This window comes from Moschus berezovskii, chromosome 6 (assembly GCF_049115385.1).
Source record: "Moschus berezovskii isolate FMDL1 chromosome 6, NW_MosBer_1.0, whole genome shotgun sequence".
Taxonomy (NCBI): Eukaryota; Metazoa; Chordata; class Mammalia; order Artiodactyla; family Moschidae; genus Moschus; species Moschus berezovskii.
The window spans coordinates 120,193,575-120,323,267 of NC_142465.1; the positions used below are offsets into that span (position 1 = coordinate 120,193,575).

General features: G+C 49.3%; 3 protein-coding genes across 10 annotated transcripts; 1 reads left to right on the top strand and 2 right to left on the bottom strand.

Moving 5' to 3' along the window:
• Positions 1 to 16,738: 16,738 nt before the first annotated feature.
• Positions 16,739 to 89,133, top strand: PPARA (peroxisome proliferator activated receptor alpha). 5 transcript variants are annotated; one of them, XM_055396506.2, is made up of 8 exons: positions 16,739 to 16,889; positions 17,988 to 18,078; positions 61,757 to 62,006; positions 69,177 to 69,337; positions 71,005 to 71,143; positions 72,047 to 72,249; positions 78,508 to 78,955; positions 83,291 to 89,133. In XM_055396506.2, exons 3-8 carry the CDS (start codon positions 61,793 to 61,795, stop codon positions 83,617 to 83,619), a joined length of 1,494 nt encoding a protein of 497 aa, XP_055252481.2. In that variant the 5' UTR covers positions 16,739 to 16,889; positions 17,988 to 18,078; positions 61,757 to 61,792; the 3' UTR covers positions 83,620 to 89,133. The 5 variants fall into 5 exon arrangements, with proteins under 5 accessions (XP_055252481.2, XP_055252483.2, XP_088693697.1 ...); XM_088837571.1 differs by having other exon boundaries at positions 16,741 to 16,889; positions 17,932 to 18,078; XM_055396511.2 differs by having other exon boundaries at positions 16,741 to 16,889; positions 17,932 to 18,078; positions 83,166 to 83,560.
• CDPF1 (cysteine rich DPF motif domain containing 1) lies at positions 80,885 to 98,629 on the bottom strand. Of its 4 annotated transcripts, none has more exons than XM_055396513.2 (5): positions 98,079 to 98,629; positions 97,784 to 98,000; positions 94,160 to 94,272; positions 93,183 to 93,294; positions 80,885 to 82,033 (listed from the first exon to the last, which is right to left on the bottom strand). In XM_055396513.2, exons 2-5 carry the CDS (start codon positions 97,880 to 97,882, stop codon positions 81,884 to 81,886), a joined length of 474 nt encoding a protein of 157 aa, XP_055252488.2. In that variant the 5' UTR covers positions 97,883 to 98,000; positions 98,079 to 98,629; the 3' UTR covers positions 80,885 to 81,883. The 4 variants fall into 4 exon arrangements, with proteins under 4 accessions (XP_055252488.2, XP_055252487.2, XP_088693698.1 ...); XM_055396512.2 differs by lacking the exon at positions 80,885 to 82,033 and adding an exon at positions 85,636 to 88,573; XM_055396514.2 differs by lacking the exon at positions 80,885 to 82,033 and adding an exon at positions 90,761 to 91,052 and having other exon boundaries at positions 98,079 to 98,623.
• Positions 98,630 to 106,572: 7,943 nt separating this feature from the next.
• Positions 106,573 to 113,570, bottom strand: LOC129536160 (polycystin family receptor for egg jelly). Its single transcript, XM_088836775.1, has one exon. The coding sequence runs from the start codon at positions 113,545 to 113,547 to the stop codon at positions 106,573 to 106,575; it is 6,975 nt and encodes a 2,324-aa protein (XP_088692901.1). The 5' UTR covers positions 113,548 to 113,570.
• Between the last annotated feature and the right edge of the window lie 16,123 nt (positions 113,571 to 129,693).

Below are 129,693 nucleotides of genomic sequence, written 5' to 3' on the forward strand. Positions count from 1 at the left end.
GCACCAGCCCCAAGACTCCTGACCGGGGCTTCCCCGGTGGCTCAGTGGTAACAAATCTGCCAGCCGATGCCGGAGACACGGGTTTGATTTGTGATCTGGGAAGGTCCCACGTGCTGCAGAGCAACTAAGCCCAGGCCCCCAAACTACTGACCCTGAGAACTGCAACCACTGAAGCCCACGCGCCCTAAAGCCCATGATCCTGAGCTAGAGAAACCCCTGCAACGAGAGAAAGGGCTGCCCAGCAACGAAGACCCAGCATAGCCAGAAATGAAGAAATAAAAATTATATATAAAAAAAGAAAACACTCCTGACCAGAGCCTGTCAGAGCTGGAAGGGCTCTTGGCCAGGCCAGGGGCTGGTGGTCAGCAACCAGAGGGGCCCTGGTGGTGGAGAGGTGCCCCTCCCCCACCCCGCTTTATACGACTCGGTTCCGGTGCTAAATGCAGAGACACGACTTAGCCGAGTGCCACAGTCAACCCAGGTCAGCTCCCAAGGCAGTTGGGTGGCCCGGCCATGACACAGGGCCTGGGAACACAGGCAGGACCCAGGCGAGCCATGGGGCCTCTGAAGGGCGGTCTGCTCAGGAGGCTGGCAGCCTTCCCAAGGGCAGACCGCCAAGTGGCGGCCATATCGCCTGACCCCACGTTCCCTCTGTCTCTGGAACCCCTCCTCAGACCAGGCTTCTGACCTCCCAGCTGAGCTCCGTGGGTGCTCAGGGCCCCGGGCCTCCCTGCAGGTCTGGCTCTAATCTCAGACCCTTCTGTGGTCCCCAGTTTGCAGTCAGCAGACAGAGGCTGGGCAAGGTCAACCCAAGGTCCCAGAGCTGGGGCTGGAAGCGTCTGCTGTCCCTGCCGACACTCCCATCACTCACACTCCCTACCCGCACTGGGGGCACAGGGCCCTGTCTCACAGACCATCCCTGAGGCCATGCCTCAATCGGGAAGGTCAGGTACAGGTCTGCGGGTGCAAAGGCGACACCCCCCACCTACACAGCCTCTCACTCAGGCTGCAGGGATGTCTCCACATCCCAGCCCACCCTCCTCATGAAGGGGGTTCCTCCATCAAGGGTGAATCAAGAGCAAGGGCTTGGGAGGCATGCCCTGACCAGCTTGGGGGTTGGGAAGGCTTCCTGGAGGAGATGACATGACCACTAACCCAAGTCTTCAGGGATGAGGAGCCCCGACAAGGGAAGGGGTAGGCATGGGGCTAGGGAGGGAAACATGGTGTTCACAGGGTAGGGAGACCCTAGAGGAAGCAGAACCTGAAGGCAAGAAGTGGGTGGGTGGGCTGCAAAGGGCCTGGGGCACCCTTGGGTCATTGAAGGCCACAGGGAGCCTTCGATGGTTTTAGTGGGTGAGTGAGGGAGGTGGGGGAGGTGAGGATGGTGGGGAATGTGGGGGAGATAGGAGAAAGCTCCCAGGAGCCTTGGCTGAAGACGGTGATGGGTTGGAGGGGCGGTGGGCCGTGTGGTGTGCAGCCCAGCCCTGACAGCTGGCTCAGACAGACTGGCTGTCTGGTAGCCCCATCGGTCAAGACGGGAACCGTGGAGGGGTTCAGACTTCAGAGCAATTCAGGGCTTCCTGCGAGGCACCTGGGGGGCAGACCCGGTTGAAGACAGACTGGGAGGCATTGCCTCCTGTGGGGTCCGTGGAGCCAGACGACGGGAAGGGATGGGGGTGGAATGGGGATGGGGTGGGAGGCAATCCACTGGGAGAAGGGGGAGGACTGCCTGGGCAGAGCCAGGAGCAGTGGGGGACATGCCTCGGGTGCGAGCCAGGCTCAGGAGGGCCGGAGGGGCCATGGCGTCGGAGGGGGCAGGAGAGCCCAAGTGTGTCCCCAACACACTGGTGGGCTGTGGGCGGGGCTCCAGGGGCAGAACAGACTCCCTGGAGGCACTGGCGGGCCAGCGGGCACCCTGAGTGGCCGGCCACCCACACCGCCTACCCAGCCTTCTCCCAGAAGCTGCTTCCTAATTCCCAGGGAGCCCGTGGGGCTCAGATCAGGGGAAGAAAAATTCTTTGTGCTGCAAAACTGCTGCCCTTTCCCACAGCCATCACAATTCCACCTTTGTTTCCTGTGAAGCCAGTGATTGAGAGACCAACCCTGTTCATACGATGGTGGGGGTCTTAAATAGCAGCCCCCCAGAGCCTGGGGAGGGGTCCCCAGAGGCCGGCCTGGAGCAGGTGGGCACGTGCCAAAGGAAGACGATATTCCCCCAGGATGAGCAGCAGCTGGCCCTCGGATCATGCTTGAAACCAAAATACATGGCAAGATGCCCTCAAGTGGGAGAGGCTGAGAAATAAGCAATGCAGCTGGTCGAAGGTGCTGGCAGTTCGGTCCTGGGAGCATCCTGCCCTCGCCCTTGGCTTTGCCAAGCCCACAATGGGTAGGCGTCGGGCGGGGCCGGGCCCGCACCTTCCCCTGGACCTGTCTTGGCATCCACCTTCATCACTATGTCAAATCTCCACAGCCGTCTGAATTGCCCAAGGGAGAAAATGCGACACTCATGTGTGTGTACACACAGAGACACGAACACAGAGAAAGAGGCCCCCACACACAGAGGTGGATGCACACTCGTACACAGATGTGAGCACACATAGGGACATGTACATGCCACGCAGGCACACACGCTCATGGGCAAGCGTGCACACAGAGCTGCGCACCCAGATGTACACGCGTGAGCATGTACTTATGTTTGTACACAGCTGTGTGTGCACGCGTGCATTCCTGTACATACTCAGGTGGCACGCGGAAGTACAGTTACACGTGTACACACACAGACATAATTGCCTACCTGCTTGTGCGCACACCCATACACAAGCACACACACACACACGTGCGCGCTTGGTCTTGCACATGTGCGTGAGCTCAAGATGGCAGGTGGGTGACTCCATGCCTCCAGTGACTCAGCTGTGCAGAGCCTGGGGGCGGGCACACCCTTTCCTTTCTCCTCTGCTGGGTGATGAGTAGGAGGCGTCCTGGGCTGGGGGAGCTCCCAGTGCTCCCCTGTGGTCAGAACACGCTCAGCTCAAGGTTGGATTCGCTCTCTCTGTGCAGTTCCCAACTTCCAAGGGCAGCTCCCGGGTGGGGCTCGGGGCGGCGGCTCAGGGGGAGGACTTACCCTGGGCTGGGGGCTGGCTGTGCTACCCCTGGGCCACGGGGAGGGATTCACTGTCGAGGTCACGATCCCTTTATTGTTCTGAAATAAGTACCCTCTACACTATATGTTCACAGAAAGATGGAGGCTTTGAGTGGGCCAGGGCCGAAATTCTGATTCCATCTCTTCTCCACCCCTCAGCCAATGAGTGACTCACGATCCAACAAGTGTAGGCTCGGCGCCCGCAACTTCCCAAGAGCTTGGGAGGACCCAACACAGAAGGAAGCTCAAGTCCTGTAATCCGGTTAAATGTAGGAAAATGCTGTGTGTGGCCGTGGCGGCCCCCACCACCACCTCCCTCCCCTCCCGGCCCCTCCCAGGGCGTGTCTGGGGGACTTTCGAATGTGTGGGGGTGGGGTGCCACCGGAACTGCCCTTGGAGGGGGGCGATGGACAGACGGATGGTGAGCTCAGTGAGCAGCCCCTCCTCAGGTACCTGGGCCATGGCCAAGGAAATTTCTGGAAACATGACCACTGCCCACAGCCCTCTGCATCTGCCAGAAGAGCTTGTGGAAATAGCAGTGGTCCTAACGGGGTAGGACTATCACTGTCTTCGCTCTACAGATGTGGAAACTGAGGCATGCAGGGATGAAATGACTTGTCCGAGGCCCCGGAGCTTGTCTGCTCCAGTGGCCACGCTCTCGAGCCCCATGGGGACACAGTAATGCCCCTCTAGGGTGGTCATGTCCTGACACCCGGAACCTGTGAACATCTCCCTCCGTTTTCTTACATTTTTTTCACTATTTGCTGCTCCGTGTCTTCGTCGCGGCACGAGGGATCTTCAATCGCAGCATGCAGACTCTCAGTTGAGGCGTATGGGCTCTAGTTCCCGGACCTGGGACTCGAACCTGGGCCCCCTGCACTGGGAGTGCAGAGTCTTAGTCACTGGACCACCAGGGACTGGACCACCAGGGAAGCCTTCTACGGCAAAACGGACTTTGCAGAAGAATCTTGAGATGGAGAGATGGTCCTCGATTTCCCTCAAAGGTCCAATGTCATCACACGGGTCATGAAAGGAAGGAGGAGGTCAGGGTCAGAGACAGACCAGGAGATGCAGAGCTGCTGACTTGGATGTGGGAAAAGGCTCCACGGGAAGCCAGCAAAGGCCGGGAGATGGATTCTATCTTGGAGCCTCCAGGGGCAGCTGAGCCCTTGCCCACACCTGTCCTGAGCACCGTGAGACCCACATGAGACTCTGACTTCAGGGCAAGAGAAGAGACTTGGCTGCTTTTTTTATCTAGTTCCATTTACTTGGCTGTGCCGGATCTTCGCTGCAGCATGCAGGCTCCAGTTCCCTAACCAGGGCTCGACCCGGCCCCTGCACTGGAGCACAGAGCCTTAACCACCAGACCTCCTGGAAGGCCCAATGGCGGCTTTTCAGCCAGTAGTCTTGGGCTCACTTGTTGCAGCGGCCACAGGACACTTGCATGATGGCTGGGCTCTTGACCTCCACGAGCTTCTCTCATCTCACTTAGCAGCAGTTCATGAATGCTTCCCCCCTTTCTTAGAGGCTTTGCCTTTCACCCTTCTAGTAGACCCAAAATCAGCCCTACAATGCCAGGAATGGGAAGGCTTTCTCTTCCACGGTCAGGGTCAAAGCTGCTGAAACTCCTTGTCCCCTGTGGTCTCCGGTGGGAGGGGAGCAGGACTCAGAGTCAGCCTGTCTGCAGTCTGGAGGGTGCTCCTAGGCGCCCCTGTCCTCCTGGCAGCGCCCCTCCATGCTGTCTTCCTTCAGGTACATGTGTGATGAGGAGGGCCTGATTTCCCCTGGGCTAAGCACACTCCTTCAAATGCCCTCTCGTCCCAGAAGAGCCGGAAGCAAGGAGGCAATAAATCATGAGTGCTGCGCCCTCTGAGAGCGTGAATTTTATGGCAGAGAAAGAGAGAAAGGGGAACACTGTTTGCTGAGTTCTGGGGGCAGTGGCAAAGAATATCCACAGTTACTATTAAATTACACTCCTTCTTCCAGCTGCTAGATTTTCTTTACAGAGGTCGACAAAAATGACAGATTGCAAGAGACACTGCAGAAGCAGACGTGAGGATAAGCAACAAGGTCCTACTCTAGACTGCAGGGAGCCACGTGTAATACTTTGTGACAAACCACAAACGGAAAGAGTGATAAAAGGAACGTGTGTGTGTATATGTAACGGAGTCATCCTGCTATACAACAGAAGTTAACACAGCATTATAAATCAACTACACTGGATCATCGAAAGAGCAAGAGGGTTCCAGAAAAACATTGTTTCTGCTATATTGACTATGCTAAAGCCTTTGACTCTATGGATCACAATAAACTGTGGAAAATTCTGAAAGAGATGGGCATACCAGACCACCTGACCTGCCTCTTGAGAAACCTGCATTCAGGACAAGAAGCAACAGTTAGAACTGGACATGGAACAACAGACTGGTTCCAAATAGGAAAAGGAGTATATCAAGGCAGTATGTTGTCACCCTGCTTATTTAATTTATATGCAGAGTACATCATGAGAAACGCTGGACTGGAAGAAGCACAAGCTGGAATCAAGATTGCCAGGAGAAATGTCAATAACCTCAGATATGCAAATGACACCACCCTGATGGCAGAAAGTGAAGAGGAACTAAAAAGCCTCTTGATGAAAGTGAAAGAGGAGAGTGAAAAGCTGGCTTCAAGCTCAACATTTAGAAAACTAAGATCATAGCCTCTGGTCCCATTACTTCACAGGAAATAGATGGGGAAACAGTGGAAACAGTGTCAGACTTTATTTTGGGGGGCTCCAAAATCACTGCAGAAGGTGACTGCAGCCATGGAATTAAAAGACACTTGCTCCTGGGAAGGAAAGTTATGACCAACCTTGATAGCATATTAAAAAGCAGAGGCATTACTTTGCCAACAAAGGTCCATCTAGTCAAGGCTATAGTTTTTCCAGTGGTCATGTACGGATGTGAGAGTTGGACTGTGAAGAAAGCTGATTGCCGAAGAATTGATGCTTTTGAACTGTGGTGTTGGAGAAAACTTTTGAGAGTCCCTTGGACTGCAAGGATATCCAACCAGTCCATTCTAAAAGAGATCAATCCTGAGTGTTCATTGGAAGGACTGATGCTGAAGCTGAAACTCCAATACTTTGGCCACCTCATGTGAAGAGTTGACTCACTGGAAAAGACTCTGATGCTGGGAGAGATTGGGGGTGGGAGGAGAAGGGGACGACAGAGGATGAGATGGCTGGATGGCATCACCGACTCGATGGACATGAGTTTGAGTGAACTCCGGGAGTTGGTGATGGACAGGGAGGCCTGGCGTGCTGTGATTCATGGGGTCGCAAAGAGTCAGACACGTCCTAGCGATGGAACTGAACTGAAAGTTAATTTTTCGAAACCAGGAATCATCCGAAAAAACAGAGACGAGGACGCAGACGTGAGAATGTAGCTACCTTCTATTAAACCAGACATTAAGAAGGTTTTAAAAAATGTTTTTCAAAATTTGGGGGTAAGGCTTTGAAAATTATAATCATTTTCATAAAAGTATTCTATATGTTAAGATATGAAGGGCTTATTATTGTTATTTTTATATGAATTAACAAATACTTAAAAGTTTTTTCAGTTGTATTTTCTAACACCAGAAATATTGACAAAGATAGCCCTCAGGGACAAAATGTTTTGGGGTTCTCAATAGCTTTTCAGAGGATGAAGGAATCATAAAACCAAAATGTTTAAAAATCACTGTTTTACATAACCACCGTACAATGATTAAAAGCAGGGAGTCAGCACTATCTATGGGACAGACCTCGTTCTGATTTCAGTAAATGTTCCCCAAATCTCCTTTATAGCAACTAAAAATCCGGAATGAGAAACGGGGAGCCGTGGTTGCTTGGGATGACCGAAGTTTCAGTTTTGAAGGATGAAAAAGTCCTGCATGCTGGTGTTGGAAGCACACAAGGTGAATGTCCTTAATGCCAGGGAACCATGTGTTTAAAAAGGGTCCATTTTATGTCACGCATGCATTTTTAATATTTACTCCTTTGGCTGTTCTGGGTCTTAGCTGCGGCATGTGGGATCTAATTCCCTGACCAGGGATTGAACCCGGGCCCCTACACTGGGGCTCTGAGTCTTAGCCACTGGACCACCAGGGAAATCCTTATGTTATGCATTTTGTTGTTTACTTGCTAAGTCATGTCTGACTCTTTTGCAACCCCATAGACTGCCAAGCTCCTCTGTCGGTGGAATTTCCCAGGCAAGAATACTGGAGTGGGTTGAGCCACCTGGGAAGCCCATGTGATGTATATTTTATCACAATTAAAAATTACTATGTTAAAAGTAAGTCATTTATTTAAACATAAGGAATATCATATGTGTCATAATAAAAACAAGCAAAATTATAAGACACGTGATAAACTTCACTATAAAATAACTGCAGTATGGAAAAAAGCAATTACTAGTTAAGGGACCTAACTAGTCCCTGCACAAATTGGTTGGGCATTGTTAAATCTGAACATGCACGACATAAAATCTTTTTTAAAAGGAACTTTTTTAAAAAGTTCATCATTTCTGTCATTCCTGTTAATAATCTCAGATAAGATCCTAATCCCCAAGAAGCTTCCAATCTAGTGAGGGAGATGGACTAGTAAACAGACTAGTGTAACACAGAGAGCTCAGCAGAGGCACGCGGTCCAGAGAGGGGAGATCTGAGAGGTCTTCCTGGAATAGGTGGTGCCAGGAAAAACAGAAGAGGGAAAAGGAGATCCCCTGCAGAAGCAAAAGCACATGGGATGTGGTGGATTGCAAGCAGAGAGGCTGGAGAAAGAGGTGGGAGTGTGACCTTGGCTGACCCCGGGTGTCAGGCCCAAGGGCTCTGCCCAGGCCTGTTCAGCTGCCAGCAGGGCAGGAATATGGGCTGGGGAGCGGCTGTGCAGGCAGGGCGGAGCTTGGCACTGGAGGGTAAAGGGAGTGAGACTTGAGGGCAGGGACGAAAGGGCGGGACAAGCAGAGTTGGGGGCGGAGTCAGGGGCCGGGAGGCCCTTCATTAGGCCGACCTTGACAGTGACCCTCCAAGGGCAGCCTTAAATCCCCCCCAGGAAGAGACTGAGGGGCTGAGAGCTGAGGCAACTAGCCAAGTTCACCCAGCAGAGCTGGGATTAGAGCTCAGACTCTCCACTTGGCTTTGCTCCCTGAACAAAATGGGTGATGGAGACAGGGAGAGCCCCCTCGGGGGACCAGCCCCGTGTCACCCCCATGGCTGCCTGAGCCTTCCTTTCAGGGCCTGGACCTGGCCCCAGGAGACTCAGCAAGGATTCCATGAGGTCCTGCCCTGAAGGAACCACCCTGCCCACCCAGTCCAGAAACTTCCAGGTGGACCTCTGGTACTGCGGAACGGCCCTGCCCCAGCCGGCTTCTGGGGCTCCCTTCCAAAGTGGGGCAGGAGCGAAGGGGTGGGGAGGCCTGGGTCCCTCTGGGCAGCGGCCTTCTGTTTCCCTAACGTGAGTGGAGGATGCGTGGGGCAGCCAGCCCGAGTTCCTGCCATCCTGGGAATTTCCCAAAGTGTGCCCTATCCCATAACTTCTGCCTCTCGTCAACAGGATCTATCACTCCTACTGGGTTCTAACAAGAAGGCAGAGCATATTTTTAGACCGAAGCAGCAGGCAGCAGAGGAGAAGTCCCTGGAAGAGGAAGCAGAAGCCCACGGTGCATCCCCTCCCTGGTGCGGCCTTGGGACAGGACTCAGCACAGTCTGTCTGCTGGGCATTTGCAGGAGCAGGGCTGTGTGACTTTCAGCGGACCAGCCTTGGTCTGGAAGGTTCCAGTCTGAAGAAGGAGCTGATTTCCCCCAGGCCGCAGACCAGGGAAGCTGGTCCCGTACGCCTTTCCAAAGCACAGAGCATGAGACGCTGATCTTAATTCACGCAAGAGATCAGCTGGAAGAGTCATGTGTCTGCTTTTCCCCCAGCGAGGCAGGAAAAAATGCCTTCCTCGTGGGCCCTGGCAGCTGGCTCCTGGGGTACGTCACGGTCACACCCCCTGAGCACGACGCAGAGTCTCAAGCTGGCAGGGGACGTCTGAGATCAGCCAGCCCTGCCTCTCAGTTTACGGTCAGGGAACAGACACAGGGCGGTCACGGCTGCCCAAGGTCACAGAGCCCAGGAGGGGAGGGGCAGGCACAGTGGAAAAAGTGAGCACACGTGAGTCCGACCGACAGGCTCCGGGACCAGGCCTGCGGTTCCCAGGTATGAGGCTCAGAGAGATGGGTGACCTCGCCAACGCCCTCTCCAGGCAACCGAGCCGGGAGGGAACCCCGGGCACCTGAAGTTACCCACCAGCTTTCCTTTGGACCAACAGTACCCTTCAGGGACAGGCTCAAAAATCCCCGAATAGTTACTGCCTCCCCTGTGCCAGGTGAGCTGGGAACATGAGGAGCCCCAAGCCCAGTCTTCAAGCTGTTTCACAGCGGAACCAGAAGATAAATAAATATCAGCGAGGACTGAAACAGTGGTATAAACTTCTGTGTCTAGTAATGGCAGGCCAGATTCTTTGCGCTGACTCTCTCCGGAAGCAAGTAAACATTTTGGGTAAAGGAGTTATTTAAAAATTATGTTACAGGCCTCTAAGTGTGACCAGTGGCTAAGTCTGGGAGGTGCAGGGAGCAGGAACGGGGAGACGGCACTACGGTCATTTTGCCCTGAGGGCCTTTGCCAATCTGGAGAGGCTGGGCCTTGACCTTGGGGTGGGGGGAGGCACATGTAAGGACGGAAGTCAAGATCAGAGGCGTCTAACTGAGGGATTCTTCTTTGTTTTAAGCTGGAGGCGGGCAGTCAGGAGCAAGGGGGTACAGCCTGCCTTGCTCTCCTGGAGGAAGTCAGAGATGGGGTCCCTGGGTGGTGAAACTGGCATCACTCTTGGAAGGAGCCATCTCAGTCCTTGGCATGTACTTAGCGATCCCTTGATCTCCCTGCAGCGAGGGACCATTTTGAAATTAAACTCAGCACTAAATCTTGCCCGGAAAGTTGGTTTAATCTAACGTGCTTGGGTCTACGGTCCCCAGTTTCTCTCCCACCAGCCACCCAAGGACCCCATCTGCCAGGATGCTGCTCCCATGTTCTCTGCTGCAGGCCCCCGGCACCTTCTAGAGTGTTCCAGAGTGTAGATTTCAGTTTCCCTCCTGCCTCCCATGAAAGTCGGGCCCTGCACACCTCAGGCTCCCAGGCAGAGGAAGCGCTCTTCCCCAGGCCTGGCCCCCACCCGAGGGTAGCGGGTGGCAGGTGAGCTGGGGCCCTGAGTGGGTGTGACCCCGGCAGGCTCCCAAGGCCGCCGCCCACACTTTGTCAGAGATCAAAATCAGGCCCTCGTGTAGGATTTTATATTCCCGGCTGCAAGTCTCAACACAAGCCGAAGTGTTGAAGGGAAAATAAATATCAGAAGGCAATCTGGAGGAGAGAGCCAGGCCAGAAGACCGGGAGAATCAGGAGGCCTTTGCGACAAGCTGCGCGTTTATCGGTAAACAGAGCTCACCAGGACCAGCGGGACGTGGACCTTGGGCTCACAGACCTACATTTCACCCGGTCTGGGGGACGGCCGTGGGGCCGCCGAGTCAAAACACAGCTATTACCAGTTATTATCAGCATCCCTTTAGTAAGAAAAGGCATTTTCGACAAAAAACTGGGCAAGTGTCAAGGACACACCCAGGGACAAAAAGGACCCTTCTTTCGATCAACTACCTTTACAGCAAACTCACCAGAAGCTCTTTTGTCCATTTTGACATGGACTGGGAACATTTTGTTAAACATGGGCTGTCCTCTCAGGGGACTGGGGCCCACGGGCCACTTGGTCATGTCAGTGAACAACGAGGCCTGGAGATGCTGGCCGCTCCCTGGCACGTGATGGGGGCTGGTGGGGTGGGTTCCAGGCCCTGTGCACTCGGGTGAGGGCAGCTGGCAGCCGGGCTGGGAACCTGCAGGCCGCTCAGGCTGGAGGTCACGCTGCCTTGACCGGCTGGCAGAACTCTTCTGTGAAACGTGGGTGCGTGCTCAGTCGTGTCCAACTCTTCGCGACCCCAGGGACTGTAGTCCGCCAGGCTCCTCTGTCCATGGGACTTTTCAGGCAAGAATACGGGAATGGGTTGCCATTTCCTTCTCCAGGGGATCTTCCCAACCTAAGGATCGAACCAGAGTCTCTTGCATCTCTCGCGTGGCAGGAGGATTCTTTACAGCTGAGGCACCCAGAAAGCCCTAAAGGCAGGCACCGGCGTAGATTCGAGGATCATGAGAGGGAACAAGGGACAGGTACTTCGCCTGGTGTCAGAAAGTTTCAAGGACTCGATCACGTCGGCCGTTCTGAGTGGCGAGGTGGGCAGGGGAGAGGCCTGTAAAGACAGTGATGAACTAGACAAAAGCCGTGTGGGGGGTGGCAACACAGGGAAGTGGGTGGCTTTGTGGGTGGGACGGATGCCAGGCAGGCTTCCTGGAGGAGGTGGCCCTTGGCAGAGCCCTCAGGCAGGTGGTCGCCAGGTCCCAAATGTGACCCACCTATCAGGCCCTGTCCCTGCACTTCCTCTACCCGCCTTCCTAATTCTCAGCCCAGGACCTCTGGAGCTCGGCATTGCCACCCCATTTTCTCGAGGAAAAAGTTCAGATAGGAGTTCAAGCCATTTGTCTAGGATTATGATATGAGTAAAAGGCAGAGCAAAGTTTGGAATCCAGGTCTGTTTGACTCGAAATCCCAGGTTCTGTCTATTAATTTCATGAGGGAATTGGGGGTGCCTCAGAGAGAGGCAGTGATCCCCACATATACGTGAATCTATTTTGCATTTGTGGGTCAGCACACCTTTCTTATCTCTGCATCCCCGCCCCCCAGACCTTGCCCACCCACAACAGTGCGCTTCACACTCAGGACCCACCCCCCCCCCAACCAGGTCAGATAACTGAGAACTCCAGCAGGGCAGCATGTCTTTTACTGACCAGATTCATCCATACATCGGGCCTCCCAGGTGTCTCGGTGGTGAAGAATCTCCCTAACAGTGCAGGATCTGCGAGTTCAATCCCTGGGTCAGGAAGATCCCCTGGAGAAGGAAATGGTATCCCACTCCAGTATTCTTGCCTGGGAAATTCCATGGACAGAGGAGCCTGGCGGGCCTCAGTCCATAGTGTTGCAAAGAGTTGGACACAACTGAGCATGCACTCGTGGCACAGCATCCATCAGTTCAGTTCAGTCGCTCAGTCACGTCAGACTCTTTGCGACCCCATGGACTGCAGCACGCCAGGCCTCCCTGTCCTTCACCATCTCCCGGAGCCCACCAAACTCATGTCCATTGAGTCAGTGATGCCATCCAACCATCTCATCCTCTGTCGTCCCCTTCTCCTCCTGCCTTCAGTCTTTCCCAGCATCAGGGTCTTTCCCAATGAGTCGGCTCTTTACATCAGGTGGCCAAAGTATTGGAGCTTCAGCTTCAGCATCAGTCCTTCCAATGAACACTCAGGACTGATCTCCTTTAGGATGGACTGGTTGTATCTCCTTGCAGTCCAAGGGACTCTCAAGAGTCTTCTCCAACACCACAGTTCAAAAGCATCGATTCTTCAGTGCTCAGCTTTCAGTATCCATCATGCGTTACTGTGCTTTCTCTGGTGATGATGTGCGTGCTGTACGGTGCTTTATATGGATGATGCTTTACACATCACACAGCATCTATCCACCATACTTTACTGTGGGATTCTCCCCTTCTGGATCGCTCAGGTTCTGAAGCTCCAAGCCCAAGCTCGGAACCCAGCAAATGACATCCATGACCCAGCCCGTCCCAAGGAGCTTAAGCCACCTGGGACGGGGCAGTCCGTGATGATGAGGAGGGAATCTGACTCTAGGGAGGGATGGTGGGGGCTGGAGGAGCACGGCTGTGGGTGGGCTGTCTTGGGGTTCTCAAGAACAACAGAGAGACTGGAGACAGAGACCCACGCCCTGGTGGAGACTATAGGAAAGCCAGTCTGGGGACTTTGGCTGGGGACAGGTGGGTAATCAAAGGGCCTGGCAACTATGATGGAAGCTGTTGTTGGACCTGCAGAAGGTTCCAGACCCTGCCGACCTCAAGTGGGTGCAGCACTGTACCCACCACCCACTCCATCCCCGCTTCCATGATAACAACTGGTTAACATGTATCATTTGTAATTTGTTACTGATGTGATGGAGCCAAGCCAGGCTCCCCCTCCCCACCCGGTCACAGGTCACTGCCCACCTCTGCCTGTCCTGTGCCCTGTCCACTCTCCCCTTGAACACGACCTCTTTCTCCAGCCACAAGCTTGTGCGTGTGCTGTGGCCCTGCTGAAGCGCTGGGCCCAGACTGGTCCTTCACAGTCGGATCCTGGGTCCGCAGAGACAGTCGGGGCGTCGGGCCAGGAAAGCACAGGCTTGGGGACCAGGCAGCTGCACCCTGGGGTTACTCGAGGCTGGTGCCCTCTTCTGCAGCCATGGTAGAGTGGGTTTGGACTCGGAGAGCCAGGTTCTCGCTCATTCTTGTAGACCTCGGCCAAGGGCTGTCACTCCCTTTGTCTCCACCTCTGCAGAATGAGATGAACCCAGCTGTTCTTTGGGACCTTCGTGAGTTCCAGCCTTCGGGTGACAAGACTTGGTCACTGGGAGCCCTGAGGTTTCGCCATCACTACTAGGAGAGCAGCCACGCACACACTCAGGTTTGGTCCCCGCTGAGGTCCCGTCCAGACCACAGGGCGGCTCCGAACCGGCCAACAGTGAAGTCACCCTTTCTCAGCCCGTGTCCCTCGCCCCTGCTGACTTCCACCATTTCACCGGAGGTCACGTGTCCAGGAGGTCAGAGGCCACTGTCCTGGTTGATGACACCCCAGAAGCACAAACTCCGTCTCCCTGGGAGGCTTTGTACATCAGCAAAGGGCAAGCAAATGACCCTCAGAGGCTTGGACAGTTCCCGGAAAAGGGCTTAGCTCGACTGCACGGCAAACAGACAGACTGCTGTCTGGGGCCTGGACCCAACCTGTGGCAGACGCCTCACCCCTGCAGGAGTCAGGGCCAGTTTCTGAACACAGGTGGTGACCTCACCTGCTTACACATTCAGGGTCTAACCTGCCGCCTGGTATCTGGTGACAGGAGCCTCCGCCAGCTACTTCCTTCCTGTTCTCTGAACATCTCCAGCTTCCTGATTTCTCCCTAGAGGCCACGGGAGACCCCTGTCTGCCCCTGTGGGATTAGGTCCATCTAGGTGTGGGCACCACAGACAGGCTTCCTATCCTGGGCTCTGAAACCGGTCAGTATGACCTGGCGGGGGGCGGGGGCATGTGCCTCAGTCCCCCTATTGGAATGTGGGTGCAAGAATAATTATTTCTCCAAACATCTCCAAGATCAGAAAATGTGAAACAGGACCTGAAGGAGCATCAGCACCAAATAAACGGAAGCTGTGCATGAAGATGCACACGTCCCCCACTGCTCCTGGTACTCACCGAGGCTGCAGAGAGGAGCTGAGGCAACGCTCAGAGGCGCATTTAGGAGCACTAATGTGTCCCTGAAGTCACAAGATGCTGCTCCGTCCCGGTGTAGGAGGCCGTCTATGTTTCTGTGTTGTCCAAGCTTTGTCATCAGCACAGAAGTCGGGGGGTGGGGGCAGGAGGGAGAGACTTCCAGGAGCCGGAGTCTGGGAGAGGGATGTCCTTTGTGACAGCATCTCCTGTTCTGGCTGTGACAGGTTTTTCACGGCTCATAGAAGTCTGCTCAAGGTAAACAGGAACCCATGGTGCCCTGGGGGCTGTGTGTATGGAAACCTCGCATGACTATTCCTGTGAGAAAAGGCCTGAGCATCCTTCTACTTTTTCCTGGGGGAGGGGAGGCAAGGGACCAGCTGAGAGCGTTTGTTCAAAGGTGATAGCTTTGATTACATTACATGTATGGAAAGCAAGCTTTCTCTCCTTAAAATCTTGGGAGCCCCAAGAACATCATTTCTGTATGTCTGTGGGTGTACACACGACTCTGTTGACCCCTAGGCAGCTTCCTTCGCCCTTATTCAAAACAGTTTTTACCAGGTCTCCCTAACTGCCTGGTTTAACTGGGTTTACAGCAGACAATCACGGGTGTGTCTGGGGAGAGAAGTGGACACCCCTCTATTCCAACTCTTCGGTTCTTGATCTGAGGTATGACAGGTGACATCTCCGAGCTTGGATGCCCTCATGAGGACAGGAGCCCAGTTATGGGCCCTCTAGCTCCATAAATAAACAATACTGTTGCCTGCTCAGCCTGTGAGATATCCAGGATGTAATGTACACGGATCACTTCGTACACTCTGAAACGTAACACAAAAACTGTCCATCGCTATGCAGCATGCGCAATAAAAGTTGGGCTTGTCCGTGTGTGTTAGTGCGAAGGTGTTGAGGGTGTCTGCTGGGTGGGGCAAAGTTCGCCACAGGTATGCAGCCAATCAACAAGGGTGAGCCTAAGACATCCGTATAAGGGGCCCGTCCGCGGGTCTCCAGCGTCTGTGTGTCGTGCGGGAATTTGCTTGGAGCTGTTTCCCGTCCCAGTAGGTCCTTCTGGGCGCTCGCCGCCACAAATAGAACAGTGGACGGAGTCGCGGGAGGGCAAGGAGCAGGGCCGACATAGCACACATTTCGTTCCCAAAGGAGGGGCGTCCCAATGCGCTGGCACCTGGGGCTTTGCGCCTTCGGCGCGGGGAGCACGGGCGTCACCGCGCAAACAAAGCCGCTTTGCAGCTCGCGCTCTTGCTGCTCGCCACTGGCTCCCGGGCTGCGACCTCCTCCCCTGGGCTGGCAGAAGCCCAGCGCCTCGGCTGGGCATAGAGTCAGCCCCTCACCCCCGATTCACTGGGGGAGGGCAGGCTCATCGGACAGCCCGGGGCCGGGGTCGGGGCGGTGGGGGGCGGCTGGTCAGAGTCGACAGCGCCTCTGGGAGCCTGGGCCCCCGGTGCCCTTCGCTCGTCTCCGTCCCCCGCCAGCCGCCCCCGGCAACTCCGCCACCTGTTGACGCGCCCTCCCAGCCAGCTTTCCCGTTCCCTCGCCTCTGCAATCCAGGATCCCCGGGACAAGGTCCTTCCCCTCCTGTCCTTGGCCCTGCGCTCTCCCCAGACTCGAGGGCACCCCGCGCCTCGGTCCCGGGTCTAGACCAAGCTCCTCGCGCGGCCCGGGCAGCGCTGGGCGCCCGGAGGGAAGGCGGGGCCTCGCCAGCGTGGCCCGGGCCGCGGGCGGGAACCCCCACCCGGCCCGGCAGTCTCGCGCCCGCCCCTCCTAGACTTCGGCCCTCCCTCAGTGAGCGGGGCCGGACGCGCGCCCAGCTCCAGCCACACGCGGCGAGCTCTCACGGGCGCGGCGCCCACCCGGGTGACCTTGAACCTCCGCGCACCCCCGCCCGGCCTCAGTTTCCCCTCTGGCGCGGCCGCCGAGGGACCGGGGTGGGCGGCCCCCCGGCCGAGAGCGGGCCCACCCCCGCCCCCGCGGGCAGCCAATCGGGCCCCGCCGTCCGGGGGCTGTGTCCCCGCGCGGGGTGGGGCCGGGGCGGGGCTTCCTGGAGGGGCCCCCGGCGCGAGCGGCCGGGCCTGGGGCGGGGGGCAGAGGGGCGGCGCGTGCCGCGGGGGCGCGGCTGGCACGGGAGCCGGGAGGCGGCGCCGGGCAGGGGCAGGGGACGCGACGGCCCCTCGGCGGGGGCAGCGGGCGGCAGGGGCGGAGGCGGCCGCTAGCGCCCTGCCCGGCGCCGCCTCCCTCGGCGCGCTCGCCCGGCGGACCGGCAGGCGGCGGACCGCGCGGCCCCAGGTGCCAGGCGGCGGGCAGGCGGGCGCGCGCGGGGGTCCGGGGGCCGGAGCGGCGGCGGACGGGGAGGGGCCGGGTGGCGCATGCGCGGGACCCCGGGGCGCGGGGTGAGGGCGCTCGCAGCTGGCTAGTACTGGGGATCCCAGGGCCCAGGGGGCCTCCCCTTGGTCGGCCTCCCTCCGAGCGCCCGGGGCCTGCCTGGAGACCCGGCGCCCGCAGCTGTCGGTTGGGACTGGGGCCTGGGCAGGGGTCGAGGTCTGGTACCTCTGAGACACTAGGTGCTCAGGTTGTCCCCCACCCCGGAGAGAAGGCCCACCAGGCGGGGGCATCAGGCTCTCCTTTCCTCCTGCATGGTCGAGTTTGGTTGTCCCCGACTGGGGGTTTCCGAGACCTCCGAGGATCCCCTAGGCCAGGTGGCCCGAGGTCTCGCAGACTGACCCTCATGCGCCCGGCGGCTAAGCTCTGATGGGAGACACACGCGCGGGTTAGTTCAGCTTTGGGGAACTGCCCCCACTTTGCGCCTAAGCGCCATCGGGAGACCCGGACCGGCCGAGCCGGGCGAGCCCAGGGCAGCCTCCTCCGCGGGACGGCCCTCCCAGCCCGGGCCCCGCGGGTCTGGCGCTGGGCGCCCGCGCCCGGGTCTCCCCGGGTCCCCCGCTGCGCGCGGCGGTCCTGGCGGAAGTCCGGAGGGCTGGTTCTGCCCCTACGCGCTCCGCAATCTAACCGGGAACAACGGCACACCCGTGCTCTCCTGCCTTTTGAAGTTTAAAGGCTGGTGGCTGCGCCGCAAACGTCAAGGTTCTTTCTAAGGAAAGTCCGGGCTTGTATACTACCTTGGATTTCGCGGAGCGCCCTGGGCCTTTCGCGACCGCCTGCCCACCCCTAGCCCCTGCCGCCCTTCCCCAAACCCGGGAGTCCCCTCCTCCCCCAGGCTGCTTGGGAAGGGGTGCGTGGGGCAGGGAGGCGGGGCTGGGCTTTCCTGGGACGACCCTGCCACACCGTAGCGGTTGAAGACGCAGGGTCACGGTGACTTTCCTCTTTCAAGGTGGTGGAGAGTTGGGGAGAGCCAGAGCATAGCTTGTTTCCTCCTTTACCTACTAGCCGCCAAGGCCGGAGGAGGAGGGCCCTGCCTCCTCTGGGAAGTAACAGTCTGTGGCCGGAGCAGCCCAGAACCAAGACGTTGTCATCACAGGTAAATAGGAGGTTTGATTTACTCATTTTTTTCCAGCCTGAAATATTGAAGTCTTCACTTCCATTGCCTACAGACTAGCAATTTGAGGGTTAATTATTACCTTGCGATGCCACAGTTAGGTCTATTTTCATTTCTTTGAAAGTAAGATAAATGTGGATAAGTTCTTTTAAGTTCTGAAAACTTGATCCTGTCAGTGTTCTTTAGGAACTTCCTTTTTTTATGGAAGGCTGGTTCCATGTAGTTTAAATAATATTTTTGACAGTGAGAAACGTTTTCACTTAAAGATACTTCAGTTACAGACTCTGACAAGTCAGGAGTTGTGCCACCTCTTAGCTGTTTTAATTCCAATTTGAATATCAAACAGATGCTTGCTGAGCTGGTAGGCCAGGTCTAGAACTGCCATCAGCTAGGACAGTGATACCCTGGAGGAGATGGTTCAGGCTGAGTGGTTCACTGGTCACTGAGGGACCAGGCAGGGGGCTTGACAAACTTCTACACAACTTGGAAGCAACAGCAAATTAACTGACCACAGAAAGCAACGTTTTCCCTCTTCTCACATCTTGGACTTGTGAAAGTTATTTCATAATCGTAAAGTAATTGTTGATAGCTCATGTTTGTCCAACTTTTACCCAGATTTTTAAATTGTGTGTGTATGTGGGAGAGAGCATGAGAGAGGGGAGAAAAAATACGTGTTTCTCCTATAATAACTATTTTATAAGCTCCTTTATTAAGCATTGCGTTGTGGAAAATCTTTTCATGTGAATAAATGTGTTTGTGTCTAGATCATATATTTCATCATGCTTAGATAGAATAATTATTAAGCCGGTTCTTTAATAGATGTACATTTTAAAGTTCATATATTCTATAAATATCTACTGTGTTTTTAGCTGCCCTGGGATATTGTGCATAGTTTTGGGGAAGGCAACTGTGAATCTGATCATGAAGCTGATTTTTATACCAGACTATAAAAAAGGAGCTGAAGGAAGATGAAATTGGGGTACAGAAAGGGAATCTATTTTTGCCATACACTTTGTGGTTATGATTATATATGATATAATCAATCATATGTTATATGACATGTTATAAATGATTGTTAACCAGTGCTTTTGTTTTGATGTGTTGTCTGTGAGCATCTGTTTTTATAAGGATTAAGTAATCGTCTCTAAAAACTATTAAAATGTTTCTTTGCTGACTGTAAACGTATTCTAAACTTGCCACATTTCTCTATTTCCTCTTGTCTGGGTCTGAATGAATATATCCTCAACAGCAGAATGTCTTACCTTCCAAGTGACTGGCATTTGGGGTGAATGTTTGTACTAATTTTGTTCCATTGCAGTTAGAGGATGTGGCTTTTTGGGAATTTGAGGGCCTCTGTTTTTATTTCTGGTTTTGGTGGCTTGGTATAGCTTTCATAGATACTTCAAGTAATGCCGTAGTTTCTGTTTGTAGGATAGACGTGTGCTGTGTCTGTTCCTTCTGCCTTAGTAATTGCATAGAACAGGCTAGCTCACTTCTAAGGCCATGTGGTTGGGGAACATTAGGCAAAGAATTTGAATTTCCGACTTGGTGTGAAGATAGTTTTAAGGTTAAGAACCAAACAGGGAAAACCCTTGATGTCCCAGTGGGCCAGATTTGACAGAACTTGTTTTTTCTTCACAGTGTTTCTGTCACTTGTGACCTGTCCGGTGGGGAACAGACCTCACCTAGTCTGGTTGGCTTGCTGTTTGGAGCGGTGTTCATTCTTTGCTTCTAGAACATTTAACTAGCATCTTCTCGTAGCAGTATTGGGGAGGGGTTTATGCACCTCAGAAGATGGAACGTTTACTCCTTACTAAGTCAGACCTAGCATATAGTTATTCTGGTAGCTGAGCTGCATTTGTTTTGCGGTCGCATCAGAGCAGCAGTCTGACAGAACGGAGGAGGTGTTAGGTCGTCGCGAGGTTTGATTTTTGTCCCTTCAGGGCTGCCCGCTGGGCCAGGGGACCTCTGTCCCCCTCCCTAGCTGCTGATTTTTCATCACAAAATGGGGTTCCGCTCCGCTCCACCTCACTGAAGGGTTGGGAGGCTCAAACATGGTGGCAGAGGAACGCGGGTAAAGATTCTCTGTGACCTGTAAGAAGTCAGTCTCGCCCCGTCAGGGTCTAAAGTGCTCCTGTGCCACCCGCCCGGACCTGGTGCCTGCGTTACTTTGGCTCTGACCACTGGGTGGTTTTTCAAAGGCTTTTGGAAAGAAGCACATCCCCCACCCTGTATATACACTTTTATTAAAACAATGTGTTTTCTTTACTTTTCTTCTTTTTAAACTTTTTGTTTCTTCATGTATTCATCCCTGGCTGAGCTGGGTCTTCTCTAGTTGCAGAGCTCGGGGGCTTCTCTTGCGAAGCCACTCTTAGGTGTGTGAAGCGAAGCACGTGGGCTCAGTAGTTGCCCAGCCAGGGGTCAGACCTCGGCCCCCTGCATTGGGAGCATGCAGTCTTAACCACTGGGCTGCCAGGGAAGTCCACGCGCTCAGGTTTTGATGGTGATGTATTTTGCATTCGTCCTTCCTCTGGTATTCCCAGACCCTGAAAACAGTTGTCCCTCATCCTTGGAGGGCCTCTGCAAGTGCAGGCCGAATGAAGTCTTCTTCCACTGAGTCTAACTCGATGAGACAGATACTCTCTCGGTCAGTTTTGCCCCGCTCGCCCTGTATCCTGAGTAGGACCTCGACATCCACGGATTCTGTATCCCCAGATTCAACCAACCATGGATCGAAAATATTCGAGGGGAAAAAAATTCCAGAAAGTTCCAAAAACCAAGACTTGAATTTGCCACCTGCCAATAGGTGTTTCCATAGCATTTACACTGTATCCGCAGCTATTTACTCTGCACGCATGTGGCCTTAGGCATTGCGAGGGCCTCCAGGTGATTTAACGTCTGTGAAGGGTGTGTGTAGGTTGTGTGCAAATGCTGCCCTGTGTTAGTTAAGGGACCTGAGTATGGTGGGCAGGTTTTGGCGCCCCCAAGGGGCCTGGGACCACCCTTGAGGATGCTGACGGAGGACTGTGCCTGTGCTCTGAGCCACCAAGACATAAACAGAACTGAATTCAGCAAGTGCTTGTTGATTTCTGTTTCGGAGCTCAGACGTGGGTGGGAGCTAGTGGGGGGACTTAGAAGTCCAGCAGGGGCCTACCCACTCCTGCTGGAGGATTCCCCTTGGCATTTTGCAGCTTCCCTCACACCCGGATGGCCAGAGCCCCTCCTCCCATCTGTTCCAGGCGGGCGTGCTCCTGCGCGCCTGCTGGACGCCCACACGCGGCTCCCACGGCACAGGTGCTGTAAAGGTGGCAGCTGCCGTGCAAATTACTCTGTTTATAATTATCAGTAGATCTGGGGTGTGCGTGCTGAGTTGCTTCAGTCGTGTCCGACTCTTTGTGACTCTATGGACTGCAGCTCTCGAGGTTTATCTGTCCTTGAGATTCTCAAGGCAAGAATACAGAGTGGGTTGCCATTTCCTTCTCCAGGGGATCTTCCCTACCCAGGGATCAAATCCCCATCTGTTACATCCCCTGCATTGGCAGAAGGGTTCTTTACCATTAGCGCTACCTGGGAAGCCCAGATTTGGGGTATATTTCCAGTGGTCATGTATGGATGTGAAAGTTGGACTGTGAAGAAAGCTGATCGCTGAAGAATTGATGCTTTTGAACTGTGGTGCTGGAGAAGACTCTTGAGAGTTCCTTGGACTGCATGGAGATCCAACCAGTCCATTCTAAAGCAGATCAGTCCTGGGTGTTCATTGGAAGGACTGATGCTAAAGCTGAAACTCCAATACTTTGGCCACCTCATGCGACGAGTTGACTCACTGGAAAAGAATCTGATGCTAGGAGGGATTGGGGGTGGGAGGAGAAGGGGACGACAGAGAATGAGTTGGCTGGATGGCATCACCGACTCTGTGGACATGAGTTTGAGTGAACTCCGGGAGTTGGTGACGGACAGGGAGGCCTGGCGTGCTGTGATTCATGGGGTTGCAAAGAGTCGGACACGACTGAGCGACTGAACTGAACTGAACTGAACTGAAAGCATGAAATAGAGTTTCTATGAGATGGCCTGAGCAGCTAATTAAATAAAATGCACTTTCTTTCTGCAAGATCATGCGTTCTAATTCCAAACAGTTGACTCAGAAGGAAAGAGTTGTGTTCTAAATCTTTGTGAGTTGGGACGTGTGCTATTATTTAACAGGGCAATGGTCCTGCTGGCTCCCCAGCTGTGAAGATAAGATACACACAGGAGAAATGAGAGAAAACGTTGCAGAGGTTTGTCTTCTGTGTTCAGATGCCACACTCATCACTGGCTTTTAATTTTTAAAAAATTTTTATTGCAGTAGAGTTCATTTACAGTGTTGTGTTAATTTCTGCTGTACAGCAGAGCGACTCAGTTATACATACATATATATGTATATATGTTCTTTTTCATATTCTTTTCCATCATGGTTTATCACAGGAGATTGAATATAGTTCCCATCTGACTGCTTTTACTTTGCTTTATTTAAAGAGATTTGTGGAGCTTCCCAGGTGACACAGTGGTTAGGAATCCACCTACCAGTGCAGGAGACGCAAGAGACAGCGGTTTGATCCCTAGGGGGGAAGATCCCCTGGAGGAGGCAATGGCAACCCACTCCAGTATTCTTGCCTGGAAAATTCCATGGGCAGTGGAGGCTGGCAGTGTGTAGTCCATGGGGCCACCAGGAGACAGACACAACCGAACACACACACATATACACAGAGAGATTTGCAAATAAAAGAGTGGTGAGTTCTCTCCTGATCGACTTTCTTTTACACTTTTAATTCAGAGACCACAAGTAAACTTTGAAAAAGGATCCCCTTGAGACAGGAAGAGTTTGGAAAGCAAAGGCAAAATGAATTGTCTCAAAGGTTATGAAGCTTCACAGGAAAAGTTGGAGATGATAAAACAGTTAAGTAAACAATATACCATTGTTCCTTACCCACCCCCCCAATTTTTAAGAGCAAGTGGGGCACCAGGTTCCCTGAGGCCATTTGCAACTGCATGTGTGATAACCACACTGAGGTGACATGCAGCCAAATTCTAGTAAAGCAGACCAAGTCATCTAGAGGTCGACAGGTGGCCATGTCCCTTTCGGAAATGTTCTAAGAAATGTTAGCCTGACGTGTATTTAAGTGCATATTTGCAGTGAAGCAGTGTGGCTAGTAAAGCGAGGACTCAAGCGACAATCAAACCTTGATGATCTGAAATCAAGTTTTCTTCTATTACCTTTGTGTTAAATGGGATTTTTTTTAACCAAAAAAATTTTCAGAAGCATTTTCAGGCAGTGTTCCTCCTTGGACAAGTTGACATCTGTTAGGCTGCCAGCATGAAGAACGTATGTCCCTTCTCTCAAGGATTGTGAATCAATTTGATAAATTCTAATTGGTAATCTCATTTTGGCTTATTTTATGGGACAGTTTGATAAGTGGGTTATTGTCTTATTTTATTCTCTATCCACTCACTTTATTTCTGATTTTCTGTGTATTGGGGATGGGATTAACAGTTGTGACGTATAAAAGGAAAATGGTTCAGAGCAATTTGAAATTTGGTTTAAATAGAAGCATCTCTTGCTGTACTGAAGTTATTTATAGTCCAAAGAAAAAGGCAGTATTGGATGTGTTAACAATATCCTTGGACTTTAGGACTCGTGGGAGGTATATTTTGCTTGAATATTATGATCACCTTTTCTTCCCCACCTTGAAACCTGTTGCAGAATCTATCCCCACCTCTGGGCAAAGGGACTCCAGCCCCATCTCTGCAGGGTCCCCCTGACCGTTCACAGCAATCGGTCCAGAGCACACGCAGGTACAGGAAAGAGCCTCTTTCTCTCCTTTCCCTCGAATTCTCACTTCTTGAGAGCCCTTTCCAGGAAGAAAGGCATTCCAGTGCGGTGCTTCTCAAGCCATAAAAGTAAAGCTCATCCACCACCTTCTGGCAGGGGTCCCAACAGAGAGGAGCGGTTGAAAAAAACCTCGCAAAGTTCAGTTGCGCAAAAAGGCATGGCAGGAGCTTGTAGGGGGAGACACTCGACCATGAAGGCTTTGAAAAAGAAGAGGCGTGCAGAGAAAGGCATCAGAGTATTCACATGCACTGGGGGCAGATGTTGCTTGAGAGAAAAAAGAAAACCCAGCACAAATGGGGTTAAAAGAATGTGTTGGACAAGCGATGACAGAAGGCCGTAGGGTGGAAATACTGGTGTCTGAGCCGGAGACAGAAGGTTCTGGACCTGGGCAAGGAGGAAAGGGCAGGGTGCCTGCCTCCCTAGGGAGGGGAGAGGGAGGGCGGGTCCAGATGCTGGCTCTCCAGCAGTGGGGGAGGGCACTGCCACCCTCCTCCCGAGCAGCCTGGAAACCAAAGATGGTAATCCCCCCTCAGCACGGGGCAGGAAGTCCCCCTCCAGGGCTGGCGTGGTGAACGGAAAGAGGAAGGCCCCCATCCTGGCCGAGGGTGACAGTGGCCAGTGACGTGAGGAAGGGTTCCGTGAAGAACAGGACTAAGTCTTTCCAAGTCCAGCTTTGTGTGCGGATGTCAGTACCTAGAAGAACACAGCACTGTCGATCAATATTTCGGTAAAACAGAGTTTTTAAACAAGTGTACCTAGCAGGTTATCAATACAAAAAAAATAGGGTATTTTCTTTCACTCTGGAAACCAAAATTTATCGACTTTTTTCCTACTGCTTTCTCTTTACTTAGATGAAGGCAGCAAAGTTAGCTCTCAGTGTCCAGGTCAGAAGTCTAAGTGAAAGTGAATATTTAACCACATTCAAGGACGGCTGATAATCTTTAATACTAAGAGAGGCACAGGACTTAAGAGAAAGAAAGTTCTAGAAGGGAAAAAAATAGCCAGGAAAGCAGATAAACCCATGACTGGTTCACGGACTGGTGAAAGAGCACAAGACCGAGGAAGGGCTCAGTAACTGTGTGGGACAGGTGAGTTCAAGTGAGGGCTTTCGTAGTGGGGCAAATCGTTTTCTAGAAGACGTTTCAGAGAGATCATGACTGCTCGCTATGCCAAATCTGGTGCAGTCTCTTTGAGAACGAGACCTCTGAGAGACAAAAACTAGTAAATAAAATTTAGAAAAGGAATCACTTTTAAGAGATGAGGAGATGACATTCCAACCGAAGGTACTAACACCTTCATCCAGCTGACGTCTTCATCTTTGAATTGTGTGTATGTGTGTGCTCAGTCGTGTCCTGCTCTTTTCAGACCCCAGGCCACACTCTTTGTAGCCTGCCAGACTCCTCTGTCCATGGGATTTCCCAGCCAAGAATACTGGAGCGGGTTGCCATGCCCTCCTCCAGGGGATCTCCCCCACCCAGGGATCGAACCCACAGCTCCTGCATTGGCAGGCGGGTTCTTTAGCACTCGGCTACCTGGGAGGCCCTCGTCTTTGTAGACATGAAGTTAGACGGAACCACGGCAGCAGAGGTTCACCAGAGCGGCCCCTTGCCATCACTGTTGTGACTGGGGGCCCCAGGCTCCACAGCCTGCCTCCCTGAGACTCAGAATGTCCGTTCTGAGCCCCCCACATGTCCCCTCCCTGACCCTGGTCTTCCTCCTAGCCCAATAAGTGGCCTGCCCTTGGGGCCATGGAGGTGGGAGCGGTACTGTATTCAAGAATTTGTTGTCGTTCAGTCTCCAAAGTCGCGTCCGACTCTCTGTAACCCCATGGACTGCAGCACGACAGGCCTCCCTGTCCTTCACCATCTCCCAGAGTTTGTTCAAACTCAAGTCCATTGAGTCAATGATGCCATCCAACCGTCTCATCCTCTGTCTCCCTCTTCTCATGCCCTCAGCCTTTCCCAGTCTCTAGGTCTTTTCCAGTGAGTCAGCTCTTCGCATCGGGTGTCCAGAGTATTGGAGCTTTAGCATCAGACCTTCCAATGAATTCATTCAGGGTTAGCTATGACAAACCTAAGCAGCGTATTAATAAGCAGAGACATCTCTTTTCCAACAAAGGTCCATACACTCAAAGCTATGAATTTTCCAGTGGTTATTCGAGTACAGTTATTTATAGTGTTGTGTTAATTTCTGCTGTACAGCATGTAAGATTGTTACACACAGTTATACACGTGTATATTCATTTTCCTGTTCTTTCCCATTGGTTTACCATAGGGCATTGGGCTACACAACACGACCTTGTTGTTGGGGCGTTATTGTTTCCTGGCTTGTTGTTAACTCTCTAGCTGTGACACGGGCTCACTCGGCCTTGTTTATCGGCTCCGGTGGTGACTGGAGGGCAGGGCCTTGACGCCCAGAGGCCCACGCGCTTCCTCCACGGCCAGCCCCTCGTCTGTGTCAGAGAAGCTCGCTCGTCCTGCCGCTCACCCTTCCTCCTTCCCTACCCCTACCCCAGAGATCTCAGCAAAGATCCCTTTCCTGGGGAAGCCTTCCAGCCCTGCCTGCCTGGGTCAGGTCTGTTGCCCGTGTGCTCACCCATCATGTGTTCATCATGGCCACTTGGTGCAAGTCTCCCTTCCCGGCTGAGTCACAGACCCTCTGGGGCAGGAAACCATAGATGCCTCGTGTTCCAGTCACCAGAATGTGCGCCAGCAGGGGCCGCAGGACAAGCGGTGTGAGCTCCGGCTCAGCTACCCCTCAGTTTGAGGTTCCTTCCAGGCCGAATCAAATACTGCCTCCTCCAGGAAGCCTTCCTTGATTCCTACCCGAGAGAGAGGCAGGAATTTTGCCACTCAGACGCCCTGCTGCGGCTTGAGTCTCTCTGGTTGGACATGTTCTACCTTCAGCTCTGCAGCAGTTTATTGAGTACTTCAGTCAGTCATTCCTGAGCTCATTCGTTCATTCAACACACCTTTCCTGAGCCCCTGCTACAGGCGAGGCAGTGTTACAAGTGCTGGAGGCAGCAGCGGAGAAGGGCAGGCCATGTTCCCTGCCGTCAGGACGCACTGCATCACATGGCAAGCGGGACCCCTGGGTTCAGGAGGCAGGCAGGTACCCAAGCAAGGTGGTGCTGCGTGCGGACAGCCAACCCAGGAGACCTGACAGGCGAGGCTGGTCTTCTCTGAGCCTCCGGGAGGCCAGGGGGACAGCAGTGATTTAATAGGGGTCTGCACACATGCCTCGACTAATATTTGTCTTTAACACATCCTTTCAACTGGAGCAGCAGCCCCCAGCCTTTCTGCCACAGGGCAAGGTAGGAGACAGTTTCTGGTTTCATGGAAGACAACTTTTCCACGGACCAGGGTGGGTGCCGTGGGATGGTTTGGGGACGATTCGAGCACATTCCATTTGTTGTGCACTTCATGTCTGTTTTTATTGCATTGTGATGTGCCATGAGATAATTACAGAACTCACCATGATGCAAAGTCAGCGGGAGCCCTGGGCTTGTTCTCCTGCAACTAGACGGTCCCATCGGGGGCGATGGGGGGGCCAGGGGAAGCAGCTGTAAATATAGATGAAGGCTTCACTTACTTGCCCACTGCTCACGTCGTCCTGTGGGGCTCAGTTCCTAACAGGCCACAGGGCGGTACCTGTCCATGGCCCAGCGGCTGGGGACCCCTGAACTAAAGGAGCTGAGTTGGGATGAGTGAACATAAGTGATCTGAGCCATTGTTGCACCTGTTTCAGTTCTTCTGATGATTACCTTCTTATTTCCCTTGGCATCACATGCTCAGCTGAAATCCTTCTGCCCCGCTTAGGTCAGCCGGATTTAAACCTTAGAGGCATAGAGACTCCCATCCCACACCTAATGACCTATCTCCAGGAAGCGCCGCACTTAACACTTGCGGGGACTGCTGTCTCTGTCGCGGATGGTCAGGCATGAGGAGTGGAGAAGCCCGCGAGCAGTGATTCTGTCTTCATCGTATAAGCGGGGTAGTTGCTTCCTGAAGGAACAGGGGCATGAGGGATCGGGTGTGTCATCAGCCTGCCATTGTTTGGTGTCACAGAAGCGAATGAGGTGAACTGTTCCTTAGACACACGCAAATCCCTTTCCTAGGACCATAGGTGGGTGACGTCTGTACCTCCTGGCTTCTTGCTCCATGGCTTGGGTGGTGGGGAGAGAGGCTGTCATCCTGCCCAGGAGGTCAGGAGCTCGGTTACAGCAGGTGGGAGCTGGGCTGGCACCTGGAGATGCTGGAGAGCCTCCGTAGCTGCCCTGCTGCGCGGGCGTGACGTGTGTCAGGTCAGCTTCTAACTCCAGACTCACCTCTTTGTACTGGTCCGTCGCTCAGTCGCGTCCGACTCTTCGAGACCCCACGGACTGTAGCCCGCCAGGCTCCTCTGTCCATGGGGCTTCCCAGGCAAGAATTCTGGAGTGGGCTGCCATTTCCTCTTCCAGAGGATCTCCCTGACCCAGGGATTGAACCTCCATCTCGTGTGTCTTCTGCATTGGCAGGCAGATTCTTTACCACTGAGCCACCTGTCCCTAAAATCCAGACAGTGGAGATGGGCTTCAGGTCTTTTTAAAGTCAAGTTTGAAGTGTTTTTCACTTGAAGCCCGTTCCGTTGCTCAGTCGTGTCCGACTCTATGCGACCCCATGGACTGTAGCCTACCAGGCTTCTCAGTCCATGGGATTCTCCAGGCAAGAATACTGGAGTGGGTTACCATTTCCTTCTCCAGGGGATCTTCCCGACCCAGGTATCGAACCTGGGTCTCCCGCATTGGAGGCAGACGCTTTAACCTCTGAGCCACCAGGGTTTAAAGTCAAGTTTACTGAGGTATAATTTACATGCAGTAAAAATCCATCCTTTTTGGATGGACAGTTCTGTGTGTTCTGAACATCCTCCATGCCTTTTTTCTTCCTGGTTGTCAACCAGAGGTGCCCACATTCCTTGGCTCATGGCCCCGTGTGGCTTTCCAAACCTGCTGTGTGGGCGTAGTCCTTCTCATGCCCTGAACCTCTCCCACCTCCCCTTCTGCCTCCTTTCAGCCTGAGAAGGTTCTCTGCTTTTAAAGGCTCAAAAGTGGGGATGTGGACACTGCTGCTAGTTAGGACTCTAGAGGGGCAGGCAGAGGAGCTCAGTAAACGTGACTCGTCCACACGCCTGAGGAAGACGGCTGAGAGTGCCACACAGGAAGCGAGCCTAGCCCTTTCCCCCAGTCACATTCATGGAACTCTCTAAGATATTTCACAACATTGAAAGTGCAAAGGGTAACATGTTGGACGCAGATTCAAACGTAGAAAGGAGGATTTTTCTGAGCTCCAAAATCACTGCAGACCGTGACTGCAACCATGAAAGTCGAAGACACTTGCTCCTTGGAAGGAAAGCTATAACAAACTTAGACAGCGTATTAAAAATGAGACATCACTTTGCTGACAGAGGTCCGTCTAGTCAAAGATATGGTTTTTCCAGTGGTCATGTCTGGATGTGAGAGTTGGACCATAAAGAAGAACTGAAGAACTGATGCTTTTGAACTGTGGTGTTGGAGAAGACCTTTGAGAGTCCCTTGGACAGCAAGGAGATCAAACCAGTCCATCCTAAAGGAAATCAACCAACCTTCCTGAATATTCATTGGAAGGACTGGTGCTGAAGCTGAAGCGCCAACACTTTGGAGCAGCTAGAGAAAGCCCTCTCAGCAGTGAAGATCCAGCTCAACCAAAAATTAATTAATTTTAAAAAATAACCTGGAAAAGTTTTTTAAAGTAATCAAGCATCAACAAGCATGACATGCTTCAGGATAAGACGCCTAAGATCTGAACAATGAAATCTCCCAAATGTGGCTGAGAGGAGTTTTGAAAAGCCTGACTAAATGACGAGTCACAGCACGCGCTTGTGTTGTCAGGCTCAGTATCATCAAGACGGCAGTTCTTCCCAAACGATCTACAGACTCAGTGATCGAGTCGGATCTCAGCGCGCCCGTCTGCAGAGGCTGACAAACTGATTCTGACACTGTACGGAAATGCAAGGGACCTGGAGTGGGTAAAACAACGTTGAAAAGCAAGAACACGGAGGAAGGACTGGGCTATCTGATTTCAAGAATGATTGAGCCCCGGTATCAAGACAACATAGGACTGATAAGAAAATGGAAAAACCGAGGGGTGGCACGGAATAGCAAGTTCAGAAACAGACCCAGCTGTGTGGTCAACTGATTTTGAACAGAGTGACAGATCATTTCCATGGGAAAAGATAATTTTTTTCAACAATTCGTGCTGGAATGATTGAATAGCCACATGCAAAAGAACAAATCTCAGCCCCCATATCATGTCATATTAAAAAGGAAGAACTTGAAATGGGCCATAGACCTAAACTTAAGAGTGAAAACTATAGAAAGTTCTAGAAGGAACAGAGTACATCTTAGTGATTCGGGGTTGGTAAAGATTATAATTCAAAAAATACAAGCTACCGAAGAAATTTAATACATTAGACTTGATCAAAATTATAAACTTTTGGGTTTCCCTTGTGGCTCAGTGGTAAAAAATCCACTTGCCAAGCCAAGAGACATGGGTTCGATCCCTGGTCCGGGAAGGTCCCACAGGCTGTGGAACAAGTAAGCCCGTGTGCCGCAGCTGCGGAGCCTGTGCTCCACGAGAGAAAAGCCACTGCGGTGAGAGACCCATCCAGCACACCAGGGAGCACCCGCAGCTTGCTGCAGCGAGCAGAAACAGTGACAAAGACCCACCAGCCATAAATGAGTAAATAACGTGTAGGAAATGTAAGCTTCTTCTCATCAAAAGGCATTTAAGAGAGTAAAAGACAAGCCCCAGACTTGGAGGAAGTATTTGCAAAACATGTATCTGACAAAGAACTTGTATCTGTAAAGAGCTCTCACAATTCAATAAGAAGACAAGCAACCCAATTAAGAATGAAAGAAAAGTGGGCAAATATTTGAACAAATTCTTCAGCAAAAGGCACTGGATGGCAAGTAAGCACATGAAAAGGTGTTCAACATCATTAGTCGTTAGGAAAATGTCAATTAGCAGCAGCAGATGTTGCTGTCAGTAGTGAAGTGTTAGCCTCTCAGTTGTGTCCGACTCTTTGTGACCCCATGGGCCGTAGCCCACCAGGCTCCTCTGCCCATGGAACTCTCCAGACGAGATTACTGGAGTGGGTTGCCATTCTCTTCTCCAGGCGATCTTCCCAACCCAGGGATCAAACCTGGGTCTCCTGCTTCGCAGGCAGATTCTTTACTGTCTGAGCCAGCAGTAGAGAGATATTAAACCTCAACCAGAATGGACACATTAAGAAGACTGACCAAGTGTCGAGTCTGAGGGCGTGGTGTGGCAGGAGCTCACACTGATGATGGGAGAGTAAATCGGTGCCGCCTCTGTGTGAAACATTTTGGCAATGAGATCACTGACGCCACCACCGAAAATTTATACCTGAAGGACCCAAACTGAAGGCTACAGACGCTATGACTCCAACTCTGTGACATTCTGGAAAAGGCAAAACTGTGCAGACAGTTAGCGGATCAGCGGTTGCCAGGGCTGGGTGGGGGAAAGGATGAGCCAGAGCACAGAGGCGTTTCAGGTCAGTGAGGCTGCTCAGTGTGGCACTGGGATAGGCACTTGCTGTTGTTCAGTTGCTCAGTTGCATCCAACTCCTCCCCCTGGACCGCAGCCCGCCAGGCCTCCCTGTCCTCCACTGTCTCCCAGAGTCTACTCAGACTCATGCCCATAGAGTCCATGATTCCACCATCCAGCTCATCCTCTGCCATCCCCTTCTCCTCCCGCCCTCATTCTTTCCCAGCATCAGGGTCTTTTCCAGTGAGTCATTCTTTGCATCAGGTGGCCAAAGTGTTGGAGCTTCAGCATCAGTCCTTCCAGTGAATATTCAGGGTTGATTTCCTTTAGGATGGACTGGTTGGATCTCCTTGCGGTCCAAGGGATTCTCAAGTGTCTTCAGCACCACAATTCAAAAGCATTAATGCCTTGGCACTCAGCCTTCTTTACGGTCCGACTCTCAAGTCCGTACATGACTGCTGGAGAAACCATAGCTTGCTTATATCCTTATATGTTTGTACCACAGGATGCACAACACCCAGAGTGTACCCTGATGTAAACTGTGGACTTTAGTTAGTACATTGACCTTGGTTCCCCAGTGTAATGACCCTACCAAGATGTTACTGAAGGGAGAACACGGGAACTCTCTGTACTGTCTTCTAAGTTTTTCTGTAAACTTTGAACTACGCTAAATAGAACACACTGGTGGTTGCCAAGAGGGAGGGGCTTGGGGGAGACGTGGAGTGGAACGTTGGGGCTAAGATACAAGCTCTTATATATCAGGTGGACAAACAAGGAGGTCCTCCTGTACAGCACAGTGACCTATATTCAATGTTTTATGATAACCATAATGGAAAAAAATATTAAAAACAGGATGTATGTATACGTATAACTGAATCATGTGCTGTACAGCAGAAATGAACACAATACTGTAAATCAACTGTGCTTTTCCATTTAAAAAACTGGAAAAAATTAATAAAATCCATTCTATTTAGAATTAAATTAGACTGTATATGTCATATACCTAAGAATAAACCTATTAATAAAACAGGTATACAAGACCTCCACTCAGATAATGGATCCCACTGCTGACATTAACATGGATGCATGCTTAGTCGCTCAGTCGTGTCTGACTCTTTGGGACCCCAAGGATTGTAGCCCGCCTGGCTCCTCTGTCCGTGGGACTCTCCAGGCAAAGACACTGGAGTGGGTGGCCATTTTCTTCTCCAGGGGACCTTCCCGACCCAACCATCAAACCCGAGTGTTGACATCTTGGTAGGGTCATGACCACTGAGGAGCCAATGTCAACGTACTAATTAAAGTCCATAGTTTACATCAGGGTACACTCTTGGTATTGTACGTTCTGTGATATAAACATATAGAGATATAAATAAGCTATGGAGCCCGAATAAACAGATGGCTGTTCAGTGTTTCTGGAGGAGACAACTCACTTTTGGGAAGGGGTCCGTTCTCTCTGGAAAGGCCTCATGTACCAAACAAGGGAAAGTAACCTCTAAGTTTACCACCAAGTTCACGTGGGCACCTCAACTGCGCTCAGCTGAATGGTGTGGACTCTGGAAACTGGTGCCAGACACTTTAATTGGCCCTGACACCCCTGCATGCACCGTTCCCCAGAATGTCTTCGAATATGCTTCAGGAACTTTGCCATCTTTTTTTCCCCTTAAATGGATCGCTTCTGTTCTCTTACCTTTCTTGTCACTTGAAGTTGCATAAACCCCTGTTTCTTCAGAAAAGCTCCCGCTCCATGCCCGGCCTCTGCCCTTTGACCCCTGGTTGTGTTCCCCACGTAAACTCCTCTCACTGGTTCATTGCTTAAAATGATCTGAGGCACTTTTGTAAGAAAGCGATCCATGTCCAGAGGGTAGCACTGGTGTTGGATTGAATCAGTCTGCATTTATTGAATGCCTGCCTTTTGGGGCATGAACACTGCCTTGAGGAGCCCCAGATCAGCTGGGCATTTAGACATCAATCAGTTCAGCGCAGTCGCTCAGTCGTGTCCGACTCTTTGCAGCCCCATGGACTGCAGCACACCAGGACTCCTTGTCCATCACCAACTCTCAGGGCTTACTCAAACTCCTGTCCATTGAGTCGGTGATGCCATCCAACCATCTCATCCTCTGTTGTCCCCTTCTCCTCCTGCTTTCAATCTTTCCCAGCATCAGGGTCTTTTCCAATCAGTCAGTTCTGCGTATCAGGTGACCAAACTACAGACATCAGTCGATTTCAATCAATTCCTGTGATGTGAGGGTTGGGGTCCTTCCATCTGGATGAATCCAGGAAAGTTTCGGGGAGGAATTGTATTTGAACTTCCCCCGACATGTATGAGAATGGGAGGCATTCCAGGCCGAGGACTAGGGTAAAATAGAGGCTGGAAATTAGGAGGTGGGTCTGGCAAGCCCTGAATAGTTTATGTTGCAACACAGGGTTTCAAAGGGGAATGAAGAGACATTGGATCAGTTCAGGATAAAACTTCTGCAAATGTTTATTAAGCTCCTTCTCTGTGCTAGGCATCATTCTTAAGCATTGGTCAGGGGATACATAAGGGAGCAAAAATCCACAAATCTCTTTTCTTAAAGAGTTGGCTCTCTGGTGGGAAGAGATGGACAATCAGCCCAGTGGACACATCCGGGCTTGGCTTGGTGTGTTCAGAGATGCTGTGTGTGGGCAGGTGGGTGGGCGTGCATGCAGGGAAGGGCCAGGGCACTGGAAGGACAGCCCAGCAGCCTCACCAAAAAAAGGACGTCTGAGAAAGGACTGGAAGGTGAGAGGCTCCGCAGATTGCAGGGGGGATCATCCCAGGGCCAAGGGTAGCTGGGGCCAGGCTCGGCGGAGGAGCATGCGGAGGAGGACACGTGGCCCTGGCAGGGAGGTGGCAGCAGGTCCCCGTGGAGGGCCCTGGGGACGCTGCGAGGGCTCTGGCTGTGCGCTCTGTGAATGCAGCACCCCCGGGAGCAGGGTCTGATTTGGGGGCTGCCGCACACCGCTCTTTAGCTGGTCCAAGCTCCCTCTGGCTGTTGTCTGGGGCTGGGGACAGAAGCCACAGGCCGGCCGTGAGGCTCTCGGGGCTTACCGAGGGCCAAGCGGAGAGCAGCTCAGGCCGCTGGGTGGTGTGGACGCAGCCCCGCGTCGGGCAGAGACACTGACTGCTGAGCGGCCGTGTGACCCTGGGTGATGCTTTCTCTAGGTCTGCTCATGCTCAGATGCTCAGTCGTGTCTGACTCTTTGCAACCCCACAAACTGTAACCCGGAGGCTCCTCTCTGAGCGGCCGTGTGACCCTGGGTGATGCTTTCTCTAGGTCTGCTCATGCTCAGATGCTCAGTCGTGTCTGACTCTTTGCAACCCCACAAACTGTAACCCGGAGGCTCCTCTCTGAGCGGCCGTGTGACCCTGGGTGATGCTTTCTCTAGGTCTGCTCATGCTCAGATGCTCAGTCGTGTCTGACTCTTTGCAACCCCACAAACTGTAACCCGGAGGCTCCTCTCTGAGCGGCCGTGTGACCCTGGGTGATGCTTTCTCTAGGTCTGCTCATGCTCAGATGCTCAATCGTGTCTGACTCTTTGCAACCCCACAAACTGTAACCCGGAGGCTCCTCTCTGTGGGGGGCTTCCCAAGCAAGAATACTGGAGTGGGTTGTCATTTCCTTCCTTACCTGTAAGTCCAGGTATTTGGAACCCATGCACCTCAGAGGGATGCTTAAAGCAGGGGTGGGGCCATCAGGGCAGGACTTCAGGATGCAACTGGCAGCGTCCCTGGAGACCCTCAGAGAGGGGAGTGGCTGGCTAGCTGGTCAGTTAAGAGGATGTTGCCGAAGGCCAGGTAGGGGAGGGGAGTGCTGCCAGGGGCTGGGTGGAGGCATGATAGAGGCAAGAAAGAAAACAATCTATCAAAACGAATAAGAAGCAAGCAAACCAGATTGTCCAAAAGACTCTAGGCTAAAACTCTGTCAGCCCTCAAAGACCAAGGTCACGTCAGGGCATGCTGCTTATGAGGCATGTGGACAGCTGTTCCCGGCCCCAGACCTGCTCTCCCCAGCAGCGTGGCTGAGCAGAGCCTCCTGCATGTCAGTCGTTGGTGCTTTGATTGGCACCTGAGCCCGCTCCCCTCCCAGATTCGGTCCAGTGGACGCGAATAGCCAGTTAGCGCAGATCTAGGACCATCTCCTCCTCATAAGCCTCATAAGGCGTGGGGTCTTATGAACAAACCCTTCGTAGAGTTCCTGGTTCTCTTATTTTCATGCAGAGTTTGACTTGATAGCAGTAGATTCAGTTTTCCCCCTTAAACAGATTACTTCTGTTCCTTTCATGTCCTTGTCACTTTAAGTTGCATTCATCCTGGTTTCTTTAGAAAAGCAATTGACCTACAGCCCGCTACGTAAGAGGGCCCTTGGTTGCTTGTTACCAACATTCACAAAATGTTGGAATTATAGAGCTGCTGAAAATCAGCGTTAGGTCAAACTCTTCTTATTTGGGAATTTACAGAATAATTGTGTTTTCAGTTTTATTTGTCATGGTGAATAGGAATGGAAGCTATGTGGCTCTGGGAACCTCTAGTTCCAAATAGGAAGGCCTGGCAAACATTTCCAGCTGGCAATCGGACAAAAGTTGCTAGAGAGGCTACGAGGCAGCTGAAGCACCCAGCTCCGGAAGGGAACTTGCGATATCTCGAGTTAGAGGCTCTCCAGAAGCGCTGGCTCTTCTCCCCACGTACCTACCGAAACACAAGCTGCTACGCACATGTGACTTGCTCAGTCAGGCCTGACTCTCTGCAACCCCACGGATGGTAGCCCACCAGGCTCCTCTGTCCGTGAAATTCTTCAGGCGAGAATACTGGAGCGGGCTGCCATTCCCCTAAAGCAGTGTGTGCATTCTGTTTAAAAGCAGTCGTAGAAATGGTGAACCTTTAAAAAGCCACTCTCATAAAAACACAGAAGCAGTGGAAGGATTTCCCATTAGAAGAGAAATGACAACAAAGTGCCAGAGGGGACCCCACGCTAGATCCTGTACTGGAGATTTTAATGTCAAGGATGTTATTGGGTCAACTGATGAAAATTTGACCTTGAATCATAAAGCCTTGTATCTCTATTCAGTTGGCTGAAATTGATAAGTGTCCTGTAGATAAACATACTCTAGTGTATAAGAGAATATCCTGATTCTTAGAAAATAGGGACTTGGTTATTGAGGGAGATAGAGTCATGTCAAATAAACACACATGCACACACACACGCACACAGGCACACACACATGCTGTATGGCTACCTACCTGCAAAGACAGAGCAAGTGGATGGAATGTCCATCATCAGCGAATATGATAAAGGGGACAGAGCTCACAGCGTTCTTTATACCATTCTGCGTGAGTGTGCAATTTTTCTGTAAATGAAATTACTTTCAAGTGGAAAAAAAAAGGCAAACAAAAAAGGACAGGTTCTACCGTCTATATCATAGTTACGTGTGTTACCATGTTTATTTACCAGCTGCAGATCAGAAATGTGAGTCTGAGCTCACCTGTTCTGAAAGTATCACTCCTAATTTATCTCCCTTTTAGTACTCTTTTAAAATGAAAAAATCTTTGAAATTTGACATAATTGAAGATTCACGTGCAGCTGTAGGAAATAATTCAGAGAGATCCCTGTACCGTTTACACTGTCTCCCCCGTGGAAACATCTTATAAGACCACGGTGCCACTTCATAGCCAGGATCTAGTCTTGTGTCCAGAACATTCTCAGAGTCATCTTCAGAGCCACACCGACCTCTCAAACCCCAGCCTCTTCCTTACACTGGTGGTCAGGTCTCCATTTCTATCATTGTGTCATTTCGAGAGTGGTACATAATGAGTCCAATAGAAGGCTGAGCGCCGAAGAATTGATGCTTTCGAAATGTGGTGCTGGAGAAGACTCTTGAGAGTCCCTTGGACAGCAAGATCCAGCCAGTCCATCCTAAAGGAGATCAACCCTCAATATTCATTGGAAGGACTGATGCTGAAGCTGAAGCTCCAATATTTTGGCCACCTGAGGCGAAGAGCCGACTCATTGGAAAAGACCCTGATGCTGGGAAAGATTGAGCAAAAAGATTGCGGGAGGAGAAGCGGGTGACAGAGGATGAGATGGTTGGATGGCATCACTGGCTCAATGGACGTGAGTTTGAGCAAACTCTGGGAGATAATGGACGACTGCAGTCCATGGGGTCACAAAAAGTCAGACAGGACTTAACGACTGAACAACGAATAAAAAATGGCATGTAGCCTTTTGGTGCTAGCTTTTTCACATAGCGTGACTCTCATGAGATTCGTACAGGTTATTGGATATATTAATAGCTCATTCTTTTTTTGCTGAGTCGTATTCCGTGGAACAGATGTACCCAGTTTGTGGAACATTCACCATCAGAAGACATATGCATTCTTCCCAGTTATGAGTTTTTATGAATAAAGTTGCTGTGCAGGTTTTAAATAGCTCCATTGAGATGTAGTTTACATACCATACACTGGTATGTAACTGGTAAATTTAAACAATGGTTTAAAGTACACAATTCCATGGTTTCCATTATACTTATGGGGTTGTGCAACCATTGCCACAATCTAATTTTAGAACATCTTCATCAGCCCCGGAAGGAACCACATACCCACTAACAATCATGCCTCTTTCCCTGTAGACCCCGCCCCCAGCCCTCGACAGCCACTAATCCACTTTGTCTCTACAATTGGCCTATCGTGGACAATTTCATACCAATGGATTTACCCAATACACGGTCTTTTCTGACTGGCTTATTTCACTTAGTATAATGTTTTCAAGGGTCATCCACGTTGTATCACGAATCAGTATTTCGTTTCTTTTTGTCACCAAGAATATTGTATAGATATAGTACATTTCGGGACTTCCCAGGTGGCGGCAGTGGTAAAGAACCTGCCTGCCAATGCAGAAGATGAGTCTGACCCCTGGATCGGGAAGATCCCCTGGAGGAGGGCATGGCAGCCCACCCCAGTATTCTTGCCTAGAGAGTCCCACGGGCAGGCCGCAGCCTGTGGGTTCGCAGAGAGCCAGCCTCGCCTGAAGTGGCGGCACTCATGCTTGCTGGCCTAGTGTGTTTTCTTTCCCAGTGATCAGTCGGTGGGCTTGTGAGTGCTTTCCACTTTCCGGCTGTGACACATATGCCATCATGGACGTTTCACGCACAAGTTTCTGTGGAGATGTGTGTCTCCATTTCTCTAGAAGTGGGATTGCTGTGTCATGTGGTAACTCACTTTCACTTTTCACTTTCACACATTGGAGAAGGAAATGGCAACCCGCTGCAGTGTTCTTGCCTGGAGAATCCCAGGGACGGGGGAGCCTGGTGGGCTGCCGTCTATGGGGTTGTGCAGAGCCGGACACGACTGACGCGACTTAGCGTCAGCAGCGGTGGTAACTCGGTGTCTAACCTTTTTGAGGAACTGATAAACTGTTTTCCAAGTGGCTCCATCATTTTACAATCTCAGTAGCAATAGGTGAGGGTTCCAGTCCCCCCACACCTTCACCAATACTTGTTACTGTCTGCCTTTTGTATTATAGTCATTCTAGTGGATGTGAAGTGGTATCTCACTGTGGTTTTGATTTGCTTTTCCCTGACCAAAGACGTTGAGCATCTTTTCATGCACCTGTTGGCCATTTGTATATCTCCTTTGGAGAAATGTCTACTTAACTCCTTCGCCCGTTTTTTAATTGGGTATCTGCCTTTCTGTTGCTGAGTTGTAAGAGTGCTTTATATCTTCTGGATGGAAGTCTCATGTCAGATATTTGATTATCACATTTTTCTCCCATTTTGTGAGTTGTCTTCACTTTCTTGATGATAATGTTTATAGCACACTTTAAAAAAATTTTTTCAACATCAAATTTGTTTTTTCCTTTTGGCACCTGTGCCCTTGGTATGTTTTCAGGTTTCTTTGTGAACATAAATTTTCATGTCACTGGCATAAATACCCAAGAGTGCAGTTGATGGGTCATATAGCTCTGTGTTCACCGTTTCGCGTGTCGCGTTAAAAAGATTGAGAGAAAGTGGTGATGACCTTGTGACCAACTTATTCTATGTATGTGAAAATGATTGGCTCCGTTGTCTAAGATGGAATGGAGCTGATTTACTCTCCTGTCAGAGACAACCAGACAAATATACGAAACAATGTTTTTCAAGACATTGGACGTCAGGCAATGAATGGCACTGAAAACAAGCGAGGTGAGAGGTGTGATGTAAGCGTTTCCAGGCCGTGGTGCCAGAAGGAGGAGCCTGGGCAGAGCGTGGCAGGGTCTTTAAGTTGAGGAGATGGAGCTGAGAGTCTGGAGAGACCCAAGTGTCTAGTGTTCCCAGGGCAGAGTACCAGAGGAGAAAGCTCTGGAGCCTGCTACGTGCTGCTTGGTGCAGGCATGTGAGTAAAACTGCTTGAGGCCAGTAAAGGAACCATCTGGGAGGATTAGAGGGATCAGTGCCCAGCAGTCAAGCTGGGCCAGGAATAGTGCCTGGCACTCACATGGGGCTGGGAACAGTGCCTGTTTCCACTTGCCAGTCTGGAAAACCTCATACTTCAAGAGGAATTGGACAGAGTACTCAGAAAGATCTTGCCCCAGTAGGGGGATCGTTGCACTGGATTACATGCTGCTGTGGTCCTGCCTGACGATTCTCAAAATTAATATACAAAAGGATCTTTTCCAAGTAATTTAACTACATCCCAGAAGAAAGCTCAAGGATCTTTAGAGGGATACAGAATTACTCAGTACTGAATAAGGTAAAAAAATAAATTACAGTGTCTGACTTCTAATCAAGGATTACTGCTGCTGCTGCTGCTCCTAAGTCACTTCAGTCGTGTCCGACTCTGTGTGACCCCATAGACGGAAGCCCACCAGACTCCCCCTTCCCTGGGATTCTCCAGGCAAGAACACTTCTGCAAGGCATGAAAGTGAAAAGTGAAAGTGAAGTCGCTCAGTCGTGTCCGACCCTTAGCGACCCCACGGACTGCAGCCCACCAGGCTCCTCCATCCATGGGATTTTCTAGGCAAGAGTACTGGAGTGGCTTGCCTAGCCAGAAAAGAGGATCTATAATGGGGGGTGGGTGGGTGGGAATCAGAGTTGAAGCTTACCCAGAACTGATATATACTGATGTGTATGTATGTTAGATTAAGCAGTAAAATAGTCATTATGATTTTTAAAAATGAAAAGAGCCAACTCTGTGTTGGTGAATGACAGCAGCCTAATTTATGCATAATTGGAGACCCTAGGGAGAAAGTGGGGGGCAGAAAAAAAAATTTGAAGAAATAATGGGATCAGTTCTTTGGGAAGATTTACAGTTCTTTAAGTTTATGTATCTAATAACAGAGCTTTAAAATACATGAAGCAAAAGCTGAGAGAACTGCAAGGAGAAGCAGACAAATAGAAAATTATAGTCAGATAATTTCTTAGATATAGGGAATATCAACAAGGATATGGGAGACTTGAACAATATTATCAAACGATTTGATGTGACATTTCTGTATAGATAGTCTACTAAACAACAGCAGAGTATGCATCACCCTCAAGTGCATGCAGAGCATTTACCAGACACATTGTGTTCTGGGCCATAAAACATGTCCCAATAAACTTTAAAAGGCTTAAGTCACATACAGTAGATTCTCTGACACAATGGAGTTAAGTTAGAAGTCACTAACAGAAACATGAGTGAAAACTCACCAAATGTTCGGGAATTACACTGCATGCTTCCAAATAAGCCATGTATCAAAAAAGAAAGAAGAAATTAGTATTTTGAAATGAATGAAAATTAAAAACAACATGTTGAAATTTGTGGAATCTGCTACAGCAGTACTTAGATGCAAATTTATAACACTAAGCACCTTACTAGAAAAGTAGAAAGAACTCCTTAAGAATAGAAAAAGAAGAGCAAATGAAATCCGATATAAGTACAAAAAAGGACATCATAAAGATCAGGGTGAAATCAATGAATAGAAAGCCAAACATAACTGAGAAGACCAATGAAATATTAATACAAAGCTGGTTCTTGTGAAAAGATAAATAATATTGATAAACTTCTAGCCTGTTTTATTCAGAAAAAGAAGAAAAGATACAAGCTACTAATACTTGCAATGAGGGAGGTGATACCACTGCAGGTCCCAGAGTTATCAGAAGGGTAATAAGAAAACATTATGAACTTTGTGTCAACAAATTTGACAACTCAGATAAAAAGACAAGTTACCTGAAATATGCATATTTCCAAAACTAAAGAATAATCATCTATCTAGCTCTACATCTATTAAATAAATAGAATTTATAGTTAAAAATCTTTCCACAAAGAAACCTCAGGCTTAAATGGCTTCACTGGTAGATTCTACCAAATGTCTAAAGAATAAATAATACCATTCTATACAAAATCTTCCCAAAAATTGAAGAGGTGGGAGTACATTCCAGTTCATTCTAGGAGGCTAGCATTAATCTGATACCAAAACTAGGCAAAAGCATTGTAAATAAAGAAAACTAAATACCAAAACCCCTTCTGTACATAGACACAAAAATGCTAATTTATAGTTTAGGACATTGAATCTATAACGTATAAAAAATGTTATATCACAGCCATAGATTCAGCCCAGGGATGTAAGAATGGCTTAACAATCAAAGATTAGCGCAATTCACCAAATTAACAGAATGAAAAAAAAGAACTACATGATAATTTCAATAGAGGTAGAAGAAGCTTTTCATGAAATTCCACACCTGCTACTAAGAGAAACCAGTGTTTTTTACAAAGGCCGAAGGGCAGTTCAGTGGGGAAAGGACAATCTTTTCAAACTCTTCATCATGTGCCCAAATGAACTCTGATCCATTCCTCACACCATACAAAAATGAACTCAAAATGGGCCATAGATCTAAATGTAAAATCTAAAACTATAAAACCTCTAGGAGAAAGCAAGAATTAAGAATACCTATGTGACCTTGGGTTAGGCAACAATTTTATAGTTATGACACCGATAGCACAATCCACAAAAGGGAAAAAAAATTGATGAATTGAACTTAATCAAAATGAACTTTTGCTCTTCAAAAGTCAGTGTTGGGAAAATGAAAATGCAAGCTACAGACTGAAAAATTTTTGTAAAGCATAAGTCTGATAAAGGACTTGTAACCAGAATACAGGAAAAAAACTTAGGAAGTTCACTCATTAAGAAAATAACCCAGTTTTTAAATGGGCAAGAGATTTGAATTGACACATCACCAAAGAAGATGCGTGGGTAGCCAATAAGCATGAGAAAAATGTCCCACATCGTTAGTTGCCAGGGCAATGTACATCAAACCCGGAATCCCTGAACTCAGGTTCCACAGCTCTCACAGAGGTGATAAGGTGCTACTACAGACACATCAGAAAAGCTAAAATTCAAAAGAGTGAGCACACCAAATGTTGGCCATGTCATGGAGGAGCTGGACTTCCCACACACTGCTGGTAGAGATGAAAAACGATGCAGGCACTTTGGAAAACAGCTTGGCAATCTCTTAAAACATTCAACACCTACCATTTGATCCAGCAATCCCACGCCCAGGTATTTAGCCAAGAGGAAAAAAAGCACCTGTCCATATAGAGACTGATACATGAATGTTTATAGCTGCTTTGATTGTAATAACTCAAACTTGGAAACAGTCCAAATGTCCATCCACAGGTGAATGGAATATTACTTTGCAATGAAGAGGAATGAACTCTGAATTTGTACAACATGAATGACTCTCAGAGAAGCACGCTGAGTGAAGGGAAACAGACAAGAGTATACACCGAATGATTCTATTTATATAGAACTCGAGAAAATGCAGATGATTTGTGGTGACAGAAAGCAGATCAGTAGGGTGGGGGTCCAGAGGGGTGAGAGAGAGAGAGAGAGGTTACAGATGGGCAGGAAGAAATTCTGGGGACAACGGATGTTTTTACTATCCTGATAGCGATGGTGGTTTCACAGGTGTGTGCATGTATCAAAACTTCTCAAACTGTGTACTTGATACACGTACAGGGACTTCCCTGGTGGTCCAGTGGTTAAGCATCCACCTTCTAATGCTGGGGACACAGATTAGATTCCCTAGTCAGGAATCTAAGTTCCCACGTGCTGTAGGGAAACTAAGCCTGTGTGCTTTTCAACTAATGAGCGCCTTAGAGCCCGTGGGCAGCAACTAAGACTCGACACAGAAAAATAATTACTTAAAAAAATACAAATTAAAAAAATTAATATGTACAGTTTATTGTATGCCAGTTACACATCAGTAAGACAAGTTTTTAAAAACAAAAAAATGATTCACTCATAATTGGCATTAAAACTGTAGGCTTGGCCCTGAAGTCATCAGCTAAGACTCACGTGGCCCAATGTAAAGACACTTGCAAAAATGACTCCACTGGCAAAGTTGAGTAGACAGTTCCCCACTTAATATGCAAACAGCAGCGTGAGAACTGGGCATTCCAGTAATTATCTATGTTTTATTTTGCCATGACTTTAAACCTCCAATCTCCACTTAAAAAACAAATTGAAATGATGCTGTTTTTTTTTCCTTCTCAGCTCTAAACTTTACTAGACAATCTAGTTAAGAATAACATTCCTGCAATAGAGTGTCTGCTCTTAATATAGATAAAACTGGGAAGGAAAAACAGCTTGTGGGTAATTCAGAAACTAGACAATAAACCTCAAAAATCATAGTAGTTGACCAGAAGGCTGTGAAACATGAGCCCTGGGAGATGTTACACCATAAACTCTACCAAGGGATAATAGTGTGGTGGGTTAGAGCGGAAACTGGAGGCTGGCTGGCAGGGTTCAAACCCCATCTCCACTTGTGCTCAGACCCTGGGCCCAGGACTGTAACCTCTCTGTACTGCAGTTACCTTACCTTTGAAGTAAGCATATTCACAGCACCTTCCTCATGGGGTTGTTGCAAGGATGGAATGAGTTAACGCATGCTTGGCGCGTGATGAAGATTCAAGGAGCATTAGCTTCCATCATCCATGGCAACAAAATCTCCAATTTAGAGCAGTGCTGTGTCTGCATGGTGGCCGCTGATGATGTCAAGTTGACGCATAAGAGCCTATAGAACCACAGTAGATGAGACACGAGCAACTTTCAACACTTCACTGCAGGCTAGACGGCTGGAAGAGATGCTTGAGTTGAATTCATAACTCCATTTAAAAAACACATTCCCTCATCGTGGCCTGTGAGACGAGATAAGTGCCAGGTTATCGGGAGGGAGAGACTCTGGAGTCTCAGAGAGAGGCACGGTTACCGCACTAAAAGAATACACCGGCGCTCCCCTACTTTCCCCTGATGGCCCACTCACCTGGACGCTGTTACGAGTGGGAGCCCCTTCCTTTCCCCTTTGTAAACATGCTGTCCTGTTGTCTTCTGCTTCCACTGCTGCTGTTGAGAAATTCAAAAGCATTCTGAAGCAGTGAGTCAAGTCGCCTACATATGAGCTTTCAAGTTGCAAACTTTCAAAGATTTGAACGTGCGTTCACGTGTGCAGTCGAGTCAGCTGGTTCAGGCATCTGGTGTAAATGGTTGTGTGCGTGCATCCTCTTGTGAGTACAGTCGTACGGCACCTCTATTTCAAGTCGAGGATATCCAGAAACAACTGTAAAAGCAGCGGTGATATAGCTGGTACTGCTGCGAGCCCCTGGATGCCAGCTGTCATACTGATGTTATTGTTTGGTTGCTTAGTCGTGTCTGCCGCTTTGCGACCCCATGGACTGCAGCAAGTCAGGCTTCCCTGTCCTTCTCTACCCCCCAGAGCTTGCTCAAACTCACACCCACTGAGTGAGTGATGCCATCCGACCATCCCATCCTCTGTCGTCCCCTTCTCCTCCCGCCCTCAATCTTTCCCAGCATCAGGGTCTTTTCATGTGAGGCAGCTCTTCACATCAGGTGGCCCAAGTATTGGAGTTTCAGCTTCAACATCAGTCCTTCCAATGAATATTCAGGACTGATTTCCTTCAGGATGGACAGGTTGGATCTCCTTGCTGTCCAAGGGACTCTTAAGAGTCTTCTCCAGCACCACAGTTCAAAAGCATCAATTCTTCGGTGCTCAGCCTTCTTTATGGTCCAACTCTCACTTCCATACATGACTACTGGAAAAACCATAGCCTTGACTAGATGGACCTTTGTTGGCAAAGTGATGTCTCTCCTTTTTAATATGCCGTCTAGGTTTGGCATAGCTTTCCTTCCAAGGATCGAGCATCTTTTAGTTTCATTCTGCAGTCACTACTGCACTTAGGTGCTATACTGTAAGGTTAAAAGTGGTTTCCTTGTTTTTTGTGTGTGTTTGTTTTCAGGTATTGTTTTCCTGAAAGTGTTGTAAACCTGTTGCAGTTAGTACTATATAGCCCAGGTTTCCCTGGTGGCTCAGTGGTAGAGTCTGCCTGCCAGTGCAGGAGATGCAAGAGACATGGGTTCCGTCCCTGGTTCGTGAAGATCCCCTGGAGAAGGAAATGGCAACCCACTCCAGTATTTTTCCCTGGAAATCCTATGGACAGGAGCTTAGTGGGCTATAATCCCTGGGATCGCAAAGAGCTGGACACAAGTTTGAGACTAAAACAACAACTGTAGAGCCCATTGTGTTAGTTGGGTATCTCGGCTAACTTTGCTGGACTTACAGATGTGCTGTGGGGTGGAGCTCATTCCTACGTAGGGGACGTACTGTATTTGACGCTTTGCATGGGGCACGTGTTCCCCCTCTGAAAGCTCGGAGGGTCTGGTGGCCTCTCTTGGTTCCAGTGTGTTCCAGAATTTCCCCGTGCTCTGCCTTGATGTGGGTCTGTACTCACCCATTGTACTGGGGACCTGGGAACGCACAGCCTTCAATTCTGAGAGCAGTTCTCGCGGGTCGTTTCCTTCGCCGACTCCCCGCCTCCCTCCCTGTGGGACATCTTTGCTTGGGTGAGTCTCACCCCTGGGCTCTGTCTTCTCCCATTTCCATCTGCCTTTTTGCTTTGCTTTCTGGGAGATGACGGCCTTTGTCCTCCTATCCTTAGGGACTTTGTAAGTCAGCGCCAGAGTTACACAACTCCTGTGCAGCTGTGGTGGCTCTGGTGACTCCAGAACTCACATTTCCCAATCTCTTGGCTAAGATTAAAGTTTGAATTTAAAAATGAAGTCCTGCAAATATTGTATATGAAGGCATGTATATGGAATCCAGGAAGATGGTACTGATGAAACTATTTACAGGGCAGCAATGGAAATGCAGACGTGAAGGACAGACTTGTGGACACAGTGGGGAAGGAGAGGGTGCGATGAATTGAGAGAGTGGCATTACCGTATACATTACCATACGGAAAACAGAGAGCCAGTGGGAACTGCTCTGCGCAGCAGGCAGCTCAAACGGCGCTCCGCGACAGCCCAGAGGGGTGGGAGATTCAAGAGGGCAGGGACACATGCGTGCCCATGGCTGACGCGTGTTGATGTACGGCACAAACCAACACAATATTGTAAAGCAATTATCCTCTAATTAAAAACAAATAAATTTTTTAAAAAGTAGTTTTGGGACTTCCCTGGTGGTTTAGTGGTTAAACCTCCACACTTCCACTGCTGGGGGACAGGTTTGGTCCCTGGTCAGGGACCTAAGATTCCACAGGCTGAATGGCACCGTAAAAAACAAAAATTCACAAAAAATAAAAACAATAAAGAAATTAAAAATTTTTTGAACTTCTGCAAAGCTAAGCTCCTGTTTAATTTTTGAGTGTGGTAATTGGGTTTTTCTCCTGAAACTCTCCGTCTGCAATACTCAGTGCCACCTTGTATTCTGTCTTCCTGGGTGCTTACTGGTGACCATGTTTTATCTTCCACTCCCCACAATTACTTGGAACTCAAAAGTAGGAGTGATGTCTTAGTTGGTGGTCTCCCCAAAATGTGCCTATCACAGCTGCTCACAGACCCATAAAGATGAAGAGAAGCCATCCCTTGCTGACTGTAGAAATAAAATTGTAATATTGTGTGTCAGTTGTCTCAATAGAACCGCTGAAGAGACGAAGTGGATTTTTTTCCCAGTCTCTTGACCGTTGTGGAGGAGGATGAGCCCAGGGACAACAGTCTATCGCTGCCCCAGCTTTTGGCTTTTCTCTTGCTGTTGTCTCATTTGCTGCAGAGCAAGACACACTGAGAGTGAACGCACACCGCTGTCCAGTGAGTACAGGACAGAAGGCAGGCCGCCCCGAACGCCGCACACAGATCCGTCCAGTGAGCGGGGACAGAAGGCAGGCCACCCTGAACGCCGCACACAGATCCGTCCAGTGAGCAGGAATAGAAGGCAGGCCGCCCTGAATGCCGCACACAGATCTGTCCAGTGAGCGGGGACGGAAGGCAGGCCACCCTGAACGCCGCACACAGATCCGTCCAGTGAGCGGGAATAGAAGGCAGGCCGCCCTGAACGCCGCACGCAGATCTGTCCAGTGAGCGGGGACGGAAGGCAGGCCACCCTGAACGCCGCACACAGATCCGTCCAGTGAGCGGGGACGGAAGGCAGGCCGCCCCGAACGCCGCACACAGATCTGTCCAGTGAGCGGGGACGGAAGGCAGGCCGCCCTGAATGCCGCACACAGATCTGTCCAGTGAGCGGGGACGGAAGGCAGGCCACCCTGAACGCCGCACACAGATCCGTCCAGTGAGCGGGAATAGAAGGCAGGCCGCCCTGAATGCCGCACGCAGATCTGTCCAGTGAGCGGGGACGGAAGGCAGGCCACCCTGAACGCCGCACACAGATCCGTCCAGTGAGCGGGAATAGAAGGCAGGCCACCCTGAATGCCGCACGCAGATCTGTCCAGTGAGCAGGGACGGAAGGCAGGCCGCCCTGAACGCCGCACACAGATCCGTCCAGTGAGCGGGGACGGAAGGCAGGCCGCCCTGAATGCCGCACGCAGATCCGTCCAGTGAGCGGGGACGGAAGGCAGGCCGCCCTGAATGCCGCACGCAGATCTGTCCAGTGAGCGGGAATAGAAGGCAGGCCGCCCTGAACGCCGCATGCAGATCCGTCCAGTGAGCGGGGACGGAAGGCAGGCCGCCCCGAACGCCGCACACAGATTCGTCTTGCAGCTTCGCGTGCTTTATGAAAATGTCCGAAAAGTGCTTCTCACCTCCCAGAAAGTGGGACCTTGTCCATGAAGTTGCTCCTCTGAGTGCGTTTACGGAAGGGCTGATGCTGAATTCCCAGATGGTTCTGCAGGCCGAGCTGGCTCTGGGCATTCAGAGCATTACTGGAGGGGGCTTGTCTCCCCAGAAACTTCTGGTACCTACCGTCTCTCCGAACGTTGTCACTAGAGAGAGGCCTGCTTTACTCTGATTCCCCGTGTCTGACCCTCTGCGGCTCTGCGTCAGACCGGAAAAACGAGAGGATGCTCAGACCTTGCCCGCTGCAGACCGATGTTGAATGCAATGCCTCTGACCTCATCCAGAACCGAAGCGGGAGCTAAAGGAGAGCGGTTTGGACACAGTCACGTCTCTGGCAACAGGGACAGACCTAGAGATGATCACATTAAGTCAAGTGAGTCAGAAAAAGACTTGGATTGTATGGTACCACTTGGAAGGAAACTTATGACCAACCTAGACAGCATATTAAAAAGCAGAGACGTTACTTTGCCAACAAAGGTCCATCTAGTCAAGGCTATGGTTTTTCCAGTGGTCATGTATGGATGGATGTGAGAGTTTGACTGTGAAGAAGGCTGATCGCCGAAGAATTGATGCTTTTGAACTGTGGTGTTGGAGAAGACTCTTGAGAGTCCCTTGAACTGCAAGGAGATCCAACCAGTCCATTCTAAAGGAGATCAGTCCTGGGTGTTCATTGGAAGGACTGATGTTGAAGCTGAAACTCCAATACTTTGGCCTCTTGATGCGAAGAGCTGACTCACTGGAGAAGACCCTGATGCTGGGAAAGATTGAGGGCAGGAGGAGAAGGGGACGACAGAGGATGAGATGGTTGGATGGCATCACTGACTCGATGGACATGGGTTTAGGTGGACTCCGGGAGTTGGTGATGGACAGGGAGCCCTGGCGTGCTGCGGTTCAGGGAGTCACAAAGAGTCGGACACGACTGAGCGACTGAACTGAACTTACCTGTGGAATCTAAAAAAGTGATATCAATGAATTTACTAATAAATCAGAAACAGACTCACAGACCTAGAAAACAAATTTATGGTTTCCTGAGGGGATGGTCCTGAGGAGGGATAAATGAGCAGGGATTAACAGATATGTGGGCTTCCCAGGTGACTCAGTAGGTAAAGAATTTGCCTGCAATGCAGGAGACACTGACAGATGTGGGTTCGATCCCTGTGTCGGGAAGATCCCCTGGAGGAGGAAATGGCAACCCGCTCCAGTATTCTTGCCTGGAGAATCCCATGGACAGAGGAGCCTGGTGGGCTACGGTCCATGGGGTCGCAAAGTGTCAGACACGACTGAAGCGCCTGAGCACGCACGCACGGCAGACCCATGCTCCTATGTCTAAAAGAGATAAACAACACTGACCTACTGTATAGCCCGGGGTACACAGTATCTTGTAATAACCTGTAATGGGGAAGAGCCTGGAAAAGCACATGTATGTGTGTATAAGTGTGTAACTGAGCCACCTCACTGTACACCTGAAACTCACACAACATTGTAAATTAACTCTACTTTGATTGTTTAAAAGAAGAAAATAATGGACACATCTGTTACCAAGTTTCTGAAATCATAAAGCCAAAATTCGCCTTCAGGATATACAACTAACGGAAGTAACTGTCTTTCTACTTGATTTCTCTTGCTTTAGAACAAACTTAGATTTCATTGAGTTGGCCCGGAGAAGTTAAAGATAAAGGGACTTTTCTCTCTCCCATAAAACCTTTGTCTAGGCTCTCAGCACCGCAGGGCAGGCCGTGGAAACAGGTTCACGGGCTGACGCCATCAGTCGGCCTTGAGTAAGCTGCTTCCTACCGTCTCGTTTTGTTTCAGCAGCGTGAAGGCCTCACAGGTCTCCAGCACTCTTCTCGGTACTCGCAGAGCCTCACACAGATGTTACCTCATTCCCCTCCCTCCTGTGTTCCGCTCGGCCCACCCAAGGGGTGTTTTCCGCTGTGTGTTTGCATCGGCTTGCTCTTGCCTTTGTTGATCAGTCGCTCAGTCATGTCTGACTCTCCGCGACCCCACGAATCGCAGCACGCCAGGCCTCCCTGTCCATCGCCAACTCCCGGAGCTTGCTCAAACTCATGTCCATCGAGTCGGTGATGCCATCCAGCCATCTCATCCTCTGTCGTCCCCTTCTCCTCCCGCCCCCAATCCCTCCCAGCATCAGGGTCTTTTCAGATGAGTCAGTTCTTCCCATCAGGTGGCCAAAGGATTGGAGTTTCAGCTTCAGCATCAGTCCTTCCAGTGAATATTCAGGACTGATCTCCTTTAGGGTGGACTGGCTGGATCTCCTTGCAGTCCAAGGGACTCTCAAGAGTCTTCCCCAACAACACAGTTCAAAAGCATCAGTTCTTCAGCACTCAGCCTTCTTTAAGGTTCAGCCAGGCAGGAGGAAGGGGGTGATTAAGGGATAAAGGTGGGGTGGGCGGGGGGGCCTGAGGACGGGGGATGGACAGTCGTTCCACGCACGGTTGGGCCGACCAGCATGTGGATGTTAGTAACCTCATCACAGCTGCTAGATTGCGTTTCAGGTATCCAAGGCCACCCAGAGCAGGATGGGGTTTCATCTGCCTGCCTGATGCTGCTGCTGCTAAGAGCTGTAGGAGGCAAACGGTGGTAACATCCTCAGAACTTTCCGGATGAGGAGGCAACGTTAACAGCGGCTGAGCCTGCGTGTCCTGCAGACACCATCACCGCAGCCCACTCCTGAATTCGCCACCCTCCCTCTCCATGACTCTCCACTTTGGGAACCGGCTCTTCTCTTCACGTTCCCGGTTTCACGGTGTCACCTCGTCTCCCAGCTGCCTGGGCTGGAGAGGAGGTGTATCCCGGGCTCCGTCCGAGTTACCTGCTCCGTCCCTGTCTGCTGGCCATGTTAGGCCTTTGTCTTCTTCCCTCCCGCCTCCCCAGATCAGCCCGGGGGTGTGTTGCCTCTTAGGGGAGCAGTTACCACATACTCTGGAGGAGTCCTGCTGCTTCTCACCTTGCCTGGATTCCACCTGCTGCCAGAACAAGCCCAGTGAAGTTCCTCCCACGTCACCGTCTTGCCTATCCCTCCGTGGCTGCTTCCTGCTTGCAAGGTGGAGGCCACGGGCTGAATCCTGAGCCGGGAGCGGTGATGAACCTTGACTTCACTGCAGCCTCTCCCCCTGTGCAAGCCCCCACCCCCAACCCATGCTGCACCAAAAAGGGTTCCGGGTTCTCTGGGGCTCCCTCTTGGAGGCTGGGCTCATTTGCCCACCGCTTGGATCTCAGCTCACCTCTGACTCGCTTTGACCCACAAAAATTGGCTGAAGTGATACGGTATTTTACAAGTGATGTCACCAAGCTCCCACACTCCCTCTTGGAAGATGAAGGCACTTGCAGGAGCCCCGGGCTGGCCTCCTAGGATAGAGGCCATGTGGTGAGAAGGGCCCAGCCTGCACCCAGCGTCCGTCCCCACTGATCCCCCAGCCACGGCGACCCGCTGAACAAGGAAGGCCCAGCCAGCCCAGCCCAAGTTGCTGACCCACAGAACTGTGAGCAAACAGTGCATGGAGTTCAAGCTGCTGAGCTGTGGGGTTGTTTGCTATGCAGCCACGGGTCACGGGTCTGGCCCCCGCAATGTGGGTGATCCTGACCTTCTCAGCTACTCAGTGATGTTTCAAGTCATCTCTGCACACGGGCTGTGCCTTTTTCTCAGAAACGTGTCCTCAGCCTTTTCCTTCTGCTGCATTCCTTTACGACAACCTCTTAGGAATCAGCGTGGGCATCCCCTCCTTTGTGGAGGCTCCCCGACCCTCAGGGTGTCCCCAGATGGCCCTCGTCACACTGACTCTGCTGTCATTCATTTATTTCTCTCTCTTCACAGCTGGGCTGCATAAAGCGTGTCCCTCTCTGAGCCTCTGGTCCCCTCTGTCAGTGGGGCTAGGGCTGCCTCCCCTGCCCCAGTGTGGACCCATAGAGAAAGCGCTGCAGTAACTGTTCCAGAGGGCCTGGTTCCAGGTGTGCTCCCTGCACCCCCTCCCCACCCTGTCTCAGCTCCCACACCCCTGCCCTGGAGCTGTGGGTCCCCCCTAAGATGTCTCCAGGAGAAGCATGGTCACCAGCTCAGGGGAACTCACATGGTCCGCCAAGTTCACAAAACACAGCTCCCATCCCAGCGGTGAGCCCCAGCTTGACTTGCCTCCTGTCATCTGTGGGATGTTCCTCCAACACCCATCAGGCCCTCCTTGCCTGGGGTGTCACCGTTGCGTTTTGTGACCATCGGGGCCCTTGATCCTCCACTGCTTGTCTGTCTGAATGGTAGAAGCTCAGTGTCCTCCCCGCTGCTCCTGGCTCCGTCTTCATTGGGTCAAAGTGTTTGTGTCATAAATATGAGTTTCATTTCCGTGGACTTTTGCTCACACGTTTTTACATTTATTTCTTAATTGAAATCGAGTTGATTTATGATGTTGTGTTCATTTCTGCTGCAAAGTGATTCAGTTATATGTATCAGTTCAGTTCAGTTCAGTCACTCAGTCATGTCTGACTCTCTGCGACCCCATGAATCACAGCACGCCAGGCCTCCCTGTCCATCACCAACTCCCGGAGTTCACTCAGACTCATGTCCATCGAGCTGGTGATGCCATCCAGCCATCTCATTCTCCGTCGTCCCCTTCTCCTCCCGTCCCCAACCTTTCCCAGCATCAGAGTCTTTTCCAGTGAGTCAACTCATTGCGTGAGGTGGCCAAAGTATTGCAGCTTCAGCTTTAGCATCAGTCCCTCCAATGAACATCCAGGATTGATCTCCTCTAGAATGGACTGGTTGGATCTCCTTGCAGTATAAGGGACTCTCAAGAGTCTTCTCCAACACCACAGTTCAAAAGCATCGATTCTTCGGCGATCAGCTTTCTTCACAGTCCAACTCTCACATCCATACATGACCACGGGAAAAACCATTGCCTTGACTAGACGGACCTTGGTTGGCAAAGTAATGTCTCTGCTTTTTAATATACTATCAAGGTTGGTCATAACTTTCCTTCCAAGGAGCAAGCGTCTTTTAATTTCATGGCTGCAATCAGCATCTGCAGTGATTTTGGAGCCCAAAAAAATAAAGTCTGACACTGTTTCCACTGTTTTTCCATCTATTTCCCATGAAGTGATGGGACCAGATGCCATGATCTTTGTTTTCTGAATGATGAGCTTCAAGCAAACCTTTTCACTCTCCTCTTTCACTTTCATCAAGAGGCTTTTGAGTTCCTCTTCACTTTCTGCCATAAGGGTAGTGTCATCTGCATATCTGAGGTTATTGATATTTCTCCCAGCAATCTTGATTCCAGCTTGTGCCTCTTCCAGCCCAGCGTTCCTCATGATGTACTCTGCATATAAGTTAAATAAGCAAGGTGACAATATACAACCTTGACGTACACCTTTTCCTATTTGGAACCAGTCTGTTGTTCCATGTCCAGTTCTAACTGTTGCTTCCTGACCTGCATACAGGTTTCTCAAGAGGCAGGTCAGGTGGTCTGGGATTCCCATCTCTTTCAGAATGTTCCACAGTTTATTGTGATCGACACAGTCAAAGGCTTTGGCATAGTCAATGAAGCAGAAATAGATGTTTTTCTGAAACTCTCTTGCTTTCTCCATGATCCAGCGGATGTTGGCAATTTGATCTCTGGTGCCTCTGCCTTTTCTAAAACTGCTTGAACATCTGGAAGTTCACGGTTCACATATTGCTGAAGCCTGGCTTGGAGAATTTTGAGCATGACTTTACTAGCGTGTGAGATAAGTGCAATTGTGCGGTAGTTTGAGCATTCTTTGGTATTGCCTTTCTTTGGGATTGGAATGAAGACTGACCTGTTCCAGTCCTGTGGCCAGAGCTGAGTTTTCCATATCTGCTGGCATATTGAGTGCAGCACTTTCACAGCATCATCTTTCAAGACTTGAAATAGCTCAACTAGTTATATGTATATATACACACAAATGGTGATGGTTCAGTTGCCCAGTCATGTCCGACTCTTTGTGACCCCATGGACTGTAGCCCACCAGGCTCCTCTGTCCATGGGATTTCCCAGGCAAGAATACGGGAGTGGATTGCCATTCCCTTCTCCAGGGGATCTTCCTGACCCAGGGGTCAAACCTGGGTCTCCTGCATTGCAGGCAGATTCTTTACTGACTGAGCTACATGGTAGCCTTATATATATATAAGCTGTGTATATATATATATATATATATATATATATATAAGCTGTGTGTGTATATATATATATATATACTTTTTCATGCTGTTTTCCATTATGGCTTGTCACAGGGTGTTGAATCTAGTTCCCTGTGCTATGCAGTAAGACCTTGCTGTCCATCGGTTCTATGTGTGATAGTTCTCATCTGCTAACCCCAGACTCCCAGACCATCCCTCTCCACCCCCTGCCCCCTTGGCAACCAGAAATCTGCCCTCTCTCTGTGAGTCTGCTTCTGTTTCCCAAACGGGCTCCGCTATGTCGTATTTTAGACGCCACATGTAAGCAGTGTCATGTGGGATGTGTCCCTCTCTGACCTGCCTCACTTAGGGTAACGGTCTCTGAGTCCGTCCGTGCTGCTGCCACTGGCTCTGTCCTGTTCTTTCTATGGTGAGGGCTGTTCATTTGTATATCTTCACCACATCTTCTCTATCCACTCACCTGTCCAGGGACAGTGAGGTTGTTTCCATGTCTCGGCTGTTGTAAATAGTGCTGCTGTGAGCATAGGGATGCATGTGTCTTTTTGCATTATAGTTTTGTCTGGATATCCCTCCAGGAGTGGGATTGCTGGATCACATGGCAACTCTAATTCTGGTTTTTTGAGGGACTCCATACTGTCTTCCATAGTGGCTGCATCCATTGACTTTGGTTCTTGGATCGAGCTTCTCAGCTCACTCAAATCCCACTGCAGCTGACACCAGTGCGTGTCCAAAGTTGCCACTTTCCTGTGATTATTTTGGTATCACCATCCACAAAAATAAGATTATATTTAAGAACGATAACTCCATTTTCAGAAATATGGGAAGGAGTTGGGTTTGAAGTGCTGGATCACCTACATGATAGAGTGTGACCTTTGTATAAAACTGGAGAGAGATTTCTTGGAAATGATTGAGAACATTCTCTTTGCACCTTTAAAGACAGAGGTGTAGAGGCTCACAACTATCCTTTTGTCTCCCATTTCTGCCTGCCAGACTCTTGATTACAAAATTTCACGCCTTAAGCATTGTTGGAAAGATCTAGAAAGCTCTAGTCAAACCTATCGTGCCGACTACTCCTAGCATGTTTAATTCATTAAAATACACAGTCCTTTGTTTTCTTTTTATTATACTCTGGTACTTTTCTCTACTGTTTTAATTGTGTTTCCTAGGCCTTTTCTATACTTACTTTGTTAATCATTATGCAGGCACTAATGATTAATCTATCTCAGTGAACTTCAGGTGCGAGGGAAAGGTGCACAGGGCTTTTTAGCATTGCTTTGTTTATTTTGAAATGCTGTTTCCAGTCCTCACCCAACAAGTTAAGCCAAAAGTCATCTCAACAGTTGCATAATCTCCATAAAGTACAGAGGAAAGTATAAAGAATCTGACAAGCTAGTAAATTAGAGTGGACGGAAAGTGGGAAAATCCATTGTCTGAAAGCTGCTTGTCTGCTCCACAAATGATGCTCTTTTGACAAAGATCCCTTCTTTTACCTTGAATCGCTCAGTGAAGTCGAGGCAGACTTACCCGAGGAAGACAGCTGTCGGCAGGCTGCCCGGCGGTGGCGCTGTCAGGCCTGAGAAGGGGTCATCGACGAGGCTTTGCGGTTCGGTCGGAGCTGCACAGAGGGAGGCAAAGAGCCGCGCAGCAGAAGGCTGATGCTGGCTCAGCTATTTCGCTGCACCCTTTTGGGTCAAACACAAGTTCTGTGTGAGAGAACTCCAGCCTAATTCCACCTGTTCTTTTTCTTGAGTGTCTGATGTCACAGCGTAGAAATGTGTTTGGATGGTGAACTTTTATTTAGTACTTTATTTCACAGAACGTTTACAAAAGGCCTTCTGGGTCCAAGAAACTCTGTTAGTAATGTATGTGTTGGGGGGGACTTCCCTGGCCGTCCAGTGGCTAAGACTCCACGCTCCCAATGTAGGGGGCCTGGGTTCGATTCCTGCTCGGGGAACTAGATCCCATATGCCACCGCTAAGGCCTGGGACAGCCAAATAAATTAATTAAATAAATAGATACTTAAAAAAAAAAACTTTAAAAAGTAATGTGGGGGGTAAAAACGGGTGAGACACAGCGACACCCTCGGGAGACAACAGCCAAGCGAGTCCCCGCTCTGTTATTCCCACCAGATAATGAGGCTTCTCGACTCTCCTAAAGCACCGGTGTGTCACCGAAGGTCCTCCAAGTTCTCTCTCTGCTGCTTCTCCGTAGAGGCAGAGCGGCGCTCCGTCCACGCCTTTCCTGAGCGGTCGGTGATGTGCGCCAGTTGGTCCTCGGCATGAAGGCGCTCCCACCCGCGACCTCCCCGTGTGAGGCCTGCCTTTTCCTGTGGGTCACTGCTCACCGTGACGCAGAGCTGGACGTGACTTAGCGGCTGTGCTTCGATTGGCGCTGTTTATGTCATCTCTCAGGCTTAGTTTAATGGCTATGATTCACACTGTTAATTTCTCTTTTTTTTGTTTAATTTTGTTTTAAATCTTTTTTTTTCACTGCACTGCTCGGCATGTGGGGTTATGTAATTGTTCCCTGACCAGGGATCAAACCCACACCCCCTGCGTTGGCAAGGCTGAGTCTTAACCACTGGACCATCAATATTTTGACGGCTCAATATTCTACTAAAAGTAGAATTCTAGCAGTTTACATTTGAGTTTCCCATATACGGGATGCAGTTCTAACACTTAAGTTGGATGAGAAAGGGGAGGAAAAAAAATGCATTTAGAAGCCAGCGAGTCTCAGAATGGGTTGTCCAGGAAGGAGGACGGAGTATGCATTCCCCACGTCTTTGCTGGAACTCGGCTTTATTACCTGTCCTCAACACCCACCACTCCTTCCCTCGCTTCTCCCTGCCTGGAAACTGAGGCCTGTTTGACTTCCATTCGCATCATCTCTTGATGTCTTGCCTCTTGGCTACACTGGGAGCTGCTGAGACATCATTGGTGATGTCTTTTTCTCTCTCCTAAAGCCCCGGAGGATCTAGGACCCTGGGCCAGGGCACGGTAACTGGCACCTGGTTGCCTGTCTTGACGGACCAGGCGGTGGCCGTGTTCTGTGGGCTCCAGAGGCAGGGACTTGCCATGACCTTCCTGATCCCAGAGCAGAGGTGACAGTGGTGCGGAGACCGTGTGTGCAGAGGCTGCCAGGAACCGCAGGCCAGCGGGGTAGGACGTGTGCCATGTGGCCTCAGCTTTACCTGTGGAAACGTCCAAAGGGCAGTGTCCCTTATCTGCTCAGGCGGGAAGCAGGCAGGGCCAGTGTGTCCAGTGATGTGTGGCGGCCGGTCTTCCGGCCAGAGGTCACGGCGTTGCCTCACTCCCCAGGGATCTCGTTTCAGCTCAGTTCAGTCGCTCAGTCGTGTCCGACTCTTTGCGACCCCACGGACTGCAGCAGCCCAGGCCTCCCTGTCCATCACCAACTCCTGGAGGTCACTCAAACGCATGTCCATGGAGTCAGTGATGCCATCCAGCCATCTCACCTCTGTCGTCCCCTTCTCCGCTTGCCTTCAATCTTTCCCAGCATCAGGGTCTTTCCAGTGAGTCAGTTCTTCATATCAGGTGGCCCAAGTATTGAAATTTCATCTTCAGCATCAATCCTTCCAATGAACACCCAGGACTGATTTCCTTTAGGATGGACTGGTTGGATCTCTTTGCAGTCCAAGAGACTCTCGACAGTCTTCTCCAACACCACAGTTCAAAAGCATCAATTCTTCCACACTCAGCTTTCTTTATGGTCCAACTCTCACATCCTTTAGCTCTTCATTAACAGAAACACTGACGTTTCTCTCCGTAAATCTCAAGTACCCTTGGAAAGCAACTGAAAGGTAAAATGATAAGATGGCAGAGCATTCCAACTCCCTGTTGTAAAGCCAGGGAGACTGACATCGTTTGTAGTCAGAGTTGAGTTCCTCCAGATATGGGCGATCCTGGTTGAAAGATAGGCTGTTTGCAGGAATATAAGGCTGCTTGCACGTGTCTGTCTTGCAGCGCTGAGAATATGATGGCACAGAGGAGGAGGTGATCACAGCCCCACTGATAACATGGCCTCTGCCTGGCTTTCTTATGTTTTTGAGGCTGAACTTTATGGTGCAGGTAGTAAGTTAATAACCGCGCTTTGGAACCTTTGGTTCATGGTGGAAAATACCTTTTTTTTTTAAAAAAAAAATCTATGTTAGATGTGGACCATTTTTAAAGTCTTTATTGAATTTGTAATATTGCTTCTGTTTTATGTTTTGGTTTTTTGGCGACAAGACGTGGGATTTTAGCTCCCCAACCAGGGATGGGGCCTGCACCCCCTCTATTGGAGGGTGAAGTCATAATCACTGTACCACCAGGGACCTCCCAGAAATATCTTCAGGAATCCCTTTATCTCACTTGCCATTTGAAGAGCAGATTAAAATATAATAAAAAAAAGCACAGATCACAGTCTGATTTACCCTAAAAGATGATAACATCTTCTCAATCTTATGGAAGTTTAATGATTCCCTTTTCTTTTTCGCTGTGGCATTATCGTTAACTGTGATCATTTATTGTCAGAATCCTGGCATGAGACGTGGCTCTCACAAAAAGCATCTGAACTGGACCCACTGTTCATTTCTAAAGGAAGCAAACCATCCCTTCATCTTTGCACTTGAAGCTGCTATTGACTTGCAGCCAGGCTGAGATGGGAAATGCTTTGACACAAGTACATTCCACGGGTCTGCTTTTGGCAGGGTCCTCTCCCTTGGTCCCAAGAGCCCAGCCTTCCATGGTCATGGTGGCTCAGAGAGTAAAGCATCTGCCTGCAACACGGGAGACCCAGGTTCGATCCCTGGGTTGGAAAGATCCCCTGGAGAAGGAAATGGCAACCTGCTCCAGTATTCTTGCCTGGGAAATCCCATGGACAGAGGAGCCTGGTGGGCTACAGCCCATGGGGTCGCAAAGAGTAGGACTTGACTGAGTGACTTCACTTTCTTTCTTGTCTTTCCTTCCTTGGTCCCAAGAGCCCAGCCTTCCAAGGTTGTGGAGGGACCATAGCCCCTGCCCTCTGAGCCCTGGCCAGAACTGACAGCACGCGCCCCTCGGGTCCCTTCCTTGACGTATGCCGTGGGCCTCCCTGAGACCATTCCAGAAGCTGAATGTTGCCTCGCTGGCGAGGAGAGACCAGGCTGGGCTGGGGGGTGAACTTGGAGGAGCCCTCGGGAAGGCGGGGAGGGGAGGGCGGTTCAGGCAGGGGGCCAGCGCCGACGCTGTGGGGGTCTAGACAGGACAATGACCCGATGCTGCTGGTCTCAGGGGCGTGGGGGCCGGTAACCAGGGCAAGGTGGGGAAGGTGTGTCACCAGGGCCCACGCTGTGCAGGAGGCCAGGCACTGGTCTGAAGGTCGCAGGAAGTGGTTTCAGAGGTTTGGGCAACAGCGTGAACACAGCCAGCACGGGAGGACCTGTGCTTTGACTTTGTACCTGTGTTCCGGCTGCCCTTGGGGCGGGTCATGGGCTGCGGCCCGACAATGTTTGCTTCTCACTGTCTGGGAGGCCCGCAGTCCAAGAGCCAAGTGTGGGCGGCTTTGGTTCCTCTCAAGGCCCCTCTGCTCGGGTCACAGGGCCGCCGTCTGCTGTGTCCTCACGGCCGCCCCCCACACCATGTGTACACCCCCGTGCCTCTTTGTATGTCCAGATTTCCACCAGCCAGATTGGATTAGGGCCCCCTCTGAAGACCTCATCTTAATGTAATCACCCCTTTATTATGTCCAAATACAACCCTATTCTAGGGCCCTAGGGCTTCCCAGGTGGCTCGGTGGTAAAGAATGCACCTACCAACTCAAGGGACACAGGAGACTCGGGTTCGATCCCCGGGTTGCGAAGATCCCTGGAGGAGGGCATGGCTACCCACTCCAGTATTCTTGCCTGGAGAGTCCCATGGACAGAGGAGCCAGGAGGGCTGCAGTCCACGGGGTCGCAGAGAGTCGGACACGACTGAGCAGGCACGCGTAAGCATCAGGACCCCCACACGGGGCACTGGGGGGCACGCTGCGGCCTGAAGCGCCCGCGCGGACAGCGTTCTTCCCTGTGTGAGCGGGACAGCCTAGCGCTGCCGGGGACTGACCTCTTTAGATTTCTGTAACACCAGATGTGTTCATTACAGCGTAGTCCCTTTCGGAACACCTACCTGCATGACGCATCCCACGTGCACAAAGAACATACGATATTGTGCCCAGCGTGCCTGCCAGCGGCCTGCCCCTCCCGCTCCCCGGGACCCTAGCTGAGCCGCACTGGCCTGCGTGTGCCAGCAAGGACCCTCGCAGGCATCCATCCTGGGGGCTGCGCACTCGCCTCCTTTTGCTGGAACACTCTCCCCGGGATGTCTGCACAGCTCTCTCCCTCGTTCCTGCCAGAGTGTGTCCTTTTAAGCGAGGCCCTCCCTGGCCAGCCCTGTGGAGCCGTGCCCTCCCCAGCCCCCTCCCACATCCTTGCGTGCCCATCAGACAGTCCAGACGTGTCCCCACCGGAGGGGCTGCCCCAGGGCAGCGGGGACTAAGCGTGCATCTATTTCCGTCTTCCTCCGATACACAGACGGTGGGCAGCAACGTAGAGGGATTCGCGGCCGGGTCAGCTCTGGTTCCTGAGATGAGCTCTTGTTTAGAGATTTTTCATTTTAGGGGGAGTTCCCTGGTGGTCCAGTGCTTAGGATTAGGTTCTGTCACTGCCAAGGACCTGGGTTCAGTCTCTGGGCAGGGAACTGAGATCCTGCAAGCTGCTTGACCAAAATAAAAAATAAAATAAAATATGTTCCTTTTCTTACTGAGCTTATCTAGAGTCAAGTGGAGGAAGAATGGCCGACAATGTCACCCTTCGATTATGAGTTCAGGTGTCTCCACTGGCCAGTGAGGCTTCCATTCAAGGAAAGCCAGCGGTCCTCTGGGTCTTCCAGTGTTTTCACCAATGGCTTCTCTCTCCTCCCAGGAGATCGGAGCTGGGCAGTGGGACCAGCTCCTCCCGATGGAGATGGTGGACACAGAGAGCCCCATCGGTCCCCTCTCCCCACTGGAGGCTGATGACCTGGAAAGCCCGCTGTCAGCAGACTTCCTACAAGAGATGGGGACCATTCAAGAGATTTCTCAGTCTATTGGGGAGGACAGTTCCGGAAGCTTCAGTTTTACAGAATACCAGTACTTAGGAAGTGGTCCAGGATCAGATGGCTCCGTTATTACAGGTAAGCGTGCCACTTCCTGGAAAGCTTTACTCAGAAATGTTTTTTCCGCGGAGAACAGTGTTCTCTTCACCTGGAGGAAAAGTCCCGTCTTTCTGCCTTGAAATCTTCAGCCATGAGAGCATGACATTCAGCCACTGGACTTTGGAGGCCTCTCACAGTGTGTCCTCTTTATAAAAGCTGGACATAAGTCACATAATGCTTGAAATTCAGCTGGCAGCTGCTTTTTTTTTTTTTTTAATGCTGCAAGTTTATGTTTCTTTAAAGCAGAGACTCCTGTTGTAATAAAAATCACTGTCTTGTCTGGGATGGATATGAACCATCTCCCTACTCCTTTGTAAACTTTCATGTACGGGATGGATAAACAACAAAGTCCTACTGCAGAGCCCGGAGAACTGCATTAAATCTGCCATTGCTGTCGTCCAGTCGCTCAGCTGTGTCTGAGTCTCGGCGACCCCATGGACCGCACCGCACCTGGCTCCTCTGTCCTCTGCTCTCTCGCGGAGTTTGCCTGAGTCCGCGTCCACTGAGTGGATGATGTCATCTAACTACCTCTTTCTCTGCCACCCTCTTCTCCTTTCGCCTTCAGTCTTCCCAGCATCAGGGCCTTTTGCATATGATAAACCGTAATGGAAAAGAATATTTTAAAAAAGAATGTACATATGTATATGTGTACAACCAAATCGCTTTGCTGAACAGCAGAAATTAACACGTGGCATATCAACTATGCTTCAGTAAAAAAAAATATTAAAGCTGTGAAAAAAAAGAAATTTTAAGATGGTTATAGTAGAAAAAAACAAAGAACTACATCAAGCATCAGGCGAGGCAGATACAAAGCAGTAAAAGGTGGGGTCTAGTAGCCTCACTGGGAAAGAGGAAGGAACGGCACAGGCCATCTCTCTGGGCAACATGTGAGCCACCCTGGAGACTTCTCTGACGGTCCGGTGGCTCGGATTCCAATGCCTCCACTGCAGGGGACATGGGTTCACTCCCTGGTTGGAGAACTAAGATTCTTCAAGCCTTGCAGCATGCCTCCCCCAGAAAAAAGCCACCCTGAGATAATGTGGTGTGAACTGCACCTTTGATTTAAAGGAGGCTCCTTTGGAGGTGGACTTGACTCCACTGTCCCTCTTGGCAGGCGTGGGTGTTGGGTTGGGACTGGAGGAGTCAGGATTGCACCGGCCAGGAGGTGTGTGTGCGGCTTGCCCCTCCGATCGTGGACTATCCCGGCTCCCTTGGAAGGGCCGAGGAGGTTCTCCCGGCAGCATCTGGTGGGCGGTGTCTGTGTTCTTCCCCCCACGGCCCCCTCGTGTCCAGGGCTCGCTCCCCCACAGTCTTCTTCCGTGTCCCCACCCCAGGAAGGTGGTTCCGAGACTGCGCTGACCTTCAGCGACGGTGGGAGAGGGCTTGCGCTTGGCTGGCAGCCGTGTTCACGGCTAGCCCGTGTCACGGCGAGCGCGGCTGAGAGTGCGTGAGCCAGCGGGCCTGCTGGACTGGCCGTTGCTTCACCTCACGCATGGGGGTCTGCGCTGCGGTGTGCTTGTGGGGGTGTGCGCCGTGGCAGAAAGGAAGAAAGGGAAGCTTACAGAAAGTGACCAGACATGCGGCCTTGACTCTGGGCCCCTGGCCGCTAAGGTGGTGGATGTGTGGGCATCCATTTTGCTTCCCTCCAGTTCTCCTTATCATGGTGAATTAAACCTTTTGATCATTTAGAATCATCTCGTAATCCGTAAAATCTTTGTCTCCTTGCTAGGTTTTTCATTGCTAGTGTTACCAATTCATTTGAGAGATAACATGATTTGTTATTTGTAAATTCGGTTTATCATCCTTGTCTCTAATGGCTCCCTTGGTGATATTTCTAAATTATGTAAATTGCAGGTACGGGAGGGTCCTCTATGAAATGTGTTCACAGTAAACTTTACACCTCGGAGACTACATGGGTGAGACTGTTTGCTCTGCCAGTCTGTTTTTCCCGCCCTACCCCCAATTTTTCTTAGCCAGCTTTATTGACATAAAAACTTCACATATTCAAACAGTGCAATCAGATGCACACGCACACACACACAGACCTGTGAAACCATCCGCCTAATCAAATGGCAGCCCTGTCGCCCCAGCGTTTACTTGTGCCCTTTTGTAATCCCTCCCCCAACACACACCTCCCTCCCTCCTGCAGTAACCACTGGTCTGCTTTCTATCACCAGTCAGTTTGTATTTCCTAGAATCTTATATAAATGGAATCATACAGCGTGTTCTCTTTTTAGTCTAACTCCTTTCATTCAGCCAAATTATCTGTAGACTCATCTGCATTGACAGCGTGTATCAACAGCTCATCTTTTAAAATTCCCTTTCTGGGTTTACCGTGGCTTGTTTTTCCACGTTGCTGATAAGTGTCCGGTTGTCTCTGGGTCTTGCTGTTACAGATACAGCTGCTGGGAAGGTTCACGTCCACACCTCTGTGTGAGCAGTGCTTCCACTTCTCTTGGGTAAATAGGAGTGGGATGGATCATGTTCTTCTGCTTCTTTGCATGTTTTTTTTACAGTTTATTTTTAGATACCATACATTGTGGATTTTGTTGATGATGGATATTTTGTATTTCCATAAATATTCCTGAGTCCTGTTCTGGGAGGCAGTTAAGTTTTAAGGTGAAAAATGTTGATCTTTTCAGGTCCTGTGGCTAAGCTTTTTTACATGGGACCAGAGCAGTGTTGATTCTAGAGGTAATTTGCCCCAGTTCTGAGGCAAAACCCTGGTGAGTGTTTTACCCAGGGTCCTAAGAATTCTGAGATACTCCGTACTGTTCTCTCCAAGCATTTGAGGTTGCTCTTGGAGTATCTTTTCTTTATTTTCCTTTTTTTTTTATTTTTTGGTCATACCCCACGGCTTGCGAGATCTTAGTTTTCCCAACCAAAGATTGAACCTGAGCCCTTGGCAGTAAAAGCCTGGGGTCCTAAGCACTGGACCACCAGGAAATTCCCTGGAGAATCTTTCCTTTAGGCTCTCTCAGCTGATGGAGCAGACATATATGTGTACATACAAACCCACGTATGTTTTTTTATATATAGCTGTCTGTCTCTACGTTAAGGTAATATGAGTTCAAACAAATGTCTGTACATTTAATCCACCACCTCATAGACCACTCTAGCCTCTTATTCTTATCTATGAGCTCATACTCCAACAGTGTCTACCATCCATCCATCCACCATCCAACTCTCCTTCCACCATCCATCCACCATCATTAAGTGAACATTTAGTTTTTCATTTCCAGTGTAGTGCCTTCTACCTCTGCTTCACTGACTATGCCAAAGCCTTTGACTGTGTGGATCACAACGAACTCCGGAAAATTCTTCAAGAGATGGGAATACCAGACCACCTTACCTTCCTCCTGAGAAACCTGCGTGCAGATCAAGAAGCAACAGTTAGAACCGGACATGGAACAACAGACTGGTTCCAGATTGGGAAAGGAATACATCAAGGCTGCTGTATATTGTCACCCTGCTTATTTAACTTATATGCAGAGTACATCATGTGAAATGCCGGGCTGGAAGAAGCACAAGGTGGAATCAAGATTGCCAGGAGAAATATCAATAATCTCAGATACGCAGATGATACCACCCTTATGGCAGAAAGCAAAGAGGAACTAAAGAGCCTCTTGATGAAAGTGAAAGAGGAGAGTGAAAAAGCTGGCTTAAAACTCAACATTCAAAAAACTAAGACCATGGCATCTGGTCCCATCACTTCATGGCAAATAGATGGAGAAACAATGGAAACAGTGACAGACTTTATTTTCTTGGGCTCCAAAATCACTGCAGATGGTGCCTGCAGCCATGAAATTAAGACATGATTGCTCCTTAGAAGAAAAACTGTGACAAAACTAGATAGCATATTTAGAAGCAGAGCCATTACTTTGCCTACATCAAAGTTACGTGTTTTTTTTTTTCTAGTGGTCATGTACGGATGTGAGAGCTGGACAATAAAAAAGGCTGACCACTGAAGAATCAATGCCATTGAAGCGTGGTGCTGGAGAAGACTCTTGAGAGTCCCTGGGACTGCAAGGATATCAAACCAGTCCATCCTAAAGGAAATCAGTCCTGGGTGTTCATTGGAAGGACTGATGCTGAAGCTGAAACTTCAATACTTTGGCCACCCGATGCGAAGAACTGACTCATTGGAAAAGACCCTGGTGCTGGGAAAGACTGAAGGTGGAGGAGAAGGGGACGACAGAGGATGAGATGGTTGGATGGCCTCACCGGCTGGATGGACATGAGTTTGAGCAAGCTCCGGGAGTTGGTGATGGACAAGGAAGCCTGGCGTGCTGCAGTCCATGGGGTCACAGAGTCGGACACGACTGAGTGACAGAACAGCAAGTGTAGCGACCTCAGCACTGCCCACTGGAGCCCTGTGGGGAGCAGTCCTATCAGCTGAGGGCAGTGACCAAGTGCAGTTCGCTTTTCCTCTGGACTCGCAGACTCCACGTGTCTCCAGGGTCATGTGGGCGAACATCTCCATCAAGGTTTCTGATAAATGTCTCCCACATTTGTGATGCAGTTAGGCTGTATAATCGCACTCTGTGTGCCGTTCTGGGACACCCGGACCGCCTCAATTACTTTTGTTTATTTGCACACATTAAAGTTCATTCTGAACTGTAAAACTCTATGGGTTTTGACAAATAAATTAGGTCGTGTATTCACCATTACAATTTCATATGAATAGTTTTACCACCTCGAAAAAGCCACTGTGCTTCAGCTATTCAACCCTGCCTCCCCCATCCCCATTCCAGCTGCTGATCTTTCTACTACCAATAGCTCTGCTGCTGCTGGTACTGCTAAGTCGCTTCAGTCGTGTCCGACTCTGTGCATCCCCATAGATGGCAGCCCACCAGGCTCCCCATCCCTGGGATTCTCCAGGCAAGAACACTGGAGTGGGTTGCCATTTCCTTCTCCAAGGCATGAAAGTGAAAAGTGAAAGTGAAGTCGCTCAGTTGTGTCCGACTCTTAGCGACCCCATAGATGGCAGCCCACCAGGCTCCTCCGTCCATGGGATTTTCCAGGCAAGAGTACTGGGGTGGGCTGCCATTGCCTTCTCCGACCAATAGCTCTGCCTTTCCCCAAATGTCAGATATTAAGAAGGCCACACATGTAGCCTTTCGGAACTGACCTTACCTATCGAGGGGCCTCTTGGCAGTTAGGAATAAAGCTGCTAACACACTGTCCACAACAGCCAAGACATGGAAACCTCCTAGACACCCATCAACAGAGGAGCGGATAAAGAAGATGCGGTGCGTATGTACGTACAATGGAGCATCACTCAGCCATTAAAAAAACGAGGCAAGTTTTCATTTTTCTCAGCCATTTGGAGCAACATGGATGCACCTGGAGACGATGATGCTGGGTCGTAAAGAGAGACCAGTGTCCCGTGACATCACCTGTGTGTGGAGTCTGAACATGACCAGAGAGGGGCGTAGTTACAAAACAGACACGCGGAGGCAGAGAGCAGACCTGCGGCTCCCAAGGCGGGCAGGGGGAGGGAGGGAAGGACTGGGAGCTGGAGTCAGCAGATGCAAACTAGAATATCCGGGATGGAAAAACAACGAGGTCCTTCCATATAGCACAGGGAGCCATGTTCAAGATCCTGTGACAAACCGTAATGGAACAAAACACATGTGTGTGACTGAGTCACTTTTCTATACAGCAGCAATTAAACACAACACTGTAAATCAACTGACCTTCAATAGCATGTTTTAAAAAGAATAAAGCTGCTGAAAACATTCACATGTAGGTTTTTGTGTGGACACATTTTCAAATCACTTTTGTCAGTATTGTTATTGTCGTTCAGTTGCTAAGTCTGGTCCAACTCTGCGACCCCATGGACTGCAGGACACCAGGCCTCCCTGTCCATCACCAAGCCCCGGAGTTGACTCAAACTCTGTCCATCGCGTCGGTGATGCCATCCAACCATCTCATCCTCTGTCGTCCCCTTCTCCTGCCTTCAGTCTTTCCCAGCACCAGGGTCTTTTCCAGTGAGTCAGTTCTCATCAGGTGGCCAAAGTATTGGAGCTTCAGCATCAGTCCTTCCAATGAATATTCGGGGTTGATTCCCTTTAAGATGGACTGGTTTGATCTCCTTGCTGTTCAAGGGACTCTCAAGAGTCTTCTCCAGCACCATGTGTCACTATGTAGCAGTATAATTCTTTAAGACTGTTTTGCTTCAGAAGAAACCATCAAACTGTCTTTCGAAGTGGCTGCACCATTTTGCTTCCCTAGAATGAGAGCTTCTTTTCCTCTACCTCCTCACCATCATTTGATGGTGTCAGTTTTTTGGATTTTAGCCATTCTAATAGCTGCACAGTGATGTCTCGTTGTTTTAATTCACAGTTTCCCAGTGACCATTGATGGGGAGCATGTTTTCGTGTTCTTGCTTGCTATCTGTGTGTCTTCTTCAGCCGGATTCTTTGCCTGTTTTTAACTGAGTTTTTTAATTTCACTGTCGTCAAGTTGCGAGACCTGTTCGTGGATCTTGGGTGCGGGTCTGTTATTGCGCATGTGTTCTGCAAATAGCTTCTCCCAGCCTGTGGCTTGTCTTCTCATTTTCTTAACAGTGTCTTTTGCAGGAGTTTTTCATTTTAAGAAAGCCCAACTTTTTTTCTTGAGTTGTGCTTTTAGTTTGCCCAAATGGACTTTTATTGTCTTTCTGCAATTTACTGAGTTAACAAGTACAAAAGGGCTGGAAGGGAGGATGCAAAAAAAGCAACAAGTTCTGTGTGGGACACTTCAGTTTTTGGCAATGAAGAATAAAGCTGCTGTGAGCATTCGTGTGTATAGGCTGCTTGGGAAGTGGCCTTTTCTACGGGGCCATAATTTGGTCCATTTTGTTTTGATTTTTATGGGTTAAAGAGTATAGTTTTTTCTTTTTTTTTTTTTTTAGTTGGGGAGTCCCTGGCTGGGGGACCTTCCAGATGTCCCCGCCCTGGTCGCCGTGGGAGGCCCGGGCCAGGGCTGACATAGGAAGGGAGCCCTACCCACCAGCTGACGCCTCCCCAGTGAAAGCCCGGGGTGGTGGGGTCGGGGGAGTTGAGGGGGGTGGTGGTTAGGCGGGGATCAGATCCTCAGAAAGCTGGTCTGGATGTTGGATGGTGAGAGCATGGAAGTTCATCAACCTCCCCCTTCTTTTCCTAGACACCCTGTCCCCAGCCTCGAGCCCCTCATCTGTCTCCTACCCTGCGGTCCCTGGCAGCGCCGAGGAGTCATCCAGTATCGCCCTGAACATCGAGTGTAGGATCTGTGGGGACAAAGCCTCTGGCTACCACTACGGCGTCCACGCCTGTGAGGGCTGCAAGGTACGGGGACCCTGGATGCGGAGAAGAGTGGCCTTTCAGGGGCCACACGTGGTTACCTTTATTTTATACGCGAATGTTTGTCGTTAGTAAGAAAGATCTGCTAAAGGGCGTCCCTGGTGGCTCAGTCGTAAAGAATCCTCATGCAATGCAGGAGCCGCAGGAGACTCGGGCTCAATCCCTGGGTGGGGAAGATCCTCTAGAGAAGGAAATGGCAACCCGTATTGTTGCCTGGAAAATCCCATGGACAAGAAAAGCCTGGCGGGCTACAGTCCATAGGGTCGCACAGAGTCAGACACGAGGGAAGTGACTTAGCAGAAGCACGTTAAAGCTGTCGGTCGGAAACTGACCCCAGTAACAGGTTCATTTCTCTCTTTGGAAAGCCTGTGGCATATTGCGGGACTGCTCTTTATACATGATGTAGTGAGTATGCTGTCTGAAGGAGAGTGAACCATGTTAAGGCTGCTCCCTTCATGGGGACGCCAGGTCAGAGAGCGTCTGCGCGCATTCTCTCTCCATCGTCCTCAGAAAGCTGTGGAGGGCAGTGGTCCTCACGAGCATCAGCGACGTCAGGAGACCGCAGCACATGCTGGCCAACGGCCAGACCCCGGGCCGAGTCCTCCCCAGCTGCTGCGGCACGCCCTGCAGTGTGTCCTTTGTGCCAGGGGCCCGTCCACCCGAACCGCGGGCCCGAGTGTCTTGTTCCTTGCAAAGCTGTCCTTCCGCTGGGCCACGGTTTAGTCACCTTTGTTTACTTTGGGGTTTTTTTAAAGTTGTTTCTCACTGGGTAAAGTTTAAGATGCTTTTATAAAGCAAGAAAGTTATTTATAACCAGCAGCTGCTGCTGTTGCTGCTAAGTCGCTTCAGTCATGTCCAACTCTGTGCGACCCCATAGACAGCAGCCCCCCAGGCTCTGCCGTCCCTGGGATTCTTCAGGCAAGAACACTGGAGTAGGTTGCTGTTTCCTTCTCCAATGCATGAAAGTGAAAAGTGAAAGTGAAGTCGCTCAGTCATGTCCGACTCCTAGCGACCCCATGGACTGCAGCCCACCAGGCTCCTCCGTCCATGGGATTTGCCAGGCAAATCCTTCTCCATTTACAACCAGCTAGCCTTCTTTTATTATATAATCTTTATCTTTTAGAGAGTTTATGTTCTCCCACAAAAATGCTTAGAACATTTTCATCACCCATGTGGACCTTTCTCTGAGAAGAGAAAGTCACATTTGTAGAAATCTTAGGTGGGTGGAGTCACTCTTTGGGAGACTGTGTGTCTTCCCAGGTGAGGATATATTGGTATTACTTTGAATTTTGCTTCATTTTCTTACTTTTTCTTTTCCATGTAATGAAATTTCAAATTTTCAACTTGTCTCAATTATATCAGACTTAAAAAAAAATGTAAGAACTTAATTTATGTACTTGCCCGTGCTGTGCTGCATGTGGGATCTAGTTCCCCAACCAGAGATCAAACCTGTGCCCCCTGCACTGGGAGCGCAGAGTCTTAATCACGGGGCCACCAGGGAAGTCCCACATCGGACTCTTTAAATGAACTATTTCTCTACATTTAGTTCATCTTAAAAGGGACAAAAAATGAACAACAAGAAGCATGAATAAAGGAATGATGTTGATTCATCAGTGGTCCTACTCTTTAACAAACTGTATATTAATCCACAGGGTTTCTTTAGGAGAACGATTCGGCTGAAGCTGGTGTATGACAAATGTGACCGTAGTTGCAAGATTCAGAAAAAGAATCGGAATAAGTGCCAATACTGTCGTTTCCACAAGTGCCTTTCAGTTGGGATGTCCCATAACGGTAGGTAAGGTTGTCTCTCAAGTTTTACCCACCCGTGCCTCTGTCTGCCTCCCTTGTGGGCTCGGAACGCACTGTACTTTGAATGAATGTGCTGCACATTTAATATTCAGGTCATTGTGGAACACGAGAGCCTAAGAAAGTAAGTCTCAAAGAGCAGAGATCCAGTAGAGCCCTTGAAATTATGGTTAGAAACTTCAAATGGTGAAACTTGGGTATAAGATTTTGCAACCAATTGGAAATCACAGAGATAATGTTCATATCATATTTATGAAGTGTGTGCCATTTCAAACGTTTTACCATATTATAAGCTTAATTATATTCAATCATATTCTTAATATTTTTTTTGGCCAAGGCATGTGTTATGTGGGATCCTTTCCCAACCAGGGATCAAACCCATGCCCCCTGCATTGGAAGCGTGGAGTCCTAACCACTGGGCCGCCAGGGAAGGCCCCCTACTTTTATTTTAGAACATGCCAATTACTACGTGAAAGTAACTTTAAAATAATGTTCGTAAGAGTTGCATGTCTACCTTCTGAAAAGAAAAAGTTAATAGTTAACTTCTTCTAATGCTCACTTTCATCTCCTTGAGTGAAAGGGTCAATTATATACTTAATGACATGAAGTGACCTTGAGCCCGTCCTATTGATGAAGTGAGTAACGGTGCTAATTTTTATTTTAACCTTTTGGTTTTGAAAGTCTAGGATATGTGGAGCGTGAGTAGTGTGTTCACCTCTCCGCAGGGAGAAAGCTGAGTGGTGGAGAACGTGCTCTAACTTCCTGGTTATGTTCGCCCGCAGTTTGACCCGTGGTGTGAACTTTCCCTGCAGCTGTTAGTCATCACTCCCTGTTATGTCCTTCATTTCTCTGTTTTCCATGATTCCGTGTCTCCCCTCCGACCCTCAGCGATTCGTTTTGGACGAATGCCAAGATCTGAAAAAGCAAAATTGAAAGCAGAAATCCTTACGTGTGAACATGACCTAGAAGATTCCGAAACCGCAGATCTCAAGTCTCTGGCCAAGAGGATTTATGAGGCCTACTTGAAGAACTTCAACATGAACAAGGTCAAGGCCCGGGTCATCCTTGCCGGGAAGACCAACAACAATCCGGTGGGTGGCTCTGCTCTGTTTGTTACAGTCTGACAGGCTCCCTGGGCAACCCATCAGCTAGAGTCATAGCAGAAGGTGGAGGAAGGATGTTCTGAATGTTGAGAAAATAATATTTATCCCCAAGGCAAACGACAGACAGCGCAATGGAAGCATTTTCGTTCAGAGGCTATGAAACTCAGCCTGACAGCAATTCCCATCCATTTGATCCACCTCAAAGCTCCCAGCAACCAAGTTAGTATAATGACTGTATAATTAGTGTGCCCAAAAACTCTGTTTAATAGTTTACCAGATTCTAGAGCTGTATACGTGATTTCTTTTTTGATCTCAGAAAATGAAGCCATCCCCTTCCGACTCAAAATGTGCCCTTGTACCCTTGCTCCTAAAAGAAACACTCTCTCCTCTGCAGTGGGCCCGCTTCCTACCCACCCTCATCTTTTTCTCCAGTGAGAAGCAAATGACATCTCCAGGCTTAGAAGGGGTCCTTTTGTTTTCAGTAACTTTATTTTTACTGTCTTTTGGACAGTCCTGGACCTTCTTGGGAGCAACTAAGAATGCCCCCTGTGGGCACCGACACTTGCCTGCCCAGCCTGGCGCCACCCGGCCTCCACCCCACAGTGAGCCCAGCCTCCGTCTCTGTTACAGGACTGATCTCAGAGTGGCCTTCAAAGCGGGGCATGGCCCGACGTTGGCAAATAAAGCCGTTCTGCCTCTTCCCTATGAGCGTGGTGCAACAGGTTAATTTGCACTAATGAGTAGCTGGAAGCCATCCCTATTGGGAGTTACAAGCTGGAACTTTTAGTCACAGGAAAAGAAAGCATTTCACAAGCTACTCACTTTCATGAACACACCCAGCCTCCTTTTACTGAGTCTTTTCATTCTTCGGTGATTTCCCCATTGAAATAGGCTGAGGCACTTTAGAAGGCTTTGAGCGAACTCTTGTTAAATTGGTAAAGCTGCAGCCACGCTGGGCCAGCACAGACTCAATCTTTTCCACATCACAGGGGTGAAAGCAAAGTAACCGTTCACCTTTGAACTTCTATCCTGGAAATGATCGGTATAGTCCCAAGTTGTTATTGTTCAGTCGCTAAATCATGTCTGACTCTTTGCGACCCCACGGCCTGCAGCACACCAGCCTTCCCTGTTCATCACCATCTCCCGGAGCTTGCTCAAACTCATGTCCATTGAGTCGGTGATGCCATCCAACCATCTCATCCTCTGTCGTCCCCTTCTCCTCCTGCCCTCAATCTTTCCCAGCATCAGGGTCTTTTCCAATGAGTCAGCTCTTCGTATCAGGTGGCCAAAGTGTTATAACTTCAGCTTCAGCATCAGTCCTTCCAATGAATAGTCAGGGTTGACTTCCTTTAGGATTGACTGGTTTGATCTTGTAGTCCAAATTTTTTATCCCTTTGAATCTTTTGAGATGTTGCTGAGATCTTCTACTTCTCCCTTGGGTTTTCAGAATGTAAAGCAAACTTAAAAGTCATCTTTACTCTGAGCCAAACACTCTTCTTTAATATTAACTTGATTTCCGTAGAGTATCCCACTGAGGTCCACGCACTCCAAGGAGGAGCCCGTCACCCAAGGCCAGTGGAAACCTGGACAGTTGAGGACTGTCACACAGTGACCTGGGAGAGGAATCTGTGTTTTGGCCTTAAGGAAATAAATAATCGACAAGTCGTCTAGGATTGGGCTTCACTGGATAGGAACAATGGAGTTCAGGGTACGGCTAAGGGTCCGTCGCTTGCTTCTGCCCCTGCCTCCAAACCACAGCATCACGGGTACCAGTTTGAAAGGGAGTGTCCAGAGGACAGTCATTGCCTTTGATGACACTGTTTGCTCCCAGGTGGGCTCACTTCCCACCCCATGCCCTGCATACATGGAGCCGTGGCCCTTCCCCTATCTCCCTGGCCTGCCCAGGGCACGCCAGAGCTTGGAGCATGCAGCTCGGGGCCACAGTCTCTGCTACTCCTGTGCCCAGACAGAGGCACAGCTGCCCAGGCACAGCGGGTCTTGGACTGACACCCCCTCCCACCACACCCTGGGGTCTGGCCTGCTGTGCTGCGCTGAAATATTATACCTGTAACTTCAGTTGCCAGTAGGCTGAAAAGCATACTGTTTTATACCGTATCGAGAAACGTGTAGTAAAACCTCATCAAGAGCTTATTAGACAACATCATCCAAAGCAATTCTACCCAATAACTCACAATTAAATTTCTCCTAAAAGATGGCGCTGCCTAAGTTTTCACAGAAAATGCTCTTTGAATGTGTTTCAGAAATGAACTCATGTAAGGAACATCATTAACACACATAGAACACTTCAGGTGTGAGCAAAAAAAAAAAAATATGTATCAGCAAGGGGAGCCTTCTGGACTTGGCCCAGAGTGATTTGGGGTGGGTGCTTCCCAGGTGGCTCTAGTGGTAAAGAAGCCACCTGCTCATGCAGGAGACCTAAAGAGACAAGGGTTTGATCCCTGGGTCAGGAAAGTCTCCTGGAGGAGGGCATGTCAACCCACTCCTGTATTTTAACCTGGAGAATTCCTTGGACAGAGGAGCCTGGCGGGCTACACTCCATAGGATTGCAGAGTCGGACATGACTGAAGGGATTTAGCATGCATGCACACACAATTCTGAGGGGAAAGTGGGCAGCTTTCTGCCTTGTACTGTTTAAACTTTTTATGATGTGCTTCATTGATTTGAAATGACCATCTGTAACATCAGATATATTCATATTCAAGCTTGAGTAGAAAAGGCACATTCCAAAGTTAAATGAAAGCTTCCAGGACTTCTTAAATAGTCTAATGGAGAATATTTCTCGATAAAGTTTGGCAAACTTACAAGGGTCCTACTCTACAATTTCCCTTTGGCTGTAATAAACATGATTTTAAATGTTCGCACTTATTTTGAATCCAAATGGTTTCTAATTTTGCCTGGTAATGAGGCCTACCTTCTAAAACCCAACTGATAATTTTATTAAAATGAAATACCCGTTACGATTGAAGTCTTCGTTTATGAGAGAATGTTTCACGTAAAACTAGTCCAGGGCTGGCGTCCTGGGCGTGTGTTCTGCTCACACTGCCCCCCACTCAGCGGGCCCTGCGCTGGGGCTTCATGCTCTCTGTCACGGTCTTGAAAGTCTTAATCGCTTCTGAGTGAGTGACTGGCGTGTTGCACTGGGCCCTGAAAATTACGTAGCCGGTCTGTGCTAGTCCTGTGAAATGTGCTACCAATAATAATAAAAGGCACTCTGTAGTCAAACACTGGAAACCACTGCTTACGCTAACCCAGTTCTTCTTTTCTTAATAAATTTTTTAGCAGGTGATTTGTTTTAAAAAATATTTGTTTGGCTGCTTCAGGTCTCAGTTGAGATGTCAGATCTTCCGTCGTGGCTCACAGACTCTCCAGTTTGGGCTCAGCGGCACGGGATGTGGGGTCTTAGTTCCCCGACCAGAGACTGAACTGGCGTCCCCTACATTGCAAGGCCTTAACCACTGGACCACCAGGGAAGTCCCTAACCCCGTTCTTAAAGATAGATGGTGGGCACTCATTATGTTAAAGACGCTGGCAGGGCCTAACTTCACTTAGCTCAGTGTTTTTGCAGTTGTTTTTTTTTTTAACAACAAAACTCATTTTTTAAAAAATTCTTTGAACATTTTTATTTCTGCTGAATGTGTTTTAAAAAGTCACTGATCTGCATAAAGTCAAGCTGGCCTTATATTGTATTTTCTGCAATTGAGGCAACACTGCCATCTATTCATTAAAAATATTGTTCTAGTCCACTTTAAATCTGAGCTCCAACCTCATAGAAACTGCCCCCAAACTTTCCCCGCAAAATGGTCAACCTGGCCTGCTTTTAAAGTCTTTGGAAAAAGATAGTTTTAGTCTTTCTCCGTCAAACCTGAGATTGTTAGAAATTTGGCTTTAAGTTTTGTATTCAGGATGTTTGCAGTCCTTCACAGATAATTTAAAAAATACTTCCTTGCCTCAGATGCAAAATCAGATCCTTATTTTTGGTCCAAGGCTATCTTGCAAATTCTATTTCTGTTTAGACATTTCAAAGACAGTGCCTCAGATTACCCCAGCACCTCCGCCTCTGTGCCAGGTACACCCCACAGGTGCCCTGCAGGTGGCTCATCCCGATGCTCGTGAGCCCAGAAAGGGCACTGTCAGTGGTGTGATCTGCCCACTTGCAGAGAGGTTCTTACAATCACTGGGCTGCTCGTCCACTCAGTGTTCGTCCAGCGGGGACTGAACATAAAGCCTCAGCCGGCTTCATCACCGGCCTGTGGAAGAGTCGGAGCGCTCCCCGGAGACTGCCGTTCCTCCTGCTCCGCGTAAAGACCTGGCTGCATTTCAGCTGCAGTGTTTATCTGTGCCGTTCTCCCAAGCCCCACCAGACACACCATCTCCTCTGAGCACACTGGCTCCAAATCCATGGCCCACCATCTCGTCTGCCCGCCATTGTCAGTCGCTCAGTTGTGTCCGACTCTTTGCAGCCCCATGGACCGTAGCCCGCCAGGCTCCTCTGCCTATGGGATTTTCCAGGCAAGAACACTGGAGTGGGTTGCCATTCCCTTTTCCAGGGGATCTCCCCGGCCCAGGAATCGAACCCGGGTGTCCCGCATTCAAGGCAGATTCTTTACCATCTCAGCTACCAGGGAAGCCCGTTAGATCTTTATAAAATGGTAGGACCAGTGGACTTAGATGCACATGGTAAGGCCGCGTTTAGGGAGATTGTGGAGACTGTCTCAGAATGTGGGGCAGTTGTGGGGAGATTTCAATCTCTGCACCAGGCAGGGGGTCCTGTGAGGCTTTCTGGTTTATCCCGAGAGCAAGGGCTTAACAGTGCTTGTTCGTTTACTTCTACACAGATGCCCACTTTCTGAGTTACATTTATTTGCATGCAAAACTTATTCATTCAATAGTGTTGGATAAGGATGGTTATCCCTAACGTTCATAAAGTGGAAAACCTAAGAATTACTGTATGAATAATTTCCCTGGAGGAGGGCATGGCAACCCACTCCAGTATTCTTGTTTGGAGAATCCCATGGACAAGAGGAGCCTGGCGGGGCTATGGTCCATGGGGTCACAAAGAGTCAGATATGACTGAAGCGACTTAGGACGCATGCACGTAATGAATAATTTACCAAGTGAAAGTGAAGTCGCTCAGTCGTGTCCAACTCTTTGCAACCCTATGGACTGTAGCCCGCCAGGTTCCTCCACCCATGGGATTTTACAGGCAAGAATACTGGAGTGGGTTGCCATTTCCCTCTCCAGGGGATCTTCTTGATCCAGGGATCTAACCTGGGTTTCCTGCATTGCAGGCAGATTCTTTATTGTCTGAACCACCAGGAAATCCCAACTTACCAAAAGTTCATGGTTAAAATAGCACATATTCCCCATTGATCATTTATCACTTTTCATGGATTTAAATGTGACTTTGCCAAAATAAATCCTAGGATTTGTTTTCTTTAGAGTTTCTGAAATAAAGGAACCATTACTGTTTATAGTGCAGGGCTTGAAGCCCTTGTAGCTCAGGGCTTCCCTTGTAGCTAAGTTGGTAAAGAATCTGCCTGCAATGTAGGAGACCTGGGTTCGATTCCCGGCTGGGAAGATCCCCTGGAGAAGGAAATGACTACCCACTGCAGTGTTCTAACCTGGAGAATCCCATGGACAGAGGAGCCTGGCGGGCTATAGTCCATGGGGTCGCCAAGAGTCGGGCACGACTTAGCAACTAAACCACCACCACCATTGTTTGTAGAGAAAAAGAATTATTGTAGTGACTGGCTATTGCAGTAGTATTTGGGGATTAGAGCAAATTATCAAATGTTTAGGGTAGTTTGCTAATACACTCTCTCTCGTGAGCTTTATTGCCAAAATCAGTACTTTGCTTTGTTGCTGTCAGCCGTGCTGCATGGCACGCAGGGCCTTAGTTCCCTGACCAGGGATCAAACCTGGGCCCCAGAGCAGGAGTCATGGAACCCTAACCACTGGACTGCCAAGGAAGCCCTTCACTTCCTTAGCAATGACCCTCAGTCTCAGGCGACGATGATGACTGTTTCTCTGATGGATGTTGTCCTCTATTAAATGCCTTTTTATCCCCAACTAATTTTGAGGTTGTTGAAAGATGGGGACTGTGTTTTGTACGTACTTTGATTCTCAGGTGGCTGAACTACAGTGGCAACCCATCAGTTTCGTGATAATTAAGAAGACAGCTTGTCACACCGGTCATCCAACTTATTCCAGTGTCTTTGTTTGCAGCCTTTCGTCATCCACGACATGGAGACGCTGTGTATGGCCGAGAAGACCCTGGTGGCCAAGCTGGTGGCCAACGGCATCCAGAACAAGGAGGCCGAAGTCCGCATCTTCCACTGCTGCCAGTGCACGTCCGTGGAGACAGTCACCGAGCTCACGGAGTTCGCCAAGTCCATCCCGGGGTTTGCAAGCCTGGACTTGAATGACCAGGTCACTCTGCTGAAGTACGGCGTCTACGAAGCCATATTTGCAATGCTGTCTTCTGTGATGAATAAAGACGGCATGCTGGTGGCCTACGGGAGTGGCTTCATAACCCGCGAATTCCTTAAAAGCCTAAGAAAGCCCTTCTGTGATATCATGGAGCCCAAGTTCGACTTCGCAATGAAGTTCAATGCCCTGGAGCTGGACGACAGTGACATCTCCCTCTTCGTGGCTGCTATCATTTGCTGCGGAGGTGAGTCGCTGAATTCCCGTCGGTGTCTCGAGAACCTGGCAGCGGTAAATCCGATGTGACTGGCATGGAGCCACCACTGGGGGGAGGTGGGGAGGCTCCCGCAGCGACACTAAGCAGGATTCAGTGAGAAGGAGATCCGTGCCGGATCATATTGTAGCAAAGGTAATTTTCCTGTTTCAGAGCTTTAGCTTTTTATTTTCAACAATTCTTACGCTGGAGTATAGTGGGTTTGCAGTGTTGTTAGCCTCAGGTGTAAGGCAAAGTGATTCAGACACACACACACACACACGTCTGTTCTTTTTCAGATGACTCTCCCGTTTAGGTGGTCACAGAATGAGCCCCCTGCGCCGCACAGGAGGCCGCTGTTGATTATTTTATGTGTGGCAGTGTGTCTATGCTAATCCCAAACTTCACGTTACTTTATGTAAAACAGATTATCCACCTACCAAACAGGAGATGTGGGTTCAGTCCCTGGGTCAGGAAGGTCCCACAGAGAAGGAAATGGCAACCCAGAGGAGCCTCTTGGCCTACAGTTTATGGGGTCACAGAAGGGTCGGCATGAGACAAGACAACACCACATTTGTAAAGCAGTGATAGGTCCCATTTGTAACTACACAAATACGTATTTTATTTGTAACAGGATGTAATACATCAGGGCTTTCTTGGTGGCTCAGACAGTAAAGAATCTGCCTGCAATGCAGGAGACCTGGGTTCGATCCCTGGGTCAGGAAGATCCCCTGGAGAAGGGAATGGCAATCCACTCCAGTAATAAAATATATTAGGTGGCAATTTCCTGGTGGCTCAGCTGTAAAGAATCCATTTGTCAATGCAGGAGATGCAGGTTTGATCCCTCGGTTGGGAAGAGTCCCTGGAGAAGGGAATGGCAACCCACTCCAGTATTCTTGCCTGGGAAATCCCATGGACAGAGGAGCCTGGCGGGACATAGTCCATGGAGTTGCAAAGAGTCGGGCATGGCTGAGCGACTAAACGACAACAAAATATATTAGGTATCAGGAATATTTAGTGATATCTCTTATTATCATGGGCTTCGCTTGTGGCTCAGCTGGTAAAGAGTCCGCCTGCAATGAGGGAGACCTGGGCTTGATCCCTGGGTTGGGAAGATCCCCTGGAGAAGGGAAAGGCTGCCCACTCCAGTGTCCTGGCCTGGAGAAGTCCATGGACTGTACCGTCCATGGGGCCATAAGGAGTCGGACACGGCTGAGTGCCTGTCGCTCTCATTATCGTCACATCTACTATTGTCTGTCAGACATAATCGCAGTAACGTTACAATGTATATGTGTTATAACAGCACCAGCACATTCAGTCAGCCCTCCATACTCGTCGGTTCTGCGCCTGCGGAGTCAACCGTGGATGGAAAACATGCAGGAAAAAATTCCAGAAGGTTCCAAAAAACAAAACTTCAATTTGCCGCACACGGGCAACTGTTCACATGCTGTTTACACTGCCGAGGCATTACAGCTGCTCTAGAGGTGGTGCAATGTTTGGGAGGATGTGCACGGGTTGTGCCGATTTGTGTAAGGGGCTTGAGCTTTCGTGGATGTGGGTGCTTCAGTTCAGTTCAGTCGCTCAGTCGTGTCTGACTCTCTGTGACCCCACGAACTGCAGCACGCCAGGCCTCCCTGTCCATCACCAACTTCCAGAGCTTGCTCAAACTCATGTCCATCGAGTCGGCGATGCCATCCAGCCATCTCATCCTCTGTCATCCCCTTCTCCTGCCCTCAATCTTTCCCAGCATCAGGGTCTTTTCAAATGAGTCAGCTCTTTGCTTCAGGTGGCCAAAGTATTGGAGTTTCATCTTCAACATCAGTCCTTCCAATGAACACCCAGGACTGATCTCCTTTAGGATGGACTGGTTGGATCTCCTAGCAGTCCAAGGGACTCTCAAGGGGTCCTGGAACAATCTGAACAGATACCGTGGGATGATCGTGTTAATAACTGTTATTATAATCTTGTATACATGTTGCAGACAGTATTCTATAAAGTGCCACACGGACGTTAGTCCACTTGCTGTCTGTATTGGTGTACTTATGTAATTTCGTAATGGAAAACATCAGTAGTTAGCTAACAGGTATGACTGCACAGTATGCTTTGCCAGAGGAAATGGATTCCAGTGAAGGAAAACCTGGGCCTCTGTGCGGGGAGCTGGCTCTGCAGATTTTTGGCTCAGCCTCACGTTCCTTTAAATAGCCCTGTCCTGGGTCTAAGAAGGTCACCCCTCTACTGTAAACTCGGCTGACCCAACCCAGCTACGAGGGAGACCCACGGGGCCACTGCTGCCTGAAGCTGTAGTGCCCCTGTGAGTCCCTCACTCGTGGAATTGAGGCTGGCCGCAGCGGCGCCAACTCCAGACACAGAGCTGGGTGAGGGTGGCCCAGCTCCACAAGGTCTGTCCCTCTGGCCATCCAGCTGGGCACAGTCAGGGGAGGTCAAAAGCACAGAGTGGCAAGGCAGTCACACGTAATCTGTTCACTGTCCTTTGCATGCTCAAGATGCAGTGTGGTGGGGAAAGTGATGCATGACTGTTTATATAAGTAACGTGACCACAGTTTTATAAAAGAAATTATAATCAGATCAGAAAAATATATGATGAGACATACATGAAATCTGTATGATGGGGCTACATTTATGAAGCGGGATTCACTTATTTAAAAAAAAACAACTTCTCTCTTTAAAAACCTAATATTTATTTTACAATCCTCCCCCCGCAAAAGAATGACAAGTCCACATTGTGAGCAACACTTTTGAAAATCCTAGTGATGTGTGGGGTTCTAAAGAGAGCGCTGCCTGTTGAATATGCATGGTGGGGGCTGATCTTTCTGGATCAAGGGCAGGATGCATGGTCTGAGCTGTCCCAGGTGCCTGGCGCCCGTGGCTGAGCCGCCCTGGGGAGGTCACCTGGTGTCCACCTCACTTTTCCTGGTCCAGGCCTCTCCAGGTGTCCTCAGCCCCCTCTCCAGCCTGTATCCATCCTCTCATTCCTTTCTGGCTCCACCTACTCTTTGTCTGATTTATATTAGAAGGTGGGCTTCCCAGACGGCACAGTGGTAAAGAATTTGCCTGCCAATGCAAGAAACATGAGACACGGTTTCAACCCCTGGGTCAGGAACAACCCCTGGGGAAGGAGATGCACCCCACTCCAGTATTCTTGCCTGGGAAATCCCATGGACAGAGGAGCCTGGCGGGCTACAGTCCATGGAGTCGCAAAGAGTCGGGTACGACTGAGCATGCACGCTCACACGTTAGAAGGTGCCTGTAACGGTGCTTTATGCCACAAAACCTGTGTCGAACATAATCACACTCCTTAAACACTGTTGAAACGGAGCACCTCAGACGATGTAGGAAGAAGGACATCATTTTCCATATTAGGCACAAGTAGGTTGTATGTATAGCTGCTACTCCCAATGTTTTGGGAGTTTTCCCCTGACAGGTGGTCATCAGATAAGCAGCCACCCTGTAAGGTAGCTAGCAGTTTAAGGTCATAGAAAAACTGAGAGGGACTTCCTTTGTGGTCCAGTGGCTAAGGCTCCTCGAGGTAAGTGGAGAGGGCCCAGGTTCGATCCCTGATCAGGGAACTAGATCCCACATGCCCCAGTGAAGATAGAAAATCCCGTGAGCTGCAGCCACGACCTGGTGCAACCAAACAAATAAAATACATTTTTTAAAAAAGAAAAGAAATATTTAGGAACGAGTATTCCTCCTGTCTATCCCAGGCCCTGGGTGTTCATTGGAAGGACTGATGCTAAAGCTGAAACTGCAATACTTTGGCCACCTCATGCGACGAGTTGACTCACTGGAAAAGACTCTGATGCTGGGAAAGGTTGGGGGCAGGAGAAGAAGGGGATGACAGAGAATGAGATGGCTGGATGGCATCACCGACTCTGTGGACATGAGTTTGAGTGAACTCCGGGAGTTGGTGATGGACAGGGAGACCTGGCGTGCTGTGATTCATGGGGTCGCGGAGAGTCGGACATGACTGAGCGACTGAACTGAACTGATCCCAGGCCCAGTGATTTGGGAAAAATGTAGCTCTGTCTTCTAGGCAAGCAGGCCGTGTGTAAAGGCGGCTGAGCTTTGGGTAAGAAAGGCAGAGTCCAGTCAGGATGTTTGGTTCCTCAGACTGGAAGACTGTTCCTGGGCGTTTCCGGGCTGGTTACCCCGCTCAAACCTCTCTCCTCTCTCCTGAGGGTAGACCGGCCCGGCCTCCTGAACGCTGGACACATTGAGAAAATGCAGGAGGGCATCGTGCGCGTGCTCAGACTCCACCTGCAGAGCAACCACCCTGACGACGCCTTCCTCTTCCCAAAACTCCTGCAGAAGATGGCGGACCTGCGGCAGCTGGTGACGGAGCACGCGCAGCTGGTGCAGGTGATCAAGAAGACGGAGTCGGACGCCGCGCTGCACCCGCTGCTGCAGGAGATCTACAGGGACATGTACTGACGCCGGGGCGCGCGCACGGAACAGGGGCTTCCCGCGGGTGGCAGAGGCGCCGGCACTGCAGAGGAGAGACGGGAGCGCCGCAGCTTTGCACAAATTCCACCGCGGAAACCTTGGAACAACGGGAGGCATACCGGCTAGGTAACCGGCAGTTTCTTTTTTGTAACCACTTCTTGGGAGAGCAGTGCAGAGTCTTGAGATGCTGGTGAGAAGCAGCCACTAGTCAGGACTTGGGAAATGAGGGGGAATGGTGTTCTGCGGTCTAATTTTTAATGTGCCTGATGTGAATCAATGCAGATTTCTTTATATCGTGTTAGGAATTTACCAGTGAATTAACCTCAAAATACGTGGTCTGTCTTCCCTTTTTATCGCTTTTTGACTCTTGTGCTCTTTTATAATTTCGAAAACTAATCAGCACTTTTTAATTTTTATAATCCTGTAAACATAGATGTCTCCAAAGGTTAAGTATTTTAAAAGCAGCAAAATATTTATTTGGAAGACTTCGGTTCTGTTTCCTGAATTCAAAGAAAGACAACGTGCTATTTTTGAATCACAGGATTTAGAGTGTCAGAGAACGACGTCAGTAAGCTTATCGAAATGCATCGTTTGTTTCGTTTCAGTTTGCTGTTTTTGTGGTTGTAAGTAGCATGTGGAAAAGCCTGTTCCCAGGCGTGTGTAGAATATTCTAGAAAGCCATGTCTCAAGGCCCCTCTGGATTCGACCCCCTCCGTTTTAAGCTACACCTGTGGTCGACAGGAACAAGAGGGACTGAAGCATAGTCCACTCCCCATTCCTCTCGGCTCGATTCCGGATCAAATCTGAATCCACCGAGCCCAGCTGTGTGGGGGCCAGGGTTGCATCTCCAGGGACAGACTGACAAGCTATTTGTAAATCTTGCTCCAGGCCCCCTCTGTCAAGGCAGCTCCTTGGTCTTTTTCTATGTTGCTTTTCTAAATATGCAGCTTTCTTTCTTTTTAACCCCTGTTGGTGGTAGCTGCTTCCTGGGGTGGAGAGGACAAGGAACCTGTGACTTTATAGTGTGGGGGTGGGGCACGGGGGTGGGGACAGGGGTCTCACCTGGAGAAGGGCCAGGGTGGGGTGTGGAATGAAATGGTTTTATTTGGTTTCAGGATTCACAAGCCAGTGGTTTTTGCAAGGATTTCAAGAGTTGTCTCCTTTTCCAGCTACATACATAAGGTGGTTTTACCAAAATCTAAAATGTCTGATTCAGTCTTAGAGGTCAAGTTTTCAACCTCAGTCCAGTTTGGAGGCAGTGTGGATTATGGTTTTTGTCTAGAGCACATGGTCCTGTCCACCACTTGGATTAACTGTCATAGAGCTGTCAGAGTGCCTCCCCACCCCTCAGCCGGTTCAGCCCGATACCTCCTGGGCAGGCAGCATTTTTGACCCTGACGCCCCTCCCCCTCCATCTTTAGGACACTGGCTTTATAAGGTCATCATTATCTGCTGTTAAAGAATGGCTAGGATTGAATTTGAAAAAGCCCCCAAGACCAGCATTATCGCACAAAACACTGAGACTTCGGCTTAAAAAAGCAAGCCTTACAGTTAGGACACCTCCGTACACGCTATACACTCGGTAATGCTTTTATCTTTTGTTTAAGATGCAATCGAAGGACCTGCTGGAAACAAAGCATTTCCGCTTTAGAACTGATGCCAGTCAGGGGTCACCCTAAGTCAGAAAGGAGGTGAGCTGAGTCACAGGTGCATCCGTGGCCCCGCTCCTCCCTAAGATGGGAACTCCCTGGGGTGACAAGCCTGGAGGCCTGTGGCTCCTGTGAGGTCTTGGGGTCGCGGGCTGGATCCTGTGCATGTGCCACCTCTGGCTCTGGTGTTTCGGGACAGGTCTACTCACATAGACATGGCTTTGGAAAGTGAGGCTCAAGACTCAGGCTTTTGGAAGACTTGTTGGTTCTCTCTAGATTCTAGTAGGACCTGTCTGAATCAGTTCCCAGCTCATGCTTGCCACTGAACAAGCTGACTGCCGGCCCAGGCTCTGCATCCAGTGTCAGCGAGCATCTGGTCCTCTTGGGGTCTGGCCAGACCACCAGGGAAGCCCACGGTGAAGCCACAGAGGACCTTGGCCTGAAAGCAACCTGACATTGTTCACTTGTTAATAGGAAGAAATTCACTTGAAATAAGAGCCACTCACTGCCACTCAGAATATCTGGGGTCACACAATCAAAGATTTCTCCGAGCACTGATAGTCAAATTGTGGATGAATTATTTACTGGTTTAGTATAAGGTAGTGTTTCAAACAGGAGCTATTGAAGGAGAACACTTCCTGCTTGTGAGGTTTTAGCAGACATCAGCATAAGGTCCAGTGGAAGCGGGTTCCAGAAACTTCAGACGATGAGTGTAGAGCCAGCTGCCTGTGGTGCCGGATGCAGGTCATGGCGGGACCCCCTTTCACCACCTTGATCCGCTCTTAAGCCACCGTTTAAACCTGGTTCTTCGTTCCCTCACTTACCACCAAGTGCCAAACTCCCCAGAGGCCACAGACTACCGGCGGCCTTTGTCTGGACAGGTGGACCATGGGGCTCCTCTGGGCCGCCCTACTGCCCCCCAGTGGCCCTCCTCTCTGCCTCCTGGGCATTTCCGATTGGGGGTCCCACGGGCTCACTTCTGCCCCCGCCACACTGCAAGAAGCCTGAGGGCTGTACGCACAGACGCCACCTCCGTGATGTCCAGCGTCGGAGGAGCAGTTTGACGGCAGCCCTGCCTGCTGCCCGCCCAGCCTCCGGGAACCCTGTGACCTCTACACAGCTCTCTGGGGAGAGGGGCTCAAAGCATCTTCCCTAGGAGGATACACGCACAGGCGTCAACAGTGACTGTGAATCGAAGGGAAAGAATTCCAGAATGCCCACGAGCCGGCCTTGTTAAAGCGAGTCCTTCCTTCCAATTTAAGAGCACAGAACGTGGCAGCCTGTGATCTGAGCAGAAGCTCCGGGCACACGTAGGGCCCTTGGTTGGATGACTGATGATGAGAAAGCTATTAATTGAGCAGCTACTGTTTCCCCAAATCTGCAGCTGGACAGCCACGTCGACAGGGCCGTCACGAGCCTCTGTTAAATCTAAGGTCCACAGAGCACTGGGGCCTTCGGCGCAGCCCTGGTCAGACTGTCCGTGATCAGGGCTCAGAGACTGTGTGCCCACCTCTGCTGTGCGCACCCGACACGGAAGCCTATGTGGATTTTTAAAGGAAATGTTATCATTTAAAGGAGCCTTGGAAATTCCCTGGTGGTCCAGGGGTTAGGACTCTGCACCTTCGCTGCCGAGGGCCCAGGTGACCAGCCCACCCAGGGCCTCCCTCCTCTGCAGCTTCACCTGCTGGCCGAGGGGGAGCCTGTTCACGGGGAGATTCTGGTAAGCGAGGGCGGGGAGAAATGTCTCTGTGCAAGCCATCGTCAGCCCGTGGCTCCCCGTGGCCTCCGCCCCAGAGTCGCACCTGAGCCTCTCTGTGCCTGACTCCTTTTCAAGCCACTGTAACACCAGGCACATTTTGACAGCTCGCGGCTGGATGCACGACAGAGGGCTTTTGTCTTGACCCAATGACCACACTTATCTCTGGAATGTCTTAAAAAGTCCTGTTTAAATGTAAGTCCATCGTTTCAACCAGGGAGTCAGGTGCTTACAGCTAAGACCAACTTGGCCACTGGCCTGGCCTTCAGTAGGGGCTTCCAGGGACCCTGGAAAACCAGTCACCTGAAAGTGCCTCTTGACCCCGCACAGCCTTTCAAAACGCGGATCCTGTGGGAAAGACGTGCAGGTGCTCCCGGCTCCCCACCTGCGCCGTCAGTGCAGGTTCTGCTATCACCAGGCCTCAGACCCTCAAGGGGGTCGGACTGTGTCATCCCACCTTCAAGTGGAAACACCGGGCTTGGAAGGACTGCCTGGACGTGCGGGTTGGGCCCCGGGGGTGGCTTGCTTCCACTCTCCCGCCCCTGCATTTAAGGTGGGTGAGGGTGCTTCAGAGTGGTCCCTGTGGTTGAGTCTGGTCCCCTGGCTGCATATGTTCCTGGAGGGGTCGCTTGCTCTTTAAGTTCACAACAGCGGTGTTGATTCAAGAGAGGCAAGGAAATTGTACTGTCCCTAGATGTCACAAACTAAGACCGATGCCCCCAACTGAGGGCTTAACTCTCAAGAGATGTCCAGGGACGGTTTTCACGGCACTGTGGCTGAAGGCACTGGGCTGTATCTGTATTTGTTCTTAAGTCGGTCCAAGCGGACTTATGGGGCTCCCCTAGGAAGACAGATTCTCGGCAACAAAATCTCTGCCTGGAGTGGTCAGCTAAGGGGACTCCTGCCTTAGCTCTCCAGACGGCATGGCCCGCCTGCAGCCGGGAGGCTCTGTGGACAGTCCCGCTGCGGGGAGCGGACCGAGGGCTGTGGCAGAGAATGCTGACCAGTCAGCCTGTGTGCTGCCCCACTACGTGCGTGCGTTCCTCCTTCCCAGGACTAGGACTTTTCCAGGGGTACGCTTTCCTCTGGGGAACGTCTCTCCAGGAAGATCCAAGATTAGGCTCCAAAGGTTGAGGTCTGAGTGTTGGCTGAGGTTTACATCTATTTTTAGGCACCATTTTTTAGCACAATTAGGAAAATGGTTATCAACCGTCAGCCAGGGACACATACCAGAGTGAAAACAAGGGCAGCAACTCGGTCTGACTGGGAATACAGTATACCCTCCTACTTCTCTGGGAACTGCCAGACGAACGAAAATGTGATACTGGAAGTGCTCTAAGGGATAAAAAAGACCATGCGTCTTCAAATTCATCTGAAGAGTTACAGAAGCTTTCCATGATGCTGTTTGTGTGGGGTGCGTCCCATAGAGTGGGCTGCTATGGCTGTGGCCCACTTATTAGAACAGAGAGGCTGCTGCCTGAGGCTGACTTCTACATGCCTTTTCCTGGCTTGAGGTGCCCAGACTCCTCAGATCTAGACTGTCTGCTTCTCAGAATTTCAGTGTGAGGTGGGAGAAGTATAATCCCCCTGGGGAAGAGGGGGCCACGTGATGTGGTTCAGCTGGAAGACACGCAGCCACATGCTTCTGGAATCCTCTGCACTGAATGGACCACACTGCATCCACGCCAAGGTCACATCTTGACCGAGCAACTTATAGCATCGAGGACCTCGGGGGCCCCGTGGCTGCATTATTTGGAAAACAAAAAATTGAAAAAATACCAATTTTTTACATCGCAAAACAGCAAACTGAGACCTGGGTCAGGTTTTTTCATTTAAAAATGTGCTTGCTAGTTTGGGTCAAATGTGAACAGCTTCCCTGTTTCCCCCAGAGAAGGTAATACAGCAGCTGCCTCTTCTCTTGCCTCCCACCCCGCCACCACCCCCAGCGGTGTGGTGACCAGTACAGCATCGTGCCAGCCGGAGTGCAGACAAGACCCCACCACCAGCCCTGCCTCCTGGGACAGAAGGTGGGGGCCACGGGGTGAGAGGCCCTGGAGACAAGTAGCTGATTTTTTCCAGGAAAAATCATTCGCTTTGGGGAAGTTTCTTTTTAAAGGCACAGATGGTCTGGTCCTTTTTTCAGGCCTAAAAAACAACGTACCTCACACGAGATGGATGCCACTCAGTGCCCTACAGTTATAGTATTTGTGTTCAAGTATCACTTTTTCCACACCGAATGATAAAAGGAACTATGTTAATAGCTATATCTTAAATACTGTGATTTGAGGGTTTTTTTTTTAAAATCCTAATATTTTACTAACCTACAATTATGCATCTAACAACAAACATCGGGATTCTTCTGAAATCAGTGTGAACTGATGTATACTGTTTAGTAGCTTGGCTCTTGGACCTATTGGAAACACACAAAAACCTGAAACGTCACAACAGAAATACAACTGCATGCGCACACAGGCCCGCCCCTCCCTGGACACCACACACACACACACACACCACACACACACACACACGCATGCACACAAGTCTGAGCTTTCCTTCTCCCCTGAGCCATCTGGAATTTATTTCCCTGTAAATCTGTTCTCTTCGTCATTTCACACGTGAGCAGCACAGGCAAGCCTGTCTATCAGCAAGGCAGACCCAGGTTAGAAGCCACCGATTTCACGCAAGCAGGGTCGGTCCCGCTGGAGACCTGGAACTTCTCCTACGTAGTAAGCAGCTGTCTGCTCTTCAGGGAATTACTACCTGGGGGTTGTTACCAAAGAGCTCTGCAATCTGAGAGATGCTGAGACAGGGACTCTCACCAGCTGCTCCTCTGGTAGCCTCCAGCGGAAGCCACAGACCCTGTGAATTTCCCGGGTGACCTGTTGCAAACGGGCTTCTTCTTGATGCGTTGTCTGTGCCTGGGGCACACAGGGCACAGAGGAAGCCTTTGCAGGACATGCAGCAGAGCCATGCAGTTTCCAAAGCCAGGACTGAGTGTGATTCCTTGGCGTGTGTTGGTCCATTACTGTTCTTGGTGCCTTAATGCCCTCAAAGCATTTAGGGGCTGACAGACCCCTTGTATTTCATACTAAACAGGAGCAATTCCAAAGCAGAGCTTTTCTGGGTAGGCTCCAAATGACCTCTGTGGCTCAGCCCCCTGGGTGTGATCGGTGGGGCACCTGGGGTCAGGGAAGCCGGGATATGCAGAGGTCAGCGAGTGGGATCTCCTTGGTCACTTTCCTGGTGGTCATGCCAGGCAATTAGAAAATGGCTATAAAATAACATTAATTTTTTAAAAAAAAATTGGATCTTATTCATTTTCCCTTTAGGAGATTGAACTGATCATATATATTAATTTCTATCCTGAATTGATGGGAACTTATGTTTGGAATATCCTACTGTAAGACTGATGAATGTAAAGAGTTAATTTCAGGGTACAGTATTGCCTTAATGGTTTTAAAAAATAAACTATTTTAAAAAATTATTTGGGGAGTGATGCTGTGACATGAACTGCTTGTCTGGAAAAACAAGTCCCAACTATAGGGCCTGCCCTGAACCCAAGCCTGAGGTTGTCTCTGCCTGTCAGGATCCAGTAACAGCGTGGACCTGGGGCAGTGCGGCCCCAGAAGACGAAACCCAGCACCGACATCGGTCAGTGAAATCTCTTTATTCGCCCCTCACCAGACGTGTGTCTGTCGCCCTCCGGCAGTGTGCGCTGCAGAAATTACAGGGTCGGACGAAGCAGTTCTACCCTCTAAGGACCGGGGACACATGGCGAGCCCATGGTCAACGTCTCACCAGCTGCTACGGTGGGGGCTGTGAGCGTGGGGGGCTGTGGTCCCTGAGCGCGGGCATCTGAGGTCTGCCTGTGGGAGCCATCTCTGCCGGCTCCTGACCCTGGTGCTGCTACAGGCAGACGCCAGCCCCCATGGGCTGCAGACATGGCTCCCAGTGGCCCAGAAAGAAGGCCGACACAGCGGCTCCATCTCGGCCCTGTCTCTGACCTGGGCCATGAAAGCCCGCGTCGCCACGAGCCCCGGGTGGGCACTGCTGCGGACCTGGTACCCGACTGCACTCATGGTTGAGAACTGCGCTGGCCGGCAGGCCTCGTGGAGGAGACTTTCCTTTTCTCCAAGTCTTGCTGAATTTCCTGAGGGAAAGCATCCACGTTGTCCTGGACACAGGGGAGGCAAAATCTCTTGGAGTAGAATAAACTGCATTCCTGAAAGAAGGGCAGGGGGTGCTGAGTGCCACAAGAAGCCCAGTGCAGCATCTCCCAGAGGGCAGCCCCTCACTGCAGGCAGGGCAGGGGGGTGAGGCACGGCCCTCAGATACACAGCAGCAGAGAGGAGCTGGGGGTGTGTGGCCAGAGCCAGACAGCAAGAGGGAGATGGGCACAGGGGCCTGACTGCCCATCTCCAGGAGGGTGGTCCTCATCTAAGATGAGACGAGCCGGTGGGCCTCCAGGAGGGCTGCTGCTGCTGCTAAGTCACTTCAGTCATGTCCGACTCTGTGTGACCCCATAGACGGAAGCCCACCAGGCTCCCCCGTCCCTGGGAGTCTCCCAGCAAGAACACTGGAGTGGGTTGCCATTTCCTTCTCCAATGTGTGAAAGTGAAAAGTGGAAGTGAACTCGCTCAGTCGTGTCCGACCCTTAGCGACCCCACGGACTGCAGCCCACCAGGCTCCTCCATCAGTGGGGGCAAAAGAGCCAGGGCCAGAGCCTGCAGGCTGTGGGACTGGTTGGGCGAGACCCGCAAAGGCGGCCAGGAGAGACAGTGCAGCCTGGCTTCTCCAGGGCGGGGCTCCGCCGTGGGCCGAGGAGGCTAGGCCAGGCCGAATGGGCTGGAAACCCGAGGTCGCCCCCTCTCCCGGCTACCAAGGCGGTGGGACGGGCTTGGTGACACCGGTGCTGGGAGCAGCCAGGGATGGGAGGGACAGCCCAGAGCCGGAGGCCACGGCTGAGGGACTGGTCCGGGCAGGAGGTTAGAACTGCTCCAGCACGTACAGTGGTGGCCGTGGCATCCACTGACACTGCACTGATTTCCATCTGGCGCAGGGCCCGGACCTGCCTCCCAGCTGCCCTGCAGCCAGGTGTGGCCACACGGCTGAGTCTGCCGCGCGGCGTCAGCACAGCTGTGCGCCGCCTCCTGGTCGTGGCCTCTGAAGGGACAGGCGCGCGTGCTCCAATGGAGATGTAGATGTGGCGGCGGGAGCGGCGGCTCCCACAGGCCGATGGGCCCGTGCTGAGGACCACGCTGTGCCCGCCGGCCAGCGCCACCCGGGCCGGGCTCCGTCTGTCTCATCTTTCCCCTGTATCAGGGTCCCTTCCTTCCGGAAGCTTAGGCTGTGCCTCAACCAAGACAACCGTGGAGATCTGATGCCACACGGGGCCCCATCCCCTCTGTCACCAAGTGAGGCCTGAACTCCCAGGGCGGCAATCCTGGCTTTCCCCCACCTGGTCCCATTCCCCTGACTCCAGCTGCTTCCCATCCACACAGGGCCTCAGCTGCGCCAGCTGCCCGTCTCCTCACACGGCCCCATGGTGGTGTGGCTCCCTCTGGGCCTCTGCCTGAGCTGAGGCTTCCTCCCACCTGCCAGTCTCATCACCTTGATTTCTGATGGATGGAGACTGGCTGCCCCAATCTGCTCTGTGACACAGCCCCCATGCCCCTCCGCTGCTGGCCCTTGGCCCCCAGGCAGAATACTCAGGGATGCTTGGGCTGCAGAGTCACTTGGGGTAAGGGTCCACACAGCTGCACTTCCATCTGTCCTCGGGCTTTTTCACACAACAGGCTCAGCCAGCCCAGTGAACTAGGCCAACTCCACCTCTCCAAATCTGGGATAGGACTGAAGAAGGAGTTGCTGGCAACACATGTCCCAAGCACAGGGTCTGGCACACAACAAACGCTCCAAAAAGCACGCCCCTTCCTCTGGAAGGGCCCTGGAGGACGATTATAAAGAAGGCCATGGTCCCACGGAGGGAAGAGCACAATGCCAGCTGCACTTGGTGGGGGGGGCGGAGACGGTTAGGGGCTAAGGGGTGTGTGTGTGGGGGTGCAGAGCCTCCAAGAATCTCTCTCCTCAACCCCCACTGAGAACCTCAAACTGACCCCAGCCTGCCTGTCCCTGAGCCCGCTGTTGGCTGCAGGGACCCACCCATGATGAAGCAGAGCAGCTGCCCCCGCTAAGTGACCCATGAGGGGGCCCAGGAACACCAAGACCAGGAAAGGCTGCCGCTCACACTGCCCCTGGGAAAGGCACGAAGGTCGCCTCTCCCGAGACCATGCATGTGAGGGCCCAGCCACGGGGAGAGAGGGAAGGCGGCCCCACGCGCACGCGGCTTACCCACCGGGCCCACACACACCAGCCTGCCGCACATGCTGCACCTCGAGCCGACGATCAGGAATCTGCCCTTGTCGGGGGTGAAGGGGTCCCTCAGCACGTAGCACTCCTCCAGGAGGCTGCAGGACAGGAAGTGGGGGCGGAAAGGCCCAACCTCTGCTGACAGGAACTCGGCAGCTGCACAGACCTCCCTGGGGGCTGCCCACTGTGGGCGCTCATCGCGGGGAGGGGCTGGGCCCCCAGTGCCACCAAGCAGTAGCAGAGAGGAGTGAAGGGGCCAGGCTGGGACAGCCACTGAGAGAGAGCCGCTCCTCCTTGGCCCTGAGAAGGGCTGCGGCAACTCCACCCCAGACACCGCCAGACTCAACAGGATGGGGCTGGGGGCAGGCACGAGGCCTGCATCCAAGCTTTCCAAGTCCTCTCCCCGCCCCCAGGATGACGCCCACTCCCAAATGGCCTGCTTCCATGCAGGGAGCACGTGAAGCCTGCCGGTGGGTGCCCTGCTGGCCTCCAGTGCATGTCAGAAAGGAGACCAAGAGAGTCTTGAGGCGACACCCCCAGGATCCCTGCGGCTGGAGGGAAGAGGCCTGGCCCCCACCACCTGTCCCACGTAATGGACTGGTCAGATCCTCACAAGGTGGCCTCTGATGAAGGACGAGTTGAAGGTCAAGAATCAAGGCCTGGGATCCAGTGGCTCTATTGCAGGCTTTCCCTGGGCAGATCCTGGCCCTCAGGGCTCACTCCCACCAGAACAGGAGCCACGGGCAGGCAAGTCCACCCAAGGCTGGACCCTGGGCCGAACATGGAGGGAGGGACTGGGAGGTTCCAGAAGAGCCAGATGGCCCTCGAACCCTTCAGGTGTGGGTCTCAGCTCAAGCACCCAGAGCCTGGGCGGGGTGGGCCCAGACACAACACCCATGCTCTGTGTCAGATTCAGGCCAGCGAGCTCGGGGAGGGCTCCTGGGCTGGGACACTGGTACTCACACGACAGACTGGCAGTCAGGGGGCTGCTGCCCCTTGTAGCTGTATGGAGCTGTTAAGGCACAGAGCTGGCACTTGAACACACCCAGGGGGTTTTGCTCTGTCTCACACGCCATCTGCAAGGTCAAGAGATGGGGCATATCACCTACAGAACCAAGAACCACCCACATCTCAAAGTTCCCCACTGCCTGCTTCTTACCCACAGAGAAGACAGGCACCTTACAGACAAGGAATCTCCAGTTCAGGGCAACTACGAGACCTGCTCAAGGTCACACGTTCTTGTCAAGTGTACGTGAGGTAATCACCAAGATAAGACTATCAGTCAGTTCAGTTCAGTTCAGTCGCATAGGCTAGGTCAAAAAATGAGCCTCAAACTTTAAAAGCCTGAAATCATAAAGTACATTCTCTAACCCCTAAATAATCAATTAAAATCAGTAACAAAGAGATACATGGAAAATCCCCAAATATTTGGAAATTAAATGACGTATTTCTGCATAAATCATGATTCACAGAAGAAATCCCAAGAGAAATTAGAAAATAGCTTGAACTAAATGAAAACTAAAATATCAAAATATACACAATGCAGTTTAAGCTGATTTTAGAGAAATTCACAGCTTTAAATGCCTAAACTGGAAATGAAGGTTTAAAATAAGTCATCTAACTTTCTACCTTAAGAAGCTAGAAAAAGGCAAATTAAACCCAATATACACCGAAAAAAGGGAATAATAAAAAACAGAAATCAAAGAAATAGAAAATGGACAAACAACAGGAAAGAAAGAAATAAAACCAAAGCTGGCTACTTCAAAACATCAGTAAAGTTGACAGCCTCTAGTTAGACCGACCAAGAAAAACAGAAAAATGATACAAATTACCATAATGAGGAGCAAAATAGGGGACATCACTCAGACCACAGACATTAAAAGGTAATAAGGGAACGTAGTGACCTTTTTACCAAATGAACTTGACAGCTTAGATGAAACAGACACATTTCTTTTAAAAAAACACCAATTATCCAAAGTGACTCAAAACGGAAAACCTGAAAAGGCCTATATTTATTAAGAAAAGTGAATCTGCGATTTAAAATTTTACTTTACAGTGAAATAGAGCACCAGCAAAACTTCATGCCCAGAAGGCTTTACCAGCAACTTATCAAGCATTTACAGAAGTAACACCAACCTACAGAAACATTCAGAATACAGACAGGGGGGCTTTCCTGGTGGCTCAGTGGTATGGAATCCACCCGCCAATGCAGGATACAAAGGATGGATCCCTGATACCAGGAAGATCCTCATGTGGAGAAGCAACTAAGCCCATGCACCAAACAGCATAGGAGCCGCAACTGTTGAAGCCTGCGTACCACAGAGCCTGTGCTCTGCAGCGAGAAAACCACCGCAATGGGCGGCCCGCACACCAGAACCAGAGAGGCGCCCCTGCTCCCCACGACAAGAAGGCCCACTTGCAGCGAGGACCTGGTGCAAACAAAAGCAAATCAATAAATCACAGGGAAAAATAAAACAGAGAAAGGAATGCTTGCAAAGAAATTCTGAGGCTAGTATCACATGAACAACCAAAACTGCCAGTATTACCTTGATACCATCAACTGGCCTAGACTATTAGCTGATACCTGATTAACTGGTACCTGACAGCATTAACTGGAAAGACTAGAGATCTCCTCAAAAAATCAGAGATACCAAGGGAAAGTTTCATGCAAAGATGGGCACAATAAAGGACAGAAATGGTATGGAAGCAGAGGATATTAAGAAGAGGTGGCAAGATTACACAGCAGAACTACACAAAAAAGATCTTCGTGACCTAGATAACCATGATGGTGTGATCACTCACCTAGAGCCAGACAGCCTGGAATGCGAAGTCAAGTGGGCCTTAGGAAGCATCACTACGAACAAAGCTAGTGGAGGTGATGGAATTCCAGCTGAGCTATTTCAAATCCTAAAGATGATGCTGTGAAAGTGCTGCACTCAATATGCCAAGAAATTTGGAAAACTCAGCAGTGGTCACAGGATTGGAAAAGGTCAGTTTTCACTCCAATCCCAAAGATGGGTGATGCCAAAGAATATTCAAACTACTGCACAACTCCACTCATCTCACACACTACTAAAGTAATGCTCAAAATTCTCCGAACCAGACTTCAACAGTATGTAAACTATGAACTTCCAGATGTTCAAGCTGGATTTAGAAAAGGCAGAAGAACCAGAGATCAAATTGCTAACATCCACTGGGTCACAGAAAAAGCAAGAGAATTCCAGAAAAATATCTACTTCTGCTTTATTGATTATGCCAAAGCCTTTGACTGTGTGGATCACAACAAACTGTGGAAAATTCTTCAAGAAATGGGAATACCACACCATCTCACCTGCCTCTTGAGAAATCTATATGCATGTCAAGAAGCTAACAGAACCAGACAGGGAACAACGGACTGGCTCCAACTTGGGAAAGGAGTACATCAAGGCTGTATATTGCATATATTTAACTTATATGCAGAGTATATCAAGTGAAATGCGGGCTGGATGAAGCACAGGTGGAATCAAGATTGTCGGGACAAATATCAATAACCTCAGCTACACAGATGACACGACCCTTATGGCAGACAATAAAGAGGAACTGAAGAGCCTCTTGATGAAAGTGAAAGAGAAGAGTGACAAAGCTGGCTTAAAACTCAACATTCAAAAAATTAAGGTCATGGCATCCGGTCCCATCATTTCATGGCAAATAGATGGGGAAACAATGGAAACAGTGACAGCCGTTATTTTTTGGGGCTCCAAAATCACTGCAGAAGGTGACTGCAGCCATGAAATTAAAAGACGCTTTCTCCTGGGAAGAAAAGTTATGACCAACCTAGACAGCATATTAAAAAGCAGAGCCATTACTTTGCTGACAAAGGTCCATCTAGTCAAAGCTATGCTTTTTCCAGTGGTCGTGTATGGATGTGACAGTTGGGCTATAAAGAATGCTGAGCGCCAAAGAATTGATGCTTTTTGAACTATGATGTTGGAGAAGACTCTTGAGAGTCCCTGGGACTGAAAGGGTATCCAACCAGTCCATCCTAAAGGAAATCAGTCCTGAATATTCATTGGAAGGACTGATACTGAGGCTGAAACTCCAATATTTTGGCCACCTGATGTGAAGGGCCGACTCCGTGGAAAAGACCCTGATGCTGGGCAAGCCCGAGGGCAGGAGGAGAAGAGGGTAACAGAAGATGAAATCGCTGGATAGCACCACCGACTCAATGGACATGAGTTTTAGCAAACTCGCAGAGATAGTGAAGGTCAGGGAAGCCTGGCGTGCTGCAGTCCATGGGGTCACAAAAAGTTGGACACGACTAAGCCACCGAACAACACAACGGAGCTATATCTTTCAAAACAAAATTCTTCAGCAAAATATTAGCAAACTGAATCCAATAATACACAAGAACACTAGAGCATCAGGGCAGACTGGATTCCACCCAGGAAGGCAAACATGGTTCAACATTCAAAAACCAGTGAATGCAACTCAAGAGAGTCACAATACAGGAAAAAACAGGGCACCATCATTTCAGGAGACGCATAAATTATAAGCATGAGAGAATTCCACAGGATTTTACAAAATTCAAGACTGAGTGGTGTTTCAAACCTTCCTGGGCATGTGAGAGCTCTTTAACTCAGGAATTATCTTTTCCCGAAGACTGAGCCGTCCACTGTCCATACAGCAGGCTGAGCAGCGGTTCGGCATCCTTCACACGTTCCCTGCGCGCTGCCACCTCCCGGCCTCGGTCCTGGCCTTCCCGCCGCCTGGACGGTCTCCCTCGTGTCTCCACCTGGCGGACTTCCCTCTGGCTGCCCTGAAGTTCCTGTGTTCACCTTCGGCTTTCAGCGGTTTGACTACACATCTACTTCCCCGCGCCCCACGCCCATTTAAACCTACTCACCCTGCTTGTGCTGCATGAAGCAGTTTGATCTGTGGCTTAACATCTGTAGCTTAGGAAAATCCGGAACCATTATCAGTTCGTGGATTTCTGCAGCCCCCTTCTCTCTCGGCTCCCACGGACAGCTCAACCGCAACTACGCTGAGCTCGGGTAGTGTCCCCGCGGTTCTCGGAACCCCTGATGCCACGCTGTTTGCGTTTCAGTGCGCCTCGCGTCTATCGCGCTGCCGGCAAGTTCTCTTTTTCCCTCGGTTCTGTCCAGTCGGCCGACCGGCCCTCGGACGGCTCCCGGGCCCGCAGCGCCGCGCCGAGCCGGGGGCAGGCTCCGCGGCCTGGCCCCAAGGCGCCTGTCTCTCCCCTCAGGACCCCCGAGTCCGCCGAGGAGGAACCCAGGCCCGGCCAGGGCGGCGGGGGTCGCCGGCGGGGAGCCCAGCTCACTACCGCCCCCGTCCCTCCTGGCTGCCAGGCCGCGCCACTCGCCTGCGCGGCCTCCGCGGCGGCCGGCCCGGCCCTGCGCGCGTGCGCGGCTCCTCCCGCTGCGCCCGTCTGCCCTGGCGCCTGCGCGGCCGGCGGCCCTGCGCGCGTGCGCGACTCCGCCCACTGCGCCCGTCTACCCTGGCGCCTGCGTGGCCTCCACGGCGGCCGGCCCTGCGCGCGTGCGCGGCTCCGCCCACTGTGCCCGTCTGCCGTGGCGCCTGCGCGGTGGGGCGGGGCTTCGTGGCGCACTTCCTCTTCGCCTTCCGCTTGGCTTCCGCGGTGGCTCAGGAGGTGAAGACTCCGCCCGCGATGCGGGAGACCGGGTTCGCTCCCTGGGCTGGGAAGATTGCCCCGGAGGCGGGCATGGTACCCCACTCCGGTATTCTTGCCTGGAGAATCCCCGTGGACAGAGGAGCCTGGCGGGCTACAGTCCATGCGGTCGCAGAGAGTCAGACACGACTGGATGCCTTTCATTTTCGCTTCCGCCTTGCGGCGGCGTCCCACACCCAAGACCTGCTGGGCAGCCCTTGGCGCGCCTTGATTCGTTGACGCCTGCCGTCCTGGCTGCTCGGAGGCTCTCAGCGTCCTTCTCGGCGTCCGTCGAGCTCCACAGGGTCGGTGCTGCCAGTGTGCAGCCCCACAGACCGGCCATCCACAGGGTCGGTGCTGCCAGTGTGCAGCCCCACAGACCGGCCATCCCCTAGGGTTTGTAGCCCCAGGCAGTTTCGCTCACCGTGTGCTTCTGAGAGAAATGCTCTGGTCTTAGCTCGCCTGTTACCTGTCCCCTCACTAGGACGGAAGCCCGGGTTCTGAGGTGGGCGCTGCAGGCAGTGGTTACCGTGTGCCCTGAGACAACAGATAAAATGGGTTCAAAATCGGGCCTGTCCCTTCCTGCTGTCCTTAAAAGCTGTGTGCACCTGGGACTTGTCACTGTGCTCTTCCAAAGCCTTGAACTGATCTCAGTGGCCTGCAATGCCCTTCGTCATCTGGGCAGATTCAAAAATTAAAACCAATACTATATAATCTTTGAATTGACCCAAAGAATGACCTGTCCTGAGCCTCAGGAATTAGGAATCACTTTTATTATACTACTAGAACATGACCTCGACGTATGCGTACAGCAATGGCATTTTTGGGGTCAATTCAACGATTATATACTGTTGGTTTTTTATTTCTGAGTCTGGCCATAGATGGACCATCTTGATGAAGCATTTCCAATTTGACATAAATCCACTCTCAGATACATGACAGCTTATCCCATGAATGCTGTCAAAGCCATTAGTTTGGACAAGTTCCTGGCTGCACTGAAAGAGTTAAGTGAAATAATATTCAAAGCGCAAATCATGTGGTCTTAGGCACAAAATAATGTTAATTTTGATTTGAGCTGTCCACAGTTACTGATTGCACTCATTTCACATGCTAGCAAGTAATGCTCAAAGTCCTTCAAGGTAGGCTTGAAGTACAACAGTATATGAACCAAGAATTTCTAGATGTTCAAGCTGGACTTAAAAAAGGCAGAAGAACCAGAGATCAAATTGCCAACATCCGTTGGATTATAGAAAATGCAAGGGAATTCCAGAGAAACATCTGCTTCATTAACTGTTAAAGCCTTTGACTGTGTGAACCACAACAAACTGTGGAAAATTCTTCAAGAGAATGGAATACCAGACCACCTTATCTGCCTCCTGAGAAACCTATATGCCAGTCAAGAAACATCAGATGGGACAATGGACTGGTTCCAAATTAGGAAAAGAGTCCACTAAGGCTGTATATTGTCACCTTGCTTATTTAACATATGCAGAGTACATCATGTGAAATGCCAGGCTGGATGAAGCACAAGCTGGAATCAAGATTGCCAGGAAAAATATCAATAACCTCAGATATGCAGATGACACCACCCTTATGGCAGAAAGTGAAGAAGAACTAAAGAGCCTTTTGATGAAGGTGAAAGAGGGAAGTGAAAAAGTTGGCTTAAAGCTCAACATTCAGAAAACTAAGATCATGACGTCCAGTCCCATCACTTTATGGCAAATAGATGGGGAAACAGTGGCTGACTTTATTTTTCTGGGCTCCAAAATCACTGCAGATGGTGACTGCAGCCATGAAATTAAAAGACGCTTACTCCTTGGAAGGAAAGTTATGACCAATCTAGACACCATATTGAAAAACAGAGACATTACTTTGTCAACAAAGGTCTGTCTAGTCAAGGTTATGGTTTTTCCAGTGGTCAGGTATGGATGTGAGAGTTGGACTACAAAGAAAGCTAAGTGCAGAAGAATTGATGCTTTTGAACTGTGGTGTTGGAGAAGACTCTTCAGAGTCCCTGGGACTACAAGGAGATCCAACCAGTCCATCCTAAAGGAAATCAGTCCTGAATATTCATTGGACTGATGCTGAAGCTGAAACTCCAAAACTTTGGCCACCTGATGTGAAGAGCTGACTCATTTGAAAAGACCCTGATGCTGGGAAAGAGTGAGGGCAGGAGGAGAAGGGGACAACAGCGAATGAGATGGTTGGATGGCATCGCTGACTCAATGGACATGGGTTTGGGTGAACTCCAGGAGTTGGTGATGGACAGGGAGGGCTGGCATTCTGCGGTTCATGGGGTCGCAAAGAGTCGGACACGACTGAGCAACAACTGAACTTAAGAGTATAATATACACACAGAAGCAGGCTTTACAAATACAAGTCTTCTGAATTAACAGTTTGAGGTAGATGAAGGACATGTAGCTTCAGATGGAGCCCCTCTCTGCATACAAAGCTTGTTCCACTCCTCTGATGAAAAACAAATCCTGAAAAACGCCTGCCCTGTGCCTGGAAACCTGGTAAGAATCAGTTCAGTTCAGTTCAGTCGCTCAGTCGTGTCCAACTCTCCGCGACCCCGTGAATCACAGCACGCCAGGCCTCCCTGTCCATCACCAACTCCCGGAGTTCACTCAAACTCACGTTCACAGAGTCGGTGATGCCATCCAGCCATCTCATTCTCGGTCGTCCCCTTCTCCTCCCGCCCCCAACCTTTCCCAGCATCAGAGTCTTTTCCAGTGAGTCAACTCGTCGCATGAGGTGGCCAGAATAAAGGCATCTTAAAAGACTCCTTTCCTTCCAAGGAGTAAGCGTCTTTTAATTTCATGGCTGCAATCAGCATCCGCAGTGATTTTGGAGCCCAAAAAAATAAAGTCTGACACTGTTTCCACTGTTACCCCATCTATGTCCCATGAAGTGATGGGACCAGATGCCATGATCTTTGTTTTCTGAATGGTGAGCTTCAAGCCAAACTTTTCATTCTATTTCAATTTCATCAAGAGGCTTTTGAGTTCCTCTTCACTTTCTGCCATAAGGGTGGTGTCATCTGCATATCTGAGGTTATTGCTATTATTCCCAGCAGTCTTGATTCCAGCTTGTGCTTCTTCCAGCCCAGCGTTCCTCATGATGTACTCTGCATATAAGTTAAATAAGCAAGGTGACAATATACAGCCTTGACGTACTCCTTTTCCTATTTGGAACCAGTCTGTTGTTCCATGTACAGTTCTGACTTTCACTTCCTGACCTGCATACAGGTTTCTCAAGAAGCAGGTCAGGTGGTCTAGTATTCCCATTTCTTTCAGAATTTTCCACAGTTTATTGTGATCCACACAGTCAAAGGCTTTGGCATAGTCAATGAAACAGAAATAGATGTTTTTCTGGAACTCTCTTGCTTTCTCCATGATCCAGCGGATGTTGGCAATTTGATCTCTGGTGCCTCTGCCTTTTCTAAAACCTGCTTGAACATCTAGGAGTTCACGGTTCACATATTGCTGAAGCCTGGCTTGGAGAATTTTGAGCATGACTTTACTAGCATGTGAGATGAGTGCAATTGTGCGGTAGTTTGAGCATTCTTTGGCATTGCCTTTCTTTGGTATTGGAATGAAGACTGACCTTTTCCAGTCCTGTGGCCACTGCTGAGTTTTCCAATTTGCTGACATATTGAGTGCCGCACTTTCACAGCATCATCTTTCAAGATTTGAAATAGCTCAACTGGAATTCTATCACCTCCACTAGCTTTGTTCGTAGTGATGCTTTTTAAGGCCCATTTGACTTCACATTCCAAGATGTCTGGCTCTAGGTCAGTGATCACGTTATCGTGATTATCTTGGTCACGAAGATCTTTTTTGTACAGTTCTTCTGTGTATTCTTGCCATCTCTTCTTAATATCTTTTGCTTCTGTTAGGTCCATACCATTTCTGTCCTTTATCGAGCCCATCTTTGCATGAAATGTTCCCTTGGAATCTCTAATTTTCTTGAAGATATCTCTTGTTTTTCCTATTCTGTTGTTTTCCTCTATTTCTTTGCATTGATCACTGAGGAAGTCTTTCTTATCTCTCCTTGCTATTCTTTGGAACTCTGCATTCAGATGCTTATATCTTTCCTTTTCTGCTTTGCTTTTCGCTTCTCTTCTTTTCACAGCTATTTGTAAGGCCTCCTCAGACAGCCATTTTGCTTTTTTGCATTTCTTTTCCAAGGGGATGGTCTTGGTCCCTGTCTCCTGTACAATGTCACGAACCTCCGTCCAGAGTTCATCAGGCACTCTATCAGATCTAGTCCCTTAAATTTATTTCTCACTTCCACTGTATAATCATAAGGAATTTGATTTAAGTCATATCTGAATGATCTAGTGGTTTTCCCTACTTTCTTCAATTTAAGTCTGAATTTGGCAATAAGGAGTTCATGGTCTGAGCCACAGTCAGCTCCTGGTCTTGTTTTTGCTAACTATACAGCTTCTCCATCTTTGGCTGCAAAGAATATAATCAATCTGATTTCAGTGTTGACCATCTGGTGATGTCCATGTGTAGAGTCTTCTCTTGTGTTGTTGGAAGAGGGTGTTTGCTATGACCAGTGCGTTCTCTTGGCAAAACTCTATTAGCTTTTGTCCTGCTTCATTCCATGCTCCAAGGCCAAATTTGCCTGTTACTCCAAGTGTTTCTTGACTTCCTACTTATGACCAACCTAGATAGTATATTAAAAAGCCGAGACATGACTTTGCCAACAAAGGTCCGTCTAGTCAACGCTATGGTTTTTCCAGTGGTCATGTATGGATGTGAGAGTTGGACTGTGAAGAAAGCTGAGCGCCGAAGAATTGATGCTTTTGAACTGTGGTGCTGGAGAAGACTCTTGAGAGTCCCTTGGACTGCAAGGCGATCCAACCAGTCCATTCTAAAGGAGATCAATCCTGGGTGTTCATTGGAAGGACTGATGCTAAAGCTGAAACTCCAATACTTTGGCCACCTCATGTGACAAGATGACTCACTGGAAAAGAGTCTGATGCTGGGAGGGATTGGGGGCAGGAGGAGACGGGGACGACAGAGAATGAGATGGATGGATGGCATCAACGGCTTGATGGACATGAGTTTGAGTGAACTCCGGGATTTGGTGATGGACAGGGAGGCCTGGCGTGCTGTGATTCATGGGGTTGCAAAGAGTCGGACACGACTGAGCGACTGAACTGAACCGAACTGAAAAGACTCCTTTAGAAATTCATGCCATGTTCCAGGAAAATGACCTTCTACAGAAATCTGAATTTATATTAATTTTTTTCTCATTACTTTATTTCCTAATGTTAACCTAAAACAATAAAACAGCCAGTTATTTTTACCAGAAAAATGGATTCATTCAGGAGCAGCAATGAATTGCAGTTTGGGACAAGTAAGTCTAGTAGAGCAAAGACAAGAGAAGTCTTTCATAAAGAAGGGGTAGCTGGGAAGGGCTGTTATGATAGGTTTTCACTGGCTGAGCTGTGATAGCCTCTCATTGGCTATGCAGTTGCCAGGCAAGGAGAAAATCTTTCTTCATCCTGCATCACTTCCTGCCACTACCTCTCTTCCAGTTGGGATCTGTGTTGACCTGAGTGGGATATGCAGGAGACCCCGCATCTGGCCTCCTGACTCCATTTTAGTGAGGTTTTCCTGTATTAATTTCCACGCTGATGATGTTATAATTGGCATCTCTGAGATTTCTAAACTATAAGAATACGTGTCGTTGCTCTCTGACACTGGAAAGCCCTGCGAATCTGCTAGACTTCTCACTGTAGTCACCAGTGGAGAGTCGTGTCTCCCAGGGGCACTCACCTGCTGTCCCTGGTCCTGTCTTAGATGGCTTCCCATCCCCAGCCTTGTTCCTGGACTGCCCACTTGGGCGGTGCCTTTCTGACTCTGTCACACCTTTGAATCATGAGATGCAGTGCTGACTTGGGGGCTTATTTCCAGGGAAGGGAGCCCAAATAGTGTGACCTTGGGCCTCCCATAGCATCAGAAGGGGTGGAGACTTGAGCTGATGCCTAAATTTGGGAAGAATGTTTGGGCGCTCCCCTCCTCCCTCAAAGAGCACCTGAGACAGCCTTGTCTGCCATGGGTCTCCCCAGCCTCTAAGCGGGGCCTGGCCCATAGTTGCTGCATGTTGCCAGGGCTTACACTACAATCCTGTGTTCCATGGGTGAGTGCACCTGACCGGAACCCAATATAAAGAATTAGCCCCAGTTTTCCATGCTGTCAACCAGTTCAGAAGTCGTGTGCTAATGTCACGTGCTAACCATGAATGTGAACTTCACTCAGAACAGTGGACCAGAACCTGGGCACACCTGGGACTTCCCACCAGGGTAGACAGAAAACCCAGAACTGAGCTTCTGACTCCTAACTGTTTGGGTGGCCTTGGGCAAGTCACCAAGCTTCTTCATTTACTCACCTGATAAAGAAGACTACCCCCACAACAGGGAGAAAGGGATGGAAGGCCTATACCTGTGCATATGCCCAGACCTGCCAAGGTGTGAGGTGCCATGGCCATGCAGTGCAGAGCAGCATGTCCGGCGTGCTAAGTGAAACTGAAAGTGTTACTCAGTTGTGTGCAACTCTGTGCAACCCCATGGACTGTAGCCCGCCAGGCTCCTCTGTCCATGGAATTCTCCAAGCCCGAATACTGGAGTGGGTAGCCATTCGGTTCTCCAGGGGGGACGAGTGACAAACACCTGGGACAAAGTGGCCACCACCTGTGGTTTGTTCCCCTTTGGTGGCACTGGAATTGGAGGGCAGGCACCATCTGTGTGCCTGCCCCTCTCACAGAAATCACTGTAGGCCTCAAGAAAAAATCGTACCTTTAATTCATATCAAACCTAAAGTGGCATCTACGTAAAGGAACATGCTTTAGGATGAAAATAGAGAAGCTGTTACACCATTTTCTTAACTATGTTATAAACAATCCACCAGGCCATCAATAACCAAAAGCCCAAATCCTAGTCTATATGGAAACAAACATTACTACCTTTCAGAGTGAACCCCTCAACAGAAACACATAACTTGTTGTTTTAGAAAAGGCATGTTTGATAGAAACATTACTAAACTGTATATCCATAATTTGCAGTGGCCTTAAGCAGCAGATGGGAAGCTTCAGATAGTAGCGCCCTGGTCCACATCTCTCCATTTCCAGGCACAAGGGCCACTCCTGGGACCCCTCATGAGGCCCCTCGAACCCTGCCCAGCTGGAGTGTGTGTGGCGGGAGTAACGAGGTGGGGAGGCTCTGCAGCCCCATCAGCAAAGGGAAAGGCCAGCAGGGCTGAGGGACATGGGCTCTGCCCTGAACCACTAGCCCTGGCCTCCCAGCCTCAGGGAGAGGGGGACCAGAACAGAAGGAGCATTCACCTGCTGCTTCTGACAAGCTGAGATGAGGATGGGGGCCCTTATAGCTCCCTCCCCCACATCTAGGTCTCTAACCCTGTAAACTGCAGTTGGTGCCAAAGACAGCAACTTCTCAGAAAAAGGGAAATGAACCCAGGACTCACAGATGGTCGCCCTCCTCTCTCCGCAGAGGCCACACTGCCCTTGACCCTCCTTTCAAGTCCCAAGAGTGGAGGCCACCACTGCAGATGTGTCCAGACGTGGGGGTGCACTGTGATGGATATGGGTAGAAAACACAACTGAGCCACTAAACATTCCTTGATCCCAGAAACTGAGCCTTTGGGAGAAACCTGCCTGTGGGTCTTGAGACTGTCATGGATCACACGACGAGGTAAACCATTTTCTTCCCATTGATGTTTCTGGTCTTCAGCCCCAGGTAGCGGCGGCTGTTCTTCTCTGGCTGCCCGTACACCATGTTGATGAAGAACTTGGGTTCGTCTTCCGCCCTGGGTTTGAAGCACAGGCAGCAAAAAGCAGATCTTAGCCGGCGACACAGATAGACCATGGCTTCCGCCTCTTCTGAGGCCTCCTCGTACACAGGCTGCTTCATCTCCTCATAGGCAGACAAAATCACAGCACGAAATAAGTTGATCAATATGCAGATCATCACCAGCATGAAAGATGAGAGGAAGAGGACCCCCAGAACGCGGTCATTGAAGAATCCCGTGTTCTGAAACGCTGAGACACAATAGGAAAACACTGTCTGGGTGGCGTGGGTCATGTCACTGTAGTTCCACTCGTGCTGTCCGAACACCAAGTACCCGAATGCCATGAAGACAAAGAAATACACGGACACCACCAATGCCATGTGGCAGATGCCAGGAAGGGCAGTCTGGATGGCCCTCTGAGCCAGACGCACATCGTAAAAGACCCTGGAATACCGGAGCGTCTTCAGGATCGTCAGAAACATCAGGAAACCCAAAATCACCCTCATGGTGTGATCCACTTGAGCCACTGCATGAAAGGGAATGAAGTCCTCGGGATTTGACAGGTAAGCCCGAACTACACCGATGGCCAAGAAATGTTTCCTGAAAAAGAGCACGATCAACAAGGTAAGGAAGAACTTAAGAACAAAGCTGAGCCAATTATATACATTTTTCACGTAGGCAATCCATTCATCCGTGATGACATTGGCCTCGTCAACAATATAGGCGAGAAAGAAAAGGTAGATGACCACAAACAAGTAGATTTCTTCTGAGTATTTTCTGTTGAAATGAGTGAGCGAGAAGGAGTGCGCATTCAGGCTAGTGTTCACAACACCTAATGGCGAGACCTCGAAGATGACCGAGATGCTGCAGAGGAGACTGATGTCGGGATTGAAGGTGGTCAGTTCCACAATCACAGACCAGGTCTTCTCATCCAGCCAATGGCTTTTCTGGAGTTCTCTGAGCCTCAGTGTGGAATTAAACTGCTGCTCTGCTGGAAAAAAATAGAAGGCGTACCCTCCTGAGCCATACGTATGCAGCAGCCCAAAGGAAGAGTAGGCCCGCCTCTTCTCTGGGGGCTTGTAAGTAAAGCCTGTGGTCGTCTTGTCAGTGTCCCGCCTACTAACTTTGCTCCATGACCCAGAGTAGTTTTTTGTGTCTTCTGGGTCAATGCCATATTCGGGGTGACAGCGAATCTCTCCTTTGAGGCTGCCCTCCACAAACTTCTTGGCCGGCAGACACGCTGTCTCTCCAGATTGTGCCCTCACCTGCCTCATCAGCGGCAGGCCAAGGATTTTCGAGGAGCTGTCAGGGAAAAACGTGGGATTCGGGTCATTGTGGAGCAGAGGCAACAGCACCGTGTTCAGCCACTGATAGATGTCTTCCAGCCTGGTCACGCCTGCCAGATCCACAGAGAACTGGTCACGAATAAACTGATTATAGTAAAAGCTGTCAGTGGGGCGTAGGATGCTGACTAGGCTCAGCAAGAGAGCCAGAAAGACGAAGTGAGTGAGGATGTAACTCAGGAACAGGAAAGCTCTTCTCTTGATCCTCTTCTTTCTTTTGAATATCGTGATTTCGTCCTGGGTGAGAGGCTGGTACATTCTCGAGTTTCGGAGCTCCATGATGTATGCGTGGCTCCTTTGCATTTCTTCTGGGTCCTTCCAGGTGTTTTGCAACTTGATCTCAGTGAAGCGATAGTTGCCGATCCACGAAAGGTTTTTACCATACTTGGCCTTACTTGTTCTATAGGCTGAGATGAATATAATTTTAGACATTTGCACTAGAAAGACTGACAGAATGAATGCACAAAACGATGCGAACAGCCATGCTGCTGACTTTTCGTAGCTGTAACTGAGTCCATAAAATATGACGAAGAAGGAGGATACACTGCAGATGAGAAAAACCAATGCCCAGGCGACACAAACGCACCATCGCGGCAGGACAATCCTGGGCTTCTCTTTGCGGGACGGCAAACCTGGTTGGGAAGGCTGCTTCACAGAAACATTTGTATCATCTTCAATATTTGGGTTATTAGTGTTTATATTTCTTCCCTGGGTGTGGGAGGCCTGGTGTTGTTTTCCAGTGACCTTGCTTTGGGCTCTGGTGATCTTGCTTTGGTTTCTGGTGACCTTACTTTGGGTTTGGGCGATTTTGCTTTCGGTGGGAGTGACTTGGCTTTTTGCTTGCTTGGCCGGGGCCTGTATTTTAGAGGTGACCTTGACAGAAGCCTTGGGTTTCCCACGATGTCTCTTAGACACAGGTTCCTGGGATCTTGCCTTGTCAATTTCATAGGCATGCCAGTTTCCCAATCGTTCTTCCCAGTGCTCACTTGCTGGCGGTTTCAAAGGATGTTGCCGAGGAGTGACCTCACTGAGAGTCACCTGAGGTCTCCTCTGGGAATACATGAACAAATATGTGATCACTAGTTGCACAGGGAGGGTGATAAAGGCACTTTCCAGTCCGATCACCATCAAATCGATGAACCTCCGCTCTTGTGTCTCTCCTTCATTCTCCTTCTCTAGATTGAAGAATATAATATTACACAAAAGCATTGACAACAACATGGCTAAGCAACAGGACAGCCTCTGGAACCTATTGAATGGTGTAGAAATGACACGAGGGAAAACAGAGAACCACAAGTGGCTTCTCCGCAGCTTGTAACTAAAATCTATGAGGAAAAAGTCCATTTTCTTGAGAGGCTTATCTGGGGGGGTTACGTGAAAGGTTCGATCCAGAGAGGTGTCAACAGAAAGCCACTCTCGGCACATGAAGAGCCAGATGTGTCTGCTGAACAGATTCTCCACTTTGATTCTACTTAAATACCACTCAGGGGACCTGCCCTCGTTGTTGTGCCACACACGAAGGGAATGGACGTCCCCCAAGTCCTTTTTCGTCGCTAGGAGGAAAGTGCAGATGCTTCCTCGGTAGAGAGTCGTAAATTGTGGGTGGCTTAAACAGTGCACATCGCTGCTACCATCGGTTCCATGCAGTTGGATAAAGACATTGGCCCTGGTCCCAGAACCACAACGGCTTCCTGTAAAAACAGTGACTAGGTAACACACATTATCATAAGGATCATTATCAAGTAGAACTATCACATGCTCCCTAAGATACTGGTCCGTTTCATCTCTGTGCAAGGCCCAGAACGCAAGGACCAGGTAAAACAGCACAATGAGAAGTACCATGAAGAGGGTCACAGGGTTTCGGGTGATGTTCTTGACTGCCTCCACTCGTAAATCCACAGGGTTAGGGACCACGATCACCTTGGCCGTCAAATAGTGGGTACGCAGGCGGAGGTTGGCCTGTTTGATTATACCCAGCTGCCGTTTGGCCCGCCGTGGGTTCTTGCAGATACACTGCACCCTTTGCCAAGTGGTCTTCTCTCCAACAATGCAGGTATCTTCTCTCCAGTCGCTCTGGATCCCAAACATGTCCAAGCATTCAGTGCTGAAAACAGAAATTCTCACCAACTTATTATTGGGTTTTAGGACGAAACGAGGTGCCTGTAGAACCACAGCGACAGTGCACTCAGAGGAATCAGTTCGCCGAGCCATGACCTGCAGCAGGGCCGCGGGGAGGCAGACCACTCGGGCCTCCTTCACCGTACACTCCGGGTCAAACAGGTCACTCTCGTTGGCAATTGGAGGGATTTTATGGGGCACCAGGTAGCTGGTCATAAAAGAGTTGGGTGTGATCTCACGGCCCGCGTACACAGACACCGTGAACAACACGGACACTTCTGTCATGATGTGGATCAACACGTCCCTCCCTGCTGTACTGTCCACAACAAAGCTGAACGCCCCTGTCGTCTTTGGCGATGATTCATCCACTGCAAAAGCCTCTGAGCTGGGTCCCACCGTGAGATTAAAAGTTCCAAAGCTCAGGTTTTTCCTGATGAGGTACACTTCCACTGCATCAGGTGGGATCTCAATCACATCACCCGTGGCCTCAACTCCTGTCATTCGGAATCCAACCACTTGGGTCAAAATGTTTTCCCCATAATTTAACCAAGGGAAAGGGTCATCCGCAAATTCACAAAACATCGTGGAAATCGGAGCGTTGGCAGGCAGACTAGGAACGCTGTTCACATTGAGGGTGGGATAAAAACAATTCTGACAGTGCTTCTGGGTGCTGAAGAACTGGGTAACACTCCACTTTTCTGTTTTCTTGACATACATTTTAAAGTTGGAGGTCCTCAAGGCAGTGGTCTCGTTCTCTGGCACTTTCACAGCCAATACCGTGTCTGCTAGAGATTCAACCACGTGGAAGGGCTCTTCGAACACTTCATAACGAACCAGCAGTTTCAGGATGTTAGACAAGGTTGTTAATATTCCAGTGCACACACTTTCTATTTGCTCAGAAGAAATACTCTTATCTCTCTGATGACTATCTTGGAGGGCTTGACTTGCTTGCCAAGTCCTCACTGTGGCCAGTTTCTGAGAGAATGCGCTAATCTCAGAGGTTTTCTCTGTTAATTTAGTAACAGCCATGACCACCTGGCTAATATTCACCAAAGTGTCTATAGGAAGGATGAGTGTCTGATTGAAAAGGTGTTCTCGGAGTTTAGTTTTGTCAGCTTGAAGACTTACGTCAGTTTTCATGCTATTCAAGACAGAAGCTACTACATATATTAAATAACTTGCATTTAGAAAATCCCGCTGTTGAAGCAAAGTGGACAGGGAGGAATTTGGTCCCGTGGTGAAGTTGGATAACTTCTCCAGCACAGTCGTTGCTGAGTTGACATCAGTGGGAGGCCGCACAGTGGCATACAAGTTCACCTGAGAAAACGCTCCCAGAGAGGTGTTATATGCCTGAACAATTAATTTCAAGGCATAATGACTGCCCACCACACCAACAGGGAGCAAGGAAGGAGGCGACGTGCAGTTCTTCCCCAAATACAGGACGGACCCAAAGTTATTCTCTTTCACAGAGCTGATCTCACCGAAGCCATGCACGTCAGGAACGATTATTTTATACGTGAGAACAATGTTCTTATCCTTGAAACGAGTGCAAAAGACAACAAACTGAGTAATGAAGGAAATTCCTTTTTCAGGAACAATTTTGCAGTCTGTGGTTATAGGGACATGGCGAATAACGAATGGATACCTTAAGACCAAGGTGACTCCACTCCAAGTTGCTGCATTTAGAGAAATCCAAAACTTATCTTCCCTGAAAGTCCAGAAAGCAAAAGCTTTTATAGACACGTAAGCACCATTCCGTCCTGTTGAAGTTTGCCCCGTCCAGTCAAACGGCACCTCCTGACCTGACGACGTCAGAATGGACCACCGATAGACATCTCGGCCTGCTGTACAACCTGTGCAATCCAGGGACAATGAGAATCTCTCTGATAAAACCAAAACCTGGTCACAATTTTCAACACATGAAATGCTTGCTACCGGGTCTCCTTGCAGCACGCGCACCGCTGCATCAGCAAATGCTGACCTACCGGTCTTCTGGACCACCAGTCTGAAAAAATACACACGGCCACCTTGAAGTGTTTCTGGAGAGAGTGTGAGGATAGGACCAGAGGCCCATGTCCACTTGAGATCAGCCTGCTCCGGGAGACAAACTTCCTTGCTCATCACTGTTATTGTCTTTCCATCATAGTCTCTTGGGTTTGTGGTACAGTACCAGAGAAACCTAAGTCTCTCTTTCTCTAGAGGGTCTGTTTCCTCTGGATCAGAAGACATATTTCCATTGAGAGTCACCCCTTCTGTGAAATTAATTGTGATGTTGGAAGGCCCTGAAATAACAGCATTCAGGGGACGTCTATAAATGACGACATAGATGCTATCTGAGTCTTTCTGCCCTGGAATCCGGGGATCCCGCGTTCTGACAACCACCGTGAAATTAAACAGATACACCCCCCAAGGTAAAGCATATGGGGGTAAAATTAACACTGATGCAATTCGACCTATCCTGACCCCTGCCTTTTCCAGAGGTTTAGTCCAGTCAGGCACGGCCCCTACATAGTCCACGGGAAAGACATACCACATCCGAGAATAGAACTGTTGGACTGGACAGAAGAGGTTGACTGTTGCATTGAAGGTGTCTCCCATGTCCCTGGTCAGTCGCACCGGTTTATCGTCGTTCCTGTTTATCCGCACGGGGTCCAATTTACAGACTCTTTGGGATACCTGACAGGACACGGAGGACTCAGTGGGCTCTGAGCTGTTCGGGCTGACAGCTTCTAAGATGACCGGGGTGGGCCCGTCCGTGGGGCACTCGGTTCGGGCCACGAATCCCGGGTAGGAGCGCCGGCCGCGGTGCAGAGCCCGACGGGGCAACGCGTGGCGCTCGGCCGCCCTGGGCCCGAGCAGCCCGAGGCGGAAGGTCCACTCCAGAGGCCCGAGCGAGCGCGGCAGGCGGGACAGCCAGCGCAGGGAGAGCCGGCCGCCGGGCGCGGACAGCTGCAGGTCCACCGGCGCGGGCGCGGCGGCGGCGGCGGCGCGGCGGGCGCGCAGCTGGACGTGCGCGCGGAGGCAGCGCGGCGCGAGGCCCTGGGGCCGTCCGGCCGGCAGGCAGAGGCCGCGGCGGCCGCTCAGGAAGATGCCGCCGCCCGGGGCCGCGCGGGCCCGGAGGCTGACGCGGGCGCGGCCGGCTCCAAGGCCGCCAAAGCCTGCGCCCCGCTCCCCAGAGTCCCGGGAGGCCCTGCCCGAGCGGAGCGCGGCCTCCGGGCGCCGCGCCTGGACGAGGGCCCGGTTCTCGGACGGGGCGCGCCGGGCCGAGGTGGGCGTCGGGACGGGGAGGTCTCCGGACGGCGAGCCGTGCGCCTGCGGGGGAGCCGGGGGCGGAGGCCGGCGGCCGGGCCCACAGCCCAGGCCCAGGCCCAGGCCCAGGAGCAGGAGAGCAGGCCCGGGCCCCATGGCAGCGCCCGGTGCGAGCTGCGTCGGGGGCGCAGGGCGGAGGGCCAACGGACTCGGCGTGTAGGGCGCGGGGCGGCGGGGGCGCGGGCCGGGGTCGCAGCGGGCGTGGGGTCCGGGGGCCGTGCTGGCCTGGGGTCAGCGCGGTCAGTGGGGTTCCTGCGGCCCAGGAAATCAGGCTTTTAATTTCCCCTGTTTGGGTCTGACCTGTGAATTCAAGTTACACTTTCACTTACAGATACTTAGAGTTTCCCTAAAAATCGTAAGAGTATTGATTTGTCATTCAGTTTTGTTATGGTCACAGAATATTCTGTGCGATCCTTTACCTTTTCGGACGAGTTGAGGCTTGTGTAAGTGCATCGTGTGGTCTGTCTGAAGTCCATCTGTGTGTTGCATGTCACTTGAAAAGAATGTGTATTCTACTGTTGGGTGTAATGTCCTCTGGGAGTCAAGAAGGGTAGTGCTGTTCCTTAGATCTATGTATTTTCTGCAGTTTTTTCCTAGTTGTAGCAATTGCTGAGAGAAGATGATAATCTCTCCTACTGTAAGCATGAAATTGTCTATTTTATTATTTAATTCTGTTAACTTTTGCTTCCTATATTTTGGAGCTCCCATCATTAGGTAGATACACTATTGTGGTTATGTTTTTTTGATGACTTGTCTCTATTATCATTCAGTTCAGTCGCTCAGTCATATACGACTGTTTGTGATCCCATGGACTGCAGCATGCCAGGATCCCTTTCCATCACCGACTCCAGGAGCTTACTCAAATTCATGTCCGTGGAGTCAGTGATGCCATGCAACCATCTCATCCTATTACCATATGATGTGTTTTTCTTTTGTGACAGTCTTTGATTTGAGTTCTCCTTTGCCTATTAAAAAAAATAGCCACATTATATGTCAATTATATCTCAATAAAGCAGGGCGGTGGGGGGGAATTGATGTAAAATAAAATGACCACACTTGCCCTATCATGTGTATTGTCTGTGTGGCATTTGTTGTGTTCATTCGTTTACTTTCAGCTTATTTATGTCTTTATGTTTATAAGTAGTGTTTTACAGGCCACATTTAATAGAATTTTACTGTTATCCACTCATTCAGTCTCTGCCTTTTAATTGAGCTGTTTATACCATCAACCCTGCATTTTCCTTGGCTGGACGAGTGCTGTAAGTCAAGAGCCAGCTCATTGGAAAAGACCCCGATGCTGGGAAAGATTGAAGGCAAAAGAAGGGAGGGCAGAAGATGAGACGGTTATATTGCATCACTGACTCGATGTGTATGGATTTGAACAAACTCTGGTAGACAGTCTAGGACAGAGGAGCCTGGCAAGGTGCAGTCTGTGGGGCGGGAAAGAATAGTACAGGACTTAGCCAGTAAGCGAAAAAAACAAAAGACCATTTTCACTTAGTATGATTACTCCCAGCATTTCATGTAATTACTATCGTTATTTTCAATGCATATACTTTGTCGAAGTGTAGTTGATTTACAGTGTTTCAGGTGCTCAGCAGCATGATTCGCTTATACATAAATATTATTTTTGAAATTATTTTCCATAGTTTATTACAAGATATTGCCTAAAGTTCCCTATTCTACACAGTAAACCTTTGTTGCCTGTTGCTTATCTATTTTTAATTAGAAATCTAGCATTCTATTCATGCTAAGTCAAACAAGTGAAATCAAAAATTAATAATTTTTTGATTAAGCAAATTTATTCATTAGGCAAAAACTTTCTAGTCAAAACTTGTAAGTTTTCCAAAATATATGTTATACATAATTATATATATATGTATACAAAAGCTTTTCTACTACACTTGATAAAGGCTTCAGAAAAAGATGTCAAATTAGAAAAAAAGATGAAATAATTGAAGTACATAAATTATGAGATGAAAGCGCTAAATATGAAATAGAAAAAGTGAAGCAACTAGACAAAAGTAAAGGATCATCATATACTCTAGTTGTTTTTAAACACGACTGCTCATTAGAAACATATCTGGAGCTCTGGGGGAAAAAGGCAATACCTGACCATTTGTATTCCTCAAAAAATTTTAAGATAATTCTGATATGCATCTGAATTTTTAACAGTGATGACAAGTTTTTCTATGAGATCCTAATTTTGGTGGTATAGAGTTCTATTATTTTTCTGTTGACCAATTATATAGTGGTATTTGGTGAGCAATAGCTATATAATCACAACTGTAAAAGATGTTTATCAGTTTTCACAATCAGTAGCCAGACCAAAAAAAAAAAAGATAATTATAATTGCAATCCATAACAGGAACATAATTAAGTTAATAATATAAAATAATTAGATACAATTTGTCGGTGGGTCAAGCAGAGTGATGTGGTAAGTGGAAGTACATACATGAACATATTTTCACCCACAGCCACTCCATGTCTTTTGGTTGGTACGTTTAATCCATTCACATTTAAGGTAATTATCAATACGTATGACCCTATACAAGGCCAAAGGCAAGTGTGGCCTTGGAGTGCTAAATGAAGCAGGGCAAAGGCTAACAGAGTTTTGCCAAGAGAATATACTGGTCATAGCAAACACAGTCTTCCAACAATACAGGAGATGACTCTACACATGGTCATCACCAGATGGTCAACACTGAAATCAGATTGATTATATTCTTTGCAGCCAAAGATGGAGTAGCTCTATAGAGTCAACAGAAACAAGACAGGAGCTGTTCATGACTCCTGATCATGAACTCCTTATTGCCAAATTCAGACTGAAATTGAAGTGGGGGAAACCACTAGATCATTCAGATATGACTTAAATAAAATCCTTTACCATTATACAGTGGAAGTGGCAAATAGATTCAAGGGATTAGATCTGACAGATAGAGTGCCTGAAGAACTATGGACGAGGTTCATGACATTGTACAGGAGGCAGTGATCAAGACTATCCCCAAGAAAAAGAAGTGCAAAAAGGAAAAATGGTTGTAATCCTGGGTGTTCATTGGAAGGACTGATGCTAAAGCTGAAACTGCAATACTTTGGCCACCTCATGCGACGAGTTGACTCACTGGAAAAGAGTCTGATGCTCTGAGGTTGGGGGCGGGAGGAGAAGGGGACGACAGAGAATGAGATGGCTGGATGGCATCACCGACTCTGTGGATATGAGTTTGAGTGAACTCCGGGAGTTGGTGATGGACAGGGAGGCCTGGCGTGCTGTGATTCATGGGGTCGCGGAGAGTTGGACACGACTGAGCGACTGAACTGAACTGAAGGAGGCCTTACAAATAGCTATGAAAAGAAGAGAAGCTAAAGGCAAAGGAGAAAAGGTAAGATCTGAATGCAGAGTTCCAAAGAATAGCAAGGAAAGAAAAGAAAGCCTTCCTCACTGATCAGTGCAAAGAAATAAAGGAAAACAATAGAATGGGAAAGACTAGAGACCTCTTCAAGAAAATTAGAGATAAAAAGGCAACATTTCATGCCAAGATGGGCACAAAAAGGACAGAAATGGTATGGACCTAAGAGAAGCAGAAGATATTAAAAAGAGGTGGCAAGAATACACAGAAGAACTATACAGAAAAGATCTTCACGACCCAGATAAACATGATGGTGTGATCACTCACCTAGAGCCAGACATTCTGGAATGCGAAGTCAAGTGGGCCTTAGGAAGCATCACTACGAACAAAGCTAGGGTAGGTGATGGAATTCCAGCTGAGTTAAAGTGCTGCACTCAATATGCCAGCAAATTTGGAAAACTCAGCAGTGGCCACAGGACTGGAAAAGGTCAGTTTTTACTCCAATCCCAAAGAAGCTCAATGCCAAAGAATGCTCAAACCACTGCACAATTGCACTCATCTCACATGCTAGCAAAGTAATGCTTAAAATTCTCCAAGCCAGGCTCTAACAGTATGTGAACCAAGAATGTCCAGATGTTCAAGCTGGATTTAGAAAAAGAGGAACCAGAGATCAAATTGCCAATATTCGTCGGATCATAGAAAAAGCAAGAGAGTTCCAGAAAAACATCTATTGACTACGCCAAAGCCTTTGACTGTGTAGATCACAACAAACTGTGGAAAATTCTTCAAGAGATGGGAATACCAGACCACCTGACCTGCCTCCTGAGAAATCTGTATGCAGGTCAAGAAGCAACAGTTAGAACTGGATATGGAACAGCAGACTGGTTCCAAATTGAGAAAGGAGTACGTCAAGGCTGTATAATGTCACCCTGCTGCTTATTTGACTTATATGCAGACTACATCATGTGAAATGCCGGGCTGGATGAAGCACAAGGTGGAATCAAGATTGCTGGGGGAAATATCAATAACCTCAGATATGCAGATGACACCACCCTTACGGCAGAAAGTGAAGAGGAACTGAAGAGCCTCTTGATGAAAGTGAAAGAGGAGAGTAAAAAAGTTGGCTTAAAACTCAACATTCAGAAAACTAAGATCATGGCATCCAGTCCTATGACTTCATGGCAACTAGTTGGGGAAACAATGGAAACAGTGACAGCCTTTATTCTCTTGGGCTCCAAAATCACTGCAGATCTTGACTGCAGCCATGAAATTAAAAGACAATTGCTCCTTGGAAGAAAAGCTATGACCAACCTAGATAGCATATTAAAAAGCAGAGACATTACTTTGCTGACAAAGGTTCACCTGGTCAAAGCTATAGTTTTCCCAGTAGTCATGTATGGATGTGAGAGTTGGACTGTAAAGAAAGCTGAGTGCTGAAGAATGGATGCTTTTGAACTGTGATGTTTGAGAAGACTCATTAGAGTCCCTTGGATAGCAAGGAGATCCAACCAGTCCATCCTAAAGGAAATCAGTCCTGAATGTTCATTGGAAGGACTGACGCTGAAGCTGAAACTCCAATATTTTGGCCACTGACTCATTGGAAAAGACCCAGATGCTGGGAAACACTGAAGGTGGGAGGAGAAGGGGACAACAGAGACAAGATGGTTGGATGGTATCACCAACTCAATGGACATGTGTTTGAGCAAGCTCCAGGATTTGTGATGGACAGGGAGGCCTGGCATGTGCAATCCACGGGGTTGCAATGAGTTGGACACAACTGAGCAACTGAACTGAAGTGATGACCCTATTACCATTTTATTAATTGTTTGGGGTTTATTTTCTGTAGTGCTTTTCCTTCTCTTGTGTTTCCCGCCTAGAGAAGTTCCTTTAGCATTTGTTGTAATGCTGGTTTGGTGGTGCTGAATTCTCTTAACTTTTGCTCAAGTGGAAAGCTTTTGATTTCTCCATCACATGTGAAGGAGAGTCTTGCTGGGTAGAGCATTCTTGGTTGCAGGTTCTTCCCTCATCACTGTAAATATATCATGACTTTCCCTTCTGACTTGTAGAGTTTCTGTTGAGAAATCAGCTGATAGCCTGGTGGGCGTTCCCTTGTACGTTGCCATTTCTCACTTGTTGCTTTAAATGTTTTACCTCTGTCTTCAGGTGTTGTCAGTTTGATTACTGTGTGTCTCGGTGTGTTCCTCCTTGGCTTTATTCTTTATTCTGCCTCGGACTCTCTGTGCTTCCTGGACTTGGTTGATTATTTCCTTTCCAATGTTAGGGAAGTTTTCAGCTATTATCTCTTAAAATGTTCCCTCAGGTCTTTTCTCTCTCTCTTCTCCCTGTGGGACCCCTATAATGTGAATGTTGTTGCATTTAACGTTGTCCCAGACATCTGTTAGGCTATCTTCATTTCTTTTCCTTCTTTTTTTTCTATATGCTGTACCGTGGCGGTAATTTCCACCATCCTGGTCTCCAGGTCATTTATCCGTCCTTCTGCTTCAGTTATTCTGCTACTGATTCCATCTAGTGTATTATTCATCTCTCTTTGTTCTTTAGTTCTTCTAGGTCTTTGGTAAACATTTCTAAAATCTTCTCAATCTTTGTCTCCATTCTGTTCCCAAGATCCTGGATCATCATGAATATCATTATTCTGAATTCTTTTACAGGAAGATTGCCTAGCTCCCCTTCATTTAGTTGTTTTTCTGGGGTTTTATCTTGTCCCTTCATATGGGACATAACTTTCTGCTTTTTCATCATGATTGAAAGTGAAAGTGAAAGTTGCTCAGTCATACCCGACTCTTTTTGATCCCATGGACTCTCAGTTCAGTTCAGTTGCTCAGTTGTGTCCAACTCTGCAACTCCATGGACGGCAGCACGCCAGGCCTCCCTGTCTATCACAAACTCCCGGAGCTTACTCAAACTCATATCCATTGAGTCAGTGATGCCATCCAACCATCTCATACTCTGTCATCCCCTTCTCCTCCTGCCCTCAATCTTTCCTAGCATTAGGGTCTTTTCCAATGAGTCAGTTCTTTGCATCAGGTGGCCAAAGTATTGGAGTTTCAGCTTCAACATCAGCCCTTCCAATGAATATTCAGGACTGATTTCCTTTAGGATGGACTGGTTGGATCACCTTCCTGTCCAAGGGACTGTCAAGAGTCTTCTCCAACATCACTGTTCAAAAAAACATCAATTCTCCAGTGCTCAGCCTTCTTTATGGTCAAGCTCTCGCATCCACACATGACCACTGGATAAACCATAGCTTTCACTATGACTATACAGTCGTTAGACAAGGCTGTGGTCCGTGTGATCAGAAAGACCAGTTTCTGTGATTATGATTTCAGTGTGTCTGCCCTCTGATGCCCTCTCTCAATACCTACCATCTTACTTGGGTTTCTGTTACCCTGGTCATGGGGTATCTCTTCACGGCTGCTCCAGCAAAGTGCAGCCGCTGCTGCTTACCTTGGGTGAGGGGTATCTCCTCACGGCCGCCCCTCCTGACCTTGAACATGGAGTAGCTCCTCTCGGCCCTCCTGTGCCTGCGCAGCCACTGCCACTTGGACCAGAGATCAAAATGGCAGCATCCGCTGGATCATGGAAAGAGCAAGAGTTCCAGAAAAACATCTATTTCTGCTTCATTGACTATGTCAAAGCCTTTGACTGTGTGGATCACAAGAAACTGTGGAAAATTCTTCAAGAGATGGGAATACCAGACCACCCGACCTGCCTCTTGAGAAACCTGTATGCAGGTCAGGAAGCAACAGTCAGAACTGTACATGGAACAACAGACTGGTTCCAAATAGGAAAGGAGTACGTCAAGGCTGTATATTGTCACCTTGCTTATTTAACTTCTCTGCAGAGTACATCATGAGGAACGCTGGGCTGGAAGAAGCACAAGGTGGAATCAAGATTGCCGGGAGAAATAGCAATAACCTCAGATATGCAGATGACACCACCCTTATGGCAGAAAGTGAAGAGGAACTCAAAAGCCTCTTGATGAAAGTGAAAGAGGAGAGTGAAAAAGTTGGCTTAAAGCTCAACATTCAGAAAACTAAGATCATGGCATCCAGTCCCATCACTTCATGGAAATAGATGGGAAAACAGTGGAAACAGTGTCAGATTTTATTTTTAGGGGCTCCAAAATCACTGCGGATGCTGATTGCAGCCATGAAATTAAAAGACGCTTACTCCTTGGAAGGAAAGTTATGACCAACCTAGATAGCATATTAAAAAGCAGAGACATTACTTTGCCAACAAAGGTCTGTCTAGTCAAGGCTATGGTTTTTCCAGTGGTCATGTATGGATGTGAGAGTTGGAGTGTGAAGAAACCTGAGCGCCAAAGAATTGATACTTTTGAACTGTGGTGCTGGAGAAGACTCTTGGTAGTCCCTTGGACTGCAAGGAGATCAGTCCTGGGTGTTCATTGGAAGAACTGATGCTAAAGCTGAAACTCCAATACTTAGGCCACCTCATGTGACGAGTTGACTCACTGGAAAAGACTCTGATGCTGGGAGGGATTGGGGGCAGGAGGAGAAGGGGATGACAAAGAATGAGATGGCTGGATGGCATCACCGACCTGATGGACATGAGTTTGAGTGAACTCCGGGATTTGGTGATGGACAGGGAGGCCTGGCGTGCTGTGATTCATGGGGTTGCAAAGAGTCAGGCACGACTGAGCGACTGAACTGTTACAGTCCGTGGAATTCTCTAGGCCAGAATACTAGAGTATGTAGCCTTTCCCTTCTCTAGGGGATCTTCCCAACCCAGGTATTGAACCCAGGTCTCTCACATTGCAGGCGGATTCTTTACCAGGTGAACTACAGGGGAAGCCCAAGAATACTGGAGCCTATCCCTTCCGACCCAGGAATCAAACTGGCGTCTCTTGCACTGCAGGCAGATTATTTACCAACTGAGCTCTCAGGGAAGCCCTTCATCTTGATTAACTTTCTGTAATATGGTTTTTGATTTAACTGCTGTCAGACTGTCCTTCTTCTTGCTTTTTCTCTCTGCCCTCTGATGGATGAGGCTGAGAGGGTTGTGTAAGCTTCTTGATGGGAGGACTGGCCATGGGAAAAACTGGGCCTTGCTTGACAAAGCTTTAATCCAATTATCTCCTAATGGTGGAGTTGCACTCTCTCCCTGGTAGTTATTTGGTCTGAGGCAACCCAGCACTGGGATCTACAACTTCTCATTCAGTCGCTCAATCTGTGCGACCCCGTGCACCGCAGCACACCAGGCCTCCCCGTCCATCACCAACTCCCACAGTTTACTCAAACTCATGTCCATTGAGTTGTGATGCCATCCAACCTTCTCATCCTCTGTCATCCCCTTCTCCTCCTGCCTTCAATCTTTCTCAGCATCAGGGTCTTTTCCAATGAGTCAGTTCTTTGCATCAGGTGGCCAAAGTATTGGAGTTTCAGCTTTAGCATCAGTCCTTCCAGTGAATATTCAGGACTGATTTCCTTTAGGATGGACTGGTTGGATCGCCTTGCAGTCCAAGGGACTCTCAAGAGTCTTCTCTAGCACCACAGTTCAAAGGCATCCGTTCTTCGGCACTCAGCATTCTTTATGGTCCAACTCTCACATCCGTACATGACTACTGGAAAAACCATAGCTTTGACTAGATGGACCTTTGTTGGCAAAATAATGTCTCTGGTTTTTAATATGCCATCTTAGGTTGGTCATAACTTTCCTTACAAAGAGTAAGTGTCTTTTAATTTCATGGTGCAGTCAAGATCTGCAGTGATTTTGGAGCCCAAGAGAATAAAGGCTGTCACTGTTTCCATTGTTTCCCCAACTAGTTGCCATGAAGTGATGGGACCACATGCCATGACATTAGTTTTCTGAATGTTGAATTTTAAGCCAACTTTTTCACTCTCCTCTTTCACTTTCATCAAGAGGCTCTTCAGTTCCTCTTCACTTTCTGCCATAAGGGTGGTGTCATCTGCATGTCTGAGGTTATTTCTCCCAGCAATCTTGATTCCACCTTGTGCTTCATCCAGCCCAGCGTTTCTCATGATGTGCTCTGCGTATGAGTTAAATAAGCAGGGTGACAATAGACAGCTTTGACGTACTCCTTTCATCACTGGTGTCATATTCAGTGTCATTTCTCATGTTACATGTAGATGTATATATACACAAACTAATTTTACAGGCAAGAAAGAAAATATTGAAAAAACTACACATTTCTAAATTCATAGTCCTGAAATAGTTCATTTGTGGTTAGTACACTTATACCAATAATTCAAGTATGTGGAAGATTTATTTTTAAAAAGTCACTGCTGCTATTTGATTACCTCTTTGTTCACTAGCTAGGTGAGAAAGAACAGATGGAAACAGCAGATGGGTCACTGCAGAACTAAAAATCAGTGAATCTTACTAAAGCACAAAGAGAAAAAAGAAATATATAGAATAACTATATATTCAAATAACAACCTCATCTTTTACCTTACACGATACATAATTTTAGTACAAAACTTAGATTGTGAAATGGATCATAGATTTAACAAAAGATGGGGTCACAAAGGGTCGGAGACGACCCTTAGTCCCCTGTGAAATAACATCAAGTCTTTCTAATATACTTGTATTTGGACTCCCAGAAGATGGGATAAGGGAGACAAAAACAATATAAAAAACAATGTCTGAAAGTTTCCTATTGATGAAAATTATAAACCCAGAGATCCAAGAAATTGAACCATCAGGAACACACATAAAGAAAACTAAAGTATATCATAATCAAAGTGTTGAAAACTAGAGAAAATTAGAAAAGCAGCTGGAGAAGAAAAACAAACAACCACATTCCATACAGAGAGTGACTGTATTTCTTTTCTCAAACTCTGCAAGTTAGAGGCCTTGGCATGGTATCTTTAAAAGAAAGAAATATACCTGTTGACCTGGAATTCCATATTCAGGAAATATATCCTTCAGAAAAGGTGAGAAAAGACTTCCAGACAAGGAAAAGATGATATAATTTGTTGCCAGAAGACCTGTTTTATAAGAAATGTTAGGGGCCAGTGGACAGGATAGAGTTTGAAAACGGACCCATGCGTATTGCACAATTGATTTTGACAAAGGTGCCATGGTTATTTAATGAGAAAAGTCTTAACAAATAGAATAACTATATATTCAAATAACAACCTCATCTATTACCTTACACGATACATAATTTTAGTACAAAACTTAGATTGTGAAATGGATCATAGATTTAACAAAAGATGGGGTCACAAAGGGTCGGACACGACTGAACGACTGAACTGAACTGAATACTCTAGAAATTCTGGAAAGAAACAGAAATTACTGACTTGGGATAGAGAAAGATTTCATAGTGAATTGTGAAAGAAAAAAATTATTAATTGGAATTAATTAAAAGTAATACTTCTTGGAGAAAGAAATGGCAACCCACTCCAGTATTCTTGCCTGGAAAATCCCATGGACAGAGGAGCCTGGCGGGCTACAGTCCATGGGGTTGCAAAGAGTCGGACACGACTGAGCGACTTCACTTTCCTGATTTGGATCCAGTCTGTTGTTCCATGTCCAGTCCTAACTATTGCTTCCTGACCTGCAGACAAGTTTCTCAAGAGGCAGGTCAGGTGGTCTGGTATTCCCATCTCTTGAAGAATTTTCCACAGTTTCTTGTGATCCACACAGTCAAAGGTTTTGGTGTAGTCAATAAAGCAGAAGTAGATGTTTTCCTGGAACTCTCTTGCTTTTTTGATGATCCAACAAATGTTGGCAATTTGATCTCTGGTTTCTCTGCCTTTTCTAAATCCAGCTTGAACATCTAGAAATTCACGGTTCAAGTACTATTGAAGCCTGGGTCGGAGAATTTTGAGCATGACTTTGCTAGTCTGTGAGGTGAGTGCAATTGTGCAGTAGTTTGAGCATTCTTTGGCATCGCCCTTCTTTGGGATTGGAGTGAAAACTGACCTTTTCCAGTCCTGTGGCCACTGCTGAGTTTTCCAAATTTGCTGGTATATTGAGTGCAACACTTTCACAGCATCATCTCTTAGAATTTGAAATACAGTAGCTTTGTTCGTAGTGATGCTTCCTAAGGCCCACTTGACTTTGCATACCAGGATGTCTGGCTCTAGGTGAGTGATCACACCATCATGGTTATTTGGGTCGTAAAGATATTTTTTGTACAGTTCTTCTGTGTATTCTTGCCACCTCTTCTTAATATCTTCTGCTTCTGTTAGGTCCATAACATGTCTGTCCTTGTGCTCATCTTTTTGTGAAATTGGTCCCTTGGTATCTCTAATTTTCTTGAAGAGATGTCTAGTCTTTCCCATTCTATTGTTTTCCTCTATTTCCTTGCATTGATCGCTGAGGAGGCTTTCTTATCTCTCCTTGCTGTTCTTTGGAACTCTGCATTCACATGGGTATATCTTTCCTTTTCTCCTTTGCCTTTAGCTTCTCTTCTTTTCATAGCTATTTGTAAGGCCTCCTCAGACAACCATTTTTCCTTTTTGCATTTCTTTTTCTTGGGGATGGTCTTGATCACTGCCTCCTGTACAATGTCACGAACCTCCGTCCATAGTTCTTCAGGCACTCTATCAGATCTAATCCCTTGAATCTATTTGTTACTTCCACTGTATAATGGTAAGAGATTTGATTTAGGTCATATCTGAATGGTCTAGTGGTTTTCCCTACTTTCCTCAATTTCAGTCTGAATTTGGCAATAAGAAGTTCATGATCTGAGTCACAGTCAGCTCCTGGTCTTGTTTTTGTTGACTGTATAGAGCTTCTCCTTCTTTGGCTGCAAAGAATATAATCAATTTGATTTTAGTATTGACCATCTGGTGATGTCCATGTGTAGAGTCTTCTCTTGTGTTCGAAGAATGTGTTTGCTATGACCAGTGCATTCTCTTGGCAAAACTCTATTAGCCTTTGCCCTGCTTCATTCTGTACTCCAAGGCCAAATTTAACTGTTACTCCAGGTGTTTCTTGACGTTCTACTTTTACTTTCCAGTCCCCTATAATGAAAAGGACATGTTTTTGGGGTGTTAGTTCTAGAAGGTCTTGTAGGTCTTCATAGAACCGTTCGACTTCGGCTTCTTCAGCATTACTGGTTGGGGCATAGGCTTGGATTACCGTGACACTGAATGGTTTGCCTTGGAAATGAACAGAGATCATTCTGTCATTTTTGAGATTGCATCCAAGTACTGCATTTCAGACTCTTTTGTTGACTGTGATGGCTACTCCATTTCTGCTAAGGGATTCTTGCCTGCAGTTAGATATAATGGTCATCTGAGTTAAACTCACCCATTCCAGTCCATCTTAGTTTGCTGATTCCTAGAGTGTTGATATTCACTCTTGCCATCTCTTGTTTGACCACTTCTAATTTGGGTCGCAAAGAGTCGGACACAACTGAGCGACTGAACTGAACTGAATTTACCTTGATTCATGGACCTAACATTCCAGGTTCCTATGCAATATTGCTCTTTACAGCATCGAACCTTGCTTCTATCACCAGTCGCATCCCCAACTGGGTGCTGTTTTTGCTTTGGCGCTGTCTTCATTTTTTCTGGAGTTATTTCTTCACTGATCTCCAGTAGCATACTGGGGACCTACCGACCTGGACAGTTCATCTCTCAGTGTCCTATCTTTTTGCCTTTTCACACTGTTCATGGGGTTCTCAAGGCAAGACTACTGAAGTGGTTTGCCACTCCCTTCTCCAGTGGACCACGTTTTGTCAGACCTCTCCACCATGACCCGTCCATCTCGGGTGACCCTACACAGCATAGCTCATGGTTTCACTGAGTTAGACAAGGCTGTGGTCCATGTGATCAGACTGGTTGGTTTTCTGTGACTGTGGTTTTCAGGCTGTGTGCCCTCTGATGGAGAAGGATAAGAGGCTTACAGAAGCTTCCTGATGGGAGAGACTGACTGAGGGGGAAACTGGGTCTTGTTCTGATGTGCGGAGCTGCGCTCAGTCTTTTTTTTTTTTTTTTAAATGAGGCTTTTAATTAATGTTTGACAGAGCTGATTCAAGTTGAACAGACTAAATTTCTTTAAACAAACTTACTTATACACCAGAGTCCTTTAAAAACTTAATAGCATTTATACATTGAAGGTATTTGATTTTCTTGTAACTAGCACTTCAAATGCAACAAGCATTTGACCCAACAAGTAAAACTTTCTACAGTTCATAACTTTTATAAATAAAATAAATTAAATGTACAGTGAATAAGTTCTCTGAAATATTTCAATATTTCTGCAGGTTTAGTAACATCATAAAATACATTTCAACTAAAATTCACAAATCTAAAAACCTGTTAGGCATTTTTAGGCGTTTTAAGTTGGAAATGAAGACCAATGTTACATCGTAATATGCCAATTACAAATAGTATTTCAAATAGCAAATACTACAGTTTGTCCCAAACTTTAAAAACTATTCATGAACTCAACACTGAACTATTGATGGCTATGAGAATTGTTTCCTAGCCTTTTTGAAAATTTCAACCCATTTACGTTTAAGGTAATTATTGATAAGTACGATCCCGTAGCCATTTTCTTTATTGCTTTGGGTTCAAGTTTATACACTCTTCTGTGTTTCCTGTCTATAGAAGATCCTTTAGCATTTGTTGGAGAGCTGGTTTGGTGATGCTGAATTCCCTCAGCCTTTGCTTGTCTGTAAAGCTTTTGATTTCTCCTTCATATTTGAATGAGATCCTTGCTGGGTATAGTAATCTGGGCTGTAGGGTATTTTCTTTCATCACTTTAAGTATGTCTTGCCACTCCCTTCTGGCCTGAAGAGTTTCTGTTGAAAGATCAGCTGTTATCTTTATGGGAATCCCCTTATGTGTTATTTGCTGCTTTTCCCTTGCTGCTTTTAATATTTGTTTTTTGTGTTTGATCTTTGTTAATTTGATTAATATGTGTCTTGGAGTATTTCGCCTTGGGTTTATCCTGTTGGGGACTCTCTGGGTTTCTTGGACTTGGGTGATTATTTCTTTCCCTATTTTAGGGAAGTTTTCAACTATTATCTCCTCAAGTATTCTCTCATGGTCTTTCTTTTTGTCTTCTTCTTCTGGGACTCCTATGATTCGAATGTTGGAGCGTTTAACATTGTCCCAGAGGTCTCTAATATTGTCCTCATTTCTTTCAATTCGTTTTTCTTTTTTCCTCTCTGTTTCATTTATTTCTACAATTCTATCTTCTAGTTCGCTTATCCTGTCTTCTGCCTCTGTTATTCTACTGTTTGTTCCCTCCAGAGTGTTTCTGATCTCATCTATTGCATTATTCATTGTATATTGACTCTTTTTTATTTCTTCTAAGTCCTTATTAAATCTTTCTTCCATCTTCTCAATCCTTTTCTCCAGGTTATTTATCTGTAGCTCCATTTTGCTTTCAAGATTTTGAATAATTTTCACCATCAAAATTTGAAATTCTTTATCAGGTAAATTCCCTATCTCTTCTTCTTTTGTTTGTGTTGGTGGGCAATTATCTTGTTCCTTTACTTGCTGGGTATTTCTCTGCCTCTTCATCTTGCTTATATTGCTTTGCTTGGGGTGGCCTTTCCCTCTTCTTGCAGTTTGTGGAGTTCTCTTTATTATGTAGTTTCTTCGCTGTGTGTGGGGTTGAACGGGTGACTTGTCCGGGTTCCCTGGTTAGGGAAGCATGTGTCAGTGTTCTGGTGGGTGGAGCTGGATTTCTTCTCTCTCCTTTAGAAGACAATGGGCTGCTTTTCTGGGAGCCTGATGTCCTCTGCCAGTATTCAGAAGTTGTTTTGTCGACTTTACTCCGCGTTCAAATGTTCTTTTGATGAATTTGTGGGGGAGAAAGTGGTCTCACCGTCTTATCCCTCCGCCATCTTGTTCCTTCCTCCCCAGAACACTGGATTCTTATATTCCACTTGGTCGTGGAGTATCTCTTCCCAGCTGCTCCAGCAAGGTGCAGCCACTGTACCTTACCTTGGACGAGGGGTATCTCCTCAAGGCCGCCCCTCCTGCTTTGAATGTGGATCAGCTCCTCTCGGCCCTCCGGTGCCCAAGCAGCCACCGCCTCCTGGACGTGGTACAGCTCCTCTCCGCCACCGCCCTAACCCTGGGCGCGGGGTAGCTCATCTCAGCCATGATTCTGCACGTGGTCGGGTGCGCCGGAGCCGGGCGTCTCTCGCATCTGCGCCGCCGGAGCCGGGCGTCTCCCGCGTCTGTGCCGCCGGAGCCGGGCGTCTCTCTTGGCTACAATTCTTGAAGCTTATTTTCTGATTTCTTCCTCTGACTCTTCTTGAGTCATCCAGTCTCTCACTCTGTCTGGTGCATTTAAAAGGACCTTTCTGAAAATGTTGACTTGGTGGATGGCATTGAAAACAAGCTGCTTTTAAAATTTTAGGTCAAGCTATTGTTTCTTGTGGCTGACTAGAAATACCTTTCTTAACTGTCCTCAGTAAGTCGTTAATACAATTTTCTGTTGGTGGGCGGGGCTGTGTTCCCTCCCTGTTGTTTGACCTGAGCCCAAACTATGGTGGAGGCGATGAAGATAATGGCGACCACCCTCAAAAGGTCCCGCTCACACACTGCCACGCTCAGTACCCCCGAACCTGCCGCAGGCCGCCGCCCACCCACGCCTCCGACAGAGACTCCTGGACCCTCCCAGGCAAGTCTGGGTCCGTCTCTTGTGAGGTCACTGCTCCTTGCTCTTGGGTCCTGATGCACACAAGGTTTTGTTTGTGCCTTCCAAGAGTCTGTTTCCCCAGTCCTGTGTAAGTTCTGGCGGCTCTATGGTGGGGTTAACGGCGACCTCCTCCAAGAGGGCTGATGTCATACCCAGGTCTGCTGCACCCAGAGCCCCTGCCCTTGCGGCAGGCCACTGCTGACCCGTACCTCCACAGGAGACACTCAAACACAGTTCTGTCTCAGTCTCTGTGGGGTCTCTGGGTCCAGGTTTGCAC

Excerpts from the sequence above, each read along its gene's own strand:
- LOC129536160 (XM_088836775.1), bottom strand. The coding sequence starts at position 113,547 with ATGGGGCCCGGGCCTGCTCTCCTGCTCCTGGGCCTGGGCCTGGGCCTG.
- PPARA (XM_055396506.2), top strand. The coding sequence starts at position 61,793 with ATGGAGATGGTGGACACAGAGAGCCCCATCGGTCCCCTCTCCCCACTG. Across the intron at positions 62,007-69,176 it reads AGATGGCTCCGTTATTACAG|ACACCCTGTCCCCAGCCTCG; the intron begins GTAAGCGTGCCA and ends TTCTTTTCCTAG. Across the intron at positions 71,144-72,046 it reads AGTTGGGATGTCCCATAACG|CGATTCGTTTTGGACGAATG; the intron begins GTAGGTAAGGTT and ends TCCGACCCTCAG.
- CDPF1 (XM_088837572.1), bottom strand. The coding sequence starts at position 94,272 with ATGGCGTGTGAGACAGAGCAAAACCCCCTGGGTGTGTTCAAGTGCCAG. Across the intron at positions 93,295-94,159 it reads CCTGACTGCCAGTCTGTCGT|CCTCCTGGAGGAGTGCTACG; the intron begins GTGAGTACCAGT and ends CCTGTCCTGCAG. Across the intron at positions 91,053-93,178 it reads GGTGTGTGTGGGCCCGGTGG|GAATGCAGTTTATTCTACTC; the intron begins GTAAGCCGCGTG and ends CCCTTCTTTCAG.